At 40.4% G+C, this 115,637-nt stretch overlaps 2 protein-coding genes across 2 annotated transcripts; both read right to left on the bottom strand.

Annotated features, from left to right (window-relative positions):
- Positions 1-23,773: 23,773 nt before the first annotated feature.
- Gabrr2 (gamma-aminobutyric acid type A receptor subunit rho2) lies at positions 23,774-74,672 on the bottom strand. Its single transcript, XM_027928260.2, has 8 exons — positions 74,614-74,672; positions 41,275-41,342; positions 38,583-38,806; positions 37,689-37,771; positions 37,383-37,523; positions 29,099-29,251; positions 27,895-28,091; positions 23,774-24,143 (listed from the first exon to the last, which is right to left on the bottom strand). Exons 1-8 carry the CDS (start codon positions 74,630-74,632, stop codon positions 23,832-23,834), a joined length of 1,197 nt encoding a protein of 398 aa, XP_027784061.2. The 5' UTR covers positions 74,633-74,672; the 3' UTR covers positions 23,774-23,831.
- A 12,268-nt stretch (positions 74,673-86,940) lies between these two features.
- Ube2j1 (ubiquitin conjugating enzyme E2 J1) lies at positions 86,941-111,001 on the bottom strand. Its single transcript, XM_027928239.2, has 8 exons — positions 110,680-111,001; positions 102,104-102,177; positions 101,242-101,373; positions 99,098-99,182; positions 98,745-98,850; positions 97,781-97,910; positions 95,405-95,524; positions 86,941-90,182 (listed from the first exon to the last, which is right to left on the bottom strand). Exons 1-8 carry the CDS (start codon positions 110,708-110,710, stop codon positions 89,904-89,906), a joined length of 957 nt encoding a protein of 318 aa, XP_027784040.1. The 5' UTR covers positions 110,711-111,001; the 3' UTR covers positions 86,941-89,903.
- Between the last annotated feature and the right edge of the window lie 4,636 nt (positions 111,002-115,637).

The raw sequence follows: 115,637 nt of genomic DNA, 5'->3' as shown, positions 1-115,637 counted from the left end.
AAGATGAAATTAAAACTTTCCACGATAAACAAAAGTTAAAAGAATATGCAGCTAGAAAACCATCTCTTCAAAACATCCTCGGCAAAACATTACAGGAAGAGGAAATGGAAAATAACAATGAAAACCAACAGTGGGAGGTAGGACAGTAAAGGGGGGGGGATAATCATAGACGAAAACAAACCATGTTTAGTAACATAAATAAACAAATATGGCTGGAACAACAACCCATATCTCAATAATAACCCTAAATGTTAATGGCTTAAACTCACCAATTAAGAGACACAGGCTAGTAGAATGGATCACAAAACAAGACCCAACAATATGCTGCCTACAGGAGACACATTTGATAGGAAAAGACATACATAGGCTGAAGGTGAAAGGTTGGGAAAAATCATATCACTCATATGGACTTCGGAAACAAGCAGGAGTGTCCATACTCATATCAAATAAAATAGATTTCAAGCCAAAGTTAATCAAAAGGGATAAAGAGGGACACTACATACTGCTTAAGGGAACCATACACCAACAAGACATAACAATCATAAATATATATGCCCCAAACAATGGTGCAGCTATGTTCATCAAACAAATTCTTCTCAAGTTCAAGAGTCTAACAGACCACCATACCATAATCATGGGAGACTTCAACACACCTCTCTCACCACTGGACAGATCTTCCAAACAAAAGTTGAATAAGGAAACTATAGAACTCAATAACACAATTAATAACCTAGACTTAATTGACATATATAGACTATACCACCCAACATCAAGCAGTTACACTTTTTTCTCAGCAGCACATGGATCCTTCTCAAAAATAGATCATATATTATGTCACAGGGCAACTCTTAGACAATATAAAGGAGTAGAGATAATACCATGCATCCTATCTGATCATAATGGAATGAAACTGAAAATCAACGATAAAAGAAGGAAGGAAAAAGCATAAAATAGGCTATGCAGAACATATAGGATCTGTATCTATGTCTCGCCATCTATTCTACATATATACCCTAAGACCTCAAAGCCCTCTGGCCTTGCCTGGAGTTTCACTCCCCACTTTGCAGGGCTGGTTCTGCTCACGCTTTAGGTCTCTACAAGCATTGCCTTTTTGGAGAAGGCTTCCCAAACCACCCCTACATAAGTGAACCTTGTAGATATTCAATGTCTTCTTCTCCTTTGAAGCCTTTCAAACTACTTGTTTGTTGTTGGTCTCCCTGATCAAGATGTTAATGGTTAGTAAGGCATATCTGTTTTGCTCACCACTTAGATCCTTACCTAACTTATAGTAGTTGCTCAATAAATATTTAGTGAATGAATAAATAGACCTATCAAATGCTCACAGCTTTTATTTCCTTTTATTTATTTTATTTTTGTTTAAAAAAAACTGTAAATAAGCAGCACAATTCATAATAGCTAAACTGTGGAGCCAAACTAAATGTCCTTCAGTGGATGAATGGATAAAAAAAAAATGTGGCATATATACACAATGGAATTTTACTCAGCATTAAAAAAGAACAAGACCATGGCATCTGCAGGTAAATGGATGGTGTTGGAGAAGATAGTGCTAAGTGAAGTCAGCCAATCCCCAAAAAAACAAATACCGAATGTTTTCTCTGATATAAGGAGGTTGACTCATAGTGGGATTGGAGGGAGATCGTGGAAAGAATAGATGAATTCTAGATAGGGAAGGGGGGTGGGAAGGAAAAAGAGGGGGAATAGGGGATTAGCAAGGATAGTGGAATGTGATGGACATCATTATATAAAGTACATATATGAAGACTTGAATTGGGTGTCAACATACTTTTATACAAACAGAGATAATTAGATTAGGTAGAGGGAAGTGAAAGGAGGGGAAAGCAGGGGATGTGGGGATAAGAAAGATAGTAGAATGAAACAGACATTATTACTGTATGTATGTATGTGACTGTATGACCAATGTGATCCTACAATATGTATACTCTGAAAAATGAGAAATTATATCCCATCTATGTATATCAAAGTATATAAGTGCATTCTACTGTCATGTGTAACTAACTAAAACAAATAAAAATTTTTAAAAAAGAAAATGCAAAAAAAAAAATCTCAAGATTAAAGATCGATTATTTACAGCATAAAAAAATTGTAAATAAATAGAAGAAAGATCAGTAAAGAAAAGGGAATAGGGGAGGGAGGAGGGGAGAGAAAGGGGAAGAATTAGGAACTGAATTGGAGCAAATTATATTACATGCTTGCATAATTATGACCCCCAATATTCTGTATGTCTATAACGAACCATAAATACATAAGTAAATAAATAAACAAAATATAGGAGATGAATGTTCGTGTGTTACTTAATATATTTCAGAAAAAAATTCAACGAAGTCTAAATAAAAACTGTTTCTGATTAGCATTGATCTTATTTTTAAAATATCATACCATAATTACTCTAATTTTTCTCACCTTGGAAAGTCTGTCCAAACCTTAGCATCATGTGAAGCGCCTCTTCTACAAAACAAGCTCTCCTGACACAATAGCCCTTCCTTGGTGTAATGATAGCACTTACTATGTACCACATAACTTTAGCGTTCGATTTACTGCTGCTTAAAATGGTTGGCTTCTGTTTCGCATACACAAGCCTCGTTGTGGAAGCACAATATAAATATCATCATTGTGTCTTATTCGTCTTTTCATTACACACAGCATCCAGCACAAGATTGTCTACTATTGGATGAAATTTTGATTTGTTTTTGATTCATTATTTCACATAATTGTGGTCAAATAATAGATCTTTTATGAATCCTGAAACTAATTATCTAGTAATTCATTAAACACTTAGCCAAAATCCTTGTTGGCTAGTTGGGCACTGTGGTCCACTTTCTATGAGTCAACCCCTAATCCTTGATTTTGCAGCTCTTTCTACGGAGAGCCCAAAGTGGCTTTAAAAATGTGGTCTCTACAAAAGAAAGTCTAGCAGAGTAGAGGAAAACAGGAGAGGGGAGGGTGGACAGGAGAGAAAAGGGGGGATGGGAACAGTAATCAAATTGCATGCATGTATGATTTTGTAGGATGAACCAAACTACTATGTAAAACTGTATTTTAAAAATAAAATGTGATCTCCTATCTGGGCACAGTGGTGCATGCTTGTAATCCCAGCAATTCAGGAGGCCGAGACAGGAAGATTACAAGTTTGAGGCCAGGCTCAGCAATTTAGTGTGGCCCTAAGACACTTAGCAAGACCTTGTCTCAAAAATAACAAGGACTGGGGATGTGGCTCAATGGTAAAACACCCTTGGGTTCAATTCCCAGTACAAAAAAAAAAAAAAAAAAGTGGTTTCTAGAGTAAGTTAATTAGAGGTTTTAAATGTGAACTAGCAATGAAGGAAAAATTGATATAGTCCACCTGAGGAGAGAAGGAAGACAGCATCAAAGATTTGTATTTACCGAAACTTCCATGACTTACTATTTTAAATGACTTGATTTTTTTCCCCCTCCATCAGGCTAGAACTAGAAAAGAGAAGAGCATTTATGAAGGACATGGTATTTCCAGCACTACCATGGGTGATTCAGGGTAAGTATTGACTTTCTGTACTATAACCTCTTCACTTGGAAACAATCCCTCCAAACTATAGTTCCATCTAGGATGATGCATAAATAGTAACTATTTGTAGAGGGCTGTGTCAATGAAATAGAACACCACAGAAATGATATGAACCTCATCCTCAACAAGTAAGCCATGAGAAACAGCAGGTAGTTTAAAGTGAAAAGTAGCAGGACTGACAACACTGGGTAGTCAGGGAAACGGAAGGGGGACCATCCATGCATGCAGGTGCTGTATTTGTAAGATGATACTTTTATCTGTAAAAATAAAATAGAGGCTTGACCCAAGGAACTCCACTCAAATTGTCTTAAATAGAAACATATTCTCTCATAAAACAAGAATTTCCGGCTACAGAACATGTAACTCTGAATTCAGATTCACCTTGTCTTCAGAATCTCTGCATAGTGAGTCAGTGGTGTCATAAAAAAGCACAGGCTCTTTCCTTTCTTCCTTCTTCCATGTATTGTCTTTCCCCCTCCGGCCATTTTGTAATATGGCTGCTAACAGTAGCCATTTCCTCATTTATATCCAGTGGGAGGGGAGGGGGACCTCTTCCCAGAGCATGTGGAAGACAAGCCCTTCCCCTCAGTCTGACTGGGTCTAGTAAGGTCACAAGTCATCTCCCTACCTTTACCAGGGGGAAATGTGCTCCGATTGGCCTGTGCTAATCAGGATCTCCCTCTGGACCAGGAATGGGGCAGATGTGGAGCAAAACTGGCTCTGATCAGGAAGAAGACAGAGTGAATGACTAGTCAGCCACGAGTGGAACCCATCACAGGTACAAAGCATTGTCTGTAGACAGAACATGTAACATGTGCTGCTGTTTTCAAAGTCCTAGTGTGTTTATGATCAACAACACGCAAACCTGTTTTGGAAGTCCTGCTGGATTTGTCATGGCCTTTAGCCATGTGCTTTCTCAACCAAGAGATATGTAAAATATGGCTACTATCATCTGATATGGAAGAAAGGAAGCTTGTTTCCTCATAATGTCAACTTTTAAATTAAATTGCATTTCCAGTGGGAAAGTGCAGCCCTGTCTCCCTCTGCTGGAATCCTAGTGAAAATCTCTAAGGCAACCTTTTATTTATCTCCAACTCTGACTTTAATTGAAACCCATAGGCTTTTAGGCTCAAATATAACTTCACAAAAAGTCCCCTGATTTCTCATTGATGGGGTTTGGTATGCTTGTCACATCTCCAGGGAGTCCCTGTGGCAGATATTGTGGTGAAAAGAGGAAATGCCGTGAGATCCAGCTGGTTCCTGGTGCGTGACTGAGGAGCCCCCCATGGGGCCCGCCGGAATGAAGAGGGGGTGCTGAGGCAGTTCCTCTCAGCAGCATTGCAAGTTGTCTGAGGACCAAATGCAAAACACAGACTTCTTTTCTTGTCTCCCAAAGAAACCCAACTGCTGCTGAATAATTATAGCTTGCAATCAAATGGTTTTTTGGCATTTCACAAATTGTTTTCACACCCATGATTCCATTTGGTCCCAAGAACAAACCTTCAAATGAGGCATAGCAGGTTAGCACCACCACTTCATGGATGAGGAAGCTCATGCCCCAAGGCATGAAGATATTTGCCCTAGACATACGGTTAATAAATAGGAAAATTGGTACTTTCGGTCCCAGAACTGGTGCTTTTTCATGGACTCTATACTCCCTTCCTGAGATGGCTGATCTGTAAAATGATTTTCTTTATGACAGTCTTCTCACTTACCATGTTACCCAACAAGGTGCTTTGATGACAACCCAAATCTTTCAGTTAATTTATTACAGATTATTCCCTGCTAATTAGAGGAGCTGATTCATTTGAATGAAAGAGAGGCATTTTGGCAATGGTAAGAATGAATTCTTTGAATAAAAAGCCATATTTGGAACTGTCAACTCTTGAAGAAAAGATTATAGTTTAATTTCATGATAACAAACAACAGATTTAATTGGAGTCAGGTTAATGTACAATAGAAAAGAACCACATAAGGTAAGAACAACATTACACAGTGTTAAGTTGTGCAATTTAATGTATGACTAGTCAACTTTTAGAGTACAGAGTTATCTTGACTCATTGAATAAATTTGTCAATAATTTTAAAAAGTTGGTCAATTTAAATTCCGCTCTCTCTTCGGATCTCTTGGAACGTAAAAACAAAAAAGCAAGTCTCTGAGTGTTTTTATTGGTTTCTAATTTTTCAGATGACTTGGTTCTTCATTTTAAGGGAAAGAGAAAACATTAGGGATATTTATGAGCCAGTGAAAATAATGATTTCTGTAGATTTGTGTCCACCTTGTGCCCATTGAGGATTAGGGTGAGGCTCTCCCTCCAGAGAGGTGTTCCCTGGTGACTTCTGAGATCACCTTCCTGCCACCCAGGAGGACTTCCAGGACACCCATGGACATACATTGCAGGCTTTGGGAAGTTGCAGGCAGTTGATCACTGGTGGCTGGAGCTTACCTTAGACATCCTATAGAATCATGATTATTTTAACTAGAGAAAAATTTGAGATTTCCCAGGTTAATCTATTTTGTTTACCCTCAGAAAACTGGTCTAGATGGTTTATTTGATTTTGGTTGCTTTCTCCAAATGACTATAAAGTCACAGGAGGTTCTTGTTTTATTGGTTCCATGTAGGTACATCCGGTAATTTCCTGTCTATTTAGTCAATGCTGGAGATAGAGTTGGCTGATCCCTGCTGATGTGATCTTTGAAGCTCTAACTTCTGCATCTGATTGTTCTATAGAAAGCTAAAGATAGAAGCACAGGTGGTTTTCTCAGTTGGTTTTTCTTGAGTTGAATACTCAGTAGTTTCAGAGTAGCTAAATTCCACTTAATTTAGAATATCCACCGGTTCCTGCTTTGAAACCTCAGTAATAGGAACATGTAATTTTTTTTTTTTTAGTTTACCGTGATCATTTTGCTTAAAAACTGTGCTTATTTAAGTCAATTTACAGGTGTTACTTAGTATTCCCTGGTAATTTTTAGATTAAAAAAAAAAGCTACTCTGTCTTACCTGTCCCACCCAGTCATGTAAGGTGCCTCTTGAACTCAGTCATACATCACATTTCAGAAAAAGAGGCAATCCTGAGGCAGTAGAGAAGTTACTAAAGAGCAAGGCCAAACTGTCCAGGCAGTGAAGACTAGAGATTTGAGTCAATGACAAGTCCTCGGATGTAGGAATGCTTCTTTGTTAGCATTCCATGCCAAGAGGCATTTCCCACCTCAGTCGAACATGACACTAAGTGTCCTGGGAAAGACAGCCGTATGGAGGAAAGACAGCCATGTGCAGAGGTCCATGGAGTCTTTTCCATCATGCTGGTGGCACAAAGGTTGTCATGGTGTGCACAAAGAATACGCCTGACTCAGTAATCTCACTACAAACCTCTGAGAAGACCAAAATGGGAAATCATTAAGATTTTAGGCAAACTTTCAGCTTTCTTCTGTTATGTCTAGTGGATAATACTCCAAAGAGTGTGAATATAGCAACCCTCCCACGATTAAAAAAGGTGGAGAGAGTTGCTGCAAAGTGGGGATGCTAGGAGGAGAAATGACATCATCTTAGAGAAGCAGATGGCGTGATAGTAACAGCTCATCCTAAGCCAGTTCCACCCACGTCCAGATCCCAGTTATGTATGCCATTTACAGCTGTGTATCCTCTGGGAGATAAATCTGTCCAGACCTTAATTTCTTTATCTGCAAAATGGGAATGATAGTGACAGTACTGACTTCTTAAGTAGGTAAATTAGTTAATACATGTAAAATCGTGCATGACACGTGTAAAATGTTTGCTATGGACTGAATGTTTGCAACACCCCCTGCCAAATTTCCTCCTCTTCCTCCTCCTCCTCCTCCTCCTCCTCTTTCACCAGGACTTGAACTCAGGGGCACGTAACCAACACTTTTTATATTTTATTTTGAGACAGAATCTTGCTGAGTTGCTTAGGGCCTCATTAAGTTGCAGAGGCTGGCTTTGAACTCAGGATCCTCCTGCCTTGAGTTCTTCCAAACCACAGGGATTACACAGATGCACCGCTGCACCCTGCAAACAGATGTTCTTCTATGTATTCTCTCATTTGCTTCCCACAAAGATCCTGTGAGGCAGGTGAGGCAGGATCAAAGCCTCCAGTTTACACATAGGGAAACAGATTTCAAGAATATTCTTTAATATAAAATGGAGCAATAATAACCAACCAGGAAGGGACAACTAATTTCTAAATTGTAAACATGCATCTCAAACTAAACCCATTTTTTTTCATTTGATTGCAATTGGTATTTAACAGCTTTTAAATACTGCATGGATTCATTTTGGGAGAGTTATTTTTTTGTTGTTGTTTCATGCTATTACCTTCTTGCACAGATTCACCTCTCAACCCTGTATCCATCCAAAGCAAGGTTTGCTGCATCTGAGCTTCAGTCAAGAGTATTTATCTCTGTTGGGCATGTTTCTGTGCTAAACAACTCACACATACACCTGCTAGTTTCTTTAGAAAGTTAAATTTACACCTGACTTAGATATGATCTCAAAAGCACAAAGAAAATAGATAAATTGGACTTCATCAAAATTAAAAACTTTGGTGCTTCAGTGGGCACCATGAGGAAAGTGAAAAGACAGTCAACTGATTGGGAGAAAATTATTTGCAAAGAATGTGTCTGATAATGGATTTTTATCTAGAATATATTAACAATTCCTACAACTCAACCATAAAGAGAATACCAAACTTAAAAATGGGTAAACAATATGAACAGACTTTTCTCCAAAGAAAATATATAAGTAACCAATAGGCAGATGAGAGATATTTAACATCATCGTCACTAAGGAAATGCAAATCAAATCCACAATGAGGTACCACTTCCCACCCTGTAGGTTGACTAAAATAAGGACAGACAGACAAAAGTAAGTATTGGTGAGGATTTGAAGAAATTGAAACCCTCACCTATCGATTGGTAAAAATGTAAAACGAAGCCTTAACTTTGGAAAATGGTCTGGCAGTTTTTCAAAAAGTTAAACATAGTTACCATATGACTCAGCAATTCTACACTTAGATTTATACCCAGGAGATATGAAAAATTTGTCTACACAAAATCTTGTATATGAATTTTCATAGATGCATGATTCATAATAACTGAAAGTAGAAATGTCCATCAACTGATGGATGGATAAATAGAATGTGGTATATTCATATTGTTATAGTTAAACCTTTGTCCCAGGGTTTCATAAACTGACTTCCAGACCACTCACATATAATTGAATCAAGCCTTTATTGAAGCACACCGGTGGCGGCTGACCAGAACATAAAGCTGTTCCCCTGATCAGCCCCGAACAATTGCAAGGGCACACCTTATAAGCCTGAAAACCGCAAAAGGGATGTTCGGGGGTCTAGCCAATGCAAGCAAGCCAGGTTACAGAAGCGGGACAGTGCAGTCAAGCAGAGGGAAGCCTAACCAATCACAGTTAGCCCAGTCACCCCAGTTACAGAAACAGAGGCCCGTTACCCTGGTTACAGAAACAATATCCCATTAGGTAGTTCCGTGTTCTTAAAGGTTTCTATAGCAAAAGGGAAAGAACATCTTGCTCCAGTCATGACTCTTCTACTTGGCATGGTTGTTTTACAGGATGAAGTCATAAAACAAAATGGAGTCACATTTGCTCCTACTATCACAATATAACAGGCAATTATTTAGCAATTAATAAGGAACCAACAATAACATAGATAAACCTTGAATACATTAGACAAAGTAAAAGAAATCAGTCACAAAAAAACACATATTGCATGATTTCATTTATAGGAAGTATGTGGAATAGGCAAGTTTGCAAAAGCAAAGTTAACTAATAGTTGCCTAGGGCTGGGGTGCGGCAGTAATGGGAAAATTAGGGATAATAAGACAAGGAGTTTCTTTTTGAGTTGATGCAAATGTTGTAAAATTGATTGTTTTAATACTGTGATATACTAAAAACCATTAAATTGAAAACTTCAAATAGATAAACTGTATGATTTGTGAATTGTATGTCAATACAAATATTTCTGGGGAAAAATGTACTTTGACTTATACCCAGGTATAAATACTCTGATCTTATACCCATATGCCTAGGAGAAATGACAGCATTTGTTCATTCAAAGTCTTGCACACACATGTTTATAGAAACTTAACATATAAATTTATAGTTTATTTTACTAGTTATAATTTACTATAAGAAACAATTTCCCCAAATGAAAACAACCCATCAACAGAAGACTGTATTAAAAAACTACAGTTATTTATACAACGAGATACTACCCAGCAGCAAATAGAAAGACATTACTAATATATGTAAGCACATAAATTAATCTCAAAATGTTGTGTTGAGTAAAAAAAAAAAAAAAAGCCAGACACAGAAGTGTACACCTTATGATTGCATTTGGATGAGGTTTTAGAAATGGCAGAACTAATCTGATAGTGACAGAACTAAGAATAGTGGTTGTGAGATAAGAGGGAGGTGATGGGAAGGACTGACCTGGGGCTTAAGAGAAGTTCATAAGGTGTTAGAAGTGTTCTCTCTTGACACAAATATGGATTAATGGGCATATGCATTTTTCAAAACTCACACTTGTGTCTGTGGATTACCTGCATGCAACTTATACCTCAATAAAAGTTATCAGCTGTAGATAGTTATACAAATTATCTAATAATAGTTTATTAATATGTAGTTTTTTCAGAAATGCAGATATGACTACGCATTCCATCCCATATTTGTGTGGAACGTGCACATAATATGCAATAGGTAAGAGCAGAGTAATACTATGGAAAACAAGAGATACTTTTGGGGGCTGGAACATGGCTCAGTAGTAGAGCTCTTGCTTTGCATGTATAAGGCCCTGGGTTCAATACCCAGCACCATAAATTGAAAGAAAAAGATTTTTTTTCCTGGGTATGATGACCTGAAGTCATCTCACATCTCAGGTGTACAAATGGTCTAGATTACTAACCCATTTAATGACACATTATTATTCACATTGCTTTTAAATGTCTATTTCTTTATTAAGAAAGAATATCTAGGGGCTGGGGATGTGGCTCAAGCGGTAGCGTGCTCGCCTGGCATGCGTGCGGCCCGGGTTTGATCCTCAGCACCACATACAAACAAAGATGTTGTGTCCGCCAAATACTAAAAAAAAAAATATTAAAATTCTCTCTCTCTCTCTCCCTCTTTCTCACTCTCTCTCACTCTTTCTTTAAAAAAAAAAAGAAAAAGAAAAAAAAAAGAAAGAATATCTAGAACTCTAGTTATCTATCCCTGGATTCTTCTCTCCTAATGTACATATTTCATATGTGTATAGTGACTCAACTTCTTCAAGATATTCAAGCTCGGGTGAGCTTCTCTGTGGGCATTGACATCCTTTTAAGCACATGACGCTTCACAACACTGCACTATTATTCACTAGGAGGATGAGGCAACTCAGGGCAAACCCCTCACCCCTCCCGGGAAAGCAACCTAAGACCAGAATCACACAGGAGGTCATGAAAGTATTATTCTCCATGTCTTGCCCTTTCCCATTAGTTAGTCAGGGCTCCCTAAGAGTGTGGGGAGGACAGCCCAGTTCAGCCTCAGGAAGGCTGTGTGGGGCAGTGGAATAGTTAGTGGAATGGCCTTCGCAGTCTACTCCAAGGAGAAGACTTTGGGCTTTCACCATCTGTCCCAAAGAAAACTGTCCTGAATTCTCTGACTCCATTTGATTGCTCCTAAATAGGCAGAGTTGAGGGGGAAAGAAAGAAATCCTGTGTTATTTTTGGAATAAACCGTAGCCAGGATTCAGTACTCAGGCACAGAAAGGTTCTGAGCCTCAGAATCCAGCTACAATAGGCTCCAGGCATCAGCGCAACGCTTTAGAAAGACCCGTTGGTCTCTGACCTGTCTGCTTTACACTTAAGATAGGAACAGGAAGGTATCTGAGTGAGAGGAATGGAGGAAGGAGGTGATGGCTGACCACCTTGTCCTTAGACCTGAGCTTTCTAATGGGCCTCAGATGGTGAGTGCTCCATAAAAACAACTAGCTGTGTTCTTGGATGCTCTGTCAGAAACTGCTCCTTCCTCCACTGGATGGTTTTCCTTTTCTTCCAGCATCCCCTATTTTTATGTAGGTATAGGCCTATTGAGAGCAAATGCTTTCCCCACCATTCTTTGCAGCTGATGTGACTGAAGAGGAGTGTGGCGGCCTTGGAATTTTCCTTGAAAGATAGCTGGCATACTCCCTTTGCCCATCTTTGTTTAGCCACAATGCTTTCTCAAATGCAGAAATGATGACTAGAGCTGCTGCCACCTTCTTGGATCATGAGGTCAAGGGCAATCTGACCCTCTGGGGCAGGAAGTTGTGAGCTGGTAAATGCCTGAGCTTTAGGCCCCTGAAGACTTTGTGGAGCAGAACCACTGTACCACCCTCATTTGTCCAATTCCAGACTTCTATCTGATTTAACTCTGTGTGTGTGTGTGTGTGTGTGTGTGTGTGTGTGTGTGTGTGTGTGTGGTGCCAGGGACTGAACCCAGGGCCTGGCCAAGCTAAGCAGGCACTCCACCATTGAACTACACCCCCAGCTCCCTCATGTTATTTTTATTCCATTGTAGCTGAGTCTAATTAAAACTGAAAAGGTGGTCATTCAGCAAGTCACTGAAAGCAACTGCAAAATCTGGTGACACTGGATGACATCAAGCAAATATTTCAAAGGTTTTTTTTTTTTCCTAAGGTCAAAATATGCTTTAGTTTACTCAGGAAAAAGAATGATTCAATGAAGAATTTTGAGAGCTGAGCCATCTTTAACATTTCAGCTTCCGAGAGAATACTCACAGATGTCTCAGTGGGTCTGAGGCTGGGAGAATAAAATCTCTAGCCAAACCAAGAAGTCCCAACCTAGCTCATGTGCAGTCACCAATTTCAAGTAATTTCAAGTATAACTAATTTTAATCCTAAAAGAGTGAATGGCCGAAGAGGGTAAATGGGGGAGTACCTTTCCTTTAAAATCTAGCAGTCTGATTTTAGATAAGTCACTCAGTCTTTCTGGATCTACTCTCTCATTTGCAAAACGAAAAACAAGTCCTTTGTTCCATAGGTGGTCCCCAAAAGTATCATGTGTCTGTGATAAAGATTTCCTCTATGCTTTTGATGGAAATGTCAGGGATAATGCTGGGGCATGGTGGGCACATGCCTTAATCCCAGTGGCTCTGGAGGCTGGAGGAGGAGGACCATGAATTCAAAGTCAGTCTCAGCAACTTAGTGAGGCCCTAAACAACTCAATGAGGCCCTGTCTCTAAATTATGTATGTATGTATGTCTCTAAATTATATATGCTTGCATACATCTGAACTATAACCCCAGCCTTTATTTTTTCATTTTTACTGTCTGATATGATAATTTATTAACCTTGTCTTCAAGTCCTGATATCTTTTTTTCTGCTTGATCTGATCTATTAGTGATGATTCCAAATTAGGTTTTTATTTGAATTTTCATTTCCAAAATTTCTGCTTGGTTCTTGTTCAGAATCTCTCTCTATATTGAATTGCTCTTCCATATCCTGCATATTCTTCCTTAATTCATTCAGCTGTTTATTTGTAACTTTTTCAAAAATTAATTGGTCACTTTTAATGTCATTTTTCTTAATTACTTGTCCAGCATTTCATCCACTTCACTGTCTTTGGAGTCAGTTACCATATAATTTTTTGGGGGGGTACTAAAGATTGAACCTAGGGGTTTCATAACCACTGAACCACATCACCATCACTTTTTATTTATTTATTTATTTTGAGACAGGGTATTGCTAAGTTTCTTAGGGCCTTGCTTATTTGCTGAGGTTAGTCTTGAACTTATGATCCTCCTGCCTCAGCCTTCAGACTTGCTGGGATTACAGGTGTGTGCCACCATGCCCCACAAATACTATAAAATTTCTGTTGTTTTGAAAATGATGACAAAGTCAGGTGTGGTGATGCATACCTGTAATCCCAAGCAACTCAGGAGGCTACGGAAGAAGGATCACAAATTTGAGGTCAGCCTGGGAAATTTAGCAAGGCCCTCAGTAACTTAGCAAGACCCTGCCACAAAATAAAAAAATAAAAACTAAAAGGGTTGGCGATGTAGCTCAGTGGCAAAGCATCTCTGGGTTCAGTCCCCAGGAAAAAACCAAAACGATGGTGATAGAAATAGGAGTACTGTTTTGAGTTGTGGATAGCTTTAAATGTTTTTATTAGGCAACCGCTGCCCCCACCCCGCACACTTGCTTCTTTTATCTCCTATTCTTCTCCTCCTCTTTTCTTATATTCCTCCTCTCTCCTCCTCCTCCTCCTCCTTCTTCTTCTTCTTTTTTTTTTTTTTTTTGGTGGTGGGGGTACCAGGGATTGAACTCAGGGGCACTCAACCACTGAGCCACATCCCCAGCCCTACTTTGTATTTTATTTAGAGACAGGGTCTCACTGAGTTGCTTAGCACCTTGCCATTGCTGAGGCTGCTTTTGAATTCACGATAATCCTGTCTCAGCCTCTGGCGTGGCTGGGATTACAAGCATTCATCACCGCACCTGGCTCTCCTCTTATACTATGTATTTTCTCATGACCAGGCACAGGGGTGAGTACTTTAGACACATTAACTTACTTATTCCTCACATCCACACCAAGAGGCAAAAATTACCATCCTTATTTTTTTTTCAGATGGAGAAACTAAAACTCAAAGAGATTAAGTAAACGGCTCAAGATCATATAACTAACAATGTGCATTCTCTGGATCTCAAGGCTCCTGCCTCCAGATTGAACATGAATGAGATATTTTAATAGCTAACAAGAAATGACATGATATAAGCACCTAGCATTGTGTATAGTACTTACTAGGCACTTATATACAGGAGTTGTTCATTCATTTCTCTCATAAATATTTACTAATCACCTACCATGCGCCAAGTACTGTTACAGACCCTGAAATACAGCAATTAAGAAAAAGACCACCAGCCATAGTGGTATACACCTATAATCCCAGCAACTTGGGAGGATGAGGCAGGAGGTTTGCAAGTTTGAAACTAGCCTCAGCAACTTAGTGAGGCCCTAAGCAACTTAACAAGACTCTATCTCAAAATGAAAGGGTGTGGGATGTAGCTCAATGGTAAAGCTTCACTGAGTTCAAGCCCTAGTTCCAAAAAAGAAGAAAATTCTTGCCCTTCCAGGAGCTTCCATTCTAGATCTTATTTTACATCTGAAATTACATCATCTGTTTTAGCTTCACCCCATACATCCTCCCTGATCTCAGGAGAATGAAAAAGGTCTGTGGCCATACTCCATGCTACAGCCCCTCAAATGCTATGGCACAGCAGAACTCAGAGGAGAGTGGGAGGCATGGTGTCAGGGACTGCCAGCTTCCTAGTGGACGGAGTGGTGCTCTTTGATGAGAAAGGAAGGTAGTAGGAAAAGGAAGAATGTGGGAAGGGGTAGAGGTCTGAAGAGGGCAGGCAAATAGAACCAGGACCCTGGGCTGGAAGCTTCGTCCAAGCACCAGGGGTGGTTGGTGCCTACCCAGCCCTCACCCCCAACTCCTATTTCACCCATGCCACTAGGAATTGATCTGAGGATTATTGATAAGAGAGGACTGAAGCTTCCTTTCGGCCATTTTTTTTCTTGATCTCCATAGCTTTCTTATAGAAAACCATGAAAATTGAGAAGGACTTGGGGTTAGAAGTCCCAGTTGTAGTCTAGCCCTGTAACTTGCCATCTTTGCCTCTTATCTCCTACTTCATTAGGTTTTCAAAAGGATTAAAAAAGCACCTGACTACAACATTGTAGCTAAGTATTTTATGTTGGGGCATAGGCTTTGCCTAAAATCAGCATGAACAAATTATTGAGAAAAGAGGAAGGCTGGGATTCCCCTCCTCATCTTTATGTCTCTGCCTATTTTTTGTCCCCACCCCATGCTTTGCTTATTTGTGTTCTTCCATCTCTTTCATCCCTTTAGTAGACCCTAAAGCAACCCCCAGATGACTCCTTGGGTCCCAGGGAACATTTTGCAAAATATGTCTAGACAATGCTCTCTCAGAAAAATGTATTTCACACTCTGTGTTTGAAGCTCAGGCATTTTTTTTTAAATGTTTCCAGATGACTCATATATAGCCAGGGCTAGAAACCACTGATCAAGAATAATCACAACATAAAGGAAGTGCTTTGATGTGCAAAGGCACAAGATGCTTTTGGTACTTTCTTCCAGTCTGCTATTGGAGATGTTTTTATGATGCAGTTATAGGCATTCTGCAGATGGCTATGGAGATTGGTCAGGTTGGACCACAGGGCCTTCCTGGCATGGATTGTAGCGATCAGTAGGAACTGTCCAACACACTCATTGTTATGGTTTGGATCTAGAATGTCCCCAAAACTCATATGTTGAAGGCTTGTGTTTTAGTAAACTTTTTCATCTCTGTGACCAAAAGACCCAATGAAAACAATGAGAGGAAGAAAAGTTTACTTGGCTCACAGTTTCAGAGGTCTCATGCCTCAGAAAGCTGACTCCAGAACTCTGGGCCCAAGGTGAAGCAGAATACCGTGGCAGAGGAAAGTAGCTCAGGACATAGCAATCAGGAAGGAGGGAGGGAGAGAGAAACACAGAGAGAGAAAACTCTGCTTACCAGGGACAAAATATAAGTCTCAAAGGCCTGTCCCCAGTGACCTACCTCCTGCAGCCACACCCTACCTGCCTATAGTTACCATCCAGTTAATTCCCTATCAGTGGATTAATGCACTGATTAGGTTAACATTCTCATAATCCAATCATTTCACCTCTGAATATTCTTGTATTATCTCACATATGAGATTTTGGGGAACATCTCATAATTAAACCATAAAAACTTGTTCCCCAGCACAGTAATGTTCAGAGGTAGGGCTATGGGGAAGTGATTGGATCATGAGAGCTCTGATTTCATCAGTAAATCAGTTCATTGATAGATGAATGAACTACTGGGAAGTGGTGGAAAATATAGGAAGTAGAACCCAGCTGGAGGGAGCGGGTCCTGGGGTCTTGCCCTTGAGGACTCTGTCTTATTCCTGACTTCTTTCTTTCTCTATCTCTGCCTGGCTATCATGAGCTGATCATTTGTCTCTGCCATGCCATTCTTCCATGTTATTCTACCTCACCTCAGGCCTAGAACAGTGAAGCCAGCTGACCATAGACTGAAACCAGTGAACCATGAGCCAAAATAAATCTTTCTTTCTTTAACTTGTTTTTCTCAGATATTTATCACAGCAATGAAAAGTTGACCAACACACTCACACTCAGACTTATGTGGGGTACAGAGTCTTCCTTGTGGGTGCCATTTTGAATCATGCCATGTTTCCTAGAGGTCAGCAGGAATGAGGAAATCAGCTGCTTCTGATCAAATATTAATGCTCTGGGCCACAGCCATCCATTGTTTTGCAACAAAGTAAAAAAGGGGAAACATCTCCGAGGGTAGTGAAGATGAGGACTATGAATTCTGCATTCATTAAATTAATGGTACCATTTAAACAGCATTGGCAGTGGAAACTCATAATGCTTCTGCCCTGGTCATCTTGAACATCTGCATATCTCACAAAGCACACTTCCAGCCACAAGGGGTTAACATTTTATCCTAAATGCCAAGTCTCCACCAGAATGTAAGTATATTTCTGTTCCAGCATGTTTCAGCACAACCTAGATCAGTCTGAATTTTCTTTCTACTCTTTCCAACTTCTTCTTTGTCCTTCTAAGTAAGGAATGACTCACCCTTTCCTTGAAAATATGATAAATGGATTGTTTCATGCAAAGTCTACCTACCTAGATTTTCTTTGAAAATATAATAAATGAATTGTTTCATGCAAAGTTCACTTACCTAGATGTTTTGAATACAGCTATCAAAGGCAACACAGCTTACTGGTATGTAGTAGGGGGAAATCCTTCCTATTACAATGGAATTTATTGAGAACTGAAATAGAAACCTAGCCTTTAAACATCTAGCATTTACCATGGTGCTAAAAACAGAATGCACACAATACTTGGCTCTTTGCACAATGTCGTTACTTTAATGTCTATTCTATCTTTTATGATGTCTGAGGCAGTGCCCACTCCATTGGTATGGGGACAGAAGACATCATGAATACTCCCAAACTATGGTCCACACACCTAATGATCCAGTTGTAAGTACTATTCTTGTACCACTCTCCCAAATTCCAGTACAATAGTACTGGAGCACAACTCTCATTCAGAGCACAACTCTCATTCAGGTTGGGTATGCCTTCATGTCATTTTTAAATCCTCCAAAAAATAAGAATTCATAACAGTTTTTTTCATAAAAAACAGTATTAATTCTCTGGACATTCTTCTATTCATCTAAATCACTCGTGGTTGAGAGAACGGTTCTCTTCTTTGTCAAGGATAGCTGTCCCCTTGGGGATTGTTCCCATTTAGCCTCCTGACTACATCTTGCCACATCTGTTCACAGTTTCTATTCTTCTCAGTTTTTATGGTTATTAGTTGTCCCCAGACTCAGCCTCCTCCACTTCCTCCCAGTTTCTGGAATATAACACTCTTCTGTTGACTGATCTATTTCTCTAATCAGTTCCCTTCCCACCTAAATACACACTCCCAAGCACTTGTCCACAGACTTCTTCTTCTGCTTTTCTCCTTCAAGCATTTCATCCACTTTCATAGTTTCATTGAGAATATCTAGGAGTCCCAAATCTATCTCACTCCCAGCCTTAGACCAGCATTTAAAACTTTTTATGTAACTTGTCCACTGTTTGGCCAAATTCAAACTCCTCATCTTCCATGCATAACAGCTCCTCCTCCTGTTTTCCCAGTCTTGACTAACAGCACATAGGCTACTTCTCTCACACATAACTGGACTTAGCGTGAACTTTCTCCACTACCATTATCATTATTTTCCTTATTCATTGTTTTTTTTTCAAACCAAGAATTCCTGCATTTTTCAAATTCATGGTATCTCTTCTGCATATATTTACAAAAAGATTGAACCAAATAAAAGTGGCTTTGAAGGGTTCTTTTAAAACTTAAACAGAGCATAGAACTCTCATCATCTTCAACATACATGGCCCAGATGAGACCACTCAAATTCTTTCCCCGAGTTTATTTTTAAGTAGAATGAACTTAGAATCATAAAATCAGAATTATAGAACTCTTAAATTTTAGGGCCAAGACTGTCATGGCTGCTGCCTTTTCATCTCCTACACCCACCAGGTAGAGAAAACCTATCTGCAGTGGCTAAGAATAAAGCAGAGAAATGGATGGAGAGAAGATCCTGGAGGGATATTATTGAGCCTAATTCCAAACACTTAAGTTCCCAGAGCTTCTCTAGTTTCAGTGAGTTCTTTCATTCTATGAGCCCCTACCGGCTCATAAATCCCATTTTTACTTGTACCATTTTTAGTTGGATATCTGTCAGCAGCAACCAAAAGGATTTGAAAATATACCGTTCATATTCTGTTCACAAATTAATCCATTTTCCAAAATATTATTTCTTCCCTCCTCAAAACTTCTTGCTCTAACTTACTTTCCCAATACTATGGTTGTTTGTTTTTGTGTGTGTGTGTGTGTGTGTGTGTGTGTGTGTGTGTGTACAGCCTAGAAAGTGTCTATTCACTGTCCCATACATATACCTGAGCTTTCCTTCATTGTCATTCTCTCTTCCCCTTTTCTAGCAGTTGAAACTGTATATATCTATCTACTGCTCAAAATTCACCACTTAGAGGATTCCTCGACTTCTGTGACTTGTATCTCTTTTGAGCTTACTATGGTGTAAGCTTCTCATTGGTTGAAGGATATTTTCCATCCATGTGTGTATCTGCCACCACTTCATCCCCCAGCACAAGGCCTTGAAGACAAGTGCTTAATAAATTCTGATTCCTTGGTCTCAATAAGAGTATGACCAGCCACCAATTTTTGTATAATATGCATTTCTTTTATTCTAACATGGACATTTTTCACAATTTAATATTGGCAAAATCAAGATTCATCTTCTACTCATCAACATGCCATAATTTAATTAACATTTTTCCTCTCTTAATGGTACATAAAATATGAGTGCATCTTACATTTGATAATATTTTAGATTATGTAAAATAAAATATTGTTCCAGCCCTGATAACAATTGCATTTGATTCTCTGTCTTCCTACCTCTAGGGTAAATCATTCCACATTTTCAACATTTCCTTGGTTCCCTTTTCTATTCCTACTATTGTTATTGTCTCTAGTTCACCTCCTTTAATTTCACTTTCTGAAATATAATCAGACCACTATATTACAATCAGTCAGTGCTACCATTACATCATGGTCCCACATGACAAAACAGTGTATATGATTCTAAATATGATTGCTATAGAGTTAACTCCAGTTAAATGTATAAACTAGCAAAAATACTCTATTTGTTTTAAGTTGTGAATAGGCTACCATGTTACAGGAACCATATTTTATGAAAACAGCATAGTTAGAAGCAAAATAGTGTTGAATTTAAATAAGACTTACAACCAAAGCAATATGACATATTTAATGATAACGTAATTATTATTTTTTGAGCAGCATTGTGGTCTGGGAGAGTCTCAAGATATGAAAGATTTCTAAACAAGTCCAGAGCCCCGTATCATCCAATCATTTTTGTTTGCACATTTTCATTCTTCACTGATTTGTGAAGCTGGAAAATCCAGTGGTCTTGAGGAAGGCAAGTCCATGGTGGGGAAGTTGTCCTCATTAGCATCCGCATGATAGGGATCTTGCCCTACAAACCCTATTCTCCACACTAGAATCTTCAGTTCCAAACTTTCCTCCCTCCCTACATACCTTTGCTCAGGCCAATCCCTTCATCTAGAGTGCTAACAGAACTTTCTGCCATTGTGGAAATGTTCTACAGCTCTGGATTGTCCACTGCAGTAGCCACCAGTACTTATGGCTATGGAACAGAGCACTTAAAGTGTGATTAGTGCAACTGAGAAACTGAGTTTTCAGTTTCATTTAACTTTAATTTAGACTTAAACAGACATGTAGCTAATGGCTACCATATTAGACAGAATATACCTAGCATGTTTTTTGCCCCAGTTTTTCTCCTTAAAATTCCTGACCTTCAAGGGGTATCTCAGGGGCTGCTTTCTCCATGAGGTCCCATCTTCCAGTCTTCCAAGTGGAATTCATTTTTTTCCTTTTTCAAGATTCTCAGCATCCATTGAACCATTATGTGTTAAGCACTTTTTTATGATTTGAATGCATCCCTCCAAATTTCATTTGTTGGGAACTTGATCGCTAAATTTATATGCTAATGATATTTGGAAGTGGAGCCTATGGGAGGTAGTCAAGATGAGATGAGGTCAAGTGCATAGGTTTCTATGATAGCATTGTGACTTTATAAGAAGAGAAAGAGAGACCCAAACCAGCACATCTGCTCTGTCTTGCCAGGTGAGTCTCTGTGCCATGAAGAGCAAGAAGGCTCTTACCAGATGCTGACATGTTCTTGGACTTCCCAGGCTCCAGAACTGTGAGCCAAATAAACTTCTATTCTTCAGAAATTACCCAGTGTTTGGCATTTTGTTATAACACCAGAAAATGGACTAGGACAACACTTTTTTTAATTTACAGGTATTTATCTGCCATTTCCTTTGCTTATCTCCTCTTTGAGAGCTGTGACTACTCTTCTTAATTGGGACCCCACCACATCCAGTGCAGGGTTGCTATAAAATGTTTATTGCTTGAATATATAGCAGTAGCATAGCAATTGACAATAACAGTAAGGAATTGGCAAGGATTGTCACATAGTAAAAGATTAACCTTGGGTTTTAAAAAAAATTTTTCTCCTTGGATCCTAGCTCCCAGGAGATAGCCTCTAAACCCTTAAAATGTCTTGTTTCGTAGTAGGGCCTTTGCCTGGGCCACAATAGGTAGTTTATGCTAATAATGTATGATGGGACCATGGGCCACAGTGTTAGCCCAACCTCTAGAAAGGCTGGAGGCTAAAGTCATCCATGTGTGTGATCAGTATATCTATGTGGCCCATCTCCAATAAAAACTGTGCACCTTGATGAGCTTGAGTGAGTTTCCTTGGATGACACTATTCCATGCACATTGTCACACATCATTGATGGGAAAAATAAGTGAAATCCAAATAGCTCCAATAGATGAGAACAATTCAGAGTTCTGCTCCTGTCTCTCCTAGACCCTCCCTTTCCCTTTGATGATTTTAGTCCATATTCATTTGCTGTTATTAATTGTGACCATGATGGTATTGGTTTTTCTGAGTTCTGTGAGTCGAGAATTATTAAACCCTAAGATGGTGTTAGAAACCTACTGAACTTGCAGTCTCCCAAGATAAAATATGTCATTACAGTGTTGGGAGCTATCCCAGCTGAGAGTTCAGCTCCTTGAGTTCTGCCCCATCACTCAGCTTCTGGCCTGGTGGGCAGAAAGTCACAGGAAGATCAAGGCTGGTGGCCTGATCATCCAAAATGATGAGTCTGTGTCTCAACATGAGCAAGGGACTGGTGAGACAGTGTCTGGGACCAGATTTATATAAGGAGTATATAAGGTGACAGAGGGAATCAGTAGATGAATGACCCTGGGGAAGAAACGGAGAAATGGGAATGAATAGGGCAGCCACACAGTCAGTCCAAGTGGGGGAGTAAAAGGACAGGTAGCCACAGGCCCCTGACTTAAAACTCCTAGAGGTCCTGGTATCCGTGCGCACTGCAGTCCTCAGAGCTAATCCCTACCCCTGACAGTCATGAACTGTGGAGCAGACTCCACAGGCCAGATTTGTTTTAAGGCAGGGTGTGCCTTGTCTTTTGCTGATCATATTTCTACTCTTGACTAAACACCCAGACCCTGGCAAGAAGCTGTCAGGAGGAAGCTGTCAATGAGGAATAAAGCAAAACAATGTCCTTCAGTGAGCAAGGAAACTTGGGGTGGGTGTTCCCTATATCTCCTCCAAAACAACTTCTGATTCCCAGTGCAGTAATTTAAAGGAAGAGCCCTCTTAGCAAAGTCATATCCTTTATACCACCTAAAATTCCACTAGTTAGAGATCCACTCCAGTTTTCTAGCAACCTCCTGAAACAGGCTTCAGGGACATGACCCACAACTTAGTACAGATTCAATAAGTCAGATTCCTTTCCTAACTCCAGACTTAGCTGCATTAGAGGAAAGGTCACTAGCTTGTGGAAGTAAAGGAGAAATCACTCCAGAGTGTGAAGCCCTTCTGGTTAAAGTAGGTGGGATCACTGGGGTAGGGGACCAAACTTAGACACAGGGATTATAATTATCATCATTATTGACACTATTCTGCTGGAGAAGAAGGGAAAGAGCCCAGAAACAGAAGTAAGATGGTATCTGAAACTGGTTTCACACTGACCCACACCCCTTCTCCCTAAAACCAAGTTGTACTCTCACTAGTTCTCAAGTCCCTATCCTTCTCCCAGTCATAGGCTCTACCACATGGAGATTCCAGGAGAGAAACATAGAGCTGGCTTCATGAGGATATCACCGGAGACAGAATTGCTTTTATAGACAAACCTGGAGTAAAATCACCAGTAAACAAAATGGGTCTGTGGGGTAGGGTAAATGGGGTTGAGGGAGCAGAGGGGCAGAAGCACATTATGATGAGTGTCGAATAAGCACAGCTTAAAGAAGTTCAATGGGGAAAGAGACTTTGTTCATTTCCACAGTTCCTGGCACAGGGTGGGACCTTAATATTTAATGAAAAGTTGAATGGATGGGTGAATGTATTACAAAATCACATGTGTTACCAGAATGACATGGGCTAAATCACTTCCTGTCTAGGATCTGAGTTAAGTTAGCTAGTTTGTTTGCTTGTTTTCCTTTCTAGGCACTTAATCCAGTTGTATGGGTTCACAGATATTTTGTTCCCTATTTCCTGTCTCCTACCTAGAACACTCGTAAGCTTGCCTGTCGTTTTCCCTACCCTTTCACAGATGAATTCTAGGTTTATGAGGGTCTTGGAACATCTTGGAGGCATTTGAGTCTTTCGGGTTTTTTTGTTTTGTTTTGTTTTTAACAGGAGGGGATTTCTTGTGAACAAGTTCTCGTGCAAGAGCAGAAGACAGTTCTGTTCAGAAAGGTGTAAAGAATGACACAGACAGAGTGCAAACAAGGAGTAAACCCACTAGGTCAGGGTGAGGGCAGCCGGAAGGCCCCCGGGCTCTTCTGAGAGGGGGGTGCTGCTCATGGCGGTCCAGGAGCTTCTGCTCTGTGTGTGTGTCCACCAATGGATGTCCATGCCCTTATATAGGCATGGCCTTGGAGCCCCTAGGAAAACACTGACCAATAAATTAAATTGAAAAATATGTAGGAGGCAGGGAATATCAACCTGGAGTATTTGTCAATGGCATGGGTGTTCTGGAAGAGGCGGAGCCCCACCTGGCCCTTGAGAAGCCCCCTTTTCCTGGAGGAGCTAGACTCACTGCCCAGGGCCAGGTGGACCACTATTTTATCTTGCTTTTCTTCTTCTGTCAGAATATGGTTTCTTGGGTACCCAGCCAGGCTGTTGGCCTCAGACTCACTGCAGCTTCCATCCAGCATCATGGTTTTTGAATGAGGCATTCCACACATGCATGGGACCTAAGGGCAGCAAGCACAAAGGACTTGGTTAGTCCTTAAGAGCTGGGCAGAGACGGCCTGGCTTGAAAGCAAAGCCCCAGTGCTACTCAGAAGCACAGAAAGAGCTAGAAGGATCTCCAGAGAGCATTTAGTCCAATGATTTTCTATCCTGGCTGCATATCAGAATCACCCAGGCCAAACCCAGGCCCCATTCCAAACTAATTAATTTAAAACTCCTGGTAATTCTACTGTGCTGCCAGAATTGAGAATAACTGATATAGCCCAATTGTAAAAGCAAAAACCCAGACCCCAGAGAGGTATACAATTGTCCTGAGCTTCCACAGGTAGTTTCAGAGCCAGGAATTTAAACCCATAGATTCTGATTCCAGTTTTTTTTTTTTTTTTTTTTTTTAGTACTGGGGATTAAACTCAGGGATACTTGACCACTGAGCCACATCCCCAGCCCTATTTTGTATTTTATTTAGTGACAGGGTCTCACTGAGTTGCTTAGCACCTTGCTTTTTGCTGAGGTTGGCTTTGAACTCGAAATCCTCCTGCCTCAGCCTCCTGAGCCACTGGGATTATAGGCAAGTGCCACTGCACCCAGCAGGATTCCATCTTTTTGTACATGAATCAAAAGATGATTAGAGGGCTGCAATTGTGACTCTGGGGTTGTGGGTAGAGTGCTTGCCTAGCACATGTGAGGCACTGGGTTTCATCCTTAGCACCACATGAAAATTAATAAATAAAATATTGTGTCTATCTACAACTAAAAAAAAATTTTAAAAAGATGATTAAGTAGAAAAGTGTCCTTACTCCAAATAGTTAACATTTAAGAGTAAAGGGTCATGATGCACCAACAAAAATATGTTTAAATGGGGAAAGAGCGCTCACAAAAATAGCAAATTAATGACGTTAGATCTAGTTGTGGAGTATATAAATGTAGACTATCCTATTCTTTAAATTATTTCTGCAAGTATGAAAATATTTATAAGGAATTCTAAGTTGGAGGGAGGACATGGTTTCTCTTGTTTTCTCCTCACAGCTGGAATCAGTAGTGAGCAGGCTCCAGCAGGCATCTGGGCTTGTCTGTGTTGGCCAAAAGCATGAGGCCTACTAGATACAGCCAACTGGCCATGGGCTTATTCTTCTCCATCTTTTGACTTTAATTACATTTCTGATCTGGCTCTCAGCCCTTTACTGCCTCTGTCTTTACCACCTGGGAAAGTGAAATAATGACATTTCACAACCTGCCTCCTACTATTATAGGTCTTGAAATACTCAGGTGAATGTCATGAAGCTTTCAAATGCAAAAATAGATGAATGATTTATTGCAAAATTAGATTACTTGAACTATTCTTATGCTTGAAGAGATCATTGTGGTTTAGGAGGTATTTTTAAAATCAAGTATGATTGCTTCATTATTCTTTCTATCCCTTGTTCCCATCAGTAACAGTAATTAGTAACACATTAATACCTTCCTGAACAATTAACAGACTTATAGGATCAAAAGGTCAGTAAGCGATCATCTATCCAACTGTGCACACTTAGGTATAATCACACTGAATCCTTAATAAACTTGTGAGGTATTGTCATGGGGGTCTGTTTAGGTACTTTCTTAATAAAAGCACAGGTTTTTACTTTGCTCAAACTGAAATTCTTTCTGCTAAAATGAAAACACTTTTCTCCTAGAGTTTGGAGTTAGAATAGGAAATGCCAAAAATTATGAGAAATTCCTGTTTTTCATATCAGCTTGTTCCTCAGAAAGGGCAAGTGGCCCTTAGCCTATTAGGTCTGGATAATCAGCCTGCATACTACATCCCTGTGCCTCCTGCATGCTCCAAAGCAGCAGTGGCTCCACATTGGAACCAGGGGTGAGCCTATCAGGCCCCAGGCAGGAAGGCTTTGACCTTTATGCAGACAAAGTCAGACTCCAGCTTGTTATAAGTGCGGATCCATGATGCCATCCTCAGAGACTCTGAATCAGAAAGTTTTGGGGTTTGGCCCTGGAATCTTTTTATTTATTTGTTGGTTTGTTTGCTTTGCAGTATTGGAGATAGAATCCAGGGCCTCCTCATGCATGCTAGGCAAGCACTCTACCACTGAGCTACACCCCCAGTCAGGAATTTTTATTTTTAACAGACATGGGAAGTGATTCCAGGGCAGGTCCTTCTTGGCTCAGATTTGGGAACCTGGGCTTCTCTGGGAGTCCGTTTAATGATCATGAAGTGTGCTTTCTCTGTGGCGCAGCAGAAGAGAGATTTACTGTCTTCCCACCACTGCCTGCCCTGCAGCTACTACCTTTCCATCTTTAATTCACACACTGACCCCAGTGGAGCAGAAATTGTCATACTTTCCCATTCCACATCTGTTCTCACACAAACAGACAGATGTAAGGGCCCAATGACCTATTACTCTGTAAACAGAGTCTTATAAAAATCACTGACAACGATCATGACCCATAGTATTAATGAACTGCCTGGATAGACATGTGGTTAATGGTTCATGAGCCCATATTTGTCAGATGCAAGCTTTGCTATTTTTTGAACAGGTAAGTCTATGGATTGTAAATCAAAAGCATTTAAATATAATCCAAAGGAATTTGATAACAATGCAAAAATAATTGAAAACTCAAACAAGTATGCAAATACTAATGTAAAAAATTTTGAATTAAAAATAAATTCTTAATATATTTGAAGACAATGTGAAAAATTTGATAGGTATTATGTGTGTATTGAAAGGCTATTTTTTAAAAGCAAACATTTCTTTTTCTAAAATTTAAAGCTCCCTTGTGCTAAGGGACCAACAGTCACCCAGATGTGCACAAATGTGTGATTTTTCATGTTTTCTGATCTCTATAGCTTTTAGGTGATGGACATTTTGATTAGTGCAGTGATTAGTAATGACTTGGTAATAAGTCAGCATTTTATTTCTTACTGTGATTAACAAGCATTAGAATATGAATGAAATAGACTTTTCTTTCTGTGCCAAAGGCCCATGAACATTGCTTTGTAAGATTTCCCATTTGCCTTCTACCTCACAGTGTGGTGTGGTATATAGTGCAATGCAGTGTAGACCCTATAGTATTTCCAGTGAGCCTAATGGCTAAAATATTAGCCTTTACGTTTACTGTGCCTAAATTTTCCCAGGGTCAAAACACCTATCAATAAAGCAGCTTTAGGGCTGGGGTTGTGGCTCAGTGGTAGTGCACTTGCCTAGCATGTGTGAGGTACTAGGTTTGATCCTTAGCATCACATATAAATAAATAAAAATAAAGGCCCATCAACAACTAAACAACAACAACAACAAAAGCAGCTTTATGTTCTAGAATTCTCCCCTCCTCTGGTCACAGAACCAGGAAGTATTTTCCCTGACATGTTCAATAACATTGGTAATATTTTGTGTGACTAGGACCCTACAGTTTCAAATAACTTTTATATATTGCCTTATGTGACTCTTACAACAACCCTGGGAGGAAGGTAGAAGTGGGTTCTGTAATCCCCTTTTTACAGATGAGGAAACAGGCCAGGCTCAGGTGGCAGAATTGTGCCTAAATCCAAGTTTTCTTTTTCCTAGTCTTTGATCAAAAACTGTTCTTTGGGATCCTTTGTTGTAGAAGCTAGAACTTATTCTAACACAGGACCTTCCTCCTTGGGTATAAGCACCTCCTTTTTCTACATACAACACCCCCACACCACTCTTGGCCAACCACCTTCTCACTCTCATCCAACCAGAAGCAGCAGCTATAAGGAAATGAAGGGGCCACCCTCACCTTCTCCCGCAGCTTCCGTTCCTTCCACTCCTGAGACGTGGTCAGGTAGTTGACCGCTGCATACTCCAGCACCGAGAGGAACACGAACACAAAGCTGACCCAGAGGTAGATGTCCACGGCCTTGATGTAGGACACGCGGGGCATGGAGGCGTTCACGCCCGTGATGATGGTGGACATGGTCAGCACCGTCGTGATGCCTGCAACACCCAGACCCGTCAGCTGGCACAAGGCTCAGAGCTTCAGAGTCACAGTTTTACATTCTCTGACTCTTAGATGGAATGAGAAATTCCCTGGACATGTTTTTACCTTGTGGGGGTGGAATGATCTGCTCCCCAAGCAGCCAGGCACCCCAACCCCTTCCCCAGCACACCTCCACCCAGCCCCTTCTCCAAGTCCCCTCCACTAGCTTGGGAAAGTGGGTTTCTATGATACAGCTGACAAGGTCAGAAGTGATTAGGAAAGGACCTATTCTGCTGTGGAACTGACAACAATGACTGGAGGACACTTTTAAAGGAACTTTCCCAACCCTGAAAGAATGAGCATACTCTCCCTCATCTGAGTCCATTTATTAAGCCCAACTGTGGAAATTCTTGGAAGCCTTCATGCTAGTTTTTTCTCCATTGTGCTTTGCTGGTTAAACCCTCCCGTTCCTCAGGGTCCAACCTGATTTTGTCCACACTGGGATGATGGGTTGTAAACTCTGACTGTGGAATTTAGGGTCTGGGAAGGGGTACAACCAAGGCCTCAGGAAAGCAGCTCTTCCTTTTCCCTAAATTATATGATATGATCCCTACCTCAAAGCCCTATCTAAACAAGAGCAGCAAAAGAAACTTTTGTATTTATAGAATAACTTTGGCATTTGCAGAATCATTTTATTCATCTAAATACTGAGCTCCAATACAGCCAGTTGTGGAAGTCTATGCCCCAGACAGGCTATATCCTTCTGAATTGGTACAACCCAAGTTGGTATAGTTCTAGCCAACTATGGTTTTCATAATGTTGTAGAGGAAACGGAGGCTTCATCTAAGAGACAGGTGGAATGGTTGCTTCTTCTGATTCCAAGAGGTAAAAACCTCTGAATTGGTTTTAAAACCTCTGAATTGGTTTTAAAACCTCTGAATATGGTTTTACTTTTCCTTTGCCTAGTAATCTTAAAAAAAAAAAAAAATTAGCCACCCGACCACACCGTATCAAGTGCTTTTACCCAGTGAAACTCTGGCGGGCACAGCTTTGTGGTCAATCCAGAAGGACACCCAGGACAGCATGACCATCAGGGTGGCAGGGAAATAGGTTTGGAGCAGGAAGAAGAAGATGTGTCGATGCAACGTGAAGTTAATGTACAGTCGGTTGTACCAGCCTGGGGAATACAGAAGTCAGTGAGATTTTGAGTACTTTCCTTTCCACAATCTAAGCCCTTTCTCCTATGAATAAGATCTTGACAATACTATCTAACTTCATAGCTGTTTGGAGAAAGGTAGAGCAAAACAGATATGTGTTTAGTTGTTGGTTTGGTTATGTGTTATTTGCAGACCACAACCATATTTGCGGAGTGATTGGCTGCTCAGGAGCATGAGAAGTCGGAGTGGTTCTATACCACCAAGGCAGGAGCCAGGACAGCTGGGTGCTCATCACTGTCCTCTTTATTGAGAGATGAGTCACTCATTCCACCCCATCACAAGAAGAAATAGGCCACCAATTCTACAGTCTGACATGAGTTCTACTCCTGATACCCATCCTCCTTATGGAAACCTGTTACCCCATGGGCCATTGCTCAGAAAAAAAAATGGCAGCATGCATCTATTTCATTATGAAAATATGAGAATCACTGATTAATGGTTTTTAAAGGAGATTGACATTGTTAAACTTCAAATGACCCACAATCACTGAGACCCAAGGTGGGGTGAAGGACAGTGTGAATGTGAAGGGAACTAAAGCTGTCTGCACACCCTCATCTGCCTTCTGGTTCAGTCCAGTCTCCTCCAAGAACACCACAACTCACTGTTGTCCCAAAGTGGACTACACACAACAGCAGTACAAGATGACTTGTGAAGTTCAGAAGAAGGTATTTTTTTGTTTGTTTCGTTATTAAAATCATCTTCTGTTATGGAAAATGATACCAGTTTTCCACTGATTTCTTTTCGAAATAAGGTACAAAAAGGGACTTATAGAAAAAATTAAATCCATGACCACATGCATAGCCTACCAAGTAAGACAAACATGGCAGGAGTGTTATGCAAGTTTGCTGAGGTCTGGGAGACCTAGATTGAATCTGTCTTATTTGGGACATGGGGAGATGAGACTCTCAGAGGCTTCTCCAAGAACTCAACCTGAGTTTTGGATGAGCTTGGGTCACTTGAGTTATCTAGAGGTCAGGACTCTTCTCATACAGTGTCCCTTTAATTGAGCAGGTGGTCACATGCTGGGGCCTGAGGGGCAATCATAGAAGCCCAGCTCTTGCTTTCTTCCCTCAAGGATTTATAAAGAATTGAGTGGAGGTCCCATGAAATGAAAATGCTCACTGACATACTCAAGGTATGGAACCATGAATATCTAAGTGCTAAAATGTCCATCTAAAGTATAAACAGGAAAATCTTTAGGTTTTGAGACACAGAGCCCAAATTGCTATTGGCTATAATGACTAAGGAAGGCTCATAGAGGAGTTGAGTGCACACAGGACACGTGTGAAGGGAACTAAGGTTGATAGCACTCCAATACTGGACCTTTCCCAGAGAGGTTCTGATTTAGTCCATCTGGCTCAAGTGGAAGTTAGCAGAGTCAGGATACGTTAGAGGGGGGTCCACAGGACCAGGCTGGAGCCATCGGGTGAGTCCTGACAAATTTGCTATGGATATGGGTAGACTCCTGAGTTGTTGAATGGGATAGGTGCTTTTAGGGGAATGAATAAATAGGAAGGGATCTTCAACTCTAGTGAGACAGCTAATCATTTTTTCATCCAACAGCTTTTGTTCAGGCTTGTTGGCTTTATTTTCCCTACTCAAATTGACATCTTTGAAGCAAATCACACTAATCCTTAGGTTTGCACCAGACCTTTTTAGAGGACCAATAGCTGCTTTTATTTTTATTAAACTATTAATACTCATTATCCTTCCTTCTAAGAAAATCAGAAAGAGTTTTCCTGAAAACATTGGGAGGGATCCAGGAGCTTTGAACATGTACACTCTGTGTGGCAAGCAGAACGCTCCTGGGTGGCATCACTGCTCCCATGCCAAGGAACACGAAACCTTGCTTGTGTGGTACATGGTGAATAATGGGAGTGAAGATGCATTTTAATCTGTACTCTAGAAAGACTGGGGAACAAAACAGACAAGCATGCTATTCCAGTAAAGAGAATATCTAAGAGGAGTACACATGGGAATTAAGGAGATTACATGGCCACTTACCAACTGGGCAACTTCAACCAGTAGCTTAATCCCTGAGTCTCAGTTTTTTCATCTGCAAACTGGGAATGATAATATCTACACCACAAATTTGTTGGGTAGAAATATGTTAATTAACATGAAGGGCTTAAAACAGTGGCATATAATAGGAGTTATATAAGAAACTCTCAATAATGGCTTTGTTGATTTGAACTTGGTGAGAACAATGAGAAAAGAAAATTGTGTGGCACACATAATCAGAGTGAAAGTGGAGAGATGGAAGAGGATGAGTGCCGTGGCCATACTCAAGCAGACCTGAGTTGCCCTGACACCTAAACAATCTTTTGCAGTGTTTGATGCTATGAACCCAAGGGTGTTGTGGAGGCAGATGCAGGCCAGGGAGGAACAGGAAGTCTTGCTAAAACCTCCTGAAGAAGGAAGTAGATTTCTCAGTGCTGGGACAAAGGGAAAAGATGTGAAAAGGCTGCTGGGGTCCCAAAGCCACTAGGGAACTATTATAGGTTGAATTGTGTTCCCTAAAAAAAGTGTTGAAATTTCTAGACACATATGACCTACCCAAATTAAACCAAGAGATATAGAAAATTTAAACAGACAATAACAAGCAATAAGATGGAAGCAGTCATTAAAATCTAGGACCAGATGGATTCTCGGATTAATTATGTCAGACTTTTAAAGACAAACTAATGTTAATGTTCCTCAAATTATTCCATGAAATAGAAAGGGATAGAACACCTCCAAATACATTCATAAAATCAATATCACCTTCATACCCAAACCAGATAAGGACAAATCAAGGAAACAAAACTACAGACCAATATCCCTGATGAATTTAGGTGCAAAAATCCCTAATAAAATATTAGCAATCTGCATTCAAAAACACATTGTACATTACAATCAAGTTGATTTCATTCCAGGAATGTAAGATTGGTACAATAAATGCGATTCATCACAAAAATAGAATTAAGGACAAAAACTACATGTTCATCTCAATAGATACAGAAAAATTCTTGGACAAAATTTAATACCCATTCATGTTACATACAAACACTGAAGAGACTAGGGATAGAAGGAGCTAATCTCATCATCATAAATACTATGACAAGCCCAAAGCCAACACCATACTGAATGAATGGGGAAAAGCTTAAAGAATTTCCTCCCAAATCAGGAACAAGATTCTCAGTTCACTCATACTACTGTTATTTTGGGGTATGAGGGTTAGAGGCATGGGGATTGTACCCAGGGCATTTAACCACTGACTCATATCCCCAGACCTGTTTATTTTCTACTTTGAGACAGGGTCTCTCTGAGTTGCTTAGGGCCTCCCTAAGTTGCTAAGGCTGGTTTTGAACTTGCAATCCTCGGCCTCCCAAGCCATTGGGATTACAGGTGTGTACCACTGTGCTGGGCTCACCATGGCTATTTTTTATATAGTTCTTGAAGTTCTATATAGAGCAATCAGGCAAGAAAAAGAAATAAAAGGATATAAATAGGAAAAGAAGAAGTCAAATTATCACTGTTTGCAGATGATATGATCCTGTACTTAGAAGACTCAAAAAACTTCACTAAAAGTCTTTTTGTCTTGATAAATAAATTCAGCAAAGTAGTAGGGCATAAGACCAACATTCAAAAATCAGTAGTTTTCCATTACACCAATAACTAACCTGATGAAAAAAAAATCAGGCAAACAATTCCTTCACAATAGTCTCAAAACAAACAAAAAAACCCCCCACAAAACCTGGAAATCAATCTAACCAAGGAGGTAAGAGAGCTCTACAATGAAAATTATAGAACACCAAAGAAAGAAATTGAAGAAGACATTAAAAGATGAGGAAACATCCTATATTCGTGGATAGGCAGTATTACTATTATTAAAATGGCCATATGACCAAAAGCAACCTGCAGATTCAATTCACTCTCCATTAGAATTCCAATGACATTCTTCATAGAACTGGAAAAAGTAATCCTAAAATTCATATGGAAGAATTAAATATCCAGAATAGCCAAAGAAATCCTGAGTAATAAGAACAAGGCTGGAGGCATCACAATACTTGTCCTCAAATTGTACTACAATAGTAACAAAAACGGCATGATACAAAGCCCAATGGAATAGAACAGAGTAGAAGACAGAGAGACAAACCCACACAGATATGATCATCTCATCTTTGACAAAGGTGCCAAAAACATAAGGTGGAAAAAAGAAAGACTTTCTAACAAATGGTGTTGGGAAAACTGGATAACCACTTGGAGAAGAAGTAAACTATTTATCACCCTCCACAAAAGTCAACTCAAAATGGATGAAAGACCTAGGAGGTAAATCAGAAACTGTGCAACTGATAAAAGAAAACATAGGGTCAACACTCTAACACAGGTGCAGGCATTGACTTCTTTAATAAGACTTATAAAGTGCAAGAAATAAAACCAAGAATAAATAAGTGGGATGGCAGCAAATTTTAAAAGCATCTTCTGCATAACAAAGGAAACAATAACATGAAAAGAGCCTACAAAATAGAAGAGATCTTTGCTGGTTACTCTCTGACAGAGGATTAATATCCAGAATATACAAAGAACTTAAAAATTTAACATACACACCCACTCAAATTAATCAATAAATGGACAAATGAATTAAACAGACATTTCTCCAAAAAGAAATGCAAATGGCCAGCAAATACATGAAAAAAATGTGCAATATCATTAATAGTCAGGGAAATGCAAATCAAAACTACAAGAGATGTCATCTCAAAATGGAATCACAGTCATCAAGAATATAAATAATAATAAATGCCAGCAAGAATATGGGGAGAAAGGAACAATTATTGGTGGGACTGTAAATTAGTACTACTGTGAAAATCATTGTGGAGATTCCTCAAGAGACTAGAATGGGACCACCATGTGATCCAGCTATTTTACTCCTTAGTATTTATCCAAAGACCTGAAATCAGTATATGACCATGATACATGTGTACCAATGTTTATAGTAACACAATTCACAACAGCCAGGTTATGGAACCAGCTTAAGTGTCTGTTGACAAATACATGGGTAAAGAAAATATGGTATATCTACACATTGTAGTTCTACTTAGCTGGACAGAAGAATAAAATTCTGTCATTTATACGTAAATGGATGAACTGGAGAACATCATGCTAAGTGCTCAGAAAGTTAAGGTTTGAGGGAGCCTGAGTGGTGTAAAGAAAAAGAGGTGAGAACAATCTTTGGATCAACCAAAGCTGCACTCTGTTGCATCTCTGTGTCCAGTACCTGTGTCCTGCTACCATCACCATCATGCCCAATATCACTACACTGAAGGGGATGTCAAAGGAGATAAAGCCAAGGTGAAGGATGAACTACAGAGAAGATCCACAAGGTTGTCTGCTAAACCTGCTCCTCCAATACCAGAGCCCAAGCCTAAAAAGGCCCCTGCAAAGAAGGGAGAGAAGGTATCCAAAGGGAAAAGGGAAACCTGTCGACGACAAGGATGGGAATAACCCTGCAGAAAATGGAGATACCCAAACAGACCAGGCACAGAAAGCTAACGGTGCCATTGCTGCCAAAGGAAGTGTGTGCATTTTTGATAACTGGGTCCTTCTGATGACTGAATAGTTTGAAATACTATTTTTTATCAAGTTTTATAAAAATGCAGAATTTTGTTTTACTTTATTTTTTAAAAAGCTATGTTGTTAGCACACAGAACACCTCATTGTTGTTTGGGAGAGAAGGAGCATATGTCACTAGTAGAATGTCTCCAAAGCTGGATTCCTGTGGGGAACACCTTTCCCTGCCATTTTTAGAGACTTTCTCTTGGCTCCCAAGAGAAGGGACTTCCTGATATTGGCACACATAGCCACCTTGGCACAAACGCCTTGCGGTATGGAAAAACTCAAATTCATCTTTATGTCCTCCTCTCCCTCTCCACTAACAGCATAGACTTAATGCCCCTAAACTCAGACAAGTTGGGACCTGACTTCCAACAATTGGTTTTACCAGTGTGTCAGGCAATCTGGACTTTCCAGTGACATCATTGAGATAGTGTTCCTCAGAAAAGCAGTAGTTCCTTTTTTAGATTGTGGACCTTAAGACTGATAATTCTGCCATATTCATTTCATTTTCTAAAAGTCAGGGTTGACTCATGAAAAGTTGTTAAACAACATGCTAAACGTGAAATGTCAATACTCACTCTAAACTTTCCCTATTCAGAGCATCAAATGAAGACTTAATAGGGCTTTATAGTGGCTTCCTAATTTTTGTGTCTATCCAAGAAGGGAATTTGAAAGTTGTTGTATACTGTTAGTGATTGTCTGCCTGAAATACCATGTCTGTTTATGAAAATTATCTTTAATAAAGCTGGATACAGTTTGGATTAGAAAAAGAAAGTCAAGAATTGAATGTTTTCCCTAACATGTGGAAGTTACAGAGAAGCACAGAATTTTACAAAGGTGTGATCTCATGAAAATAGAATGAAGATTAGTAGAGGAAGGATAATGGATCAAGGGGGATGGAGGAAGGAAGGGAAAGGGGGAAGAACGAGGGAATAAAATCAACTACATTATATTGATTCATACTTTCATGAATATACAACAACAAATCCCACTTTGATGTGTAATTATAATGTATTAATAAAAAATATATATATACATATACTTGGAAATAAATAAAAAGAAGACCAGAAGAGAAAATGAAGGGACAGGGGAAAGGGGCAAGGAGAGGGAAAGGGGAAGTACTGAGGAGTGAATTGAAGCAAATTATGTTATGTACATATATGAATGTCACAATGAGCTCCACTGATACATATAATTATAATGCACTAATAAAAACATTAAGAAGGGACCTCAGGAAAATAGAAGGGAGACAGGTGAGTTGAGGAAAGTGACTGGGGGAGTAAGGAGAGGAGGGAATGGGGAAATACTGAGGAATGAAAGTGATGTAATTGTGCTATGGGCCAGTACAAACATGTCACAATGAATCTCATTATTATGTGTAATCATAATGCACCAATAAAAACATAAGATCATAAAAATTCTTAAAAGTACATTATTACTCTGTCTCTTCCCCAGACTCACATGATATGGCAATTAACTTACAATATTAACCTGCAAAAAAATTTTTTTAAATTATATGTATATATATGGAATTTCTAATTCCCAGTACCTATGAAGGTGACATCATGACCTCATTTTGATATAGGGTCTTTGCAGATAGAATAGAGATAAAATGAGATTATAATGGATTAAGTTAGGCCCTAATCCAATAGCTGGTATCCTTACAGAAGAGGGAAATTTGGGCCTACACACACACACACACACACACAGAGGACACCCGGTGAGTATACAGAGACAAGGGGGTGCCATGTGATGGCGGAGGTAGAGACTGAAGTGTGGCTACAAGCCAGGGAATGTCAAGAACTGCTGGCAACCACCAGAAGCTGGGCATAGGCAGGAAGGGTTTTTCCCTAGACAAGAACAGCAACAGATAAATTCCTGTTGTTTCAAGCACCCAGTTGTGGTGCTTCATTACAACAGTCCAAATAAAAGTAATCCAAGAGTTAAATGTGAGATCAGAGAAGAGCTGACAAGTAGTTCTCTTAAACTTTCAAACATAGCCCAGGATCCAAGAAGAAATTAAAGATTAAAAAATGTTTCATTGGAGCTGGGGCTGTAGCTTAGTGGTAGAGTGTTTGTCTAGCATGCATAAGGCCTGGGGTTCAATTCCCAGTACTACACAAAAAGAAAAAAGAATCAATGGTCTTGATATGGATAATAAATATATGTGCTTGGAAAGCTATCTGCCTATCTTACTAAGTAGGATTACAAATCAGGTTATAGAATAGCATGTAGAATAGGACCCTGCCCTTGTTAAATTATACAGGTAAAGCTGGAAGTCTTGAAGGATAAGTTGTGTTGCTACTGATGATGAAGTCTAAGAATATAGCAATTTTGTTTTATTCTCTGCCTCCTGATTTTAAACACAGTTTACATCTTAGAACTATGGATTCTCTTAAAAATCAAAATTTATTTTCACTGAGCAGGGAAAAGACTGAAAAATTCTAATGAGTTTTCTTTCACATTTGAGTCAGGCTGTGACAAAAAGGTAGCTACCGGTGCTGCTGTAGAAGGCCAGTCTGGAAGTTGTGTGAAATTTCTGAATCAGAAACTGAGACAAGGAGATCTTCTCATCTGTTTTCAGGGATTCATCCCCATTCTTCCAATACAGCATCAGATCTTCATCTGTATATGCATCTTTGGGGAGAAGAAAAGAAATTAAATCGGATGCCTTTGTTTCTGGGTGGCGTGCAGCAATAGAGTAGTCCTGCACCTGCCTGGGCAAACAGCTCTTATCACTGGCGGGCAGTGCTCACATTGGGTAGGGAATAAGGTGATGGAATAGAAAACATTGATACTTACAGCTCTCCAGCTCCAAAGAGCAGGTCTGGGAGTCCAGGGGAAAGTGGCTGAAGTCCATGTTGCACATGGCAGTGACAGTAATCCTGCACAACCCAGATATGAGAGTTGGCTTGTGCAACAAGCTATTGGCTCATGCACCCGCCCAAAGTGAGGAAGACACAGAACATGGCCAAGAGCAGCTGCCTCCTTGTGTTTATTTCAGAAGTTTGGTTACATAGATGTCTAACTTAAAGAACCTTAACTTCTAGAGTTTGGTCTTCTCTGACAGGTGTTATTAGTACTCTACTGGATCCCCTTTACTGGGCTGCTGCACCCCTTCTCCAGCCACTGAGGAGGGGTGTTGACTGCTAGTGGCCCACATCTGCACTCTTCTCTGGGCACTGCCCTCAACCAGCAGGGCTGCCTGCCCCAGAGGAGCCTGGGAGATTAGCACGCCCCATCCTTCACCCAAGACCAGGAAGTATCTAGTTTTATTATTTAATTCTGGTGAACTATAAAATCAGGCAAGTAAGATATGGAAAAAGATGGGTTAGTTAGTCCAGAAGCCAACCTGTAATGGCACTCAACAAACAATAGTTTTTGCTATTATTAGTATTTTATTATTTATTACCAATCAATTAGAATAGTACACCCTCAAGGATGGAATGTACGTAGGTCATTGTCTCCAACAACTCAATTAGACCAGAGTAGTTTTCTAAGCCATGCTTAAGATCCCCAGTGATGTGGAGGTCTCCACCTGCTGGGTGGCCTTTTCATTTTTGGACAATTCTGACTGGCATCGGAAGGCTCATGCCATCCCACAGATCACAGCAACAAACTCTTCCAGGCCAAAGGAACTGATCATACATAGTGGAATGGCACTGGACAAGAAACCATGGCCCCATGGATACTTGCCTCATGCTGTACAGCACATGACCATCTGGGAACACCCTCAGCATGATGTTGTCAGTGGTGGTGTCGTGAATGAATGACCTTTTGGAGTGAACAAAGAACACATCTGGGACCCAGATTTTCTTCACCAGCCGTCCATCAAAGGTCATGCTCTTGTTGCTGGTGCTGGGGAAGGCCAGCCTCTCATCCTTCCAGTAATGCCGCAGGTACAGGGTCATGGTGAAGTCCTATGGGAGCCAGGGGCAAGACCAGACTGAAATGGTTCAGAGAGCTTCCTTCCTCAAAATTCTGTTGTTCTCAGCTTCCAGAGTCAGGGGGAAAGTTCCACAGCCCTGGGCACCATAGCCAATGTGATGGTGCTGCTGCAGATGAGAAGGGCTCATTTTTGTGCCTCGTAAAGTTGGAGCCCAGGAGACAGAGCAACCCACAAAGGAAACTTACAGGCATGATGCTGTCATCCTGTCCTGCTGGCCAGCAGCAGGAATTTCCTCCAAAGCTCTGTTCTCACTCACTAGACCCTGAGTACATGGCTTTTAACCTATCTGGCTAACCATTTCATTTTGGCATGGTGGCCGGTTTCAGAAACCTAAACAGTCAAGGGTTCCTCTTAGAAAGATTTCTACCATTAGATTTCTACCATCATTGAAGGCATAATTGTGTCCTGACTATCACTGAATCCCTGTTCATCATTAGATGTAATGCCTGGAAAAGCATATGTTAGGTACTCAATAAATATTTGTTAGATGGAAAAATGGGAAGATGAATGGATGAGGACACAGGCAACTGCATACCTACTATAATTCCAGTTCAAAAGCTTATCCTGTTAAAAATTGTCTCCTTGGGCTGGGGATGGAAGTCAGTCATAGAGCAGTTGCCTAGCATATGCTGGGCCCTGGCTTTTGATTCCCATCACTACAAAAATAAAAATAAAGTATCCCCTTGTCTGTATAATTGATGGTCAAACTCAAGAGTTTGGTTCTTATACCATGGCCAGAGATAGGACACAAGATGCAAATGGAAGCAAGTGGACAAAGGATAGAGAAGAGAGTGAATGATGGTGGGCCAAGAAGAAGCCCTAGGAAGGGAAGAAAGAAAGAACAGGCACAGAGATTAGGCTTACGTGAAAGTCTGTCCCTAGACTGACCATCACTTGCCACAAATTCTTCTTCCATACATGAAGAAACAGCCAATTATGTGAGGAGGAGATGTGAGCCAAATGTCCCTTCTGGGTCCCACAGCTAGAGACCATGCTCTGAGGGACATTGCCCAGGGGGAGTGCCACATTGTAAATTCACAAACATGTGCAAGGCCAGCTTGGACAGTATCTACCTACCATTTTCTTTGTGGTGGAGCAACTGGTGGATTGCTCTAAGACAAGCAAGTCATTTTGGACACTTCTCTCTGAGATCCTCAGTCACACTTTCATAAGAGCCTTCACATCCAGAGTGGACATCTGTACTGATTCATATTTAAAGCAGCCAGGCTAGGCCCAGACCCAAATGGTTCTGGAGCTGAACCATTTGGATATCCAAAGGATTTGGCAGTGTGCACTGTAGCATCTTGGAGACTGTCACATTCATACATTTCACACCTGGATACCCTCCTTTCCAGATGCTGGAGCTATGAGGGTGCACAGCATCAGTATCATATCAGCCTTGCTGTGCTGGGTCCAATAATAGCCAGGGAAGGGATGGGGAATAGTGGTAGAGCACATGCTCAGCAAGTGCAAGGCCCTCGGTTTGATCCCCAGCACCAGCAAAAGACTAAACAAACAAAAAAGGAGCCAGGGAAGCCTCCTCCCTTCAAGGACACATGAGGAAACCCTCCCTCACTTTCTTTCATTCCACATATGTGTTGAGAGCCTCCATAGGTCCCACAGTGGGCTAGGCTTGGAGATACGGGGGCAAAAAACTGAAAGACAAGTTCCTGTACTTGTGGAGCCTATAGTCAAGTATGGGGGATGACCAATATACATGACACCTCCCCCAAAATAAATTGATAGCACATTTTAAATGAATGATGTGAACTAAAGGGAAAAACAGGAAACTTTTAGACCAGGTAGTCAGGGAAGCCCTTTAGAAAAAGCCTTATCTCAACTGAGACCTAAAGGATAAGGAGATGCCTGAGAGGGTCAGAGGGAGAGGTGTATGAGGAAAGAAGTAGTTTGCAAACTAGAAATGCAGAATGGAAAAGAGATAAGGTCGGACACTGAAGGGAAGGCTCCTCTCCAAGCCAAGGTCTTGCAAACAGCTGGGAGGTGTCTGTATGGGGTTAGTGAATAAATACAGTGGAGGGCATTTCTGTGGAGTACGTGGGGAAGCTGTACACAGAGCAGGAACTGAAAATCTAAGAACTACAGCATTTCAACCAAAATGGGTCATCTGACCACTCCCAGCATATGAGAAGTGTGTTCAAAAAGCAAAGTCCTGGGCCTCAACCCAGATATTCTGAAACCAGGAAGTATGTAGTGGGGCCCAGAAATCCGTAAGCTATTTCTACCCATAAAGCTTGAGAACCCTGCTCTAGACTTTACTGCATCTGGGCCAATGCCCAAGCCCACATTTGGTCAGTTCCAGCTCCTGCCCTGCCCTCTCAGACACATCCTGCAACACCAAAGCTACCATCCCACAGGCTCTCACAGTAACTCAGCCATGGGACCCTTCCCTGGGGGCTACTGGCCCAGGGTATTGCATACCATGTCCACTTCAGAGATGCTGTCTAGACTCTCCACCTGCACGTCCACACCCACTGGGATGGCAGGGCCTGCAGAAGAGCAGAGAGAGCTGGTTAAGGCACACTCCTGGTGGGAGACGGCTCCCACCCACCTCCCCAGGGAGCCAGAACTGCGAAAGTGAAGAAGCAGTGGTTCAGAATCCCCTGTGGGTTTTCGTGCTAGTTCTTGGTGTGTGGGGAAGCTGAGCTTTCTCCACTGAGGCCTGGGACTGTGTCTGCTTTAGGTGCCTTTCTTGGTCCAAGCTTGGTGTTTAATTTATGCTTGTTGGATGAATCAATGAGCTGAATCACTACCTCCTGTATCCTAGGGATGTCTCTATGGGGTGAAGGCAATAAAACAGCTCTGGCAGCCATTATGAAGTCAAACAATAACAAGTGCTGGCGAGGATGTGGGGAAAAGGGTACACTTGTACATTGCTGGTGGGACTGCAAATTGGTGCAGCCAATTTGGAAAGCAGTATGGAGATTTCTTGGAAAGCTGGGAATGGAGCCACCATTTGACCCAGCTATTCCCCTTCTCGGTCTATTCCCTAAAGACCTAAAAAGAGCATGCTACAGGGACACTGCTACATCGATGTTCATAGCAGCACAATTCACAATAGCAAGACTGTGGAACCAACCTAGATGCCCTTCAATAGATGAATGGATAAAAAAAATGTGGCATTTATACACAATGGAGTATTACTCTGCATTAAAAAATGACAAAATCATAGAATTTACAGGGAAATGGATGGCATTAGAGCAGATTATGCTAAGTGAAGCTAGCCAATCCCTAAAAAACAAATGCCAAATGTCTTCTTTGATATAAGGAGAGTAACTAAGAACAGAGTAGGGTCGAAGAGCATGAGAAGAAGATTAACATTAAACAGGGATGAGAGGTGGGAGGGAAAGGGAGAGAGAAGGGAAATTGCATGGAAATGGAAGGAGACCCTCAGAGTTATACAAAAGTACATACAAGAGGAAGTGAGGGGAAAGGGAAAAATAATACAAGGCGGACAAATGAATGTCAGTAGAGGGGGCAGAGAGAGAAGAGGGGAGGGGAGGGGAGGGGAGGGGGGATAGTAGAGGATAGGAAAGGCAGCAGAACACAACAGACACTAGTATGGCAATATGTAAATCAATGGATGTGTAACTGATGTGATTCTGCAATCTGTATATGGGGTAAAAATGGGAGCTCATAACCCACTTGAATAAAAGTGTGAAATATGATATATCAAGAACTATGTAACGTTTTGAACAGCCAACAATAAAAAATTAAAAAAATAAATAAATAAAAGAATAGCATATCATAACCAAAAAAAAAAAATTTTTTGTAGTTGAAGATGGACAAAAAAAAAAAATAGCTCTAGTGTCTGAGTGGAGACTCTGGTCATTTGTCCTCCTGTAAGATCCAAGAAGGATAGAACAAGCCCTAAGAGCCTCTGACCTGAGTTTGGTTTATCTGTGTGCTGGGATTTGGATTCATTCAACTACTGAAATTCTACCTACTGAGACTCTAGCAAGTAGTTGAAGTCCTGCCTTCTGGAAACTTTCAATCTAGAGTGAGACAAGGTCTCTATGCAAATTTAGATCACAGGAAAAGACAATAATCTACATGATTTTGAAATCTTTTCAGGGCATGTCAGGTGAAATAACATAGCACCTAAATAAATATTCAATTTTATCTGGATCCTGGAAGGATTTCTAAAACTGTGTTTATCTATGGGGTCCTGTCCTTTTAGTTGAGCTGGATGATGGGTACATTGTTAAGTTCACTTTGTGACAGTTTAGTGAGCTGTACACTTATAATTTGTGCATTCTTCCTTATGTCTGTTATTCTTCAGCAAAGTGGTTTTTTTTTAAGATTTTAACATTTAAAAATTTAGATTAAAAAAAAAACCCTCAAAACCTATGTCTGTCAAAACATATGAACAAATGCCATTATAGTCACAGTTAAAAACATGTTCCTGGAAAGAGTCAGATAGCAGCTTGTGGGAGAGGCTTTTAGAGAGAGGAAATTGTCTGGCAGCTGCACCCAGGACTTTGAGCCCTGATCAGGAAGTGCAAGAATAGGACATTTTGACCTGAGCTGCTGTGATCTGAGCCCAGAAAACCTTAGGCAACAGGGGAGTCTGGGTCTCAGGGAATGAGAAGAATTGGAAGGAACTTCAACTGGAGCTAGGGAAGGAGGATCAGAGATCCTGACAAAGTAAGATTTAGAAGGTTCATTCCTCAATTCCAGCCCAAATGCAAGAAGTAGCCCAGGGCATTGGATGGGCTCACTGACTCTCTCCTAATCCCACCAGACCCCATAGGTTTGCTAATACTTCAAAAACCACTATTGGGGCTGGGGATGTGGCTCAAGCAGTAGCGCGCTCGGCTGGCATGTGTGCGGCCGGGGTTTGATCCTCAGCACCACATACAAACAAAGATGTTGTGTCTGTCTAAAACTAAAAAATAAATATTTAAAAAAAACACTATTAAAATTTGGGATTTTGATTGAGGCTGATGGAATGGAAAAGTATTTCAGTTATTACTATGGGATTGAGAGAATATTTTCTGTGATCTTAAACATGAAAGCACATGAGTGCATTGCTTTGTTCTTTATTTTTCTTTTTCCTTCTCATATAAATCTGAATGTAAACTGATCTTTCTAGTTTACCATGTTCCTCAATTTATGGTTTAGATCAGGGCCCATGAGAAAGCCCTATTCCAATAGCCATGTTCTCTACTTATTCCAGGCTGCAGGGGTGCTTTGAAAGTTCCAGAAGTGGAATGGTAAGGGTGGGAGGAGCCCCTCCTCAGGGCCAACCAGCCGGCACCCACTCTATCCCCCAGGAGGGGGGATACTTAACAACTGGAGGCCAGCCTGACACCTGGACCCTCTTCCCCAGTATTCAGATCTCCACTCAGTGCTGAGGTTCCCAACATTGCCATCAGAGGACAGGGGCTGGTTAATTATCTTCTGGATCCTTCCTCAGTCTGAGATATTAAAACACCGCTGTGCTCTGTGCAAAGTGTGCTACACTCTCTATCTGGTCTCCTTTACCCTCTCATTCCCTTCCTTTGGAGTGCCAGGTGACCTGCTACATAGTTCCAAGAGCCAAAGGGAAGAAACAGTATAGCAATTGCCTTCTTTGGATAAACTTTCAGTGACCTGGTTTTCAGATAATGTGCACAGTGTTTGACTAGGAGCTGTTTGGCTCAGGGTATTTTCCAGATAAAATACATCAGCACACACGCTGACTCTTCCTGTGCCTCTCTGTCTCAGGACCTAGCTCGTTCCCACACCTCCAGTTGCCCTTTTTCAAAGAAATTTGGCAAAACCTCTTGGGAAGATTTCAGTGTTCTCAAGATAACGCCCACATGGAGCAGGTCAAGATCTCATGTGCCCTGGGTTGTTGTAGGCAAACCATCTTAGACCATGTATATTCAGGAGGCTTGAGAACTGCTTTGAGTTTAATCTTGAACAGATACCAATGTCGCTGCCCTCCATGATTTAAGCTTTGCCTCTAACCCATACAACTGCTGGGATTGTCTGAGTTTTCCACTTTGTGACCCTTCCCAGCCTACTTTGGGAAGAGATTCTTCTGAATTAATGGTTTTTTCTTCTTCCATTAACAATTTTATGTTTTGAGTGTGCGGAGTCCTTTCAGAAGGAAAGTAGTCTAGTTAAACTACGTTTTCATGACTTGGTCATTTAGCACTGTTATGTGTTTTTTTTTTTAAATTGGGGTATAATGAGCCAATTTGAAGTCCATGGGATTTCAGGTAGGATAGCCAAAGAGGTGGCAAATTCAAGGCAGCATAAGGGAAATACATAATTAGCAAAGGGCTCTCCTCAGTTCCATTCTTTCCCACCATTCTTTTCTTCTCATGATCCTAGAAAGCACTGTTAGGGCTCAACTTGTGAATGAAGACTTATGTCATTGACTCTTCAAGAATCTATATGAAATAGAATTTTCAGATAAACTAAAGTGAAAATTTGCCAACAAGCATCCTACCCCAACTGAAGTTGTCTTTCAAGGAGAAGACATGTGATCTGAAGGGGAAAGCTAGACATGTGAGAAGGAATAAAAAACAACACAAATAGTAAATATATGCAAAATTCTAAAAGAACATCAATTATGCAAAACATTACTGATAATTTATTGTGCAATGGAAAAGCCTGAACTAAAATACATTACAAAAATAGCTTTTAAGCAGACAAGGGCATAGATGGCCTAAGAGTGTTCTGAGGTCTTTGCATTGTCCAGAACAGTAGAAGCAGCTGATTAACATACAAATGTGATAAGCCAAGGACTCCTCATTCTGTTTTCAGGGGAACCACCAGGTAATGGTAAGAGTTTGTACCTTCTAAACAAAAATAGGAATAATAATAATAATAATAATAGTAATAATAAATAACCAGTCAAAAAGAAAAAAGGCAGAGAGAAAAAAATGAATATAGAGTTGGTTAGACAGTAGAAAGGACAGAGTAGAATAAAAATTTATGATATATTGTGCTATAAAGCAATTTCAACAAATTTCAAAGCACTAGAATTGATATAAGGTGTTATCTCAACATTCATTAGAAAATTAAAACAAAAATATAACTAGATGCAGGCATCATAGAGAGCTTTCAGGAGCCAATCTGGAAATACACACCCTTAAGTCCTGAGAAAGAGATACTGAACAATTATAGCACCCCAGAATGATTTGGACTTTAGCTCCATTCGGATAATGAGGCGTGGCTCCAGGAGTAGGCGTTACCCAGTGGGGTTGAATTATACTCACCTGTTCCTTTGTAATCCTACCCCTTGCCTCATTTAATAGCTTCTCCCCAATAAAACCGGGTTCAAGGCATGCTCCTTTTCTTGTTTGCCTTGCCTCCTTTTTGGGAGCTGGGTCAGAGGAGCCATCACAGAACCCAAAAGAAAAGGTATTTCTCTGTGTGTCATTATTTCGTGTGTGTGTGTGTGTGTGTGTGTGTATTTTTTTCCATACATTTGGGAATTAAGAAATATACTTTTGGGGCTGAGGATGTGGCTCAAGCGGTAGCGTGCTCGCCTGGCATGCACGGGGCACTGGGTTTGATCCTCAGCACCACATAAAAATAAAATAAAGATGTTGTGTCCACCAAAAAACTAAAAATAAATATTAAAAAATTCTCTCTCTCTTAAAAAAAAAAGAAATATACTTTTGAAATACCCATAAGTCAATGAAGAAATCATAATACAAACTAGAAAATTTTAGTTAAATGATTTTTTTAAAAAACATACTAAAATTCATGGGATGTAGGCTAAGTATTTCTTACACAGAAATTTATATCCTTAACTGAGAATATCATAAAAGAAGAAATGATTCGATTTAACAAACTAATCACCCTTCATAAGAAGTTAGGAAAAGAATAGCAAATTAAAGTAGATGGCAGGAAATTATAAAGGTAAAATAATAAGCACTGAAATAGAAATAAATATACAACTAAGAGGATTGATAAAGCCAAGTATTGGTTCTGTGAAAGAATAGATAAAATTCTGATAAGATCAATCTTCCAAGAAAGAAGAAAAGCAAAAATAGCCAGTGTAGGCAATGAAAAGGACATCACTGTGCAGAAGCTCACTGTGCAGAAGCCCCCCCCCCAAAAAAAAAAAGACAAAAAGAGGTTATTCTGGACAAGTTTTTGTCAACACTCTTCAAAATGTGGATGATATGGACAAATTCCCAGAAACATACAACCTGTCAATCAACATCAATAAGAGGCCAAATGTAAGAACTTGCAAAGTCCTACAACTATTTTAAAAATTGAGTCTATAATTAAAAATTTCAAAGTAAACAACAGGGCCAGATGACTGTTTTGCACAGAGACCCTAAAGTGAAGGTAGATAGGCCCTTGTGCAAGATTTAGAAAACTTTGAAACATGAAAAGAAACTAAAGAAAACCTAAATAAGTGGAGAATACATCAAGTTCATGGACTAGATATTCAATATTGTAAAGATATTAATTATCCAATATTTATTATCCAAAAGGCTCAGGGCACTTCCAATCAAAATTCCGTTAGACTTTCTTGTGACAAAGAGATCATTAAGAAATTAAAATGTCTAAGAGAAATCCTTCTTGAAGAAAAAGAAGGTGAAGCTTTGTTCTACCAGATGTCAAGATTTGCAATAAAGCTACAGTAATTAAGATAGTAAAAGACTGGCATAGAGATGGACAACTGACAAATGGAACAGAGTGGAGAGTCCAGAAACAGACACACAGCCTCAAGTATGCTTAAGTGTGTATCACGGCAGAGCACTGCAGAAAAATAGTATCTGTAATAACCAATTCTGGGACAACTGGCTATCTATATGAAAATCATCCAAAATACAAAATAGCTCCAAGTGGACTGTAGATCCAAATGTGAAAGGCAAAAACAAACTCCAGAACATAACACAAGAAAATATATTTCTACCTCAGGCTTATAATATATCCATATACTTATTAATGAGGACTCAAAAAGCACAAGTATGAGGCAAAGACCAATGATATAAATTAAAATTAAGACTGCCTAGCAAGGCCTGGGGTTGTAGCTCAGTGGTAGGGCACTTGCCTAGCACATGTGAGGCACTGGGTTCAATTCTCAGTACCATATAAAAAATTATAAACAAATAAAATAAAGTTACTGCGTCCATCCACAACTAAAAAAAATCTTTTTAAAAAAAGAGTACCTACCAAAACTCATGCTTGTTGTTAAAAGTCAGGATAACAGTGAGGGGATATTGACTGGTAAGAGAAGGGGAATTTTCTAGAGTTCTGGAAATAGTATTTCTTAACATAGGTATTGTTAAATGAATGTGTTCCCTTTTTGATAATTCACTAAGCTACACATGGTCACTTTTCGGTATGCATATTATGGTTCACTGAAAATTTTACATTGAAAAAAATCAAGAATTTTATCAAAAGACACCATGAATAATTTAAAAAGCAAATGATAGAGTGAGATATTTGCAATACCTAACTGACAAAGGGCTTATATACAGAAGACGTAAATAACTCCTAAGTATTCTCTTAAGAACAAGTCAGAAAACCCAATACAAAAATAACAGAAACATAAAACATATCAAGACTTGAACAAGCACTTCAAAAATAATAAATGCACAATAAACATATGAAAAAGTGCTCAACCTCATTAATAACTCCATTAAAACCGCAATGAGACATAATTACTATATACCAACAAAACTGGCTCAAATGGAAGAGTAATTACACTAAGTGTTGACAAGGATGTAGAGTAATTGAGATTCTCATACACTGCCAGCAGGGGTGTAAATTGGCACAATCACCTTGGAAAACATTATCCAGCAAAATGAAGGACATACATAACCCATGACCCAGGAATTCCATGTTTAGAAATACATGTGAATAAGCACCAGTAGACATACACAAATTATTCACAAAATAGTATTTGTAATAGTTAAAAGTTGAAAATTTCCATAATGTCCATCTATAATATAGGATAAATATATTCTGGTATAGTCATACAATGGAATATTATAGTTACATGCAATGATGTGGATGACTCATCTCATGGATGAATGTATAGTATGATAAAATCCCAAAACATACAAAACTAAATAACGGGGTTGAAGCTTGCACACATTGGCAAGAAGATTATAAAGAAAAGGGAGGAAGCTATGGAATAACTGGAAGAACATGTGGAGAAGCTGTGGATCTGTGGGGAAGTATAATAGGGTAACCAGCACCAAGACAGAGCAGGGTCCTACTCAGGAGGTGTGAGCTGCCTAAGGAAATAAAAGGTCTGAAATAATCAGTAAGAAATAAGACAAAGCCAAAGATTAGATTTTAAAAAGTGGAGCGTCTGATGGGTCTTCCAGTCCTAATAGGAACTGGAACTAAACAACTGAAAAAGGCCCCAATTCTTTATCTAAAGGGGAGTACATCAAAGGCAGGGATAAGGTTTCAGCGAGAGGAGTCTTGCTTCAGTGCTTGTTTCTCAGTGTGGCCAGGGGTCTTGCAGTAAGCAGGTTGATTGGTGTTTGGCAGGCTACACCCATCTCCAGGAGCCTATTTGACCTAAGGTTGTGAGCTAAGACAGGGGCCAGCATGATCCCTAGGCATTCTTGACTGGGAGATTTCAACCCAGGAGTTCCCAGAGGAGTGGCCGCCCTGCCTTAATGGCGCAAACAGACCATAATTTATATATATATCCTCCAACAGGGAAGATAAATACTTTTTCTGGATCTGAATGTTGGTTACCTGGTGTTTCCTTTATTTTAAGCCATTTCACTGTGCACTTATTTAGAGCCCCCTTGTTAATGCTGATTACAGCTCAAAGTTATAAGAAATAGTAAAAAAAAAAAAAGTAACACCTATTAATATTTTAGAAACCATTTCTGGAAGCAGTGGCTTAAAATTTTGTCTGAGCCAATGAGGGTGAGGGAGCTTAAGAAACTCTTCAATCTAGTCAGACTGCCCAGGTCTCAGCTTGCATGCTATTTTCTTCCCAGAGGCTTCCCTGACACTCTAGGTGAAGTTTCACAGCCCCACAGCATCCTATGCTCTTTTCCTCATGTGCTAGTCAGTTTCCATCACTATAACCTGTGATATTGCCTGTGATAATCTACTTATGAAGAGAAAAGGGTGGTTTTAGCTCCCAGGTTTGGAGGTTCCTGTCTATGATTGGGCAGACACATTGCTTTTTGGCCTCCAGTGAAGGGACAGCACATCATGGCGGGGAGCCTGTGTTACAGCAAAACCATTCCCCTTAGAGCTAGGGAGAAAAAGGAAGAGGAAGAGACCAGAGTCCCACAGTGCCCTTCAAGGGCATGTTCCCCTCCTGGGCCTCCCAGTAGACCCCAGCTCTTAAGAGTTTTCTCCACCTCCCAATATCACCAAGCTGGGGAATAAGTCTTTAACACATGGATCTTTGTGAGACGTTCAAGATCCAAAGAATAGCATACCATAATACTCATCCATTTTCCTCATCATCCTCCAGAAAAGGCTGTCCCTCTAATTTGTCCACCTCCAAAATCTGTACTCAAGAGAGCATCAGAACCTCCTCCCTACCCACCCACCTGACTTCCACTGGCACACACCAGGGAGGGGAAGGCAGTTGGCATGCCAATAGTGACAGGACCTTAGGCCAATGGTACAGAATTCCTCTAATATATGGGAGGGAGGGATGAAGGACATGTTTCAGGCTCTGTGGTCCAACAGGTGGAGAAGAATGAGGTCATTCTCAGCTCTAAACTAGACCAAGGAAGCAGGCCTTTGAATTCACCACTCCTATCTTCCCCAACCAGTTCCTCAGTGGGGTGAGGAGACTCTGTTATAAAAGAACAACCAAATGGGCTGGGGATATAGCTCAGTTGGTAGAGTGCTTGTCTTGCATGCACAAGGCCGTGAGTTCAATCCCCAGCACCAAAAAATAAATAAATAAATAAATAAAATAAAATAAAAGAACAACCAAAAACAGAGAATGAGAAACAAGCCCGTGAAAGCTATCATGTAGGCTGCAGAGCAGGATGGACCATCTCTCTGTCCCTCAGGTCCCCACCTGGCTTTGCCTTTCCCCTCCCTAGATGTCCTTCACACCACCTCCCACCTGCTCCTGACTGCTAGTCAGTGCTGTTGCCATCCACCCATGCCCCCACATTGAGATCAACTGTGTAAGGCAGGTGGCAGGGCAGAGGGGTGGGGAGGAATGACCTGAGTCCATAGAGCCACCAGGGAATGGTGCAGGAATTCTGCATGTGTCTCTGTGTGCTCGCCATGTGTATGTGTGACAGAGACAGAGAGATTGTGAATTGTCCTTAATCTGGGAAAGAAATAGACTTTCAGAGAACTCTATGATTCAAAATTTAAATAAATAAATCACTTATTACACTGCCTGGTCTAAATTTCGTCCCCATCATTTCCTAGCAGTGTGATCTTTGGCATACATTTTTCTCTGTGCTTCAGTTTCCTGCCTGAAAAATAGGGACAATGATTATACTGTCCTTATATGATTGTTATGAGGATTAATTGTGCTATTCTGTGTAAAGCCTATAGCAAGTTTTGCCATATAGGATGTTCTCTATAAATAATTACATTATCATGTCATTATCACCATGACCTATCTTACTTACTAGAGGGTAAAGCCTGAATCTTACTCCTTCTTAATCTCCCTTTGCACTTACTGGGTAGAGGCGCTAGCCTCAGAGGGCTTAATCCACTCTGGAGAGAAGAGTGTCTCTGCCAACCTCTCAGTACTAAAGGGCCATACTCTGCACATCACTAAAGGGCCATACTCTGCAAATCTGGATCCTGAGATTGCAGGTGCCTGGGGGGACCCCTACCACACCAGCATACTGTCCACTGCCTGGACCTCACATACCCAGAAAAAGGTCCTGGGCCATCACCTGGCCCTGGGCTCTTAGGCTGCTGCCATGGTGAAGTGCAGGTTTGCTCACCTCCAGCAGAGTGGGCAAAAACAGAGGGCAGAGGGGTGATGAGAAATTCCAGACTGTGTCACGGAATAAAATGGGGAAGCCCAGCAGCAGCAAAATCTGTCTGTGGGCCACAGTCAAAGAAAGGTAGGTAACTGTTAGCCATGCATGCTCCCAGTTACTATGGAGAGTTTTAAAAAGACTGTATTAGTCAAGGAGAACTTGCCACATTAAATTGAACAAATAAATCATCAAGGGTTTGCCAAAGAAAATGCTGTGGTCAGTGAATTCCTCATGTTCTTTTACAATGTTTCTTTTTATGGTGCCATTTTCTTAAGCTTAGAAAATTAATTGAAGTGAAAAATAAAACTGCAATAATGATTTCTTATTATTCCTCTTAATATAGTATTTAGGTATTATAATATTTTAAGAAAAAGATCTGGCTGGGGATTGTGCATGGAGCCCTGAGTTCATTCCCCAACACTTAAAAAGAGAGAGAGAAAAGAAATCAACCAACATGGCAGGCTAATTTGAATAAGACCTTACATGTATGTAGTGCTTCTCAAGGTCCATACATCTTCATTTACTATTCCTTCGCTCAATCCTGTAGTGTCCACTAGACCAAGTCCTGAGCAATGCAGCCTGGGATGTGGAAGTCAATAAACCTTGTTTCTTTCTCCAAGAAGGGAGACAACTAGCTCTATCTCTTCTATGTGATATCACAGAAGAGATGACAGGAGCATTCACAGATATAATAGGAACTAGTGGAAGGCTCAATTAATTCCAACTGAGGGCACTGGAGGAAATTCTACAAGAAGCAGTTTTTGATGAATTTGGGTCACAGGCACTGGAGAGAGCATCACCAAACGGCCATATCTGGGTAGGGCTTTGGAACACTCATCACTCCTAACAGTTGTGGGAGAAAGAATGCGTTTCAGGTTGTATGAAGAACATAGCATAGTATAGCAAGGTGGATCATTAACCCACATTTCTCAGATATGCAAAACAATAATTTGTTTTAAAAGGCAGCTTCTTTGATCTTTCTCACAAAACCCTGTGCGTCTTAAGTGTGGGAAATTTTTATTTACCAGTTAACAGCAGCTCAGTCATGTCTAGTTAATGAAGCATTTCATTTCCTCCCACCTTAGTCGACTCTGTGTCCTAGAGGAGAAAGGAACCCCACTAAGCACTTGCTCTGGATTCTCATCAGCTGAGCAACAACGGCTGCCATCTGTGGTGGCAAATCCATGGTCCTCTGGCCTCTAGCAGGGAAGTCCTCCAGGCCACAGCCTCTGAGTGCAGACCTAAAGCCCGTGCTGGTCTGCTGTTCACCTCATTGCTTTTATTTGCTCATAGGCCTGTGTGGGCTTTTAGAGGCTCATCATACCCTTGCAAGACCAGGGATGGCCGGGAGTTGGGCCTTGGCTCTTCGGTCTAGTCACCTCCCTGCACCACAAGTACATCACTACTCCTCACTCATGATCAGTGTGGCAGCAAATGATACACACACACACACACACACAAAGACACACACACACACAAACACACACACACAATCTCCCCATGCTGCGCCCAGGCAGTGGGCCGCCAGCCTGCAGGTCCCACCACACCCACAAAGTTCCCAGGCCCCCTCACACATGGATATTACCACTGAGCCCCATGCTCTGCAGAGAGAGGTATACTCTGCCTATCTGTGTCCCCTTGCCCCCACAGGGGATAGCTTCCCATGTCCTCTTCATGTCTGTCAGGAATTCCTCATCTAGTTCCCAGAGACACTCTGTCTCCCATTGCTGCTTTGAGGAGAAAAGTGGCATTTATCTTCACAGTGAAAACTCAACATACTAAGTAGGTATGGCTCTTGATATGAGAGCCTAGAATTATTTGGATTAGATGTTTGGTGGATGAGCCAGGTGCAAGGCACACACCTGCGATCCCAGCAACTCAGAGGCTGAGACAGGATTGCAAGTTCAATACCAGCCTCAGTAAATTAATGAGGCTCAGAGAAACTTAGTGAGACCCTGTCTCCAGATAAAAAATAAATAAATAAAAAAGGCTAGGGATATAGCTCAGTTGTAAAATAACCCTGGGTTAGATCCCCAGTGCCCCTCAAAAAAAAAAAAAAAAAAAAAAGATATTCTGCAGATGAATACACATTGCCTCAATATTTATCATTATCCCTGTCACAGTTAAAAAAAAATCTGATGGTTTATTGTGCTTGGGGAACAGGGAATAAAAATATATCTGAGTAGCACAGGGCCCATGAAAGTTTGTTTTGGAAGAGAAAGTGTGGCAGGTAAATTTTGATGGGATCCTAGAAAGTCCCTCTGACCCACCACCAGGCCCACATAGACAGCTACACAAGTGTGCCTTCCTTCAAAGTCAACCTGCCTACCCCAGCAGGCTTCAGCCAACCAGTTGGTGACTGTTTTCTGCTCTCCAATCTCCCCCTGTCAGACCCTCACTTTCCCAGCTTTTTCCAGTTGCCTTACATATTCAAGATCCTGCAACAGCTCTGTGCTCTGAAGTCAGGTAGATCTGGGCTCCTGGTGACTATGGTGCCTACACCACCAGTGTGCCCCACATGTGACCCTGCTCACTGGCTGCTCACAAGGGCTTCATGTGTCATGATCCAGCCTTCCAATATTTGCCTCTCTGATGTGTATAAAGTTCTTTCTCAAGAACTCTGTTGCCCAAATGTCTTCTTTGATATAAGGAGAGCAACTAAGAACAGGGCAGGGAGGAAGAGCATGAGAAGAAGATTAACATTAAACAGGGATGAGAGGTGGGAGGGAAAAGGAGAGAGAAGGGAAATTGCATGGAAATGGAAGGAGACTCTCATTGTTATACAAAATTACATATAAGAGGAAATGAGGGGAAAGTGAAAAAAAACAAGGGAGAGAAATGAATTACAGTAGATGGGGTAGAGAGAGAAGATGGGAGGGGAGGGGAGAGGAGGGGGATAGTAGAGGATAGGAAAGGCAGCAGAATACAGTAGACACTAGTATGGCAGTATGTATAAACGTGGATGTGTAACCGATGTGATTCTGCAATCTGTATACGGGGTAAAAATGGGAGTTCATAACCCACTTGAATCAAATGTATGAAATATGATATGTCAAGAGCTATGTAATGTTTTGAACAACTAATAATAAAAATAAAAAAAAGAATCACACAAATATATATAAAAGACAAAGCAGATATTGGTAAATGTTTTCCCTAGAAATGAAACCAAGTTTATGACTTGTATTTCTAGCAAGAAAAGGCAGAAACAAGCAACCCCTTAAGAACATAGCCTGCACTGATAAGCAAAGCAGAATCATGTTCCTCATAGTAAGTCCCAGCTGAGAGAACAGTTAGAAAGTGTCTGGTCAACATGTGACCTACCTCTCCTTTCAAGAGGAGCAATTAAACAGGTCATACGGGTCTGGGGATGCATTTTAGTGATAGTGTTTATTCACCTAGCAGGTAAGAGGCCCTGGGTTTGATCCCAGTACTGGAAAAAAATCTTTAAATAAATCATACACATTTCCTGGCTTATAATAAGTGAAGGGACAAATATAAGTTAGCATAGTTTCATGAAGGTTGCTATCTGTTTAAAAGGAGCATCAGAACCTTGTCTTCCATATCTCTTGCAAACCCTGCACTTCTCACCCCAACTCTAAGGTACTGTTTTATAAAATACTTTAAGTTAGGCTCTTGATCTGAGTTTATCAGGTTCCTCTTGATTCACATACCCAAATTCAGTATCTCATATTCATTTGAGTACAAATGGGACTGAATATTGTTGGAAATAGAAAGTCCAGTTTTCCATTTTCAAAATATAGTGCTTAGTCTTAAAAATACAATTACTGAATATGTAAGAAAATCAGTAGAATAGGAAATAGAACGAATGGTTAGGAGGGGTTTACACCCAATTTGTCAGATTCATAGCCCCTTGACAAATAGAAGGGAAGGGGAAAGGATGGGCCTTATTTGCACTCAATCCCAGAAAGGCTTTCCTGCCACCAGAGAACAAAGGAAGGTGGGAATAATTAAAGGTATATTTCCTTAAATAATCCAATAGGAGACAGTAAAACCTAGGTGACAGGCAGGGAGATTGAGAACCCCATAGTACTCAGTGAGGAAGTGAGGGAGGGACCTGGCACTCTAGGGGATAAAATGCAAATTGTAACAGCCTCAGGGGTGTACCTGCTCCCCGCTCAACACCTAATCTTGCAAGATTCTCAATAAAGCCTCACATTTTGCCATAAAAAAGAGAACTCTGTTGCTTTAACTTTTATTTTTCTAATTACCAATGAGCTTAAGCATTCTTATGTATTTGTAACCTCAAGGAGTCCCTCTCTTATGTTGTCTGTTTGTCTTTTGCCCATTTTTTCTACTCCATTTTCATTCTTTTTGCTTGTATCAGGAGATCCTAGTTTGCTAAGCATTCTTGTCTTCAATAGATACAGTTCTTTATCAAGGAATTTTTCTGTATCTTTCAGAGAATCTTATCAATATCAGAATTAAAGATACATAAAATACAAAAATGACATATTTACATATCATTTACGATAGCAAAATGTTTGAAATATTTTGTCCTTCAATAAGACATTAATGAAATGAAGAATTATATGTCCATACAATGGAATATTAAGCAACCATTAAAAGTATGAAGAAGTTCTATATAAATTGATAAAGATTCCCAAGATATATGTTAAGAAAAAAAAGTGCATAAGAATATGGACCATAGAACAACAGAGTATGCATAGCTACACAAGAGAATGTATAGCAAAATAGTCTAAAAAGTGAAGTGGGGGGAATGTATATGCTTACTTACTTGATGCATAAAATGACTTTGGAAGGACATGAAAAAGATTCCATAGGCTTCTAGAAGAAGAGAAGAAATGACTCCGTTGGCTCGGCATGAGGCAGCCTCATCAGGAGGAATTGTACTTGGAACCTGAAGCATGAGGGCAGGCACACGTGCACACACACCCTGTGAGCAGCACAGACCCAGGGAGAACTGCAGGGCATGGGTACATTTGTATATTTATATATCCATGGCCATACAACATTAGCAAATGTTGAAGGGCATAATGTATAGATCTTATAAAAATTAAGTCTTTGAGGGAACAGTCTTCAACTATTTGAAAGAGACTTCCAACTATTGGAAGAGACTTTCTGAATTGCACTATTGTTATGTCACAAAAGATGATATGTGTAGAAACCTCAGAAAGACAGATTGACATTGAAAATTCCAATAATGGACCAGGTTGCTTCAGGACAGAGTGTCACACACTGTCTGATTTCTTTCTTTCTTTCTTTTTTTACTATTTATTTTTTAGTTGTATTGGACACAATATCTTTATTTTATTTATTTATTTTTATGTGGTGCTGAGGATGGAACCCAGGGCTCACAAGTGCTAGGTGAGTGCTCTACCACTGAACCACAATCCCAGCCTTGTCTGATTCCTTTTATATGAAGTTCAAGAATAGGCAAAACTGGGCTGGGGCTGTAGCTTTAGTGGCAGAGCGCTCCTCTAGCATGCATGAGACCCTGGGTTCAATCCCCAGCACATAGAAAATTAATAATAATTCTTGGAGAGCCAGGAAGGGTGGTAAGACCAGTAAAGGGCAGGTAGCTAATTACCAAAGAAAAGGAAAAGGGTAGATAGCAATCTCTGCCACTTGGTTGCTAACAACCTGGGGCGGGGGCGGTCCTTAGATGTCTCTCTTCCTGCCCTTAGTCATGTAGGCAAGATAAGAGAGGAGGGAGAAAAAAGGAAATTTAAAATCTATAAAAGGAGCACCCACTCCCACTCCCTCAGGCACCAGCTCTGGACCCCTCTTCTCCAGAAGAGTCTCCCTCTCTCTCTTTCTCTGTTCTGTTTCTTAAAAAAAAAATTTACTTTTTGCTCTTGCCTCAGAGTTTCTTGAGTGTTCAGTCTTCAACACTGGAGGGAACAAGTACCTGATCCTGATCTTCAAGACCGGTTTCAGTGGTGCATGTTTGTAATTCCAGAGGCTGAGACAGGAGGATCACGAGTTCAAGAACAGTCTCAGCAATTTAGCAAGCAACTTAGTGAGACCCTATCTCAAGATAAAAATCAAAAAAGGGTTGGGGATGTGGCTCAGTGGTAAAGTGCCCCTGGGTTCAATCCTGGGTAACAAAAACCAAAACCAAAAAAAAAAAAAAAAACTTATTCATGGAGACAGAGATCAGAAAAATAGTCACTTCTGTTATCCAATCTTTTCCTGTCAGATCCTCACTTTCCCAGATTTTTCCAGATTCCTTACATTCCCAAGATCCTGCAACAGCTCTGTGCTCCTGAAATCAGGCAGACCCGGGAACTGATAGGGTAGGGCATGAGGAAGCCTTCTGGGGAGCAGGGAATGTTTTGCATATTAATCTGGGTAGTATTTTCAATCATCAATGTTTGTATATGTAGAAATTCAAGCCAGACACATAAGAGGTGTGTACTTTACTGTATTGTTTATAGTAGGCAAATAATGCCCATCCCACCCCCCATTAACAATGTACATTCTCATCTCCAGAACCTATGAACATGTGAGGTTACAGGGCTAAGGGAATTAGCATAGCACATGAACATAGGTTGCTAATCAGGTGACCTTAAAATAGGGGGTATGTCTTCATCTCAAAATCCTAGAAAAAGAAGAGCAAAACAATAGCAAAAGAAGTAGAAGGCAAGAAATAATTAAAATCAGAGCTGAAATTAATGAAATCGAAACAAAAGAAACAATTGAAAAAATTGACAAAACTAAAAGTTGGTTCTTTGAAAAAATAAACAAAATCGACAGACCCTTAGCCATGCTAGCGAAGAGAAGAAAAGAGAGAACTCAAATTACTAGCATACGGGATGAAAAAGGCAATATCACAACAGACACTTCAGAAATACAGAAGATAATCAAAAATTATTTTGAATCCTTATACTCCAATAAATTAGAAGATAGTGAAGGCATCGATAAATTTCTTAAGTCATATGATCTGCCCAGATTGAGTCAGGAGGATATAGACAACCTAAACAGACCAATATCAATTGAGGAAATAGAAGAAACCATCAAAAGACTACCAACTAAGAAAAGCCCAGGACCGGATGGGTATACAGCAGAGTTTTACAAAACCTTTAAAGAGGAACTAATACCAATACTTTTCAAGCTACTTCAGGAAATAGAAAAAGAGGGAGAACTTCCAAATTCATTCTATGAGGCCAACATCACCCTGATACCTAAACCAGACAAAGACACTTCAAAGAAAGAAAACTACAGACCAATATCTCTAATGAACCTAGATGCAAAAATCCTCAATAAAATTCTGGCGAATCAGATACAAAAATATATCAAAAAAATTGTGCACCATGATCAAGTAGGATTCATCCCTGGGATGCAAGGCTGGTTCAATATACGGAAATCAATAAATGTTATTCACCACATCAATAGACTTAAAAATAAGAACCATATGATCATCTCGATAGATGCGGAAAAAGCATTCGACAAAGTACAGCATCCCTTTATGTTCAAAACTCTAGAAAAACTAGGGATAACAGGAACATACCTCAATATTGTAAAAGCAATCTATGCTAAGCCTCAGGCTAGCATCATTCTGAATGGAGAAAAATTGAAGGCATTCCCTCTAAAATCTGGAACAAGACAGGGATGCCCTCTCTCTCCACTTCTGTTCAACATAGTTCTCGAAACACTGGCCAGAGCAATTAGACAGACGAAAGAAATTAAAGGCATAAAAATAGGAAAAGAAGAACTTAAATTATCACTATTTGCAGAAGACATGATTCTATACCTAGCAGACCCAAAAGGGTCTACAAATAAACTATTAGAGCTAATAAATGAATTCAGCAAAGTGGCAGGATATAAAATCAACACGCATAAATCAAAGGCATTCCTGTATATCAGCGACAAATCCTCTGAAATGGAAATGAGGACAACCACTCCATTCACAATATCTTCAAAAAAAATAAAATACTTGGGAATCAACCTAACAAAAGAGGTGAAAGACTTATACAATGAAAACTACAGAACCCTAAAGAGAGAAATAGAAGAAGATCTTAGAAGATGGAAAAATATACCCTGTCATGGATAGGCAGAACTAACATCATCAAAATGGCGATATTACCAAAAGTTCTCTATAGGTTTAATGCAATGCCAATCAAAATCCCAACGGCATTTCTTGTAGAAATAGAGAAAGAAATCATGAAATTCATATGGAAAAATAAACGACCCAGAATAGCAAAAACAACTCTAAGCAGGAAGTGTGAATCAGGCAGTATAGCGATATCAGACTTCAAACTATACTACAGAGCAATAGTAACAAAAACAGCATGGTACTGGTACCAAAACAGGCGGGTGGACCAATGGTACAGAATAGAGGACACAGAAACCAATCCACAAAACTACAACTACCTTATATTTGATAAAGGGGCTAAAAGCATGCAATGGAGGAAGGATAGCATCTTCAACAAATGGTGCTGGGAAAACTGGAAATCCATATGCAACAAAATGAAACTGAATCCCTTTCTCTCGCCATGCACAAAAGTTAATTCAAAATGGATCAAGGAGCTTGATATCAAATCAGAGACACGCCGTCTGATAGAAGAAAAAGTTGGCTATGATCTACATACTGTGGGGTCGGGCTCCAAATTCCTCAATAGGACACCCATAGCACAAAAGTTAATAACTAGAATCAACAAATGGGACTTACTCAAACTAAAAAGTTTTTTCTCAGCAAAAGAAACAATAAGAGAGGTAAATAGAGAGCCTACATCCTGGGAACAAATCTTTACTCCTCACACTTCAGATAGAGCCCTAATATCCAGAGTATACAAAGAACTCAAAAAATTAGACAATAAGAGAACAAACAACCCAATCAACAAATGGGCCAAGGACCTGAACAGACACTTCTCAGAGGAGGACATACAATCAATCAACAAGTACATGAAAAAATGCTCACCATCTCTAGCAGTCAGAGAAATGCAAATCAAAACCACCCTAAGATACCATCTCACTCCAGTTAGATTGGCAGCCATTATGAAGTCAAACAACAACAAGTGCTGGCGAGGATGTGGGGAAAAGGGTACACTTGTACATTGTTGGTGGGACTGCAAATTGGTGCAGCCAATTTGGAAAGCAGTATGGAGATTTCTTGGAAAGCTTGGAATGGAGCCACCATTTGACCCAGCTATTCCCCTTCTCGGTCTATTCCCTAAAGACCTAAAAAGAGCATGCTACAGGGACACTGCTACATCGATGTTCATAGCAGCACAATTCACAATAGCAAGACTGTGGAACCAACCTAGATGCCCTTCAATAGACGAATGGATAAAAAAAAATGTGGCATTTATACACAATGGAGTATTACTCTGCATTAAAAAATGACAAAATCATAGAATTTACAGGGAAATGGATGGCATTAGAGCAGATTATGCTAAGTGAAGCTAGCCAATCCCTAAAAAACAAATGCCGAATGTCTTCTTTGATATAAGAAGAGTAACTAAGAACAGAGTAGGGTCGAAGAACATGAGAAGAAGATTAACATTAAACAGGGATGAGAGGTGGGAGGGAAAGGGAGAGAGAAGGGAAATTGCATGGAAATGGAAGGAGACCCTCAGAGTTATACAAAAGTACATACAAGAGGAAGTGAGGGGAAAGGGAAAAATAATACAAGGGGGACAAATGAATGTCAGTAGAGGGGGCAGAGAGAGAAGAGGGGAGGGGAGGGGAGGGGAGGGGGGATAGTAGAGGATAGGAAAGGCAGCAGAACACAACAGACACTAGTATGGCAATATGTAAATCAATGGATGTGTAACTGATGTAATTCTGCAATCTGTATATGGGGTAAAAATGGGAGTTCATAACCCACTTGAATAAAAGTGTGAAATATGATATATCAAGAAATTTGTAATGTTTTGAACAACCAACAATAAAAAATTAAAAAAAAATAGGGGGTATGTCCTGGGTTATTTAGTGGGGGCGCCCCATGGTGAACACACATGTAGTTAAATGTGGACTGAGAGGGGCAGGCAAGAAAATCAGAGTAACGTGAAGAACATGTAAGAGCTGACTCTGAAGACAGAGGCAGAGAGCCAGGGCCAAGGAGTGTGGCAGCCTCTAGAAGCCAGAAAGGACATGAAAACAATTCACCACAGACCCTCTAAAAAGGAACACAGCCATGACTGATACCTGGATGGTAACTAGTGAGAACCATTTTAGACTTCAGAATGCTTGAACAGTAAGGTAACATCTGTGTTAATTTAAGTCCTTGAATTTGTGGTAATTTACTTTAGAACGTATAGAAAATGGATGTCATATCTAAACAAAACAAATTAAGAAATTAAAAAATAAAATAAAATAAACAAATTAAGGGCTGAGGGTGTAGCCCAGGGGTACATGCTTATTTAACATGTGCAAGGTCCTGGGCTCAATCTCCATCACTTCCCCCTACCAATAAAGAGGAAAAGAAAATAAGAGATGAGGTGAAGAGAAGGTATTATCTGAGGTGGATGGGGAGAACACTGGATCATGTATCCTGGGCCTGCATAAACAATGTTAATGGGATAACAAAGGGAAACTATGTTCATGGAATTCCCCAGGGGAACAGCCTTGTTCTCTGTGAACACACACCACCCTGGGAGCAGTCTTGCCCTTGCCACCTGCCTCTATACTCAACTCCATCTCTGAAGTTCTTTCTCCTCCCTGAGATGTTAGGAGGCCTGAGCGTATGTGGGGGACAGGCTTCTAAGTGTGGAGGTACACTCTACCTTGCCTCTATAAAGTTGGAGAACCAATTGTCCTCTCTGCAGACACCCTGAACCAGCCAGGCAGCTGGACTACCCTTCCCCCCATGGCTCTGAAGTGACCAGGCTTGTCCTGGACATTGCTGGAGCAGGAGCATTTTCTGTACTGGTGCTTGTATGGCTTGGCTTTGCATTTTTTTTCATGTTCCTTCCCATTATGGGCTTCTTGTAGGGTCTGAGTGAATTTTAAATAAAGACCATGGGATCTTTTCCCTTGTTAGCGGATTTAATCATGAATTTCACTTTTACCAATAAGCCTGACTTTTCTGGTGGTGAGTGCTGCCTTCTCCACTTGGTGGCAGGCATCTGACTATCTAATGGCAGGGAGCTGGGGATGGTGGTGAGACCCAGTGGCTCTCCCCTCCACCAGAGCATCAGCATAAAGGGTACTTGTTAGGGATGCAAGTTCCTGGGCCCCAACTTAGGCCTACTGAATCAGACCCTCTGGGGTTGGGACCCAGGAGTTGGTTGTAACAAGCCTGCCAGGTGGGCCTGATTCACACTCCAGTTTGAGAACCAATGGACTACTTCAGGAGGTGGCTCAGTCCACTACTCCATCTCCACCAGCGGTTGGGATTTCCACCTCAGTCTCCCCATTACCCTGTTCAGTTTCCAGGCTCTCCTGGGCTCCAAAACCTCTCCTGGCTGGGTGGCCTTCTCTTTGAAAGTTCCTGTTCTGCTATCTCTGGGTCACAGCTCTCCCAGACTCCTCCTTTCCCTCCCGAAGCCCTCAGGCCCCTATCTTCCTGGCAGACACTCAACCCCTCCCACAACAAGCTCTCTGACAGCTCACAGTCTTCTCCTGAGCCTCATCTCTGACCCAACTCCAATTACCCAATTGTTTCTAAATGCCTAGAAGAGTCTCCACAGGGTATCTGACCAATTTCTTAAGTTTCATGTCTCCAAACACACCTGTCTGAGCAGTGTATGAATCTAAAATAGTCAAACTCACAAAAGCAGAGAGAAGAAAGGTGATTGCCAGGGGCTGGGGATGAGGGAAATGAGATGTTGGTCAGAAGGTATAGTGAGTGGCATCCCCCTCCACAGAAAAATCTTAACTAAGCTTCTCCAGAAATCTTCACCATAATTGATTTTAGGAGTATCAGCAAAAGAGTCTCTACAAAAGAGTTCAGTGTCGGTAAACTTACTATTTTTTTGTTGCTGTATTTTACTTGGCCATTGGCCTGGAAGAAATTAGCACTCCAGGTGCTGAATGCCCCTTTATTAGTTTTTCACAAACATGTATCCAGTATAGTAATTTGTAGAAGTGTGTTTGCAAATGAAAAATGTGATAAAAAAAAAAAAAAGAAGATAAATCCTTTAACAAGGCCTCTGGCCTTGAGCTGGGGCTTCACAGAGATGTCTACGTTTCTAAGATAAAAGAAGTTACCAATTGGGCTCCATGGTAACAGCTGGCAGGGGAGATAAGAAAGGGAAGAAGAAGCTCTCCCCTTCTCAGGTGTTGTCCTTAAAAGGTTAACTTGCCCAAAATAGTGAAAGAAAAAGCTGCTTTTATATGAACTTCTGCAGACTGTGAACTTCTGAGCCCCTCTTCTTATATGCTGGGTATAAAGTTCTGAAACTACCTGAACTCGGAGTTCAGGGGATTAATCGATTACAGCGAAAGCCCTTTGAACCTGGCTGCAGCCAAGTAAAACTGTTTCTTGCTATCTTCGGTGTCCTGCCTTGTCTGTGCCCTACAACAAGGGTACAGAGTTTCAGTTATGCAAGATGAGTAAGTTCTGGAGCTCTGAGGACTTCCGTGAACTGTACCTCACAGTTAGCATTTGGGGGTATGTGTGTGTGTGCGCAGTGAAAACACTCAAAATCTACCCTCTTAGCAGATGTCACATATTCAGTACAATGATGAATGTCAATGAGCTTGAGCATTGTGCTTTGTTCAAAGTATACACTTGTATCAAAACATTAATTGTATACCTTAAATTTTTGTCAATTATACTTCAGCTGAAAATTGTAATTGGGGAAAACACACACACATACACACCCCTGTCTAGTGGGGGCCCAGATCTGCCCTACTGCCAACATTCTTTCCCTCAGAGCATGGTGACCTCATCAGTCTCTTCCTCAGACAGAGTCATGAAGCACCAGCCAAAAAAAGGGGGCTGCAGAGGAGGGGCTATTTTTGGCAAAGGGCAAGAAGGGACGTGAGGAGGAGCAAGACATGGGTGGCAGGTTGGGGTCTGTGCTCCCAAGGAAGGTTCCAAGGAGTCTCCTCCTCCCCAGGCAGTAGCTTCTGGGAAGATGCCTGCAGAAGCCACGGAGGGCCAGATCCTCCCTTGCTTCACTCCCACACTGTTCATTCTAAAGAGAGGTGCTCACCTCACCCAGTGTGGAAACAGGGAGGCAGAACCAGGAAGTCCAGAAGCACTCAGAAGAGGAGGCTATAGTCCCCAAGAGGGAAGGGCCACTATGTTCTCGCCTTAGTTGGCTCTGTGGGCCTTACGAGGCCAGATTGTTGAGTTGCAGCTAGACATGAGCTGTGGGTCATGGTTTAAAAAAAAAAAAAGTATACAGCAAATCAGTTAATCCCCAGTCCTGTCTCATCTTGCAAGATCTGACACGATGGCTATTCCAGGACCCTTGACTGACTATTCCAGGACCCTTGTCTGATCTCAGCCCTATAAACCGTTTCTCTAATAACAGGAGGAAGATCAAGTCAGGAGGTAAGAATCAAAAGGAAGGGTATGAAGTGGCACCCCCTTTCTCCACAGAAAAGCCCTCTTCACTATGGCTGATTTTAGGACTGTCAGAAAAAGAGTCCAATGTAGATAAACTTCCTATTTTCGTGTCACCCTGTTTACTTGGCCACTGGCCAAGAAGATACCAGCACTCTGGGTGCTGGGCACCCCCTTACTAGTTGTTCACAAACATATCCAGTATAGTATTTTGAAGAAATGTGCAAACAAGGCCTCTGGCCTTGAGCTGGGGCTTCAAAGAGATGTCTACATTTTTAAGATAAGTTACAAATGGACTCCATGGTAACAGCTGGCAGGGGGAGGAAAGAAAGGGGAGAAGAAACTCTCCCTTTCTCAGGTGTTGTCCTTGAAGAGTTAACATGTCCAGAACAGTGAAAGAAGAAGCTGCTTTTATGTGAACTTCTGCAGACTGTGAACTTCTGAGCCCCTCCCCTTACATGCTGGGTATAAAACTCTGAAACTCCCTGAACTCGGGGTTCAGGGGATTGATTGATTACAGCAAAGGCTGTGCCCCCTGAGCCTGGTTGCAGCCAAATAAAACTGTTTCCTGCTATCTTCAGTGCCTTGCCTCATTTGTCCCTACAACAGGTATGCTTACTCAAAAGGGCCCATTGTGAAAATATTTTTGACAAATCCTTGTCAAACAGCACAGCAAGATGATTAAGACCAGACCCACCAACTATCAATTCTATAAAACAAGTTCCAATTAGGACCTCTTGGCTGGGTGAGGATGACCCGGATGCCTGAGGCTGTTAGCATAGCTTTATGTTATCATTGTAAGCTGTAGCTTTACTCCCCTCCTGGGGATTGGGTGTTCCACTTAGATACTTACAGATAAAGGCATGAATAATAGAGGTTTAGAAATTGAATGGAGGCTGTCAATACAGAGCCCGAGGTGATGCTTGGGCAGGACTCTAACAACCTTCCTTAAAAGCCCTAATAAAACTGGAGAATAAAGGAGTGAGTGGTCCTCTCCTCTTTGAAATCACCCAGCTCTCCCTTGGGGTGCTTTCTGTACCTTCTTTCTTGAAACATTTTCCTATAATTTTACTACATTTCATGTCTTGCTTGAAATCCTCTCCTGCAAAAACACAAGAGTTAAGAACACAATGTAAATCTCCAATAAGATGAATGGTATTTAGGACCTTGTGGCCAGAATCCTGTGGCTTGGAAGTCCAGGGGTTGATTCTCTCCTACAAAGGAGACCACAGACTAAATCACCAGGAGAACCACAGGGGCCTGCGGGGAGGGGTCTCCACTCACAAACTCAGGGCACATTACATGAGGTAGTTCTGAAGTAGTAAGCAAGATTTTAAAATCATGTGTCAGAATTACCCTAGGAAATTACTTAGGAAGATGTCTCATTGGATACAGTCCAGCTAGGGAAGCAACTGGACTATAACTTGAGAAGTAACACAGCAGTACACACCCTCACCCCCAGAAAGGTCCTAAAAGATCTGTGAGATGCATCAAGAAGGTACCCCCGGCTGCTCCTAGTCTTTCGCCACATGCGCGGAAGAGACTTTTGTACAGATAGTAGAGGTTTTGCAACAGCATCACTCCTGATGTAGTCTATGCCTTAAATTGATCTCAAAGGACATCCCAGGTTCAAGGGGAAGGGAATGCAATTGTCTTTTGCTAGGAGTGTTAATGAAAACCCCCCACATTGGGCTGTACTGCCTGGGTGCAAATCTCAATTTTGCCTTTCACTGGCTGTGTGAACTTGAGCCAGATCCTGAGCCTTACTGCTTCTTAATTGCCCAAGATCACATAGTCTGTGTGCAAAGACGGGGAGAACAGTGCAGGGATCTGACTCAAGGAGATGACTACATTGCATCCTGTAGAATATGGAAACCCTCAAGTCTTGGAGGAAGCAGCACCAAGGAAAGTATGTTCCCAGAAGGTGAACTTGGCCAGGAGAAGTGGGGAGCAGGGTGCCACTAGAGGATCAAGGCCAAGGTGTTGCTATAAGTCAATACTTTCAACTTTCATATTATTATCATATCCTAAAAAGAAATATATAATTAAATTTTAGTTTATTAATGAAATTAAAATTAAATACGAAGGAATAAGATTTTTCTGGGGAGGGTTTATCCACCTAAGATTGCCTGGATAACAAGTTGTGTAAGGGGATGAGGGCCTGGGGCCTGGGTGGGGAGGGAGCAGCAGAGCTGAAGGATGGATTGATTCAACTGGAGTGATCTAGAAAGGGGAAAGGGCAAGGAGGAGACAAAATCAGAAAGGGATCCCTGTTCCCAGTAGAGTCACCTGAGGAAGAGCTGACAGGTCACTAGGAGGGCTGGAAGCTCTGAGCTTTGCAGTTATCTCAAGAAAGCACGGGAGCTGATGTTTCTTGCCTTTTCTCCTACGTATCTGCCCTGTGTTGTGTGAAGTTGGTACAGGAAGGGTTCTATGTCTTAGAAGTTGATCTGGGGAAAATGCTACAGGCCTAGTGGGGCTCCCCTTGCCTGGCTCACGACTGGTTTCAGCTCCCCTGGTCTTCCCTGACAATTGAGTCTACCTGCCCAAAGCTGACCTTGGAGTCTGTCCTGGTAGCCTCAATTTCCCCTCCAGTCCCATCTCCACCTACCCAAGCAGCTGACCTCCATGGACAGCCCCTCCAGCATGCTCCATGCAGGCCCACAGTGACCTGTCTAGGGCATAAGCCTGAAACTGTCATTCCTCAGCCTAGGCTGTGCTGTTGAGAGACAGAAGGCAGCACAGCCTTCCTGGAGCTGCCCCTGCCCATCACTGCCCCAGCCCTTCCTCTCTGTGCCCCTGCCCTGCACTCCCTCCTGGTCTAGACATGCCCACGTGGGAGTAATACAGCTTTGCAGAGCTGCTCCAGCTCCATGAGCACCTTCTCCCTGGATTATCTCCCCACTTTCCCCTGGCCCTCAAGGGCTCACCGCTACACCTGCTCCACATCCTTACAGGTGTCGCCTCCTGAATGCAGGCATTTCAGGTCCTCTCTCTAGGCAGAATGGGCCATAGCCTTGCTTCCCCGACTCCATCAGCTGGGACATCCTAGTTGCTTTTGCGGTACATGGGTACACTTAAATCCCCGATGTCTCCTCAGGAGGCTGTTAGCTGCTTGAGAATAATATGTGGTTTCAGATAAAGAATGTAAAAAGGACTCCAATAATGTGAGCTTCCCAGGCAAAAGTGGCTCTCCTCAGAGCAGCCCTTCCCTATGGTACCCCCACAGCTCCAGGACTTTCTTTCCTAGCAACCCTCATAATTTGTTCCCACGTGAGGATTTCATTAACACTGGATGAAATGTTCTGCTCCCCTGAATAGGACTCAGGAGTAAGCAAGTCAGGCATGATCCTTAGAGTTTATGCTCAAACAGATATTTGTATTCCCATGTTCCTGGCAACATTGCTTGTGATACCCAAAATATGAAAACAACTCATATGCCCACCCATGGATGAATGGATAAACAAAATGTGGTATAAACATACGACAGAATATTATCCCTCTTTAAAAAGGAAGAAAATCCTGTCACATGTTGTAACACAGATGAACTTCTAAGACATTATGCTAAGTGAAATAAACCAGTCACAAAAGTTAATTGAAAACTGTACCTCGAATAGTCAAAATCATAGGAACAGAAACTAGAATAATGGTTGCCATGGGGAACAGAGAGTTTTGCTTAGTGGCTCTGGAGTTTCAGTTTGGGAAGATGAAAACATTATGGAAATGGTGACAATGGTTACACAGTAATATAAAGGTACTTAATATCGCCAAAGGTACACTTAAAAGTAGTTAAAATGGTAAATTTTATGTTACGTATATTTCACCAAAATTTTATTTATTTTCAGCTCTACTGAGGTATGATTAACAAAACTATATAAATGTAAATGCACAATATTTTACAACTTGTAAAAATTAAAATTTAATTTAAAAATTTTTTCCTAACAAATGGAAGAGAAACCCTGGGCCTCTGGAAGTTCCAACCAGGGCACACAACTGCATCAGGCAGCTGGTTGCTTAAACAAGGTATTTTTGTTTCAACTGATCCCTGGGATTATTAGGAAGCTGCTAGATTTTTAATCTTTTCTCTTCCCAGACTGAAAAGGTTATCCAAGGGTATCTCATCTTAGACAATTTCCTCTCCTCAATTACTTTTAAACATCAATCCACAAGGAAGTCCTCTTTGGTAATAAAGATGGGAATGAGGACACACCCACAACAATGTGCTATCTGGGGACATCTTGGTTTAAATGCCCTGCTCAGTGTGCATGGTGCTAGGGGAGGGGGTATTGGGCTCTGTTGCTAAACAGGAACCTGTCACCAGGGAAACTTTTTTTTTTTTTTGGAGGGGGATATTGAGAATTGAATCCAAAGGTACTTTATCACTGAGCTAAGTCCCCAGCCCTTTTTTTTTTTTTTAAGACAGAGACTCACTAAATTGCTTACAGTCTCACTAAATTGCTGAAGCTGGCTGGCCTCAAACTTGCAATCCTCCTGCCTAAACCTTCCAAACCCCTGGGATTACAAGCATACACCACACACCCATCAGAACCTTGTAGAGTTGCACAGCGTCACCTATGTGCTATCTGCCCAGCCTTCTTCCTCACAGCTCTCTTACCCTGAGCAATGCTGATAGAGACCCAGATAGAGGCATGGGTGGAATGGGGACTCCTGGGAGGAAGATTCCTTGGCTCTAAGCCATCTCTAGATGCCCCCAGGAATTATAGGTTATAGAGACCAATTGAAGCCACAGGTAGGAGGCCACTTTATGGGATTTTCCCGTCTTACCTGCTTAGCCAGGATTCCCAGCACAGCAAATTTTACTTACGGGCTACAGGTGGCATGGAGCCCCCGTATGTGTGCTCCCCTCCCTGTTTCATCCAAGTGACAACTGGACATCTAGGAAAGGAGAGGTGTCCCCACTCTGCTTTGGTAAATGCAATCTTGACAGTTGATGTGTCTTAAAGTCTTAAAGCACTCAGTGGGAGGTGAAGCCTCCTTCCCCTGCAAGGGCCTCCCTCTCCACGGTCAGAGTCTTTCCTGAGGGTCAGAAGCTTACCTAGGCAGGGGTAGAGGACTGTCCTGACCCTCCCCATTCTGGGGACCCCCACCAATGGGCCCAGTAGATGCAGTGATCAGGGCACAGAAAGTCCAATGTGCTCTTCAAATGGGGCTTAGGGAAGGAGCCCCCAACTGGGGCTGCAGCTGGTTACATGGCTCAGCTCAGGGCCAGGTTTTCTAGGAATGAGGCAGGCAGTCCTTCACCTGCCATTCCTGAGAGCTGGGTTCTCCCAAAGGAGAGACTGTTTTTATAAGGCTTTCAGTTTTGCAGCAGAGGTTACAGAAAAACACAAAATTCTGCCATCAACTATTAACCCCCTGTGCCCCAGTATGTTTTAGTCACAGGACTTTTACACCACCCACACCCAAACATACTTGACCCAGAAAACCTCCATGAAGCAGGTCCACTTAGGAGTTTTGAGGACCCTGGGCATTTTTGCCTTCAAGGACCTCTTCCTGAATGCAAAGTATATAAAATATAAAAAATACATATATTTTAACAATTGCATGGGTATAAAGATGAATATGTTAATAGTGTATAGTAAAATGATTTCTTCTGCCTAAAATTTCAGTTTTCCTTCTGATTTTTTTTTAAAGAGAGATCATTTTTAATATTTATTTTAGTTTTCGGTGGACACAACATCTTTCATTTTATTTTTATATGGTGCTGAGGATCGATCCCAGCGCCCCGTGCATGCCGGGCGAGCGCGCTACCGCTTGAGCCACATCCCCAGCCCTTCCTTCTGATTTTAAAAGAAAACTTTTGGTGGCTCTCTAATGCCAGCACCACCTCTAGCTCCTGGCTCCCGCCAAAGGAGAAGCTGGGTAAGTAAGAAGGTCTTTCTACCATGGCTAAGCCGCTCCCAAGAGTGCACCCTCTACTGGAGGAGTAAAGATGCCTCATCGTTGCAGGCCTGGTATTGTGGCATTTCGTGAAATTAGACGTTATCAGAAATCCATTGAACTTCTGATTTGCAACTCCCCCTTTCAGTGTCTTGTGAGAGAAGTTGCTCAGGACTTCAAAACAAATCTGCACTTCCAGAGTACAGCTATTTGTGTTTTGCAGAAGGGAGGCAAGGCCTATCTGGTTGGCCTTTGTGAAGACACCAACCTATGTGGTATCCATGCCATATGTGTAACAATTATGCCAAAAGACATCCAACTGGCACATTGCATACGTGGAGAACATGCTTAAGAATTCACTATGATGGGGGCTCGGGTTGTAGCTCGATGGTTGAGCGCTTGCCTCGGGTGCATGAGGCACTGGGTTCAATCCTCAGCATCATATTAAAAAATAAATAAATAAAATAAAGATATTGTGTCCATATACAACTAAAAAATATATCTTTAAAAAATTCACTATAATGGGGGCTGGGGTTGTGGCTCAGAGGTGGAGCGCTGGCCTGGCATGAGTGAGGCATGGGTTTTGATCCTCAGCACCACATAAAATAAAATAAAAATATTGTGTCTACCTATAACTAAAAAATAAATATTTTAAAAAATTCACTATAATGGGGAACATTTCATTCTCAAAAAAATTTTTTTTCTCTTCTTCCTGTTATTGGTAGTTCTTAAGTTACATATTTTTTTCCAAAGGGTCAAAAGGTACCTAAGTATATGATTGTGAGTGGAAAAACAGGGGACAGAAATCAGGTATTGGTCGGTTTTCCATTTTCATTGTGTGTAAATTTTTTTCTTTTCTTCTTTTTATTTTATTTTATTTATTTATTTATTTATTATTTAGTGGTGCTGGGGATTGAACCCATGGCCTTGTACATGTGAGGCAAGCACTCTAACTACTTAGCTACATCCTCAGCCCTGTGTGTGAATTTTTAATATAAATGCAGGCATATAGAGCATTAATGAAAGTCAAAATTTTTCAGTGAACAAGTTTCAGTAGTTCAACTTTATAACAATTATAAATAAAACTGTTAAAATTTTCTGGACAATGCCAGCATTTGGATTTTTTTAAAACAAGTAAAATTTTTATTGACGGGAACTAAATGGTGTTTGTAGCATTTTTATCACAGTAGATGCCACCCATTCACTAGACTTTTCTGAGTTGTCCTACATGCAAGTACATGTTTTTAATGTTGTCTTCTGTGCTGTTCCTGTAAGTTTGCTATTAAAATACATTAAACTATAAAAAGAAAAGAAAATAGGGCTGGGGATATAGCTCAGTTGGTAGAGTGCTTGCCTCACATGCACAAAGCCCTGTGTTCAACCCCCAGCACCACCAAAAAATAAAATAAAATAAAACTTTTGGAGGGAACCTTAAAAGTGTTGTGGCTAGAGCCTCCCTTGTCTATTGTCTATTCTAGTTCTGCATCAAGGGACATTCGAGTAGAGACAAGAGACCTGGCTAAGTGGGAGGGTTCAACCTTCCCAGTAGTGTGACCTGGGCCACTCACTTCACCTTTCTGTGCCTCAGTTTCCTTACCTGGGAATTATAATACTGTCTACCTCAAAGAGTTTATGAGGGGATTACATTAAAACCATATATGGGGGGAGAGATCATATATGGGCTGGGGACACAACTCTTTAGTAGAGGGCTTGTCTTGAATGTATGAGAACCTGGGTTTGATTCCCAGTACTTGGGCGGGGGGGAGTTACATTATCTAAGTACCTTGGTTGAAGTGAAGCCTGGCACCGATGCTCTCTATAATAGAGTTAGCTGTCATTTACATTCTTGCTGTGGTTGCTCCTAGCCACCTCGCTAACCCTCTGAACTCTTAACCAGCACTATTCTAGAAAACCAAGGTGGAGCTTCCAGTGTATAGGGATATCTCACTTAGATTCCTTGGAGCAGAAACAATCATTTTAAAGCTGGTCATTCAGTAAAAGGAATTTATTATAAAATTCCTTGGCAGAATTGCCCATGGTGAGCCCCGAGGAAATCTGAACTACCAGAAATCTGGTGGTTTCCTCTTGACCTGAGAGGGTAAATGAGGTTACCGGTGGGAACGAGGAATCACAGGACTGTAATCTGCCGCCTACTCTTCTCCATCTGTTTAGCAGGTGCCAGAGCTCAGGGAATTTAGTGCCTTTTAAAATGTAAAGGCCTCTGGGATAAATTAATTTCTTAATCCCTTAACAGTCACACAAGAGAAAGGTCTGACAGCTGGGTTTTCTGAGGGGGACAAGAACGAATATGTGTCAGGGTCTTTACATACATTATCTTGCTTAATCTGGACAACAGTCCCATTCTTAGGGATTACTGTCCCCATTTTATAAACAAGCAAACAGAGGCTCAGAAAGGATTGGTGACCTGCCTAAAGGTCACCCTACTCCTTCCTATTGCCCCCAGAGAACCATGAGTCCTGAGAAAGGATCAAGGGCAGAGAGAAAGGCAAAAGGAAATCAGCCTGCCTGGGTCTGTCTCTGTCGTAGCTAATCTGCTGAAACGCTCTGGGCTTCAGTTTCCCCACATGTACAAGTGGGGAGTTGACCCAAGGATCCCATGTAACCCGCTTTGCTTACCCTCTTCCCTACCTGGACAGACAGCAGGCAACTGCTATGGTCTGACTGTTTATGTCCCCACAAAATGCATACATTGAAATCCTAACCCCAAAGGTGGTGGCATGGGGAGGTGAGACCTCCGGGAGGTGATCAGGCCATGAGGGTGGGGCCCTTTCACGAATGGGATTTGTGACTTTATAAAAGAGACCTCAGAAAAGTCCCCCACCCCTTTCCTAATGTGAAGTGAGAAAGCCGCTGTCTATGAACCAGAAAGTGGGCCCTCCCTCATCAGACCCAGAATGTCAGTGCTTTGATCTTGAACTTCCAGCCTCCGGAACTGGGAGAAGGAATTTTTCTATTGTTTCAAAGGTACCCAGCCTGTGCTATTTTGTTATGGCAGCCCAAACTAGGATGCAGGGCCCCCTGTGGCATTTCTTTAGTTCCTGAGGAGTCACCAGTGTTGCCTCCCCTCCCTGACCTCAAAAGCAGCATCACTCCTTTGGGGGCAGGTGTGTTGAGGGGTCTTTATAATGTGTTAGATTGCTCAGAAACCTCCAGCTAGCCAGAGGAACTGTTTTGTATCCAGATCCTCCCTCCCTGCCTGTTTTTTTTTTTTTAGCAAAAGAAAGCTGGCAGCAGCAGCTTGTCTCCTTTGTGAAGGTAAACAGCTGAGTCACCGACTTCTACTTCACTCAACAGCTCCACCACTTCCTGCCCACTCTTACTCAAGGAAGAGTGATTCTACAAGCTGGGTTGGGCTTCTCTGACTCCGAGGGGGAAAATCACCTGCCCCCAGGAGGGACTGTAGCTGAGAGAACCAGAAGGGGCAGCATGTGCAGTGGCCCTGGGGACAAGGCCCTACCCAGCAGTGAGGGGAAAACACGGTCCTACCTCCGAAGGCTGGCCTCATGCTGAAGTCGTGGTCATCCACTCTGAGAAGCTGCTGAGGTTTTCCTGTTCCGATTTTAGTCATGTCGAGGTTCTTTTTGTAAGAGTTACTGCAAAGAAAAACCAGAAAACAGGATCTATCTGTAGGCAACTTTTCTCCATCCTGCCTTGTCCTTCTCAGCCAGGGAGAGGGAGGGCTGAAGGACCCCACCACCACCACTAGAACCCTCACAGGAAGACCACCCTGAGGACCAGGCCTTCCTAAAGTGGACGACCTCCTGGGCAGAGCAGCATTCTACCTGGCACAAGGCTCCTAACTGTCTTGCCAAAAGTTTTGATTGAATGGAAATAGTGGGTTTGAGTGTTGGGGGATGCTTTTTATTTATTTATTTATTTTTGAAAAATTTCTCATATGTTATTATAGTATTGGTTTTGTGATTAATATGCTTCTAAGGAAAATGTGGTCAAAGTTTTAAAATAATGGTTTTTGGGCTGGGGTCATGGCTCAGTGACAGAGCGCTTGCCTAGCATGTGGGAGGCCCTGGGCTCGAATCTCAGCACCGCATATAAATCAATGATTAAAATAAAGGTCCATCCACAGCTAAAACAAATATAAAAAAAAATAAAATAATGTTTTTATCCAGCCAGACCTGATGCTTCTTCCATCAGTCCCAGTGGCAGGTTTGCAGCGGCCCTGGGGGGCCTCCGTCCCAGGACAGACAGGCGAAGCCGGCAGGTCAGGGCCATGGGTGGATTGAGTTGCTCTGAACATCCAGCAAGATGGTGATGGCCAGAGCTGCCACCCAGCACTGCAGGCCCTGGTTCTTTCCAGACCCTGGTCTTCACCTCAATCACACACAATCCCAAAGGAGTCAAATCCAGAACACTCTACAGCAATTGTCTACTGACAAGGTTATCACCAAACAAGAAAAAGAGAAAGAAAAGGATAGGAAAAAAAGTAAAGAATGAAGAAAAGAAGAGGGGGATGGGAGGGGAAAGAGAAAAAGAAGGGAAGAGGGGAAACCTCACACAGCCAACCCAACCCACAGCACCTCGTCTGCTCTTCCTACAGGCTCACTGGCTTGTGCCTAGCACCAGAGTTATTTTCATGTGTCTCACTTAACCTTCTAAGAGAGTTGGGTCTGAGTTCAGCTCTGTGTCTGTCATACTAAGCACAATGCCTGGTACACAGTGGGCATTCAATAAATGGGATCAGCATGACAGGACAATGGCCAGCTTCTAGAAGGAATTTTAACCAGTTTCATTTTAGCCTATTTGGTCAAAATTATTCAGATGGTTCTCAGGCCTGACCACATATTAGGGTCATTCTTGGAGCTTTCAAAAATCCTGGTGCTCTGGCCACAACCCAGACCAATCAAATCCATATCTCTGAGTGGGACCTGAGCATCAGCATTTTTTAAAGTTCCCCGGCTAATCCCCAGAGAGCCAAGGCTGAAGAGCACTTAAGAGCACTAAGCATTTTTAGATTGTGCAATCCCTTGCGACAATAAGCTCTATCTGGCTTTGTGTCTTGTTGACTAGACCAGTGATTCTCAAACCTTGCTACTAACAATAATCACCTGGGGAGGTTGTCAAAGTACTGATGCCTACCCAGTCCCAAGCCTAGAGATTTGGATTTAATGGGTTTGGTCACAGCACTGAGAGGTTTCAAAAGCCCTGGTGATTCCAAGGTGCAGCAATGTTTAAGAACCCCTAGGACACTTGAATCCAATTCCTGTGGAAGAGTCTAGAGAACTGCCTAGAGCTCCTGTTCATGCTGATGATTTAGGTGTAAAAAGGTGAGAAAACTAATTCACATGCAGAAAGAACTAGATTGCTTCTCAGGGACTGTGATTCTGCTACTTGCAGCATATAGAAGATTTTCAGAAATAAATGAAGAGGTTTCGAGTGTTCATTTGTACATACCCCGATTTCACTCTCCATGTCATTACACTTTATTCGCTTTTAAAACAAATGTGCGTGTTTCCAATTTAAACTGTAAGAGGAAGGCAGCATGTTTCCCCTCTTGGGATCTTGGAGACCTCTCCCTGTGAAATTCTTAATGTTCATTCTCTACCAGCTCTGCCTCAGATGGTGTGATTCAAAGGGAAATCAAAGCAGTGCTGATCAATAAAGTAGCCACTTGTCAATGTGACTGTTTACATTTTAATTAAAATTAAATTAATATTTAGTTTCTCAGTTATACCAGCCATACATATGTGCTAGTGGCTACTCTCCTGAACAGTGCAGATATATAACATTTCCGCAATCCGAAAAAACGCTTTGTTAGTTCTGCACTAACTGATTGAGGTTGGGTTGCCCGGGCCCCAAACAGATTCCACTGTAAGCCCCACTCTGGAAACCGCCTGGTCACCTTTTACAGCCCTAGACCTCCCAGTCATTCCCCCAATTCCGGTGAGGGCTCTGGCACCACCTGTTTCTCTTCATTCTGTCCCTCCCAAATGTCGGCATACATATAGACTGCCCTTCCACACTCTGGTGGCACAATTTCTCGATTCCTGGTCTCCAGTTCATTTGCTCAACATGTTCCTATGCACTACTGTTCTGCCCATCTCTGTTCCAGTCATGGGAAGGGCATATACCCTGTCCTCACAGGGCTTATAACCTAGTGGGAGACATAACAATTGAACAAGTGGACAGATAAATAAAGTAACTCCAGGAAGTACCAAGTGCCATAAAAAATGACAAGCAGAGAGATGGGTTGGGGTAGAGAGCTCATTAGAAGGTGGCAGAGAACTGTGAGACCAGGAAGGAGTGAGGGAGGGAGATGGGGAGCTATGAGAAGATCTGAAGGAAGAGAGAACAGCATGGGTGGTGCCCTGGAACAGTCTAGCTGTGAGCAAAGCCTCTTCACCCAGCTCATTCAGTTTCATCTAGTTTCTAATGCACTCACCCTCTACCCCTTGAACCCTGCTGCTATCTTCAAACTGCCCTGTTTTCACGTTCTTCAGCAATGGCGGTTCTGAAGGACCTGGGGGCTCAGCAGACATGCCTGACCCTCCTCCCCCAGAGCCATTTGAGTTCCACCCTCAACCCCCCAGCTCCTCAGCTTCTCCCTCTTTCCCTGTGCACTCCTATTAGCATTCAATCTCAATTCCAGAGTCTCCCCTCTTGAACCTTTTCTGCACTGTAGGCAGAAAAACTGTCTATACCCCCTGTTCTCCTCTAACTCACACTTCATGCAAAATTTATTGACAGTGGTAGCAATATAGGTGTTATATTCTTCTTCGACTCTTTCCTTTTTAAAAACAATGTTTGAAGACCTAACCTTTCAGAGCAGTCTTAGGTTCACAGCATGGCTGATTCCTACTTACCTCCTGCCCTCCCAGGTGTACCTCCCCCACCACAGTGGTGCATTTGTGACTACTGATGAACCTGCACTGGCATATTTCTCTTTTGTGCTTACATTAGGGTTCACTCTTGGTGATGGATGTCAGTGAACATGGACAGACCCATAAGGACATGCAGCCACCACGACAGCATCATACAGAACAGTTTCACCATCCTAAGCATTCTGCCCAAAACAAACAAACAAACAAAAAAGCCCCACAAAAACTTATTCCCTCCTACAAGAAACACTCATTTCCCAAAGATGAGCTCCAACACTGCTATCACCTCCTCACTCACCAGCACTTCTCTCCCAACTCACGCCCACCCGCAGGTCCTGCAGTGGCCCTGCTAGAACAGGCAAAACCTGGCTCCATTAAAAACTTTGTCTTTTAGGACAAAGCAGTAGGAGGGGAGGCTTCCTCCTACCTACCATGCCCTCTCAGTCTCCATTGCTGCCTCCCCTCCTCCTCAGCCCATCCAGGGTCCTCAAGACCCTGTCCTAGCCACCTTTTCTTCTCTCCCTGCACTCATTTCATCAGGGTTACCTATGCCAGTGGTTTATATTGTTATCAATATGCTGATGGTTACTAAGTAATCGTCATCTCTCTGCTCTAGCCCTTTACATCTGATAACTACCTAACTGAACACCTGCGGTTGAATGTCCTAGAGGCATTTAGACCACACATCCAGTGCAAGTGTGTAATCCCAACAGCTTAGGAGGCTGAGGTGAGAGGATTGCAAGTTCAAAGGCAGCCTCGCAACTTGGTGAGGCCCTAAGCAAATTAGTGAGACCCTGTCTCAAATTTTTTAAAATTAACAATAAAGGGCTAGTAATATGGCTCAGTGGTTAAGCTCCTCTGGGTTCAATCCCTGGTAGAAAGGAAAAGAGGGGAGGGAAGGGGGAGGAGGAGAGGAGGGGAGAAGGGAAGGGGAGGAGGGGAGGAGGGGAGGGGAGGAGGGAAGGGGGAGGAGGGGAGGAGAGGAGGGGGAGGAGGGGAGGGGGAGGAGTGGAGGAGGGGAGGAGGGGAGGGGGAGGAGGGGAGGAGGGGAGGAGGGAAGGAGGAGAGGAGGGGAGGAGGGGGAGGAGGGAGGGAGGAGAGGAGAGGAGGGGGAGGAGGGGAGAAGGGGAGGAGGGAGGGAGGAGAGGAGGAGAGGAGGGGAGGAGGGGAGGAGGGAGGGAGGAGAGGAGGGGGAGGAGGGGAGGAGGGGAGGAGGGAGGGAGGAGAAGGGGGGAGGAGGGAGGAGGGAGGGAGGAGAGGAGAGGAGGAGGGGAGGAGGGAGGGAGGAGAGGAGGGGAGGAGGGAGGGAGGAGAGGAGGGGGAGGAGGGAGGGAGGAGAGGAGGGGGGGAGGAGGGGAGGAGAGGAGGAGGGAACGGGGAGGAGGGGAGGAGAGGAGGAGGGAGGAGGGGAGGAGGAAAGGGGGAGGAGGGGAGGAGAGGAGGAGGGAGGAGGGGAGGGGGAGGAGGGAGGGAGGAAGGAAGGAAGAAAAGACAAACAACACATCCAGCTTGATGTGGGACGTATTAAGTGTGAAGTGACCTCTGTTGGAGGATGAGTGGATGATGATCAGAAAGAACTGAGAGACAATATGGCTGCAGGGACACACAGGGGCCAGGTGGAACCTTGGAAGTTACATGAAGAAGTCTGTCTTTATCCAAAGGCAATAAAAAAGCAACCAAAGGTGTTGAGCAGATAGAGGAAGAGGCCACAATCAGATTTGCTTATAGAAAGACTCACTGTAGCCACACACACCGGGAGGGAAATTTCAATTGAACTTCATCCCCTAGAGCTGCATGTGCGACTTGGAGTGTGTGTGTGGTCATGGCCAAGAACTTCCTCACTCACTCATCTCTTCCCCGAGCCTAGCCTCCAGGAGTCAAGTGGGACTAGGCCTGGTCTCTGGGCAGTGACAGTGTGAGGGGCCGTGACCATAAACCCCAGCAAAGGCACCAGGGAAGGCGGATGAAGAGCTCAGGCAGGGGCTTAGCAGATCATAGACATTAAATTGTGAGTGCAGCCGGCTCACTGCCCCTCTGCCTCACAGGAGCAAATCCCTCTTGTCAACACAGTCTCCACATCTATTTAGAGAAGGATTAAGGAACCGGAAGTCCCAGAATGCCACTACCCCAATGAGAGAGAGGAGATTTAAATCCCACCACCATTAAGGGCTCAAAATTTTTGTAAGGGACCAGTTGTTTGATAACTCAAGTCACCAAGATCCTAGCCTTGGGCTCTTTGCCCGAGCAGGGGGCTCCATTCATCCTCTCACAGGTATGGCCGCACTCACTACGGGCAGCCTTAGCCCTCAGAACCACAGCAGGTCAGCCAGACCTCCAAAGGACTCAAACCCAGCCTTTTAGGGGGAGGTGAGAGTAGAAGAAAATGTGATCACCATGCCTTTGGAAGCAGGGCTGGGTCATGTTGTTGTGGTCTGTTGGCAACAGTAGTTATCATGATAACCATGCCCTGGCCACACGGCACCCCTTCTCTGTGCAGGCCCTGGCTGTGGGTTTAGACACACCTCACCCCTTTCTCATATCTCCTCTTCAGCAGGAGAAACTGAGCAGTAGTCGGTGAGGAGTGGGGATAACATGGAGAGGAAGCAGGAAGAATAGAACAAAACAACAGCTGAGAGCAAGCACTCAGGGAGCAGCAGTGACTCAATAAGTAGGGACATGAAGGATCAGGAAACTGAAAGCAGTCATCGAAACAGCCACTGCTAAGCAGAATAGTTGATTTGCATGAGCATCTTGGCCAGGGTAATGCCCAGAAGGCTGACGGGATATAAGAGGTCTTGACAGTGTGTGTGAGTGTGACCGTGTGTTACATGGGAGTGACTATGGGTGCAGGACATCTGTGGGGCATATGACTGTGACCATGTACACTGTGTGTGTGACTATGAAAACTTGTGTGTGATGTGTGATGTGTGTGTATGACTGTGTATGCATGTTAGTGTGTGATCAGGACTTCCAAGAAGTGCTGTAAGACTAAACAGAAAGAGTTGGTCATTTGACTAGTAGAGTGTACCTCCTCTGTGTCCATAATTACAGTAATTTTGGAAACTTAAGTGTCAGAGGCCTGACTGAAAGTTGTCACAGGGAGATATAGCTATGTAATTTTCTGACCATGTGCATTCCCCGGTAGATTCAGAAATGCCCAGAACTGTGTTCAGTATCTTTTTCCCAAGCCTTGGGTCAAGAATTATTTTATGTTCTTTGAATATGTATGTTCATCTCTTCCCACTTTAACACTTCCTGGGATGAATTCAAGAAAGTGTTCTGCCCCTAAGAACCAGATTCAAGCTGACCTCCCGCCATGCAGGTGCCTGGAAATGAGACTCTTGGGTCTTCTGAGAAGTGATAGAGATGCTGCAGCTGAGGTCCCTGAGAATCCCAGGGCTCCTGCTGAACCCCAGTACCATTCTCGGGGATAGACAATTTCAGATGATACTTTTCCTCCAGTCTTAGTACACTGAGAACCTATGTTCTAGTCCTTGGAGCCACCAGCACACTGTATAACTTATTCATGCTTCTGAGTCACTGTTTATGCTCCTGTAAAATGAGCCCCTGTAGGCGATTTCCTAATGCATGTTCTATGGGACAGGAATTCCACAAAACAGTTGTTGTTGTTTCTAAGAAATACTGCAACACTTACCCCCCTCTTCAAGTTTCACTATGTCTATTTGCATAATGAAGTTTTTAGAAGTTCTGCTGCAAAGACATCTGTTTAAAATGACCTACACCAGGATTTCCCAATCCCCTTTGACCCCAGAACCTCCTCTTCACACATCACCTGTTCACATTGCTTAAAATTAGAGCTTGGGGAAGTGGCTGGACCACGTGACCTCCAAGGTCCTTCCAAGCCTATGATTCTAGCCATGAAACCAGGATAAGCCCTCCAGGGTGGCTCCAGGGTGGGCCTCTTTCCTCTCCTTCTGGAAGATTTGATCTGTTTGCTTTCAGGCTGAGTACGAATAGGCCTTACAGAATATTTATGTCTCCTAGAAAAGCAGTCTCCACGGGGTGCCAGAGATTGGGATTATAACTCTTATTTGTATTTTTCCTAAAAATAAGGAAGCAATCAAATCTTAATTTACATGCATACATACATATATGCATGTACTTTTATATGTATAAAAGTACATGCATATAATCTGTAAGTAAATATACACTGTAGGCATCATTTCAAATATTATACATATAATTTTTTAAAATGTTTTTTAGTTGTTGATGGACCTCTGTTTTATTTATTTATATGTGGTGCTGAGAATTGAACCCAGTGCCTCACACATGCTAGGCAAATGCTCTATCACTGAGCCACAACCCTAGCCCTACATTTTTTTTCCTAGGAGTTCAGGATATATATATATATATATTTTCCCTCATGCCAAAATATTTGATTGTAATTGTTTAGCAGGCCTCTATGGTTCCTACTGGACATAATCCTGAGAAACAAAGCAGCACAATCTAAGAAGGGTAAAGAGATTTTTACCCACCATCTACGCCTATCTGCCTTAATTCAAAATGCTGTGGCTGGACAGAGGCATCTGAACGCAAGGCTCAATCTAGTCCAGCTTCCTTCTTGCTTTGCGACACAGTATTTGTGCTTTTTTTCTGGCTGGGAAAGGCTTCCAATAGGACATTTAAGGATGTGTCCCCCAGCCCTCCTGGGGAGCTCTCCCCCCTGTGCCACAGCTGCTACTGCAAAGTGGCCTCCTTCCCCTCCCTCCTGACCTTACCTTGGCTTGGGCATTTCCAGCTGTCCTGTCCATCTCTTCCTCCTGGGCTTTCTGCTCTCCACAAGAACCATCAGGCAAAACAAAAACAAAACGAGTCTTGTAAAATAAGGCATTTTGTCTACGTCTACGATGCAACAGCCTGCTTTCCAGTGACCTTCAATGGGGCAGGTCTTCCCTGACTCAACCATTGATTCCGTCTTCAGCCTCCCGACGGTGCTGCTCCGAGGGGCTGCAAGGGCATGGTTGGTGAGGCTGATTTCCCGAGTCACTATTTGATTCTGGTGCCTCTTCCACCCACACACACCACCCACCAGGCCATGACACAAACACCAGGCTTTGCCTTCCGTGCTGTTAGAGATTGGCCATTAGTCAAGAAGTTTGCCCTCCTGGGAAACTCTGCTTCCGTTCAACCCTAGAACGGCTTTGGCTAAAACTGTTATATAAAAAAAAATTAAATCTCTTGAACATGCCAGCTTTTTTGCTGAGATCATTAATCCATCTCTCTGGCGGCATAAAACCAGTCTGTCACATCAGCAGGGAGTCAGCATGGATTTGTGCATGGAGAGGAGTGCACGAACATGTTCAGGAAATGCTGAGAAACACATGAATGACCTGTTTTCAGAATGTTGCTTTCTTTTTTGGTTTAAGAATATGCTTCTCCGATGGAGAAGGATTCCTGCTTTTCCCCAAATACACACTTTTTTGTTTGCTTGTTTGTTTTCAGTGAAAACATATTTTATCAAATCATAAAACATATTCTTGTTTTGTAGAGCATAAACCAAATGCAAATTCATGATCATGTAAACTCTTTTTCCTATCATGAGTGTTAAATTAACTTTGGTCTCTGACCCTGAAATGTGTGAAGTCAAACATCATAAATTAGGTTTGATTCCTGTCCTGCAATATGGAATTATGCACATTAGAAGTGCAGAGATATATACAGTTAGGTTTAACTGGAGAACAAAATACTGCATGTTTAAAAACTATTTATTGCTTGCTTCTGTGTCCTAGAAATAGAGAATCTAGTGTGGTAGGAATGTAGGAAGATGGGAACAGAGGCAAGGAGGGAGAGGCAGAATGGAAACAGAATTGTGGTTTATCCTGCAGGGAAGAAAGAACCGAAAGCAGCAAAGCAGGACAACACAATCCATTTCATTTTTTAAGGAATCCCTACTTGGGATAAGTTGGAACAGGAAAACTATAAAAACTAAAATGGATGAGATCCTTCTTGAAGGGAAGGAGAAAAGAAGAGGAATGAGATTACCAAGTTAGTTCGGAAATGGAGTACATTTGGTGACTCCTACTCTAGGTGATGAGAGAATGGGAGAGAGAAATCAACGACAGCAAAATTCTCATTTGCAGGTAGGTCTGGAAGTTTAGTTGGAGGGTACCACTAATAACTGAAGATATCCATTATAGGTGGGCAAGCATGGTGCTGAGATGAGATAAATATTGACTAGTGGAGTTTGAGGAGACATCAGACTTCTAGATGGCCAGCAGCAGCTGGAGTCTCAGCCTGAAGCTCAGGAAAAAGGCATGGAATGGAGAAATAGTTTTGGAGTCATTAGGATAGGATGGTAGTTTAACCCCAAGAAAGAGTGAGATCTTTCAGGGGCATACAAAAAGCCAATGTTTCAGCACAGGATCTTGGAAAATCTATGCTTTTTTTCTTTTCTTTTTCATTTTATGGATTGAACCTAGGGGTGTTTTACCACTGAGCTACATTCCCAGACCATTTTATTTTATATTTTAGACAGGGCCTCTCTAAAATGCTAAGGCTGGCCTTGAACTTGTGACTCCTACCTCAGCCTCCTGTGTTGCTAGGATTACAGGCATCTGCCACTGCACCCTGCAGAACTGATACTCTTGAAGGATCCATAGGGCAGCCAGAACAAAAGGAGAGAAGAACAAGAAGTTGGCTATGAAACCAAAGAGGCAGAGTTTCAGGAAGAGGATAGTTAACAGTCAGTGAGGTGAAGAGGTCAAGCAAGGTGAGAGCAGGAGACAGCTACTGAACCTGCCAACTTGGACATCATTCCTGACATGTGCAGTTTTGGTTGTGGGGTGTGCTGGGAAGGAAAATTACAATGTAATTACAAATTGTAATTATAAATCACAATGAGAGTGGGAATGCATTTGTACAGGGACTGGACTCTCTTTCAGTGGTTCCCAAAACTGGCTATTTCTCAGAATTATCCAGAGAATTTTTCTTTTATTGCTTGCAGTAATGGGGATCAAACCCAGATCAGAAATTTTAAAATTTAGCGGTAAAATATGGGAACAAAGTTCTTTTTTATGGGTTTTGTTCAAAAAGATTTTTTTCCTTTCTTCCACTTGGAATAAGTCTCTAAAGGACCAACCGGAACTCTGTGCCTGGATGTTGTTAATTTTCAAGAAATAGTTGTTTTGTTACTATTCTTATGAATAGTTCATAAGAACTATTGTGATAACAGTAGAGAGAGAACCACAGATGGATGGTATAACCTTTTACCACAACTTTATTGAATTATCATTTATATACCATAAAGTCATGTTTTTAATGGGTGATTTTTAGCATATTCAGAATTGTGCAACTATCACCACTAATTTTAGAATATTTTAATCTCCCCACAAAGAAATCGCATACCCAGGGGCTGGGATTATAGTGCCATGGTAGAGTGCTTGCCTAGCACAGGTGAGGCACTGAATTCAATCCTCAGCACAACATAAAAATAAAGTATTATATGTCTATCTATCAAAAAAAAAATCCCATACCCAGTTACAGTCACTCCCCATTCTCTTTTCCTTAGCCCCTAGCAACTACCAATCTTTCTCTCTCTATGGATTTGTCTATTATAGAGACTTTAAACAGAATCATACAATATGCAGCCTTTTTATACCTGCTCACCATGTTTTCAAGGTTCTTCTATATTTAGTATGTTTCATCACTTCATTCTTTTTTATAGGCAAATAATATTCCATGGTTTAGATAGAACATTGATCCATTCATTAGTTGGTCATGTAGGTTTGCACCTTTGGTCTATTAACAATGCTGCTATGGACATTTGCATGAGTTTGTGTGTGACAATGTTTTCTTTTGGATACATTTGTGGGAGTAGGATTACTGGGTCATATGGTAAGCTTGTTTTCTTTTTTGAGGAACTACCAACCCATTTTCAAAGGGACCACATAATTTATGTTCCACCCAAAATGTAGGAGCATTCTAATTTCTCAGCACCCTGGCCAAACACTCATTATCTGGCTTTTAGTCTAGCCATACTTGTATGAAATAATATACATTTCCTTAATGGCTAATGATGTTGAGCTTCTTTTCATGTGCACATTGGCCATTTGTATTGCCATTTTTAAAGTCAGGTTGTCTTTTTTTTTTTTTTTACTATTAAATTGTAAGTATTGTTTAGATATTCTCAGTGCAAGTCCCTTATCAAATGCTTGATATGCAAATATTTTCTCCTGTGTCATCTTTCCATCACTTAATAGTGTTCTTTGGGAAAAGTTTAATGGAACCTTTTCTTTGGTTGTTTGGGCTTTTGAACTTGTATCTAAGAAACCACTCCCTTGGGGCTGGGGCTGTGGCTCAGTGGTAGAGCACTTGCCTAGCATGTGTGAGGCTCTGGGTTTGATTGTCAGCACCACAAACAAATAAATAGAGATCCATCAATAACAAAAATTAAAAAAAAAAAAAAAAAGAAACCACTCCCTAGCTCACCACAATGAAGATTTAGTTTCCTTCCAAGAGTTTTAAAGTTTTAGCTCCTACATTTATTATTATTAAGCTCTTCCATACATTTTAATTTTTGTCTATGGCACAAAGCTATGGATGGTGTAACTCGTAACATTTGCACATTTCTTTGAAAATGAAGGATCAACCAGTCCCACTGGTTGAAGCTCAGAATTGTAGGAAGGACCCAACTGCACTTGCTGAGGTCTAATTTACACCAAAAAGTTAGGCAGGACTGTTACACACAGCAATATCTTACAATTAGGGTTTAGTTCAACCTTAAGAACACTAGGAGAGGATCAATTCTGTGTATTAGAGAAGACTCTTGACTATGGGATGAGGAATGGTGCAAGACTGAAGACCTATGAAGAGGCAACTGCATTGATTTTGAGGGGGTAACAGCTAATTATGGTAGTGGCAAGAGAGCATGAAGAGAAATGGAAAATATGAAAAAAGATATGGAAATAGAATAGACAAGTGATCAGACTAGATGGCAAAGAATACAATCTTTGGTCAAAAACAAGGTATGAATAGTCACCAGTTTTATTGAGCAGCTCAAACTAGTTCTGAAGGCACCTATTCAAGAGACATTCCAAACAGCTTCTGAGCAATGCACAGCTTCCCACGAGGGTTTCAACGGCACACATGATAATGTACACATTATTCTTGGTTAAAGTAAGGTTCACTAAATGTCTTCACTTTATACTTACTTGCAAGTAATAAAACAATGTACGCTTTTCAGTACTTCACCCTAGGTTTCTGCTCAATTAAGTTCAAGTGTGTGAGGTTTACTTGTTTACTGATTCTGATCTGCAAAAACAGGCAAGCTTCAAGATACCAGAATGTTTATTCATAAACTGAAAATAACAAAAAGAGTCTTTATTCTCCTGAAATAGGAAACTGTATATTTCCGTAGTCAAAACAATAAACAATTTAAGATTTCTTTAAAAAATTAGTTGAGAATCTTGATGAAATTCATTTATTTCAGTAGAATAAAACAATAAGCAGCATGGAAATATAAAGTGCTACATAAAAGCCCCAATACATAAAATTTGAAAGTTCATTGGCTTTAAACAGTTACAAGTGAAACAGACATATTTTTATCAAGCATGCTATTTTAACTACCTTAATAAGTAGTAATGTGCTATGTTGGTCAATGAAAAAGCCAAGAGTTACCTAAATCTGAGAATTGGGGTAATAAGGAGTCCTTTACATCTTTATATACCAGATTATACTTCTAGTTTGGCCTTATGCTTGAATTAAGGGTTAAAGTGGGGCTTTAAAATAACAAGTTTTCTGAAGAGGCCCTTCAGTGGGGTTTCAATAAAAATGGCCTCAAAGATCAATTTAATGTGGTTTATTAACCACACAATGGGGATCAGATTGACAATTTCAGATTTTTAGGAAGACCATTCGAGGTGAAAGAGGAAAAACGTGCCACTTCTACATGTATGTGTCAAGTGCTAAAAGACCCAGAACAATCAGGCAGGTGTCCAGTTCCTTGAGGGATAAGGGAAGAGACACAAATCAGATTAAAGAAGGATCTGCAAAATGCTTAATTGTAAAGCACAGGTACAGCCTGTGGAAACAATCAAGATCACATACATCCAGAGGCTGGCTCAAGTTTGAGAGGAAATAGAAAGAAGATTGTTCCTAGCGCATGATTAATCTCAGCATAGGTTGAGGGCATGGGATTTATTTCTTAGGTGATGCCAATACCTGGTCTTCCCAGTTGGGTCAGTGATTTCTTGCTTGGAGACAACTGACCCAATATTTCTAATATCTTGGGTTATAAACCAAGACTTCAGGATGTATTTTCTCATGGCAATAAAATTATAAAATGGAATCTATAATTTTCCTGACATGAGGTCTTCATAAGTCCTTAGGCTTTTCAGACTACCAACTTCAGCTAGATATAACAGAAAAAAAAAAACCTGAACAACTTTAAAATGCTAATTTATTAAAGTTTAAAACAACTCTATATTATATAATAGTATGCAATATGTTCTTATTTTAGATGCAGACTTAATGGAAAACTGGCCATCAAGTAAAAATAGAAATTATGTCTGATGGTTAGTAGATCCAAAGTCCTGTGTTAGGAGTAAAAATTAAATTTGCTTTTAAAATTATTTTATGAATTGCTTTTTTCTAGCCCATAATTTCAGTTAGTTAAAACCACATAAGGACTTCATGAATACCCTCCCCAAACTATCCAAATATATATGGGCTAACTTTCATGGACTGGTCTAGAACTTAAATATCATTTACATTGAGTTGTACCCCCAAAAAAGTTTACAAATGCACTTTTAGAGCAAAAGCTGTTTGAAGGCTGGGGACTATATTTAAAAATTAAAACTTCATTAACCACACTCCACGAGTGCCCTCAACGCTGCTAACCGCACATGCTAGAGGCAATATTTTCTGAGTCTATGGTCTCACCAGGCAATTTGATGACAAAATTATCCATCAGCATCTGTGGAGCTGACTAGCATTCAGTGATATACTGATTTTTTTCACTGAAAATCTTTCTTGGGCTTTGATTAGGTGGACTATTATAAGTTTTTCTAACTTTTATCACTAATACTTGGGCCCTGAGGTTTTCTATTAAAATGGTACATGAAATATTTAAACATTATGCATATTTCTGGAGTAATTAAAATTTATAGTGATTACAAAGCTAGGTATATAACACATTTCAAAATATATACAATTCAAAGCAAAGCAAACATTCAAATCTTTAGATACTCCCACTGAACTTCCCGAAGAAAATCAAACAATTTCTGGCTTGGACTCTTTCTTCCTTAAGACAAAGACCTATGGAGGACTGTTTTCTTTCTTTTAAAATCTGTGTGTCTATTGGAGAAAGAAGATTGATAACAGCATATCAAAGTGGTTACAAAGTACTTCCTCTTCAAGTAACATCTGATAACAAAGATGTAATCTCATTTCCTCATAAACATTTGATTCAAATAGATTATATTAGAACAGTTACAGAGTGGACCGTCCCAGTATGAATGACACTTTAAGGTAGCTACTTGAGTCTTGTTTTCCCTTTTCAACTCTTCTGTCCCTAGATCATTCTGCCTAGGTAGAAATAGCACTCAATAAATGATATTGAGTAACTAGTAATACTCAGGGGAACTTAAAATACCATCATTTATCTGAAAAATTCAAAGAACTAAACAGAAAAAAATATTGCAAATTTACAGAAGCTGAGGCATTAGAAACAACAATAAGTTATTTCCCTATGAAGCAGATCAAATAGTGCGACAAGAAACTGACTTCTAGTCCTTTACATTAAGCAGGACACACTGCTGGATATAGTCTAAATATCTAGCCATATTTATATTGAATTTATAAGGATCAAAAAAGGAATGGAGGATAAATACAAAATAATCTTTTTGTAAACAATTCTTAGATTATACCCAATGCAGAATGTTTAATGAAGCAGTTGAATCACAGCTCTTAAGTTGCAAAACAATATTATAACTCAAAGTCAAATATGTACTCATTGGCCAGATATATTCGTCGGAATATAAGAGCTGCCAATGCCAAAGTCAGAATGACAATCAGTACAGCTGATCCACCGTGATCAGTGTGGTTGTCTCTTGGCTGCTGGCCCTGGATTACATCTGGTGAGGTGGATGACCTTCTTTGACTCTGCTGCTGGGCCCGGCGCTGTCGAGGGCTCATGGAGGTATTCTTAGCTGCAGGTTGGGTAGGTTGTTGAAAGGATGCTGCAGATGGATTCTGGACTCCATACTAGAAAATTTTAAGAAATTTTGTTTAAAATTGGCAAAAAATTTTTTTTACATATGCGTGTTATCTATCCAAGAAAACACAGAATATCTGAGTATTAAATATGACCAATGACAAAATTACCAACAACTATCTGAATGCTGAAACTGGTAACTCACCCTGTTGAAAACAAGTAAAGCAACTTATTCTGAGCACCCAAAAAGTGGAGGAGGAATTTAATAGCAATGAAATTGATAAGGCAAAATTTACCCATTTTTCCCATAGATGGCATTCTACTTTGCTCCAAGATGCACCTCCAGCAGTACCTGCTAAGCATCTGGCCATGATTTTCTTTCAGAAGATCCACAAAGGGAACAGTTTTATTAACACTTTCTGCTTGAAAATTACCCATCTTAAACGGGCAAAAAGGGCAGTTCTCAACAGTGTGCCATCATGAACCAGGTTTTTTCCAATATTATCTTATTATAATCAATATTCTTCCACCAACAGTAATGAAGCACAGGAAATAATTTCAAACCATAAATTCTTTATACAAATATTTTTTTTAAATCAGGTGCAATTTTCAGACCAGTCTAATCTTGTTCACAATTCCTGGTAAGTGAACTGAACTCAAGTCCAGAAGTATCTGTTACTTAGTACTGAACACTCTGTGCTATGTATAGAGTTCCCTGGGTAAGTAAGTGCTAAGAAAAAATTTGGTAGTAGTAATGTGACTCAGTGTGTCCTCTCTTTCGGCACATGGGTTGCTCTCCACAAAGTACTGTATAGTAACTGCTTTTTATCATTTCATTGACTGGTCAGTCAGAGCTTAACTACAACGTGATACCAAATGGTTCCAAATACTAAATATAGTTAATATATAAGAAAAAAAATGGTGATGGTATGTTCAAGTAAGCTGTATAAAATACAAATTCCATTTAATTTATACAGATACTTTAACCCTACCTCTACGGTCTTGAATTCTTCTATTAAAATATATTATTTATTGTATACTGGTTATACATTATCATCAGTACACATTCTTTCAAAAAAATAAGAATGCATGTTTTATTCAGAATAATGCAAATATTTTAAATACAAAATGTTTAAAATGCCTCATTAGATAAAATGTAAATATTTAGAAGAAAAAAAATCAACATAATTCAAAAACTTTTAAAAGGATGAGCTAGGCATGCTGGCACTTGCCTGTAATCCTAACTATTTGGAAGTTTAAGGCATACAGATGGGCAAGTTCAAGGCCAGCCTAGGCAATGTAGCAAGACCCAATCTCAAAATAAATAAAAAAGGGTTGGGGATGGAGTTCAGTGATAAAGCGCCCCTGGATTTTAATCACTAGTACCAAATAAATAAAAGGTTAGAGACTGGACTCTGGGTTGGCAACAGCTTTAAACATTAGGGGAAATACTGCTAAGTTACCTACAGAAGAATTTCTATTTCAAATCTAACATTCATCTCAATATTGAAAAGCTTAAATAATCTGAATTTCTTACAACATCCTTGGGCATCACTCAAATGCAGTATGACCCACAATACAGAGGTTAAAAGGAACTACAAACTTTGACTTTAACATAAAAGTTAGTGCTAGGGCTAGAATGTAGGTAGTAAGATTGGAGCTCAGTAGTAGAGTGATTGCCCAGCACCTGCATCTAAGCCCTGGGTTTGATCCCTAGCACTGCAAAGAAAAAAAGTGCTGATAACAGAATTAGAGTTGCATGAACTCAGACCTCCATAATCCAGGATGCCAAGGAGCAATCTGCTCATTGAAGAGTGCTGATACAGAAAGCTCAGTGTTTTTATGTCATCACAAGTGTCGTAAAATGAGTTAACAAATACTCAATAGGTTGAACTGAATTATAATAGCCTATATAGAAACATTCCAGTTGAAATCTCCCATTCTTCTGATTGCTCAACCCCAAGAAGATGAAAGTAATAGAGCCAAAGTATTCAAGGCTCAAAGGGAAACACGTTCTTAAGGAAAAGAAAAAACATGGTGGTAATATCAATCTAGAAATTAGCACTAGAGATTGAGTCAGATTAAAACTTTTATTTTTACACATTACTTTTTCCATTAATTTAAGAGAACATTATCCTGTCCATAATCCTGACCAAAACAGGAAACTTTATCATTATTAGCTTGGCTTTGTCGCTTAGTAGTTGCGTTATCCTAAGCAAGTTAGTTAACCTAAGTCAATTCCCTCAACTGTACAAGGATAGAAACCAATTCAGCAGTTATGAGGATTAAATGGCATAACGATAATAAAGTGCTTAGTATACATAACTGCTTATTAAATGTTATTATTAATATTATTGCTATCAATATATCTCTTTGGAGACAATAAAAAGTTGTGAATTTACTTACGACAGCTTTTTGACCCTTTATTAGTATGATTACTATATTTAGAAAAACAATCCTTTAAAATACTGACTATAGATGATATTTTAGTACATGTACTTAATGGAAATATTTATATGGATATAATATTTTAATTGGGTTCCTATGTTTCAGATGTCTTTTGGATGCTAGATCGCTAACTGAAACCTAGTGTTTTGATACTATAAAATTCTAAAATTTTTCCTATTTAAAATAACCACAGTCAAGGTTAAGCAATATAATATCAACTTTTCTACAATAACCTATAAAAACCAGTATCTACTTGAACATAAAATGAATCACTTATTTGGAAATTCAATCCCTGGGAAGAGCACAAAATCTGACAGATCAGAACATGAAACTCCATCATTTCTACATAACTAAAAAAACTGCATCAGAAACAATAAATGGCCTGATGTTACCTGTTGTATTTTAGACTTTGGGCAATCTCTAACTCCAGCAAGGTATTAAAAAAAAAATAGCTTATCAGGAATTTGAGGTATACCATCTCAGTGAATTTATATTATGCTTGCATGTGAAGCAGATATGCCTAGCTAAAACCAGGTTTCAGTCATTCCCATAGTGGTCAAATTATATAATCACACTTTGAAATAGTTTATATGTAAATGTAATTAAAAGCCCCATTTGGCAAATATAGACAATTTAATTTTTATGGTAATTTTAACTAAAATTGTTCTCAATTAATGATCTAATATATATTGAAAAAAATTCTAAGTTTTATGAACATTAAAATCAAAATGGGAAATACTATAATAATATTATTGCCGTACAGTCTAATTACTTAAATTTCTTGATTTCTTTGTCTGTATCCCTAGTATTTTTTTAAAGTGTCAATCCTAAAATTCATTCAATCAACAAGTATGTATTAACTACTTACTATATACAAAGCATTAAGCCAAGCACTGGGATTAGTCAAAAGAGCCTTGACTCTCAAGAACTAATGTTCAGGGACATGAGATAGGCAATAAATAATTAATAACAAAATAAATTACAACTGAAAAATGTAACAAAGTCATTTTATACAGATTTAAAATGTACAAAAGATAGATTTAGATATGTCACAAATATTAAGAGACCATCCCAAATAGGTTTTTAAAAAAATTACCAACATCATCTTAGTAATAATTTAAAAAGTTATTTACCAAATAAAAACCAATTAGAATACTAATGATAAAACCAATTAGAATACTAATCAGACCAGGTACAGTGGTGCACACCTGTAATCACAGCGGCTCAGGATGCTAAGGCAGGATGCTGGAGTTCAAAGCCAGCCTCAGCATGGTGAGGTGCTAAGCAACTCAGTGAGACCCTGTTTCTAAATAAAATACAAAAAACAGGGCTGGGAAGTGGCTCAGTGGTTGAGTGCCCCTGAGTTCAATCCTGGGTACCCCATGGCCCTCTCAAAGAAAAAAAAAGTAATAAGGAAGTTTTAACACTTCAAATTGACTTTAATTCATTATATTCCTCTGCAATTCATAAAATTACATTGGGATCATATAAAAACAATTTAAATTCATCCACATATACTTTCTTCCCACACCTCCATCTTCAGTCCCCTAGAACTTCCCCTAGAGGACGCTCTCCCTTGCTTTTCTCCAACTCACTTTTCTCTACCCAGCTCACTCTGAATAAGAGAGAACCACTCACTATTCACTTCTAAATCAGAGTAAGTTATTCCTGACTAAGGGGCAAATATGCATTTGCCCAGCTTTTCCCATTTTCCTGACCCTTTAAAGTCCTCTATAAACTAATGGGGAGATATGAACTTAACCAAACAAACCAAAAAGACCCCCAAACAGTTCATCTTTTCTATATAGAAAGGAAAGTCCTTATTTTCCCTCCTAATCCTAATTATTTAGCACTGATCCAATCATACTTTTTAAATCAGTCTCTTTGATTACCTAGACACCAATTTTTTTAGACAATAGTTCAGGGCACATCTAGCAATACACAAAGAATTCATTCATTCTTTCATCCAAAAACTATTAGACACTTACTATGTGGAAGGCAGTACTATCCAATAGAACTGTAATAATAAAGATCTATATCTATACTTCTAAATATGGTGGCCACTAGCCATATGGAGCACTTGAAATGTAGTTACTGTGAGCAATTAAGTTTCAAATTTTATTTAATTTTAATTACTTTAAATCTAAATTCAGATAGCCACATATGGCTTGTGGTTAGTGTATTGGACAGAACAAGTGTCAAACTTTCAGTTCCAGATATTTATCTAGTCAGTGCCTTTATGCAGTTTAAAAAACCTGTCGAGAAAGTGTCTATTTAGAAAGTGGCTAACATTTTATTTCATTCAGAGTCTAGAACTACTAGTTACTGAAAGTAACTTAAAATTTTGAGTACTCACAGAATTCTGGAGGGACAAAAGAATTTAAAAATTATTTAGTCAAGCTAGGCACCGTGGTGCATGTCTGTAATCCCAGCAACTCAGGAGGCTGAGGCAGGAGGATAGCAAGTTTGAGGTTAGCCTTAGCACCTTAGTGAGACCCTCAGCAACTTAGCAAAATCCTGTCTCAAAATAAAAAATTAAAAGGGCCGAGGATGTGGCTTAGTGGTTAAATACCCCTGAGTTCAATTTCCAGTACTAAATATATTAATTTATTAATTAAATACCACTTAACAAAGAAGAAAACTAAAACCCAGAAAGTTTCATAACTTGCTTGATAATATATGTAATTCATTAGAGGGACAACTGGGCTACAATCCAACTATTAGAATGAAAATTTTCAGATATTTGATCTGGGGTCTTCTCTTTCTATTCCAAATAACAATAATAATATAGATACACATATATATTAAAAGATAAAAGTCATACCGATGTGCTGGCCGTAGCACCCTGGAATGTTGTAGGAACATCATCTTGTATATCATTTAGTGAAAAAGAGTGGTTTAAGTCTGATTCAGCAATAGTCTTTCCAGATGAATTGACTTCTGCCTATATATAAGACCCAAGAGTAGAATTACAAGAAGAAACATACAGAATAACACACAATCTACTAAATTTCTCTCTTGGGTTTATTTTAATTGCTAGTTTAATATCTACTACTAATAAGTTATAAGCTTGAGCACTCATGTGCCTGATACCATCATGGCTAAATATTAGAGGAAGAGGCATAAGCAATCCATGTTCTTAAGGAGAACAATATCAACACCCATGTTCACCCATGTTCATAATCTATAATTTAAATTTAAAATTTCATAATCTACAATTTCAAAACATCTCAAAATTGAAGTATTTTGGGTAATTTTTATGTGGAGCTGACCTGAATTGATGTCAGTGAGACTAGTAGTCTTTATTCTACATTAGTGTAGATATTGCCAGACTTGCTGAGTAAATATTAATGGATTTGATTATAAGCTGCTACTTCAGATTCTACTAAATGTTAGTTAATATAGAGCTACTATATTTTCTAAAATCTGAGAAATTCTGATGTACAAAACATATTTGGCTTTAATATTTTCAGATAAGTTATTTTAAGTGTTAATAAGCATCCTAAGAAGGAAGAAAATATAACTGACATTTATACCTCCTTTTCTAGGCACTACAATAACATAGAAGGGAAAACTTCCCAAGAACTGGACCTAAAGGACAGACATCATGCAAAGAAGTAGAGAAGAGAAGGCAGCATATTGTTTAATGAAGGTTAACATTTTCTTTTCTGGAGCTAATTAAATTCCAAAACATAAGTGTAGCCAAAGTAAAAGTACTATATAAATCCTATGGTTGGGTAAAACATGTATAAAAAAGGGATAAAAGGGAGATATGTCAAAATATTAGCAGTAGTTATTTCTTGGGGATGGGATTATGGATGATTATCATTCTTTTTTATTTTTTGTTTTTAAATTTGTTCTAATCAGTTATACATGACAACAGAATATATTTTGACACATTGTATACAAATGGAGCACAACTACTACTTCCTCTGGCTGTATACAGTGCAGAGCCACACTAGTAGTGTAATCACATGTGTGTATAGGGTATATGTATATGTCTGTCTTATTTCACCGTCCTTCCCAGCTTCTCCCCTCCTCTTACTCCCCTCTACACAATCCAAACTTCCTTCATTCTTCCCTATACCCTACCCCCCCACTATGGATCAGGATCCGCTTATCACAGAAAACATTTGGCCTTTTTGATTTATATTTTCTAAAATAATGGCTAGAATTTTTAAGCACCTGGGACAGTTCTAAATATAATGTATGTATTACATGTATTAACTCACTTAATCCTCACAAGAATCCTAGGGGATATAGGCTAGGTTCCATTATTATTTACAGATAAGAAAAAAGTATAAACAGCTGTGAAGTCTGAGGCAGGAGGATCATGAGTTCAAAGCCAGCCTCAAAAAAGCAAGGTGCTAAGCAACTCAGTGAGACTCTGTCTCTAAATAAAATATGAAAGGGCTGGAGTTGTGGCTCAGGGGTAGAGCACTTGCCTCGCACGTGTGAGACCCTGGGTTCAATCCTCAGCACCACATAAAAATAAATGAATAAAATAAAGGTACTGTGTCCAACTACAACTAAAAAAATAAATATTAAATATATATATATATATTAGGAGAGGGGCTGTAGCTCAGTGGTAGAGCACCTGCCTCGCACATGTGAGGCACTGGGTTCAATCCTCAGCACCACATAAAAATAAAGAAATAAAGACATATAAATTAATTAATTAATTAATTAATTAAAAAAATATGAAATAGGGCTGGGGATGTGGCTCAGTGGTCAAATGCACCTGAGTTCAATGCTTGGTACCAAAAAAAAAATAATAATAATAAAGGAAAAAAAAAAAAGGCCCACAGTGGTTAAGTAACACATCTGGCTGGCATCACCCTACTATGAGCAGTGAAGTTAAGATAAGAACCCTGCCATTCTAATTGTATACCAGAGTCAAAGTTAACTGCCATGCTATAATGCTTTTATGAATGTAAACCATGAGTTTTGTAATAAGAAAACAATTATTTGTAAAATCTCATTGCAATCAAACTACATTGCCTTCTTTTTATCCAGAATTCAAAAGTAAACAAAAAGGGTACCTAAGTAGAATTTATTTAGGGCGTATGGTCCTAGCATGTGTGAGGCACTGGCTGAGATCCTCAGCACCACATACAAATAAATAAATTAAATAAAGGTAAAAAAATACAATAACTTTTTTTTTTTTTTAAAAAAGAATTTATTTAGGAATCTACAGTACCTTAAAACTGATTTGTCTAGCCAGTTCCTTGGCTTCTTGGTCAGCCTGGCTTGAATCACTTCCAGATTTTAAAGGCAAGAGGACATCCTTCATGGCAGAGCCACATCCTTCACAGCAGAAATCTTGTGACCTGGCAGGAAATAATTATGTGCAATGAGTATAAGTCAAATAGTTGAATGTTGATCCTTTTTTGTTAGATATTCAAATACTGAATGATTAAATTTAAAAGAAAAAGAGTACTGAGGCTGTCTCTGCCTTTGGAGAAGGCCCACATTCTCCCTTGAAGGCATATTCCTTGCTTTACCCAAAGCCTTGCCCCTATTCCTCCTTGAATATGACTGCTCTTGGTTACACAGACAAAAATGCTCCTGCAGAGGGATGTAGCTCAGTTGGTAGAGTGCTTGCCCGCATACATGAAGCCCTGGGTCCAATCCCCAGCAACACACACACACACACACACACACACACAAACTTCTGGAAAAAAATAGAGAAGGTAACACTACTAGGCAATCACAACTTGATAAAATCTCCTGAACTTTATTCTAGATCATTTAGTGAGTTGTTGCAATGAGCTATATATTACAGATGCAAAGATGGATAGAAATTTTGAACCTTGTGGAAAGCTACATGTAAATAATTGCTCTGGTTCTTTTCCATCTGTAATACCATCCAAGTAGAGACAAATGGCCAGTAATGTTTTCCAGGAGAAAAATTATATTTCACTGTAGTAAAATAAATCTTAGTGAAATATTATCAACTACTTTTTAAAAACAAGACAACATGAATGCAACATTTTTAGCTTCTGGTCACTCCAAAGAAATTAGAATTGGATTTGTACAGCAGCAACAGAAAGACCAGATCCTGGGAGCAAGGTCACTCACAAAGTTAGAGACAGCCTAGTTCCTAACAGTCATCACCCACAATAGTACTCTCACCCTAACAAAAAATGAAATACACAACTTACTTTTTGGCAAGTGCTTTTCTTTCCTCAGGTGTGTAATCGAGAGAACCTATGGCTCCCTCTCCTTTTGTTGGCATAAACCCAATGATGGCTAGTAATGCTGTTCTTACTGAAATAAAAAAAATTAAACATTAATTCTGAGTTTTTTTGCAAAAGGAAAGAGAGAGAGAGAAGGCAGCTTTTAAGTAGGGAGATTGTATTACAATGCTGGCAAAAATCTAGACATGGATTTTTATTATTATTCAATGACACCAAATTATTTATCCGAAAACAGCTTCAGTCTCAAGAGTCTTTTGTATTGTTACTAATTGGTTGAAGTCATATGAGATTTATATTCACTATTAATTAATACTTACTACTCCATGAGGGCTGCCAAGTTTCAGGATGATGTCCTGAGATGCTCAAGCAGATTTTCTTGCCCACTTCAAAGCGTCCATTAGCCTTAGAAATACAGAGTACATTTAAAAAATTAAAAATTATATATGTGTACCTAATGTTTTATACTTTCTAAATATATTTTATCTTTATATTGATATGTAAATAATAAAGATATTTTTAAAAATAATGTAACTAACAGGAATACACATTTTTGTCTTCTTATAGATATTCCAAAAATACAAAAATACATGTTGGATGCCAAAATAATAATAAAAGCTGTTTTTAGAAGGTGTATTAGCACCTTTTTGAAACTGAGTTGTATAATCTAAATAATAAACATACAAAGAGATATTGATGCCCTACCCTGTACCTCAGATAAAACTAGGGTAAGTTAGGTTCTAAGATAAAATCTAAGGCCTCGTGTCACCTAACCTGGTATTCATGAGTAAAAGCACAGAGAAAAAGGCTTTGAGACAGGAATGATTTGCAGAAGGATGATGCCATTTAATAAGATAGGAACACAGAAGAAGAAAATCAAAGACATTTCAGTTTTGGACATGAATCTGCCATCTTAGTTGGAAAGCTACTGATAATGTCCTGCAGGCAGGTAGAAATGTAAGCATACTGAAGTCTAAAAAGAACATACAATACCACTGGCATCTCTTCCCAGAGGTAAACATTAGGCCATTTCATAGAAATAAAACAAAAAAGACAGCTACAGTGTGAACCTGCAGAACATCCATTGTTAGTTCTCCTAAATAAGAAGTTAGATATAAGTTCCATTTTGGCAGAGACTTATAACTTACTCTCTGCTGCACCCACTGGGCCTGGCACAAGACTTACATTTAATAAATGTTTACCAAATTAAAGTTAAAGAAGACTTTTCAAAACAAAGGAAGTAAATAAGAAGGAGTGCAACACTGAATATCAGGAGGTCAGGGCCAGTTCTCAGTGTGGTAAATCTAACCATACCATGAGGTAACTAAAAAATATTTCTGTACTTGTTGGTAAAGAACTGCTGCCAACTACCCCCACTAATGCAAACACACACAAACCAAGTTTCCCTTCACATCAGCTTCTCCCTCAAGACTACTTGGCTTTTCCCAAGATCTAGCAAACTAAATGATGTAAGTCCTGACTACATAGTAGGGTACAGGAACCTGCTTCAGCCCTACGCTAGCATTAACAATTTTCAGAATCACTCACTACTTGTTAAGTGGCTTTTATACACCAGGAATTTTACTGTGTGATTCTATCACAACAGATAAGAACACTGAACTTCAAAGACAGTACGTAACCTACACACAGTGTAATGGAAACAGTGTGGGTTTATAGATTCTAAAACAAATGCTGGCTGGACATATACCTGTAATCCCAGCAGCTCAGGAGACTGAGGCAGGAGAATCTCAAGTTCAAAGCCAGCCTCAGCAACTTAGCTAAGTTCTGAGCAGCTCAACAAGATCTTGTCTCTAGTGAAAATATAAAAAAGGGCTAGGGCTGGGCACAATGGCACACGCCTGTAATCCTAGCCACTTGGGAGGCTGAGGTATTAGGATTACAAATTCAGGGTCAGCCTAAGCCACTTAGGGAGACCCTGTTTCAAGAAATAAATAAATAAATAGGACTGGGGGTGTAGTTCAGTAGTTCAGCACTCCTGGTTCAATCCCCAGTATGAAAAAAAAAAAAAAAGAATACACTCTAAATTCCAGATCATCTCAATGAGGTAGGCATCATTATTCTCATTGTGAGTATGTGGAAACCAAGGAAAAGAGTATTAAGATGGTGGGACATTAAAGGTATGATATAACCATGATATACACTAACATTAGCAGCCCTTTGTTGAGTATTTAACATGTGCCAGACATTGTGCCTAGCATTCTGCATATATTAATTCATTGAATCCTAACAACTTGCTATGACATTTATGCATTCATTAATAGCACTTCTCAGACATGTCAGCTTCCTAGGAATTATTTTGAGGGAATAAATGGCAGTCCCAGATCTAGATGCAAAAGGTAAAATTACAACTTTATCTCTTAATGAAAATGAGTATGCTGACTATATTTTGCAGCCCCTGGGAAGTGTTAAATCACAATCATTCCCAAAAGCCAAGAATTCTTACCGTTAGGAGAATAATGCTTGGTGGCTTCATGGGATACTCTGGTGGCAGTACTATTCGTCCATGATAAACTCCTCCATCAAAATCAGAATCTGGGGGCCCTCTAACTGTGAAGTGCCATTCAAAAAGGTTATCCTGAACAAAAAAAAATAATAATAATCCAAAAGGAATCAATAACATTAAAAAGTTTGATAATTATGAATATTAGAAATACTGCCAGGTGGGAAAAATCAAATGTTTTATATCATTGCTAGGCTAGTTTCTAATGCATGAAAATCTGAGAAATAAAAGTTAAATAAATATTATAAATAAAAGCTATTTAATCTATAATGTAATAAATGCTTTATGTCTCATAAAAGCTAAAACCTTTTTAACAAAATGCATTTAAAAACTTCTGAATGTTGGGCTGGGCTCAGTGGTAGAGCACCTGCCTGACACATGTGAGGCACTGGGTTCCATCCTCAGCACCACATAAAATAAAAAATAAAATAAAAATAAAGCTATTAAATTTTTTTTTAAAAAGTTTGCATAGACATCTGAAAGATGTCTATGTAAAAAACCCAGGTCAAGGCACTGAGTCTTCCAAACTGTAAAGTGTCTGAGGTTCTTTTCACTTTCTTTCCCTCAGTCTCAAGACCTAACACAACTTAACATAAGATCCATTTAGACAAGAAATCTGCTCTGTCTAAAAGTGTGATTCTGAAGACTAGTGAGATATGTATGAAATAAGGAATAAAACAGATCAATAAACCATATCACTCACCTGTAATGACTCAAAACAATAAAAAAGCAATTTTAAAGAACTTATTTTAAAGATTAAAGTATTTAATTCTTCCATATGAAAAATATGGAGATAGAAACTAACCTCCAAAGGCTGCGCATGGTAATGATCTGTTGGATCTTTCAATTCTGCAGCTTCTTTCATTAAACGTTTAACAGCTAAAATAAAATTCATAAGATAGAGATATTTAAAATATGCTTTTCTGAGTGATTAACACAGTCTTATAAGCCTAATGAAAAAGTTCCTACTTCAATGAAAACTGTGCAATTCAACTAAATAGACAGTAAAGGTTTAATTATGGGGTAACAGTAATAAACAGAGGGGTGGGGGATGGTAGCTAGACATTATAAGAATGGCATACTTTAGAGGCTGAGGTTGTGGCTCAGTGGTAAAGTGCTCACTTAGCACATGTGAGGCACTGGGTTTGATCCTCAGCACCACATAAAAATAAATAAAATAAAAGTACTGTGCCCATCTACAATTAGAAAGAATTTTTTAAAAAAAGGAATGGCATACTTTGGAAGTTACATATTAAATTAAACATATAGGGAAGATACTACTTTTATCTTGTAAATACTTACATACACTTTCTATGTGATAGCATTTACCTAAGTTCTTTAAAAGTATTAACTCATCTAAAAAAAAACTCATTTAATCCTCAAACTACTAGATTGGCATTATTTTTATCTTCAATTTCCAGTTGAGGAAACTGAGACACAGAGGGATTACATAACTTATTCAAGTTCAAATAGCTAGGAAATGACAGCTGGGATTCCAACACAGGCAGTCTGACTCTACTTGTTAAAATGAATTTATTAACAAAAATGTGCCCTCTGCATCTTGTGCCCAATGAAAAGTAAATCCCCTTATATCCTCAATCTTTTGGGTCTTTCCACCATTATTTTGCATTAACTTAATAGGGCTGTTCCAGAAGTCCAGTGATTCTCCATAGCCCTAATTAAATTTCTTTTCAAAAGAACTCTTCAGGGCTGGGGATGTGGCTCAAGCGGTAGCGCGCTCTCCTGGCATGTGTGCAGCCCAGGTTCGATCCTCAGCACCACATACAAACAAAGATGTTGTGTCCGCCAAAAACTAAAAAAAAACCAAATATTGAAATTCTCTCTCTCTCTCTCTAAACAAAAACAAAAACAAAAAACTCTTCAGCTTAATTAAAACCTCCAATGCACTGACACAAAACTATTCTCCACCTCACCTACACTTAGATTCATTTCTATTTTTATCCTCACCCTCCACCATTGAAAGTCTCTTTCATGCTCCCTAATACATTTCAAGTCTGGCTAACCCAACCCAATCATCTTATTTGGTGTATATATCCCAACAGCTAGGCATGGGGCTAAGGCAGAGGCTCAGCAGTAGAGAGCTTGCCTGGTGTGTATGAGGCACTGGGTTCAATTCTTAGCACCACATATAAGTAAATGAAAATAAAGGTCTATCAACAACTAAAAAAAATATTTTTAAAAAATAGCTAGGCATTGTTGAAATGGGGGGGAAGTCACAGACAATGGCACATTAATGCCATTACAGAATCATCACCAACAACTTCCGCTAGGACACAATGCCACCTAATGTTCCTACATTCCCTGGTAAGACACCAGCCTACTCTCTTCACCTAGCACACTAAGACAGTTACACACCTATCCTCATCTCTCCTCTTCCACCTCTTTCGGTTAATAACAGCAGCCTTTTATCTCCAAGATAACTGCCTTAGCAGGAGCAGAATTAAAGCCTAGCACCATCTACAATCCTATCTCTATCTGTACCCTTTTTCCCTCCCTATTGGCTCTCAAAATTCAATCCTCTGATATGTGCTCTGAATCTCAATCCTTCTCACTTTAGGTGAGAATCCCTAAATTAATGACAAAGTCAGAGGGAGGACTTCTCAAAACGTTCCTCAAAACTACTAGTTCAATATGTGCTACAGAGAGACATGCACAAGATGTTGGGAGGGCTAAATGGGGATTTAACTTTAGAGCAGACAGAAGAGAAAAGGAATCAGGTACCCATATCTGAAAAAAATAAACAGGTAATTACTCATTTGGGTATGACTAGGCAGAGGGAATAATAAAAGTAAAACGTGTAGAAGATAGGTTGGAATGTTATAGGGAAAGAGGTTAACCAAGAAGCATCCACATATATATAATCAGAGCAGTTTGGGATTATGACTTTTCCACAAATTATCATTTGAATCAAAGGCTCATAGGCTTTAAAAAAGCTTAAGTCACTACCCTAATTCATAATTATTAACATTCTTTTCAATCTCCTATTCTGAACTAAGCCCCTGTAGGCAGAGACTTTGTTCACTTGACCATCAAATATTCATTGAGTTCTCAACTAGGTGCTACAGCTACAATCACAAACAAAATATAGTTTGGTCACCTAGGAGCTTATAGTTGGGAGACAGTCAATAGAAAATGGCATAATAAATGCTATATTAGAAACATACACCCTCTTTCTCCAAGTTCTAGACACTAGGCTTTGTTCAATTCTTTAAACACATTCTACATTCTCTCTAGTCCAGGCTTTCCTACATAATGTTTCCTCAGCTTATAAAGTTGCTCCAACTCCCATCATCATCTGGACTGGCTCCCACTTTTAAGATCTTGAGATAACTTCCTCAGGAAGATCTTCTTGACACCTTCCTTTGTCCTCCCCTCAGAGAGGTAACTAGCGATTCTCATCTGGACAGGAGTAGAGACTTGAAATGCTCTCTAAAGGATTCTAATGGCCACTCAGGTTTGGAAACCACTGCTATAGAGACTTGGCTGAGTCCCTTAATATACATACTATACATCATCTTAACACTCTGAGTTTTGTGGTTGTGGTGGTACTGGGAATGTTTTACCACTGAGCTACATCTTCACTCCTTTTTGTTTATTTTGAGATAGGATCTCACCAAAGTTGCTGAGGCTTGCCTCAAAATTGTGATCCTCTGGCTTCATCCCTTGGTGTTGCAGGATTACAGGCATGTGCCACTATGCCTGACTTATATTTTAGTTTCATAAGGTTCATCTCACTTGTAGTTACTTGTTTAACCTCTGACTTTTCTGCTAAACTACAGTAAGGACAATGTATATCTACTTCACTGCAGCTTCCTCTGGGCTTAGGATGGAGTAAGGTCTCAAATATTATCTGAAGTGAATGTTAATGTCTTTTTCGAACATCTCTCTTTCCAGACTCTCATTAAAGGCAATAGTTTTCAAACGTACTTGACAATAAGACAAAATAATTTATTAAAGGAAAACTTAAATGAGAATCCCAATATATAAAATGATACACAACCTGTTTTAGTTGAAGAGAACAGTACAGAAGGGCCTGCAGGGCCTACTTGCCTCCCATATATTTCACTCCTGAAGGAGCCATGAAATAAGTATTGAAAACAAAGCCACATGAAAATATCATTATCTTAATGAAAATTATCTAAAATAAATAAAATCAAGGAAGAGCTTGTGAAGTTAAGTAGTTTGGTTGCTATCAGCAATCAAAAATGCCAGAGATTGTTTTCCTTCATTTCTCATCAGCTGGCTGAATACAACAATAATCATGCTGAAGAAGTCAGACTTAGGTCGTTCCATACCCTTATCATATTTTCTCTGCTTTGTCCCCACTTAGCTCAGTTCATAGGAGAGAAGAAAAGAAACACCCAGTGGTACCTCATATTATTGTGGGATATATAAAAGAGTAAGAATTGCTATAAGAATACATCTGTACCAATCCTGTAAAGGAATTATTAGTTCTTAGATCACACAGGCATATGTCATGTGAAGCTAGAGCCACATAGCCAAACAGAAGGTAAGATTTGTTTAGTGTTTATATAATCTATTTTTATGAATGCTCTCATGAAAAGGAATAGAGAGTCTGGATTTAGAACTGCACTAAATTTTTTGCTCTGACATTTTGCAGCTCTAAGTCTTTGAACAAGTCACTTAATCTTAATGTAGCTCACTGTTTACATTTGTCAAACGAAAGTCAATAATTGCTTCATATCATTCTCCTTTCCTTTTCACCCCTACCATTCCCCCAGGTCATGTATTTTAAAGGTTAAAAAATGATCTTGGATAAGGCTGGGGGTATAGCTCAGTGGTAAAGTGCTTGACTAACGTGTGAAACCCTTGCTTTGATCCCAAGCACTACCAAAAAAAGAAAGAAAAAGAAAAACTGAGATATAAAGCCTTCTCAATGATTCTCTCTGGTTCAAAAATCAGGCCTTGGCATCTGCAGATGGCCTTATGGCATGGCTCCCTGGGCTGCTGCACAGAACTACCACTGCTATAGGATAGTTGAGGCTCAAAGTGCTACCTGGCAACTAGGGCTAGAGCAGAGTCTGCTCTTCCTTATACCCCATCACTTGATTTCTCATGGCTAGTGGAACTTTTTCACTGTAGCTACTCTCAGTTCTTTGCAAGATTATTCTATGGAACCCTCCTCTTATGTGGTGAGATAAGCCAAGGAAGGGAAGGTTGAAACCTGCATACCTGTTCTTCTTATAGATACTACCCTGGACACTCTGAATCAAAGCTCTAAGCTCCTTGAGCCCCGGCATTAGCCCTCTTCACAATGCCCACTCTAGCTCACTGGGCTTCCATTGAGGTTTGGAGCCAAATCCTGCTAAAAATAAAGGGACCATTTATAGAACTCTGTGTCCCAAACCTTAATTTCTCTTGTAAAGCAAATATCTTAAAATTATTGGTTCCCAAAGCATGAGTGAAATGCAGAAGGCAGAAATATTGAGGATGTGAATCCAATATACCAACTGCCTTTTCCTGCTCCCATAGTGAGTAACATTTAAGTAAATGTTTAAGGACTAATTTTTAGCATCAAAAGCTCCTGCAAAGGTATCCATTCAACATACATTTAAAGAGTGTCTGAGTGCTGGAGGCAGAGAATGACCAAGACCTGCTGCCTGGCCTCAAAAGGCACACAGTTAAAATTAGAAGGACAGAAAAATAATTACAACACTGTGGCAATACTATCCAGGTACAAGGACTACCTTGAGGGGCTGGGAAAGGCTGAAGCTTTAAAAAGCTTGAAAAATAAAAAGGAATTCTGGATGTTTTAAATGAAAAGCATTTCAAGCAGAGATTCCAACAGGAACCAGCACATATGAGAAAAATTATTCCATCTGGAGAGTAGTTCAGGCAAAATGAATAGATGGTAAAAATATAAAGGAACACAAACATAATGGGCAAAGAGGCTAGTGAGGAAGGCAAGGGTCAAGACTTAAGCAGCCCTGCAGGCCAAGCTAAGCAGTTTATTTGAACTTTATCCACAGCTATCAGGATGCCATTGAATATTCTATAACATTAAGGCATGATCTAATCAGTTTTTATTTCCTTTTAATTGATTTGGTGACAATAGTGACTGAAGGCTGGGAGGAGGGGAGTTATGTGTTTCAGGATAGGGATAGTACAAAAGAGTTGACCAAGAAATCAATAATTCCTACTGGTGCCTGAGTGCGGTCAAATCCCTGAGATGAGAAATACCAGCATAAGGAACAAGTCTGGGGTCTGCGAAGGAGAGAAATCTAATGGGTTTAGTTTTTATACCTCATTATTTTTTTCAATCTGTAGAAAATCTGAGTGAAGATGTTGAGTCATCAGTAAATTCTATATATTTATAGCTTAGGAGAAAGGTCTGAGTTGGATAGTAAAGCCGGGAATGATTAGCATGAAGGTGAGGTCAACACCAGCAGCATGAATAGAACAGTGAAGGTGGGGGGGCATCTTTGGACCAGTCTCTCATGTTCCTATCACCTGCTGCACGTATCCACAGCCTCCTTCTGAGGAAAGGTGCTAAGGAAAGTTCCTTGTATATAGGTTTCCCTACTTTGAACTACAAGACCCTATCACCTGGGGCAGAGGAGAACCAAACAGGGATCAGAGAGCTTGATCCAGAGACAACTGCAGGCTAATCAGAAGTTTATGAGGTGTCCCTACACAGAGCTCTGTCCACAATCCCAAGCCCATTCCAGAAAAAAAAATCATAAAAAGATTTCCCCCTATGAAATGAATAAATGGACACAGGCCTTTAACCAGCTGTCTGTATTGTTTTCATTTAATTTTCCCATCTAATACAACCCCACGTCAGATAAAAAGGATGTGTGGTGTTTTTAATCACTTGCATTCACATAGGCATTATCAAAGGTCTGAGAATAAAACTAAGGAAAAAAACACTTTCACTATGCCTCTCAGCATTTTTAGTAAGTCCCACACCTCATCTAATTCATCCTTCTCCAAGAACTCCAAATGATCCAGACAATAAATAAATAAATAAATAAAAAGATTTTTTAAAAAATACTTTTTAGAATGGCAACATCATCTTTGCGGAAATAAAACCAAAAAGAGAATGCAATTTTTGACACAGCTACAAGGATGTCAACCAAAGTGCAACCAACTGGTAATAAGCTGCATACTTTGGAAATCTACAGGATTCTGGATAATTTCTAAAGTTGGAGAATTTTTAAATCTTAGCTATACTAGCCTATCAAAACTGAACAAAATCCCCTAACAACTCTTGGAACCCCAAAAGTTTCCATTCTAACCTTCACTACTACTCATACTGCATTATTCTCTGGACATTGCACTAAGTATCCCAGCTGTCCTAATGAACCATGCAGCTAAGGAGTCACCACACGATTACATATGTAAGTTTTTTGTGGGGGGTTATTTGTTTGTTTTGGTACTGGAAATTGAATCTTTCCTTTCTTTCTTTCTTTTTTTGAGACAGGGTCTCACTAAGCTGGCCTCAAATTTGTGATCTTCCTGCCTCAGCTTCCCGAGTTGCTAGGATTGATTATAGGCGTTTGCCACCATGCCCAGTTTCATCACAGAGTTTTCTTTAAACCAACTGCTATCTAAAAAATTCAAACATTTCTACCATTGAATCTCAAAAACTAAACTTTTATTCTTTCTCTTTGATCTTTTTTTTCTATTCCTGAGATTCTTAAGTGATGAGCTTTTTTAATTTATTTTTTTAATTCCTGAAATTCTTTTTTTTTTTTAGAGAGAGAGTGTGAGAGAGAGAGAATTTTTTAATATTTATTTTTTTAGTTTTCGGTGGACACAACATCTTTGTTTGTATGTGGTGCTGAGGATCGAACCAGGGACGCACGCATGCCAGGCGAACGCGCTACCGCTTGAGCCACATCCCCAGCCCTCCTGAAATTCTTAAGTGGTGAACCTACTGAAATTGAATCTATGTCTTAAGACATTCTTACAGAAGTCATAACCTTCAGCAGACTATAGTCTATAATGCCCAAAATTTATTGACTGATTTTACACAGTTGGTCACCTAAGGACCTTTTTTTAGCCTGACAGCACTCAGGCCAATAAAGCTGTTCAAGCAATATTCTAGAGCTGTTTTGCATATTCTGAATTTTGGGGGGTGGGTGGGAGGAAGGGTACTGGAGATTGAGCTATGTTTTTATTTTTTATTTTGAATATTCTGAACATTTTTTTAAAAAAATGAAAGATTTACACCTGGTGCAGTGGTACATGCCTATGATCATGGCTACTAAGAAAGCTGAGGCAGGAGGATGGCAAGTTCAAGGCTACCTGGGCAACTTAGCAAGAATCTGTCTCAAAGTTAAAATAAAAGGGCTGGAGATGTAGCTCAGTAGTAGAATACTTACCTAGCATGTGTGACAACCTGGGCTCATTACTCAATACCACAAAAAAATAATTAAGGATCTATAATGTCAACTCTTTCTGAAAAGACGATATCCTTGCTCATTTCTAATAGGTAGCAATCTTGGAAAGAAAATTCTAAGCAGCAGCAAGAATTGGTCAAACCATCAGTAACATCCCATGATTTACCATTCAGAGCTGAACTGAGGTTCTTTCTCTTGACAAATTTATCAAGATACAAACAGAATAAATACCTTTTATGGAATCCATTGATTAGTTAAGTTCTGTCTTAATCTGAGAGAGCTGGTTACTTTTCTTGCATTTTTTTTTAATGCACCAGAAAATAACTGGAGACTAGGGTTGTTTGAGCTGCTTATGAATGAAGCAGGGAAATTCAATGCGGGAAAGAAAAATCTTTGTGACTGAATTCAGATATATATCTTATTCAGCTAGTTTGACAAAAATCATGGTTAAGTCATGACAAAATCATCTCAAGTGCATGGCTCAACTAGTTTTTTGGCTCTTTGGTTAAACATTTTAGTTGCAGAACATTTCCTTCGTGTGTGTAATTCTATTTGCTCCAAATGGTGCAAATAGGATATTTAAACGACCAACACTCTAATGTGAGTGAATCAAAAAACTATACAAGTCCAGCGGCGGCGGCGCGGAGGGGGAATCACTACGGTATCAAGGATGCAGGTACAGCAAGGGGCTGTTGACTATTACCCATGGACATCACCTTTACACCTGTTCTTAGGCACCAGTTTATGACCCGGCTCTATGGGGCGAAAATGGGGAAAGGAGAGGCCGGGTGCTAAGGGGTTCTGGCGGTTCCCGGGGAGCCGCGGCGAGAGCCCGCCCCGCCCTGCGGCCTGCACCTCCCGGGCAGGCGGCGGTCTCGCGTAGAGCGCGGAACCGCGAGCGCAGCCGCGAGGAGTGGGGGGACACGTGAGGCCGCCTGCGCCGGGCCCTAGGGCAGGGGGTCACTTCGCTCTCCCCGCCCACCGCCCTGCTTACCCGGGCTCTTCAGGTTGTAGCGGGTCTCCATGGCGGGTCGCTGGAGCGGCTCGGGTCTCCCGGCCGCTGTCACCTCCTCTCGGCACTGCCGCTGTCCGGTCTCAGCGTGGCTCGGGCCGACAGGGTCTGGCCGAGGGGCCTCCGCAAACGCCGCCCAGCCCAGCCGGGACTGCGGGCGGGGTGGCGAGGGTGCGGGCGAGGCGCGGGCTCCGCGGTGGCGCCGCCTCCTCCGCTGCTCCCCCGCCTCCCTGAGGGCCGGGCAGGCGCCGGCGCCGGCCGGGGCGTCGCTGAACCGGGCGCCCGGGGTGCAGGTCAACCTGCTTGTCTGGCCGCGGGCCCAACCCCGCCGCGGCCGCCGGCTTGCGTCACCCGCCCTCGCCCGGGTTTTGTGAAGTTGTCCTGACGTGGCAGTCGCTTCGTGGCGGCCCGGTCACTCAGCGGCCGCCGCCCGCCAGGCACTGCCCTTCGGAGATCTGCAGGAATGGGCGGCGCTCTCGCAGTGCCTTCGCCGCAGCCCCCGAGGCTGACCTTCGCGGGCCACCCGGGGTCCCCAGGCGGTGCAGCGGAAGCGGCGCTGCAGGCGGGTCCGGGATCTGGCCCGGGAGCGCTGCGGGTGGCGAGGGCCCACGGGGTCGATCGCGTGCAGTGCTTCTGGGTCCAGTAGCTGTTTGGGGTGGGGTATGGGCTTACGTGGGGGGAAGCCAGCGATGAGAGAAAATCGAGTAGGATTTTATAATGATTTTCCCCTCAGACTTGATAAGATGCAAGACACCGTTTTAGGCAATTCGGGAAATTTAAAAAATAAAACTTGTCCAAAAATCAAACTGGGAGTCACATTGAATTTAAGTGAAAGAATACGAGTATGAAAGGTTAAAACTCAAGGGACACACTTCATACTTCTTTGTGGAAAGAGTGGGACCGAGAAAAAGGAATGTGGGTTCATAAGGCCTGTGAGACCTCAGGAAAGGAGGGTGGAAGGACCCCGGGTGGTGGGAAGACTGAAGGGAGGATTTCTAGGTGGGATGAAGAGGGTTAATCCGGTTGGGCAAGTTTTTGTTATATAGAAGAGTCTTAAATTTGATTTGTTTTATATTGTTCATCTAAAACTATAAGTGAATTTCTTAGTGTCTGGATTTCACGAGCAGCTCTTTGGTTTTGCAGTACTATGGATTGAATCTAGGTGTGTAAGGCAAGCGTTCTACCAGCTCCCTTACCCCACCTCTCTCCCACCCACCCCGAGGGTCTTGCTAAATTGCCCAGGCTGGTCTCCAATTTGCGATCCTCCTATTACAGGTACATACTACTGCCAGAGTGAAATCGGGAGGAATAAAGAAGTGAACTTTATTTAAATCAGATGGTATCTTTTAGGCCATTCCATGGTGGTGTTTCTTGAATAGTAAACTGATAGTCTGGTTGAAATAGGAAAATAAAACCAGATTCAAATGTGCTGCTTCATTCACTCATTTATTTTTTGTTTTTAATCTTCAGATTATCTTAACACTTTGCACCCTCTCCTGCCACAGATCTGTAAAGGCCTCTAGTTTATGCAGTAGGCCTTACAATAGCCAGGCCTGCCAATTCGATTGTTGATCAGATCATCAGCCTCTGGGTTCAATTTGCTTCTGGGGCTCTCCTGAATTTTCCTCTCCGCAAAAGGCTGGGAGGAGGATGTTTTACTTTTCTTTCATTGTGAAAGCCACCAGTACCTAGTCTGCCCCCTGGGGCTCTTTTCCCCACAAGACTGGATTAGTAGGAGCCAGTATAGCTTCTCCATCCTTGGTTAAACACAACAAATCTATTCGGACAGTTTAGTTACGGGTATATGTCAAAACTTAATTTATAATCTTGCTGCAAGAGCAAGGCCAATTTCAAATTTTCTCTAGACAGAGACATTTACAGAGAAAAAAGTACTTAGGTACAAAAAGAAGAGTAATTCTATTTAAAAAGTCAATAGATTCTTGACAGAGTCAGCTGGGAGGGAAGGAAGCTAGTTTCCCCAGAAAATTTAAATTTATCCAAAATTGCTTATATTTTATCAAGAACACTTATTTCTTCCTAGAAGGAAGTTATAAACTATATCAGGCAAGTAAGTTCTAACCCATATGAAATTTGGTATATTGGTATAATTTTTTTTTCCTTTCCATCTCCATTTGCACTCTAGAGCAAGGTCTGGACTTAGTACCTACTGTGTAGTGTATCAGGCATTCAACATAGATCAACTTATTTATTCTTATAACAGGCAGTGGCACAGATTATTTATACTCATTTTACAGATAAAGACAATTGAGGTCTTGGAGGAATCAAGTTATTCACTTAAGTTTTCAGTTTTCAACTACAAGTTCTTACCCTTCTGAGGATTTCTTTTTTAAGATTTATATTTATTAATTTGAATACTTTGAAATCTATTTCATGAAGATTCTTAAAAACTTCAACAACTGTCCAGAAATTTAGAACCCTGATTCAAATGCAGGTCTTCAGACTCTGAAATCTGGATTGTTTTTTCTAAACTGAAAATGAATCAGGCCATCTGTGTCACACCAGACCTTTCCCCAACCATTTGAAAAGAGAGATATGTTTCTTAAAATTTCAGTGCTATTTTTGGGTCACACATTTTAAGATAGTTATTCTTCAGCATTAGAAACATTTTTAAAATGACTTATTTCCTGATCATCAAAACAATGTGATTATTGTTCAGTATTTGGATTATGAACAAAATTGAAATATCCCACAATCCTCCTGATCAGAAATGGCTGTGATTAATATTTTAGTATATTTATCTTGAGCCTTTGTTATAAAGCATAGATATTTTAAGAGTTGAAATCCCATTTTAGATACTTTTCTATAATAAAGATATTTACAAACAATAAAGCTGTTATCACTTAGATGTATAATATGAATTGTCTAATTTTACACAATATCTTACTAAAGTAAAATTTTAAAAAGAGAAACAGCTTGGAAAGCCATATATGGTCTTAACTATAAACATTTTAGATACTTTTCTATAATAAAGATATTTACAAACAATAATGCTGTTATCACTTAGATGTATAATATGAATTGTCTAATTTTACACAATATCTTACTAAAGTAAAATTTTAAAAAGAGAAACAGCTTGGAAAGCCATATATGGTCTTAACTAAAAACATTTTATTAATTACTTTGAATTCTTAGAATTTTTAAATTTTTTTCAGAAAAGAAAGAAGAAACAAAACCTGCCACAGTTGTTTTCTTGTTTTCCCCCTAGGATTTCCTCTTTGGATTGGTTAATAAGAAACATAAGACATATTCCCACCGTGATGTGGCTGGTATTGTAATGGAGATGTTGATTATGTCATTATCAGGGAAATGAGTTTAAATTCTGGTTACCTAAACAAAATGTCAGCTAGGAAGGAGTTCTTTGTTTTTACCTGCACCCCCACTTACTGCACTGCAGGTTTATTAGCTGTGCTTTTGCTTAACATCTAGTGGTCAGTGGAGAGATCCAGGGGACAAAATCTCTTCGTTTTTTTTTTCTCTCAGTTTCTGTAATACTCATGATATTCTTTACCTGTTTATTCAATTTTAACATTTTAATAATAATATATTTCAGAGAAAATATCAAGTGAGTATATTTGAAACGCAGTAGGGACCCTCCTAATACTAGTTTAGTAGGTTCCTTCTATCAGATGACTTATAGGACACCATTTCTCATTTTAAAAGTTTTTTTCTTATGAATAAGCAAGGAAGTGTTTTCTAAATACAATAGCAAATGGTTGTTTACAATTTATTTATTTTGTACTAGAAATAAAACCCACCCAGGGTTGCTTTACCACTGAGCTACATCCCAAGCCCTTTTTATGTTTTATTTTGAGACAGGGTCTTGCCAAGTTGCTTAGGGCCTCACTAAGTTGCTGAGGTTGCCTTGAGTTTGCAGTTCTCCAGTGGCTGGAATTACAAGCATGTGCCACTACACCAGGCTATACAACACTATTTAAAAAAAATTTTACTATAGCTTTTTTATTATACAATTTGCTAGTATAGCTTTGAATTTCCTGACATCTCCAGAATTATAACTTTTGGTATCAGGGATGAGGAAAAAGAAATTCATAGGATGTGCTTTTGCTTTATTTGCATGGATTGCATTTCTTTATCTTTTCCCCCATAATTTAAAATTAGTAACAAAAATTACAATACTTATCTTCCTTGGTCTTTAGTCCTGATGAACCCATGAGTTTGGCAAGAGTGATTTCATTTTCTAAGTTTAGCTCTAAAGGAAACACCTGCAGTTAAGATAAAACTTTCAGTTCATGGGTGAGAAGACAGGCACTTCAGGGTGTGCTAGCAGACATCTGGGGCCTTATTATATCTCCCCTCTCCTTCTGAGTTCCCTCCTAATAGCTCTTTGGGGCACTGTCCCTCTGCCACTCTACTCCTGCCTTTTTTTCTTGTGCCTCAGTCACCCCAATTTGTCATTTTCTGAACCTCTTTTGGCCACTTGCTGAGTGATGAAACTAACCTGAATACCTTAAAACTTAATTCCCCACAGTGAAAGCAGTTGATTATTCATGAGGAAAATGCAAAATGACAAAAAAATTTCTGAGTTCAATTCTTTTAAACAAATTGATATTTTATTCACCACTATAGCATCCACAAACTTCAAAAAAAGATCATTCATAGATACATGAAACATTTTTTATAGACAAAGATCAGCTTATAGATGAATTATGGAACTTCTTATAATTCAGCCACAAGGCATTTGGGGCAATATTACTAATGTCAGAATAATCAACAACCCCATGCTGCTTCCCATTAAAATGCAATTTACAACTATAGGCAAACTTTGAATAATAACCAATTTATCAACTTCTAAAAAGCAGCCCAGGATTTTCCTATGGTTTATTCTTTAGCCCTACACAACCAAAAGGTGCAGGTATGCCCCAATCAATCTCCCTTCTAGCATCCCATGAGAAAATACTGGG

The sequence above is a fragment of the Marmota flaviventris genome, chromosome 6 (assembly GCF_047511675.1).
Source record: "Marmota flaviventris isolate mMarFla1 chromosome 6, mMarFla1.hap1, whole genome shotgun sequence".
NCBI lineage: Eukaryota > Metazoa > Chordata > Mammalia > Rodentia > Sciuridae > Marmota > Marmota flaviventris.
The sequence above is the reverse complement of the archived record's forward strand: the minus strand, read 5'-3'. Positions and strand labels throughout refer to the sequence as shown.

Coding starts and splice junctions, on each gene's coding strand:
- Gabrr2 (XM_027928260.2), bottom strand. Junction 38,807..41,274: donor GCATCTCTGAAGTGGACATG/GTATGCAATACC, acceptor TGGCTCCCATAG/GACTTCACCATGACCCTGTA. Junction 37,524..37,688: donor CTCTTTGGAGCTGGAGAGCT/GTAAGTATCAAT, acceptor TTCTCCCCAAAG/ATGCATATACAGATGAAGAT.
- Ube2j1 (XM_027928239.2), bottom strand. CDS start 110,710: ATGGAGACCCGCTACAACCTGAAGAGCCCGG. Junction 101,374..102,103: donor ACCATGCGCAGCCTTTGGAG/GTTAGTTTCTAT, acceptor TTTTTTGTTCAG/GATAACCTTTTTGAATGGCA. Junction 90,183..95,404: donor GTGCTACGGCCAGCACATCG/GTATGACTTTTA, acceptor AAAATTTTCTAG/TATGGAGTCCAGAATCCATC.